Source organism: Passer domesticus, chromosome 2 (assembly GCF_036417665.1).
Source record: "Passer domesticus isolate bPasDom1 chromosome 2, bPasDom1.hap1, whole genome shotgun sequence".
Classification (NCBI taxonomy): domain Eukaryota; kingdom Metazoa; phylum Chordata; class Aves; order Passeriformes; family Passeridae; genus Passer; species Passer domesticus.
Window position 1 is genome coordinate 65,185,088 of NC_087475.1, and position 144,179 is coordinate 65,329,266.

Consider the following 144,179-nt stretch of genomic DNA (forward strand, 5'->3'; position numbering starts at 1 on the left):
AGCTCCTGAATCTCCCAGGTGAGCAAGACCCATGATTCATGCATCAAAGGGAGGCAACATAACTCTCTAATCTGATCTGTGTGCAGTGCAAGCTGGGTGGCTTATTAATTTCAAATAGAGAATTTTTTTTCCTTTTTCTTTCTTTCAGAAAAAAAACCCAAGTAAACAAGCCAAAAATTTGTGGCTTAATGGTTTCCAGTGATGGAGAGTCCACAGCATGACTAAGTATAATTGTTGCAGGGCTTAATTGTGCGGATGAAGTCAATGGAGTTACTATAAACTGAAGTTATACTGATGTGACTGAATAAAAAATTTGGCCTAGTTACCCGAAAGGAGCAGCACTTTAAAGTCTCTGTATGTCTTTAAATTAAATTATTCTCCAGCAGAAGATGTGGAAATGCAAGACTTTTCTCCCAAAGCATAGTATAGCAGTCAATCGGTCTCCAGCTTACTACTGGAATATTAATGCCAAATCCAAGTTGCAGCCACGTTTAAGACAGTTAATTGGACTTATTTCATCCATCAGTCTGTCTGTTGTCGTTAGGGCTATATTGCTGCTGGCTGTGATAACATTTTTATCTGTTAACTTCCAAGCTGCTACGAGTAACACCAGCTACTCACGAAATGAGTCAGCTAACTTTCCTTTTAACTGTTTTTTCTGCTCCCTGAAGGTGTTATGAATGTTGTGGCATGACAAGCTGGTCAGCACTCATTCCTTTAAAGCTTATGTATCAATTTTATTGTCACAGTAGGCTTTCTAAAAAATGGAATCAGAGTCTGCAGCAGCTGGGCAAGATATATTTGCCAGTTCAGTGCAAAGACCTGAGTGAAAACAATTGTTTTGATTTATTTAAAAAGCATCTTATGATGGAAATTGGTGTTACAATATCCAGGCTTTTACTCCCACAGGAACAATTCTTACAGGCTATCTGAATTATCCATAAAGTTGCAAGGCAGATTTATACTTAAACTGGATTATAAGGAAATGCACTGCAAACCACTGCAACAAATCATTGCTAATCACAATCAATTGGAGTGATTAAAGCTCTGGAATCTCTCCCAACGTTGGGTTGATGGATGTGAAATTGCATGCAAGTGGCACTGTGGCTCCCAGTGCCAGCCCAACGCTGTGCCTCTCATCCCCCTCTCACCCAGCATGTTGCAAGGTTTTCCCTTGAACCAGTGTCCTGATAAATGGCTTTTCCACCCTGGATGATATTTTCACAAGAGGACTGAAGACCTTTATCTCAGAGAAAGAAGGAACACTGTAGATTGTTACGCCCTACAAAGATTTTACCCACTACAGATTAGTCACACCCTTACTCAGGTAAAATACAGACTAGTTAACTTTTCACAAGAAAAAAAATGTCTGTGGTATTCTTCTTCACTTCCTGTGCTTAACTGCTGGGGCTATGGTTAAGAGCTATAAGAATCTATACTTTCCCACCCCAAATGTGAACAGGGAGCTCCAGCTTAATGTTTTTTTTTACATACACTACAGAAATATTTTGAAGTTAAAGAAGTCTCTTGGACTATGTTTGTTCAGTGTTTCAATAACCTCCTCTGAAAATACAAAGGATAATTCTTTTTTCTAATCCACAATATTTTACTTATTCCTCAACTCAATGTTTGCTTCATGCTGATTATAAATCTGTGGCACTCAAATGCATAATTTCCAGAAGTCATTTGCTCTCTTTGTTGGGAAAAATCAAGGAATTACACCCCAGAAGATGTTTCCTGCCTGCAGGGTGGAGATGGCTCTCCTGGGACTGCAGAGGCAGGTGACAAGGTGTGCTGTGCCAGAAGCCCACTGTCACCATCACTGTCTGGGGGCAGAGGGTGATGGATGTTGATGACAAATGATGCTGACAGCATTTGAGGAAGGCCCCTAAAACGTAATCCTTAATCTGTCTCCCCAGTAGCCCAGAAAGTCTGCTGTAGTCGGTGGGATATAAGGGAAATGGAGCACTTCAAAGGCAGAACAGGATGTCTTCCATGCCCACTGCACTGGTGTGACCTTGGCCTGCACAAGAGAAGACTTCTATAATGTCCCTATGTTTTACCCTCATCAGGACCCACCAAAAGAGAGAGAATGAAGTCCCAGATTACCCATCACTCACTGCCATGCCCCCAGGAGACAGATGTGAATGTCTCCCTCCTGCTCTGGGTGGGAGGCAGAAGATGTGCCCACAGACACCTGGGAGAGCAGTGCTGTAATTGCTGAGTGGTGAATACCTGTTTGTCGTGTTCTGGAATCCTCCCCCACCTACACCCACTTTGTGTGCCTCTTTCCTGTTTGGAGGGGAGATTATCCCGGCCCTGAACACCCTGGCAGCACGACAGCTTTGTGCAGCTCTCCCCAAGTGGCAGAGGTGATGGTGAGGATGATGCCCATTGTAAGGAAAGCCGTTCACCACAGGAGCTGCCCCCCAAATGCCCTTTTGAAGTCATCATCTTCTCCAGCTCCTGTGCTGCAATAAACTGCATCCACGCTGTGTGTGCAGCACTGAGAGCACCACCAGCTCGGGTGGGGTTTGCAGCCACTGAAAGAGACCCTGAAGAGGTGCCATAGCTGCTTTAGGATTTTCCTGTATCCCAGCACAGCTGTACCTCACAGGCTAGGGGAGGTGACCCAGATCCAGTGCACCCTATCTCCCCAAAGGGTGTTGCTGCAAAGCAAAGCGGCACTTCTTGATGCAATTGCTCCTTTGTGACAGGAATTAGGGAGGTGTGCTTTAATGAAGAGTGGCTTTGGCTTCATCCTGAATCCCTGTGTGGGAGGATTGCTCTGCTGTGGGCCAGCACTCTGCGTGGGTTCACCCTGTTCCTCCACACAGCCAGTGGCTCCAGGCATTACATGACCACCCCTCTGGCTCTGGCCAAAAGTCACCTGAAATCACTCCTTGCTGGTGGTGCTGGTGAAGGAGGCAGTGGTGACCTGGACTGATCATTGTGCCTTCTGTAGAACAGTAGCTAAGCAAACATTTGAGAAGGAAGTAGCAAAGGGAGAAACCCCCCCCCCTTTATTTCTGTCCTATTTTTTGTGGTGATTTCTCGTGGTATCAGGATACTTGGGCTGACAGGACAGTATGGGCTGCAGTTGATTCAAGCCATAAGATTTTAACAAGGCAAAAGGGTCAGCTGGCCTTGGAGGCTGTTTATCTTCCTCCTATTGTGAGTCCATGGGATGTCTCCCTAGTAGGTCTGCTTGGATTAATACTCCCTGAAATCACTGAGGACTGCCTCCACAAGCACTTCATGTGCTTAATGTTTCTGGAGCCTACAGTCCATCCCTACAAATGTGTACAAGGTTCTGCATGTGCCAGAGTTACAGCTCATGGAGTATCACAGAGCCTCCTCTCTTTCATTCTTTTCATAGTATTTTTTGTAGTATTTCCCCATTTTTACCCTCAGCTGGCACTTATTAAGTTGCAGAGGATACCCATCCCTGGCTTTCATCCCAGGTTACCTGGATGGCTGCCTGAGAGCCTTCAGGTTTGTTCTTACCTTCACAAGCTTTGTCCCAGCACATCCCTTCCTTGGGAGAAACCTGGCATGTGCCCCCAGCTCTGCTCCTCTGCTCCTGTGACCATTTCCACAGTTTGCAGGTTCAAGGCTGTGTTCTGCTTTTCTACCAAACAGCTCACTGCTGGAATGATCCTGTAACTCTCAGCTGACCACGAGATGCTGTGTTCAGCAAACGTAGGTCTGTTCTTCAAGTCCTTTCATGCTGCCTCTCGGCCAAGCACCACTTTCCAAGTGAGTGTCTCACTTCTAATGGTGAAGAGTCCCATTCCTAGTCAAGGTGGTGTTTGTGGCACTGGACAGAACTGTCTCCTGAAAAGTCTCTCCTGCTCCTGTGTAATATTTCTTTTTCTTACTGTGCAGGTTGTACATGCTCTGTTTCTCAGTAAGTAGTGGAAAGCCTGGTCTGAAGACTCTTGTGAAAAGGTTTTGTTTCTTTTAAGTGGAAGAGGTCTTTGGAGAGTCAGACCCTGATAGTGTGTGTGCCTTTCCATGCCTTTGACAGACTTCCATGCTGTTTTCTGTAAGTTCATCCTTGGTGCCTCTTGCTGGTGTCTCCCTGGACTCTCAGTATCCCTTTTGTGCACATCTTGCCTTAAGTAAGTTCTTCCTACCTTCACAAAAAGACAAAAAATCCTCTCACATTCCCAAGGTGTTTCAACACCCTGGAATCCCTGGCTCCTGCCACAGAGTTCCCTCTCTACCCCTTGCCATGCCTCACCATTGCTCTTTGCCCTGCCTCCACTTCTGATGTGAAATCAGCATTCTCTGCTGGTAGGTAAAGTGAGCCCTGCAGAAGAGTGGCTGATAAAAACAAGTCTTTGTTAAAATAACACACTAACAGGAGAAGGGAGCAGTCTGAGAGGGGAAACCTACCCCTTGTAGGGCCAGTACCAGCTGATTCTATCTGCAGCTCTTCCAAACAAGAATATTCTGGTGTTCTAAAGGCCATTGGTAATTCTGACTATAATCCATGAGGACTTCAAAATCATGGTCAGCCTTCTCTCCCTTTCCCAACCCATTTTCAGGTCAACATACTAATTTTTAAGTTGCTATTAAGACTTCAACACTGGCGTGGCATTTTAAAGTAAATTCAGCAGCAGAGGTTGAACAACATTAACAGATTACTAATTTATGTATCTTTTATCAAAGTGCACAAAGATGGTTTTAAATCACAGAATCATAGAATGGTTCAGATTGAAAGGACCTTAAGGATCCTGTAAACTCACAGCTAAATGTAAATTTGTGTGTTTGATAGTACTGTGTAATAATAGTAATGATGGTATTATTTAAAATATTATTTTTAGTCTTTTATTGTAGGTCAAGGGAGGTGATTCTGCCCCTCTGCTTCACTTTCAGGAGACCCTCCCTGGAGTGCTGCATCCAGCTCTGAGGTCCTGAGCACAAGTAGGATGTGGATGTGTTGGAGTGAGTCCTGAGGAGAGCCGTGAAGGTGATTAGAGCAGGAGCACCTCTCCTGAGCAGACAGGCTGAGAGTGGGGGCTGTTCAGCCTGGAGAAGAGAAGGCTTCAGGGAGACTATAGAACACCTTCCAGTACCTGAAGGGAGAGCTGGAAAGGGACACTGAACAGGAGTATGAAGTGGTAGGAGAAGAGTTTATGGTTTTAAAATGAAAGAGGGTAGATTTGGATTGGAAATTAGGAAGAAATTTTTTACTGTGAAGGTGGTGAGGCACTGAAACAGGTTGTCCAGAGAAGCTGTGAATGCCTCGTCCCTGGAAGTGTTCAAGACCAACCTGGATGGGGTTTAGAGCAACCTGGTCTAGTGGAAGGTGTCCTTGCCCCCAGCAGGGGGGTTGGAACTAGATGACATCTAATGTCCTGACCTACCCATACCATTCCATGATTCTGTGAAGTCAAAACAGAGGACTATTCAGCTCTCATGTCTTCCAGGCCAGGCTTTGGATAAGTGAATTTTCTCTGCCTGTTTTTCTTCCTCAGCTACAAATGGAGTTAAAGGTGATTGGCAAGGACTAAAACTGTAAGTTTTCGATGCTTGAGTCATGGCAGGTGAGCCTTACCCACTGCTAAATAAAGCCACACACAGCTTCTTAAATGCCCATCTCCCCAGAAGCCTTGGACAGCAGAAAAAGAACTTGAAAAAGAACCTTAGGACTGGGAAGATTGCAGGTACTTTCCCCTTTGCCTGGAGATATTGTTAGAAGGCAGCAGAGGCCCATTTTAATGCCATAAAAAGTTAATTAACTCCATTTTCCCCTCGCCTTAGCTGAGCAAAGGTTTTGTGTAAGCCACATGCGCTATAGTGAGAAACAGGGCTTTTCTCCCACGTTCTTGCTGTGCCCGCAGTGATACGGCTAGCGAAAGCTGCTGTCTTCTCAAAAGGAAATCTTACATCTGAATTGTTTCCAATGGCCTGGGTTGCTCTTTTGGTTTCTAGCTAAACACACTGCATTAGAAGAAATTCCTGTCACGAATTGCCTGCTTCCCCCACCAGGCCCTTGTGAATCATCCGCAAGGGAACAACACGGCACCGCTACCGTGCTGAGCGGAGCAGCTGCCAGGCTGCTCTCCTCGTCTGCTGCAAGGCGATGCCCAACGTGAGCATCCAACAGCTCTCGTGGGTCGGTAATATGGAATCATATTCAAAGGTTTTGACCTGCTTTTCACCCCAGTTGATTCAAACAAGATATGCTACCATGGTGCTGCAGAAGAGGTTTCCAGAAACTTTCTCACAGCAGGGCTGCCTATGACAAGAAGTGTAAAAAAGTCTCAGCAAATCAGGGAACTTATTCTGTGGTGCAATCTGTGTAGGAAAAAGTTCACTCGCCACTTTTTGCTTGGCTCTGCCAGTGCAGATTCAACATCTCGCAGCTTCGATTCCCGCGAAGCACTCTCAAAATATTTGTCACAGTCTGCTTTTGCTTGAAACCTACGGAGCAGAGCAAGCTGTGCAGCACAGCGTGCCAGCACGCTTGTGAAAAACCCCTTCTGGATGCCTGTCACTGCTCTGCTTAGCACTTTGCACTCTGTCTCTAGCCATTTTCTTGACCTTGTGTTTACCTCCATGGCACTTACCCACTTCCTCGCTCAGCTGCAGATCTCGTTGGCTGGCTCAGACGCTGCTGCACACGCAGCAATCTGTCAGCTGGGCCGTAACCCCGCTGAGGAAGAGATGCGCTGATTTCATCTGACATTGGCACACGAATTGGATTAAAATATCAAAGAAAGGATCTAGTGGTGTAGGTGTTTTTGTAGACCCGTTTGCATGACTTCACAGATGTTGCTCAAATAGATGTTTTTTTTTCTGACCACTGTAAGAAAACCATGGTGGTGGAGGAGGAGTACTACCCATGGTGTAACAGCGGTGTGTGGGATGAGGAGTTGGGTAACCGATGTGCCGGTGATCCCCAGCTCCTGTTTTGCAAACCACCTTCTGGCCACTGAGCTACTCTGGCTGCTGATTTCACACCACCAGCAACCACTGAGTCTCCTTTCTCACCTGCAGCTGGAGCAAGCTGAGGACAAAGAGGGGATGAAAATGATCTGGGTGACTCCTTCTGCAGGATTTATTCTGGGCTGTGTTGGACCACAGAATACTGTCTTGTCCCTGGAGAAAAAAGAATCAGAATGAAAGGTTATAATGCAAATCTGTAATGCTGCAGAAGTGACAGAGAACAAAGACACATTCCTGAAGACCTGTCAGAAAAGCAAATAAAACTAAGAGCTGTTCTGGTAAGTCAGAAATATTTGGTCATCACAGTCTTCAAACTACAACCCTTGATAACCAGTCAGCTGCAGAGAAATTCAGTGTACTCATTTGTGGGTTATACTGTCTCCCCACTCAGCTACCACATTTTAGTACATGATGACGTTGTTTTGGGCTTCTTTGCCATTGTCCTCTCTCTTTCTTGTCTTCTCCTTTTTTTGTCCTTGGCGCCCTTCACAGAGACTTCTACAAGACGATAGAAAACCATCTTCTTCCTCTTTCTCCACTCTTCAAGCCGCCAGCTCACTGGTTGAAGTTGATGCCCTGGAGGGTTCTGGATGATGTACCATAACAGAAGAGGTGTAAGACACTGTCCATTGGTCAGTCTCCAGGATGAAAAATCTGGAGGCTGTTGGTGACAATCCAAGTCACCAGCCTTGGGCTTCTGCCTCTGCAGCTTCCTTCTCCACAGCTTTGGGGCTCTGGAGAGGGTAAGTCCTGTGCTTTCCAGCAGGCTGAGGCTTGGAGTCTTGCTGGTTTGGGGAACTGACTTTGAATGGGTTGCACTGCTGGGTGGGACTTTGGGCATTTCTCTGGAGGAGGCTGGACATCTGCTTTGTGCTCTGGGTGCCCCTCTGCTAACAGGGGTTTGGGGAGGAAGGGTCTAGACACAGTCAGACTGGTGCCTGTGTTTGCACTCCTGATTTAGTTCCAATGTCAAAAAAACCCCACTCATTAGATTCACATGATGGAGCAGCAAAGAAAGTGTCTATTTACAGAGGCTGAGGAAAATGCACAGAGATGTGGGTTGCAGTTATTTGTCTGAATGGCGCCTCCTGACATCACGAGTGACTGGAAAGGCTTGCTCAGGAACAGTGGAGAAGGCAGCTCTGCCTGGCTCTATTAGAGCCTAAACACCTTCAGCATCTAGAATTGTATTTCCCGGTTTTCACTATAAAAGTCTGATTTTGCAGGAAATTTGATGTGTAGAGAGGACAATGTGTTTTGAGGCTTGTGAGAAAAGTGTCCTTCTCGCTTGTTTGCGAAGTGACTGCGTCACAGACATTTTACAGAGAGTAAGATGAGGAGTGCAAGTAGAAAAAATGAAAAAGGTTTCACTTTAAAAAAATTGTAGGAATTTATCAGCTGAAAGGAAAACACATCAGACAGGTCTGGGAAGTAAAAAAGGAGTCCTGCTTTTCTGCACTCAATTTCCTGTAATGTAAAAATTCATTCTACAACAGAACTATGAAAGGCTCAAGTTTTTAAAAAACCCATATATGTTAAGGAATTCTTAAAAATTCACTTTCATCCCTTGTCTATTTATATTTTGACTCTTGAGTTCTTCTTCAAGTGTGTATCCACATTCAGCGGCCATCTCTGCTGGGTCCTGGGTGGATGGATTGCAAGAATTGTAGAGGGTGCCTTGGCATTTATTCAGGTGGGTCAAGGAGGTAGCAGCTGGCTGCATGATACAACACTTCATCAAGAACTGCCAGTCCCTGAAACCCCCTGGCTGATGAGCTGTGCCCTGTGCCCAGGATGGAGCCTCTCTGGGCATCTCCTTTGTCATCTCCAGATCTTGCCTCTTCTTGCAGCATTGCTTGACTTTGCTGGAGCACCACAAGGAACACCACAGGTGTTCAAGCCTGCGGATGCTTACTCCAGACTTGTGAGTGCTGCAGGGCAATGGCAGCCATGCCTCAGGACTAAAAGGACAGGAAATGCTGACTGGCTCTTGCATGGCAGAAAGCGAGGCAGGACCAGCTTCCCAGCACACACTTGACCACGTGAACTTCACTGCAGTCTAGACTTTGGAAAAGCAAAATTTTTTCTGACTATACCAAGGGCAGAGGCTCTGGTTCCATTTGCCCACTAAATCATAATGTACACTGTGGTGGGGACATGAATGTGGCCTGGGTGAGCCCTCTGTGGGACATCCATGCAGACCTGCCCTGGACACCTGGGGAGGTTGCCTGCTGTCCCTTAGAGCTCTGGAATGACAGCCCTTCGGTGTCTGTTAAGCATTTTTGTGGGTTTTTTGTTTTGCAAAAGTTTCAATTTGTGGTGCTCTGATACACATCCTCTTTCTTCATACAATGCATATTTCTCTCCTTATTCCATGCTTATTTTCCTCCTTTCTATTTTTTTTCTTTTCTTTTTTGATAGTTTTCCCCTCATTGTGACTTATTTTTGTGATTTTCTTATCTTCCCCCACCCTTTCCTTCTTCCCTTTTCTCTCTGTTCTCACTGTTTTGCTTCATTATATTTCCCATTCTCCAGTGGCACTGGTACCCTTTGGAGAGGAAAGTGTATCACCTGTGAATGCCTCAATGAAGAGTTCCCCATGGCAGGAAAGTCATACTTGAGAGTCCAGTTTCTGCCTTAGACTCTCTTTTTGTTTGCTTATGCTTTTTTTTTTTTTTTTTTTTTTTTTTTTAGGTTTTGGATGGATTTTTTGTTGCAAGAGGCTTCATCAGCCAGCAAAGTTCACAGCCACAATGGGAGCGAAGATGAAAGTGGGTGGCTCTCAGGGAGCCACTGCAGAGTTCTGTGCAGCTGGAGCAGCATTTCTTGTGTGTGTGGGTGGACGGATCTGAATAGCCCCACCATTTTCTCCTTTGCACCCCGTGCCTTTCTCTGTCTCAATCCCCCTCCTAAATCTCATTGGAGATCCCCGTCTGCTTTAGGGATAAAAGAGAAGCCACCAAACTGCTGCCCAGCATGTGCCTTCCCATTATTGATCTTGTGGCAGGAACTTATCTGGTCGTGGTTGAGGTTCACTCTTTGGGGCCTGGCAGATGTACCTGTAAAATTGAAACTACTGACTGCTGCTCTTATCTGTTTGCAGCCCGGTGCGTGGTGTGCCTCTGCCTCTAGGCAGAACCTGCTGCTGGGACCATGCTGGTTTCGGTTTCATCAGTATGTTCTCCTCCCTCACAGGCCAGGCCCAAGCAAGGGTTGCGTTTGCAGCAGCAGATCTCAAAGCACTCACACAGTTAACCATCAGGGCTGCAATGAGTACACATTTTTACACCTTTTTTATGGAGAGCTGGAAGCGTGAAGCTGCTTGGGTTGCCATCCATGGGCTGTGAGCATTTACCCTATGGACAGGATTTGCTCACTACAAACCTTATCCCCTGAGTGTCCTGCTCAAGATTTGCCTCCTGTGGTGTGCTAATCAGCAGCAGCATAGGAACATATGCATAAGTGTCAAAATACTGTCTTCCTATTATTGTCTAGGCAAGTTTGCATCTATATAAATCTAGCATAAAATGCATATAAAGTTATCATGCATATGTATTTGTGTAGCATATACATAATCACCTCTTTGTATGGAAATACAATTTTATCCATAAGTAAATACACTTTTCAAGCATGAATTCAACAATGGAAAAAAATATTTGCTTTTAAAAGTAAGCCTTTATTGTGCCTTCATGCTGATTCTGCCTGTGAATTATTTTTCTTGTTGATAACAGGTAGCTATCAGTTTTCCAAGGAAACAAAGGAAAAGAAGATGAAATAGTTGTCAAGCATTGCATTGTACCATGCCATGAATTTTCCTTCCTACAGGCTGAAAAGAAACCACTGAATTATATCATAACTGTCAAGTGTCCTGTTTTTAGTTTGTTGCTCAAACACAATAAAATTATTTAATATACAAAAGCTATCATGCACAGCCAGTCGGTCTTTCCTTCAGCAATATATAGAGGAAAACAAGGAATGAGAAACACACCTGAAAATGGTGAAACATTGACAGTAGAACACTGGAGAATATTGTAATAGATCATATTTACGACAAAACAGAAACTCAACACCCTGGAAAACACACAGAGCACTTGAACTGTGTTTACTTCCAGGCACATTGGCCTTTGCATAGGGGTGGGCCGGGTGATTCAGCTGAATCTGAAACCTGATAAACTCTTGCCTTCTGTTTTTACATCACAGCCAGTGATTGCACATGACACATTGGGAACAGATACCGCTATGCAGACACTACCTTTGGTATTTTTTGTATTGATCCTGGCAAGGATCGTTCCTTGGTCCTGCTGCACTTCAGTCTTTCACTTATGGGTGTATGTGGGTGCCAGAGGATATATGTTTAAATGGGAGGTCTTGCGCCTGGATTGTGAGTTGAGAGAAGAGCTGGCGTGAAATATTTTCTTCTGCTTAGCTTCTGTTTACAAACTGTGACAACAGACTCTAGTTCCCAGTAACTTATGCTTCATCTGAGCTCATTCAGTGAATACGCTTTTGTCCAAATATTAAGAATCATGCCTAGAAGGAATCTGAGCTGCATTAATTGCAGCAACCAGTAAAGTTGTCTTATTATTTCTTTTCTTTGATTGGGAAAACATGCAAGTACTTCTGGCATAAGCGCGGGCATGAGAGAATTTAAAATTAAATTCTGATTCCTTATGAAATTGCCACTTAGAAATGGTTCCATGAAACCTTGCCCTCAAATCTTTATTGCTTACATTTTTGCAAATATTGAGAACAAATGAGGTATGAACAACAACAAAGGAAACTGTTCAAAAACACACAGTAAATATTTATTGCAGCATTTCTTTTAAGCCAGGGTAGTCCAATGTCAGCAGCCTTTAGATTTTGGTAGCCCAACACCCAGCAGCTCCATCTCCTAGCCTGGGAAGCACAACCCCACCTTTGTCCCACTTGACAAGTCCTTTTTACCCCTCCTCCTGGCAGCAAGCCCTCTGGCCACTCTCTGCCACCAAAGCTGCTACAGAGAAATTGGGGGAGGAGGAAGGAGTTGTCTGTGTCTTGCGGCTGTCTGGTTTGAAGAGCCACTGTCAGTTGCTCTTGGTGAAGAAGAGGAAGAGGAGGAGGAGAAGAAAAAGGGTAAGGAGAAGAAGGAGAAGGAGGACATGTCCATGGTCACAGCAGCCCAGCTCCCTGCAGCAGTCTGTGGGGAGATGAAGAGCGAGGTGTTTGGCTGTTTGGGCAGCTCTGCCATCACCAGCCACAGCTCCCCATCTCCTCTGAAAAGAAAGGGTGGGCTGCCTGAAGGCTTTCTGGAGGCTGGAGTTGCACCATATTGTGTGAAGATCTGTCAGTTCTCAACTCTGAAATATGTCCAGTGAAGTGGGCAAGCAGTGCAGTCAGCAGGTGGTCCCAGTTCCAGACATGGATGTAAATCCAGAAGGGCCTTGCTGCCTCTATTGGTGCATTCAGGATTTTTCCCCATATGTAGAAGGAGATGGACCTAAACCAAGATAACTTCAAGCCCCTCACCAGCAAGAACTCTGACACCTCTGTGGTGATGTGATTTTTTTATTTTAAGGACCTGGACCAAAGTCGGTCCCTGCCTATGCATCCTCTGTGAGATCCTCTGCACATCGTGTGAATTCCCAGTGGGCAGCTTTCCCCCTGCAAAGCAGGACAAGCCATTTTGCCTTTGTTTTGTCATCTCTCTGCAGCACCTTGTTAGCCTGTAAGCCTTTGTGTTCATAGCCTTTTTCTTCCTCTTGATGCAATGGCAGAGAGGTCAAAGATTGTGTATTTTCCATGCACTATAAAGTGGGATGAGTGGGATTTGCTGGCCTAAAGTCAGCTGGCTGAAAGTGACTGTGAACCACCTGGAGTAAGAGCCTGGCATCTCAATGTCTGATCGGCTCCACCATCTGGGGTGGCAAATCACCCATGGGAAGAACATATTAATCTCCACTGACCATGAAGTGACCCTAAATGTGACACCCACCTCTCCCTGGGCCACACAGACCCTGACCTGCCTGTGGGTGCTGCTGTCTGAGGTGGGAGGCAAAGGGCAGGTGTAAAGGGAATGGGCTCCCCAAGCTGTGGTGAGGGATCAGCAGATCTTTAAATTCCACCTGTGGTTTGTGCGGTCGGTGGGGAAAGATGCGCAGCCCCAGGAAGTAACTCACAGCAGTAAAGCTCCTGCTCCGAAATGCCATGCAAGAGGGACTGCCCTGCTCCAGTGGCTCTGGAAGAAGCCTCAGATGGGTTGGGAGAGCACCAGACCCTTTGAACTCCCTTGGCAGGGCAGTGTAAATGCCTTGTTCAGCCAGGACGTGTCCAAACCCTTCTGTGTGGGGCACCCCTCTTCTACCCTGGGCTGGGAGGGGAGGTGACTGAGGTGCTGTGCCAGCATTTCGGTACCTTAGGCTGCTCAGGAACAGGCACTGCAAATCATGTCCCCTCTGAGGTTCAGAGGAGGAAACTGGGGGTGCTGAACTTCCTCATACTTCCACAAAAAATAGGATTTCTCCCAGCTCTGATGATACCAGACACAACTGGGTATTTCATTGTTGATTTTATGCTGTAAAAACATTTGTACTCTCTCACTATGCACATACGTGTAGAAAAAAAAGAGCTGTACATAGAGTACGAGTGCTTTCAACTTCATGTAATCTCCTGCTGAATTTGATCAAAACCTCAGAACGTGAATTATACAGACAGTAGTAAAAAGACAGCACAGATCCTTTATTTTGGCTGCTTCAAACCCAGAATATGAATAGAAGGCTCTGCTTTATTTCAGTGATGATAAAAGACAATCTTCAGGTCTTAAATTTGAAAAAAAAAAAATACAAGCTGATGCTCAGGTTGATAGGAGATATTGTATTGTAGAGGAGTAGAAAATGGGAGCAGGAGTAGGAGTAGAGAAATGAAAAGGTGGAGTGTAGGAGGAGGAGGGTGGGAGTAGAAAATGAATTGTGGTGCATCCATCAGCATTTCAGCATTGTGGGAGATGAGATAAACCTAATGCTGTCATTTGTAGATGCAGTAAAATTTCTTGTACTGAGCCATCACTGTGCTGAGCTGCTTGAGGAGCAGGAAGCTCCCCTCAGCAGCTGAATGGGTGGGTTTGTTCGCATGACATTGCCTAAGGGTGGTCAGCAGTGTTGGAGTGCACTAGGAGAGCAGTGCAGACAGGGTTAGACACTTTTATTGTGCATGGCGTGTGTTGCTTTGACTCTAAAATCTGTTGATTCAATCCCCAAATTCTTGACAGAGAGAAGAAATTCTAAAAAGAAAAGTGGCAGATCACAGTGTGTGCACTGGGGCCCTACAGAAGAACTCACTCACCTGGGTCGTTCTGCCAAAGTCAGAGCAAACTACCAGGATTACTCATCCCAGGAAAGTGCACAGCATCATCTCATTGGCCTTCATCCTTCCTCCAACCCTCAGCAGACCTGGTCCCAGCTGTTGGCATGCAATAGCCAAAATCTCTGCAGCTCAGCTCTGCCTGTTGCGTTGTGAGTCACGGGGCCCCACTTGCTGAGCAAACGCAGCATTTGGAAGGTTCTGGTATTATCTTCTCCACCTGCATGTCCCTCACATCTCATTGCAAACTGCTGTCTGCACTCCCTGTATTCACTGCTAACTTTTGAGCTGCAAGAACATCAGTGACATGGGGCACAAAGGTGGCAGAGCCCTGCCGAGAAGATGAGCGGAGCGACAGAAATGACGTGTAGGGCCAAGAAAGGGGAATGCACCCTCTATCCTGCAGAATGACCCGGGCTGAACTACAAATGCACCAGGGCTTCCTAAAATTCCCCAACAGTAGCCTTCCTCCTGGTTTTCACAGTTAGCATCTGACACAGAGAAGATTTTTTTTTTAGACATCTGCATACACCAACAGAGTTCAGGGAATAGCATCCCTACTTTGGACAAAATAAAAGAGCAAGAACTGCAAGATTAACAAAAAAAAAACTCCTTAGAAGAAAGCCTGGGTAATAAATCCACTTCCTTTAGCAGGATGGGTGCCAATCTGGCTCTTAGACCCCCCTTTTATTTTTTTTCAGACACCAAGGAAAGAAAAAGAAAATGTTTCTGTGTTCTCAAGCACTTCTTTTGTTTTGGCTCCCATTTAAACACATCCATTCGCTGCGCGTCCCTGGCTGCTTCTCACCATTATATAACCTCTGCTTCTCCAAGGCAGGGTGCTCTCCCTTATTGCAGGGCAACTACTGCAGCCGAGTTGTGTAACACTGCCACATAAAGCTGTTCCAAGCTGAAACGTGGCATGCAAGTTATTAGGTTGAACTGGGACTACTTTGCTTTCTTTTATTTCCTTTTTTTTTTCTTAAACTGAAAAAAAAAAAAAAGCCTGAAAAAAGGTGTTTTCTAAAATCTGTGGGCTAAACAATAGAAATTTATGGGTTGAATCCTTTAAAGGATTTACAAAACATAGAAATGACTTAAAGGCAAAGCAACTCCGAAATCTGATGAGCAGCCAACCTATAATAAGATATAATCACCTTTGGCATTTGGTAAAATAAACATGACAAAACCAGTGCTTTAAAATGTGATCAGTTACTATGCACTTATGTATATTTTGCACAAACTGTATAGTTAGGTGTCACCGCATATCTTAAAAAGCGTTTTCATAATAGACAGCAGGAGTATCTAGTGTATGATCTGCCACTAAATTACATACCGTGGCCTAAATCCAGTCTTGAATTCTCTCCCCATCGTTATTGTTACTCATTTTCAGAAAATATTTTTATAGGAACAATGAACTGCATTTAAATAACATTAACACTTTCTGCCTTGATGCAGAGAGGAGGGAAGGGTAACAGGTTTTCTGGCTCAGCTTTGACAGTTACCCAGCTCTGGTGGTTCATTGACATGCAACGTCAAATGCCATGGCTGGTTGTGAATTTTGTGACTTACGAAGCCATGTCTGAAGTCTGTTTTTTAAAAGCACTCCTCCTACCGAAAACAAAACAGATTTTCTAAAATGTACGGTTTGCCAGTTTGAACAAGGTGTTGAGTCATGTCTCATCCTTGGGATTTATTTCCCTGGCTTAGGCAAATGTCTCCTTTTTAAGTTTAAACAGAATAAGACTTCTGTGTTAAGTTGAACATGTATATATCTATATATCTATACATATCTTCGTATGTTGATGGGCAGGGGAGGCAGAGGCGATGTGTCCTGTGACTGCTGTCTCAATTGAAAGGGAACAATACTAACTTTAATAAACTAAGTAGCCCTGGAGTTTGCCGGGAAAAAGATAAAGTCTGTTCAATAGCTGACTTAGGAAGAAATTATCCCGTGCTCCTTGCCTGCTCACGGAATAAAACACCAACTCACGGAATGAAAACATGCTCAGCCGAAGGGGAGATTTATCACTTCGGGAGGTGCAGACACTTTTTGGCGAGGAGCCGGCCAGGGAAGGAGCGGGGGGGTGGAGGGAGGCAGGGCAGCTGTCGCACCCCCGGTCCGGCCTGCGGTGCTGCCAGGGCCCCGCGGGGCGGGCAGCCGGGCGGCAGCAGCGCTCCGCACGGAGCCGGCGCTGCCGGGATGCCGGTGGGAGCGGGGAGACGCCCCCGCGCTCCAGCCGAGGGATGCTCGCAGGTCCCCGCTCCTCCCCGGCGGCACCGGGCCCGTCGATGCGGGAGGCAGGACCCCGCCGGCAGCGACTGAGGCAGAAACACTCGCGGGGGAATTTTCCGTGGCCACCCCCGCGGCTCAGCCGTGCGAGCACTTACTGCCTTTGGGCAGCCCCGGCCGCGGGGGGCACCGCCGCCTGCCCGCTCGCCCCTTCCCTCCCCGCTGCGCCGCCGGGAAACAAAAACCACCCAGAAGCAGCACGGGGGGCACCGGCACCCTCCTGCCGAAGCAGCCCCGCGGCGGGAGGCGGGCGGCGGCGCGGCGCTGCCATTGGCGCGGCGCGGGCCGGCCCTCCCCGCCGGGAGGAGGAGGAGGAGGAGGAGGGAGGCTGGAGGCGGGCCCGCGCGGGGCGGTCGCTCCAGTCGGTGCGCGCCGGGCGGCCGGGTCGCTGCTGCTGCAGTTGCCGCGGAGGGCAGGGATCCGGGAGCCGGGCAGGGGCAGGGTTTAGGGCGGCGGGGCCGGGAGGTCAGGCCGGAGGTCTAGGGCGGCGGGGCCAGGAGAGTCTGCGGTCGTGCCGTCGGTGCCGCGCCGATCCGCGCCCGGAGCCTGCATGGGGCGGCGGCGCTGAGCCCAAGCCGCCCCGCTCCCGCCGCGCTCCCGCCCCGGCCCCGCCATGGCCGAAGCACCGCAGCTGGTGGACATCGACCCCGACTTCGAGCCGCTGCCGCGGCCCCGCTCCTGCACCTGGCCTCTGCCGCGGCCGGAGTTTAACCCTCCCAGCTCGGCCACTTCCAGCCCGGCGCCGTCGTGCGGCGGGCAGCCCGATGGGGCGGCCGGAGCCGCGGCCGGGGCCGGGGCCGCCGCCTCGGGAGCGCTGAGCGCCGACTTCATCAGCAACCTCAGCCTGCTAGAGGAGAGCGAGGACTTCGCGCCGCTGGCCCCCGCCGCCGCCCCGCCGGAGGCTGCCGCTTGCCGCTGCGGGGACTTCCCGGCGCCCGAGGCCGGCTGCCGCCTCCACCCGCCGGGACCGCCGCCGGTGCCGCCTGTGCCGCCGCCCGTGGCCGGTCTGTCACCGGGCCCCGTGCCCGGGCAGCCCCGCAAGAGCAGCTCGTCGCGGCGCAACGCGTGGGGCAACCTGTCCTACGCAGACCTCATCACCAAGGCCATCGAGAGCTCCCCCGAGAAGCGGCTCACCCTCTCCCAGATCTACGAGTGGATGGTCAAGAGCGTCCCCTACTTCAAGGATAAGGGCGACAGCAACAGCTCGGCCGGCTGGAAGGTAAGCGGCGGGTGGTGGGGGACGCCCCGTGGGAGGGGGTCCCGGGAGGCTCCGCCGCCCCCGGGCACGGCCGCGGCGCTGCAGGCGGCCGGGCACGCCGCCCTCCGCGGCCGCACGCTGCCCGCTGCGCAGCCTGCAGCGCTCCGGCTCCGCGCTTTCAGTTTGACCTCACGTTTCTACTTTTTTTCACCTTTCCGAAGAGAGAACTCTTAAGGGAGAAATGCGTTCCAGCCCTCCCGCCGCCGGGGCGCTGGAGGGACCGGGGCCGCCCCCCCGCTCTCCGCCTCCCCCAGCCCTGCCCCGCCGAAAGCAAAAGTTCACGCGGTGTCACGGCGCCGTCCCCGGGCACAGCCGGCGGGAGCGGCGCCGCCTCCTGCTGCCCGGGGGCTGCCGGCGCGGCCCGGGGTGAGCACCCGAGTGCCGGGGGTGCCGCGGGAGCTCCGGCGCTGCCCGGCCCGGAACGCGGCCGGTCCGTGCCGCCGTCCGCCCTGGCGCTGCAGGGCTTTGCCGTCGGGCGGTGGAGCGGGGACAAAGGCAAACAGGGATGGGGAAAGAGAGGAGGCAGAACAAGGGTTGCAGAAATACCGTGTGTTTAATGAGTAAGCCGCAGTATTTGACCTGATGGCTTTGTTAAACTTGAGTTGCGGAGCGCCTTTCTTGTGTTACGTGGTGGGACGGAGCTCCCTTCTTCCCTCTCTCCCGCAGCGCTGTCCCTGCCGGCTGAGCGGAGCGGTGGGAGCAACCTGTTGGCGGCCGGGCTTTGTGCTCAGCCCCTCGCCGGCCGGAGCCGCAGCCGGTGCTGCCCGGAGCCCCGCGGTGGGATGTCCGAGGGGACCGAGGATGTCCCTCGCCAGCTCCGGGGGGAATCCCGGGCACCGGCTGCCCCCGGACAGCTGCGGGGCCAGCCAGGCTGCGCTTGGGGCTGTGCGGCCCCGGTGGCCGCACCAGGCGCATGGTACCCTCCAGCTTTGCATCCCCATGGGTGATAAAGGCTTAGCGTTGCTGCCAGTGAATCCCCTCTCTCCAAGGCCTCCGTGGAGAAAGTGTCACCCATCCGTGTCCCTGTGCGCGGCGGAGGCAGCGCCGGGTTTTGTGACACTGTGGCGTGAGAGCATTGTCAGAAGGAGCTGGTGCCGTCTGCGTACAGGCAGAGCCTCCTCCGCCCTGCGAGGGATTAAATGATGGCAGAAAATGCGGGAGCTGCGAGCACCTAGCAAGGCATCAGCGCACTCTGGTGTGTTCGGGACTTAGTTCCAGTTAGGGCCGGTCAAACTCCCTGCTTCGCTTTCTAGTATTTGTATTCTCTATCTCTTCTTTGAAAAAAGTGTGAACTCGAATCCTGCATTTATCTGTTTCTAATTGCGCTGCTAGGAATGTTTGTTACATCGGCTTTTTGTAAATTTCTGTTTTGTTAGAGGTAAGCAGTAACTCATTTTTAGCTGAAAGTTTGTAGGGCTTTTGAAAGTAGTTGGTTAGTTTCTATTGATGTGTTTGACTAAAAAATTTAAAGGATAATTGTCTGAAGACATCTGTCATGAAAAACTTTAATAGGAGCGAAGTGATTGATAGTTGACAGCTTTTAAATAAGGTAACTTGTCACTTGAAAGTGGTGCTTTTTTCCAGTGGTATTTTCGTCTCCTTAAGTGCGTTTTCAGAATGAGTAGAAGAGAACTAAAAGCCAAACAAACCAAAATAAAATCCAATAGCTCCCAAGTTCAGGCGAGCAAGTAAGAAGCGCTGATAGCTGTGTAAGTTACTCGGTGCTTCCTATTTCACTGCTGCTTGTCCCGTGGTGCTTCAGCAAGGAAGAAGCCTCGCACACCTCCCTCTAACAGACTGAGCACATCCTATGCCCACATACCTCTGCTGTGACCTGGAGAGCTGCTCCTGGTAGGATTTTTGGCTGCAGTGCCCTCTGGTAGAGTGCAGTACATAGCCTGCCACTGCTGGTAGGGAAATACACATGGACTCCCCTTCTGTAATTAAATAGTCACCGTATTATGCATCGGACATGTGTTGCCCCCATCCCTCTGGCTGCATAACTGCCAGGCTGCTCTGAAAGCTGCATGCTTGCAGGTTTTGCCACTCGAGCCAAGCAAGTGCGGAGTTTCTTAAGCACACTTTCAAGTTGAGTTACCAGCAGCCACTGGGTGTCAACGCTGCCACTGGCCCGGCCGAGGCGTGCAGCTCGCTTGCCTTGTTTATCACCAATTCTCCACGGCTCGGCGTGAGTGAGGATTACTTTTATTTTTTTTTTTTCCAGTTTGGGAGCCGTTGGTTTGCCCGTGGTCTGGGGACCTGCTGTAGGCGTAGGGCTGGGAGCGAAGCCTGAGTCAGCCGAGGGCCCTGCAGAGGAGGAGCATCGCTCCAGAGATGAGCACAGATTAGCGACTGACTTTTCTGCTGACAGAGGGAGCGCGGGTTCGCCTCAGAGCCTGGCACTGACTTAGGGCTGGGAGTACATTGTGCGCTGCTGACGCAGGCTGGGAAATGGGGAGGGGGGTATTTTTTTTCCCCCTTAAGTAAAACTTCGAGACGCTTTGTCTTGTTGGGGTTTGCGTGTTTGCGAGTGCAATAAGGCAGCTTTCAAATTCTTCACAAAATACATGAAACGCACAAGAACTGAAAAAGAATGTGCACTTTCTGTGTAGTGGCAAGGCGGTGTTTCTCAGGCAGAAGTTGAGGGCTGACTGCTCTAGTGCTTGTGAATATCTACTGCCCTGATTTAATACATGATGTTGAGCTTCTTTTTCATTCGTCACTGAAGAAAGTTCAGAAGTGTCAACCTTGTCTGGCAGCAGCTCAAAACAGCATCCAAGCTCTTCTGAATAAAAACATTAAAATAAAAATGCCTTTTTAAATCAGGGGGTATAAGCCAAAGGTATTAACATAAAACTATCAGTAACAAAATTATTAAAGTAGGTAAATTGTTCTCAGTTATACATACACATTAGTTTATTCCAGATTTTCTTGTTGCAAACTCTGCTTTTTAAACAAATCCCCTGTTGAACTTGAAGGGAGCAAAGTCTCCATGACCCCCATGGGGTGGCTGCCTTGAATGAAGCACTTGGGATGTGCTCTGCCAGACTTGCTGCATTGTTGGTTGTGAATGAGTGCCGATAGTGACCTGTGTTGCTCAGAGAAAGCCAAAGCAAGAACAAGATCTGCTGCAGAGATAAGAAGGAAATTGTTGTGAAAGTTACATGGAAGAAGGAGACTTTTCTCTACTGTAGTAGTTAAGTAAAAGCAACGTTTTGCCTTACCTGTGATAGTGGGAGACGCAAGGCTTAAAACAGAAGAGGCAAGAACTCCACTGCAGCTGTAGATAACTATTTTTTTTTCACAGTACGATAGCTTTTTGGCTAATCATCATATATAAAATATAAAACATCTCTGTGATGTGCATATTTCATGATGTCTTTGCTTTATGGCGAGTGTTGAGATTTATTGTAAAGGTGCTGTCACAGTTGAGCTTCCTTGAATGGTCTCATCCTTTCAGTCTGCTTTTGAAAATGAGTTAAAATAAAACCTTGTCATGTTTATGAATGGGAAACATGGAATTTTGGTGTCACTTATCTGGAGATAGAGGTGTTGTTGATTTTTCTTGGTGGCAAGTGTTAAGGTCCCTGGGAACATATACCTCCTTGTCTTCCCAGGGGAGCTTGTTCAGCTAAATTCATTTGCTGCCATTTTTGAAGGAATGAAAATAGATTTCTAACTGCAGAGGGATGAATGGTTGTAAGCCTGAAAGCCTGAGGACAAAACAGGTTTGGGACAGGTGCTTTGGGTGGCCTTATCACACGAGCTCTCTATGGTCAGTACTATTCCGTAGTGAATTGGTTTCCATGCAAAATGAGTTCTGGGTTCTAATTCTGTTGTATTTGGTTTGAAAATCACAGCTAGTAAAAAATATTAGAAGGACTGAAAATTCAAGAATAATTTTCACTGAATTTTTTCAAGGCTTTTGAACACAGATCAGCAAACAGTTTAAATTGTGGACATTCAGATGATTTATTTAAATTGAAATGAGTACATAGAATCAGAGTCATGGAATAGTTTGGATTGGAAGGGACCTTAAAGATCATTTTTGTGAGGTTTTTCTTATGATTTTTTTTTCTCTTGTGGGAAAATCACATTGAAGATTGCCTTTAACTCAGCCTGTGTATTCCCTCAGTACTGGTTACATACCTGTGGGCATTTACCTCTGTCTCTTAAGATGTTCCCCCAGGTGATATGTGCCCCCCCCAGCATCATGTGTTGTATTACACATTCATGCAGCACACACAGGGATATGCAGGTAGAGGTGTGTGTGTTTGGCTTTCTGTCTGTGGATTCTGTCAAGGTCATACCTTTTACTGTACAGGTGGCAAATAGCCTCAAGAGCTGGCAGCTGCAGTTGGGTCTGCTCTGCTGTGACACCTGGCCTCAGCCCACCCTGTGGACAGAAAACTATTTGGTGTTTGCATACCTGCTCACTGCCACCAAAATGCCTCTTGTAGCAGCCTATGTTGTCTGTCAGTCACCAGCCTGCATTTTGCTTAGTTTCAGGTGTGAAAGTTCAACCTAATTTTTGCAGGTGCAAGGTGCTCTCCTCACCTGTGTCTGAATAAGTCATGGCTGAGCTGTGTCAGTGCTTTTGAGCTTCCCATCAGGGCTTTGAATAATGCTTTAATTTTCTCTTAATTTTATTTGCCCGTTTTCTGTTTGCTGTGGTATCTGTTCAGTTACTCGTATGATTATAGGTAAGACTAAACACCAGAATGAAATGTGTGAGTGGCTTTGTATAGTGACATAATGAACTAAATTTTCCTTAAGTGCCTTTAAAGAACTTAAATACAAAGACAAGGTAACAGCTCTCTGCCACCGTATTTTTTATGACATGCTAGCTGCTTCCTTATTATCATTATTTTTGTATCACATGGTTTTACAAGTAGTTGGTGAAGTTGTTTGTTTGGGGAACTGGAGCCCTTGCTGCTTGTGATGGAAAGGGGAAGCAGTGTGGTGCAAGAAGATAAAGATTTTTAGGTGAGGTGTGTGAGGTTGTTTTCTCTTTCTCTTTTTCCTTATTTCTTTTTAACAAAATAGGCAATACTTTTGGTGGTTGGGTTTTTCAGTAAGGCACCAGAAATTGTGTAGTCCTGAGACGTCTGCTCATATCTTTTCAGTTTCCAAAGCATGATGCTGCCTAAATATGTGCGTCTCTGTTTACTCAACTGGTGAATAATTTTGTAAAATAAGTGCTTGGCTTCTGGAATAAAAATGCAGATATATTTTGCAGCCACAGATTTGTGAAATATGTAGGGCTGTGGCTACAGAAATTCAACTCTCTCAGCCCCTTCTGTTTGGGAAGAAGTTCGTATATGAAACAAGGATTTCTGGTGGAAACGACTTTAAAACCTTGAGTAATGAATAATAAACGAAGCCATAGTAAAGATAACCTGAAATGTAGTTTATTGTTTTCCTCTTTCAGAAATATATAAAAGATGGATATATTTACTTCATTGTCAACTCTTGTGAGAAAGGAACTTCAAATTCACTGATGCTGGCTGCAGATAGTTATAGTTAAACATATGGCAGTGCATACTAATATTTTAATGAATTTTGTAGCATTTTGTTTGTCAGTCTGGTTGCTGAAATGGGTTTTAAATATTGGGGAAACACTGCTCTTGGTGATGATAGGTTGTGCTTCAGAAATCAAGTGCATTGGAAGGAGTCACATTTTGAAGAACACAGTCTCTGCTGCTCCGTAGAGAGCTTTCAGCATGAGTTGAACTGATCTGTAAAGATAAGTGCTATTCACATTTAAGTATTATTTCTAAATATAATTAGTAAACATTAATCATTTGTGTTTATCAAACAAAGGTGCATCATTCCTGCACTGTTGTTTGTGATATGCAGATGTCCTAAGTGAGCAGTGCAGCATCATGAAATTTCTTGGTAGGTCTCCACTCCTAACAGAGGAGGAATAAAAAGAATTAAGGTGCTTTTACAGGACTGGTTATTATCTTTTAAGGTCTTCATTAAGCCTCATGCTTGTTCTAGATTTCGATAGGGGACACTGGTCTTTACTAGATTGCTTAAAATTATGCCTAAAGAGGCACTTGTTAAGTTTTGAAGCACTTCTGTAATGGATGGTGAGGGCTTAGCAATGCTTTGGTTTGTGGTAGATGGGACCAGAAGTGAATCTGTCTTTAGAAATGTAGTCACTCAAAACCTCCTGGGACTCTTGACAGCTTCTGCATCAGACAGAGATTAGGAAGAGTGGAGGGCAGCACTCAGTTTGCTCAGACAACTTACTGAGCTGTTGAAGCATCTTGCATCACTGCATAGTATCAGTGATGTTCTAGTAGTTCTGTTTGAACATGTGTCTTATTCTAGAGTTAATGAAACTTAAAGGTACATGTCTTCTCTTGTTCTAGTCTTAGAAACGTAGTTTTTGGGAATTCTGAGAATACATGCAGTTGGAAGTGTGTTCAGTTCTGTTGCTGATTCGAGAGAGCATGCCGGGGATGGCTGTGATTACGTGGCCGGTGTTTAGTTAAGTGCTTTACTGGTGTGTGCTATGTAGGCTCATATTAGTGTGAGCATATGGGACTCCTTTTTAGCTTTGTCGGGGCTATTGCTCTGTAGGTCCATGGGGTGTAGCTTCTGGGGCCTGGCACATCGCCTTGAGAGAATGTGCTGGGAACATGGTCTCTGAAATAGGACATATTCAGATTTAAGTTTGGACTGATTACCAGAAAAGTGCTTGCAAGCAGAGGTGCCCTTAACCATAATATTTGCTGACTAAATTATATCTTCTTGCTGTGCTCTGTAATATGTGGGAATTCTTATTTTATTAACATCTTAATTTTTTTGGTGTCTCTCTCTCAGGGACCACTTAGTGCCAGGTCTCCATGGTGCTTCCATACCAGGATGTAAAATGATGAAATGGGCTGGGCTCTGCTTCTTGCATGTTGGTGTCCGTCTTAGAAAATGTTAGAAATTCCCCTCCTTTAATTTAGTTGCTACCAGAATGAAATTTTCATCACACACAGAAATCAGGAAATTAAAATCTTTTTTTAATGAAATGAGCAACGTACATACGTGTAGGGGTGATGCATGCATGGAAACAGTGGTTCTGGAGAAAGTTGAAAGTGCATAAGGCTGCTTTAGTGCTGCAGTGCTTTGTGGGTCCCAGGATTTGTTTATGTGTGACCTGTTCAAATTTATACAGCACAGAAGGTCTTCGCACTCTTTTTTTTATTTTTTTTTTTTTTTTTTGAGGGGGAGGTCTGGAGCATTGGAGTATGGCCATTAATTTTTGTAGGAGAAACTCAGATGTGTGAAGTGCATGCTTTTATCCCTTCTTGAATAAGGGGCATAGACATAATTCAGAATGTGGACTCTAACTGTCAATATACTGTTGGCAGTCTCACTTGCAATGGCAAGGTAGCAACTTCTTCAGTTTTCTTGCACTTAGCTCCAGAAACTGTGACGTGGGTGGGGTTTCACTTACCCATCACTGACTTTTCAAACTGTGCAGTTAGATAAGACTGAAGCAACTTGCTATAAATGTGGTGACTTGTTAAACCGCATTTATTGTGCAAATGAGCTCACATCCTGCAAGATCAGCAGAAATGCTTGGTGTTTGCCTGGATGGAAATTAATTAAAATTTGGCGACTGAAATTAAAGGAATGGATTTGTTGTCCATTGTGTTATATGAATCTGCCTTTCAGTTCCCACAGTGGGAATTAGCACAGTTGCAAATGTTTTTTGGCATATGTGAGTTCTAAGTTGGTGCTAAGTTCTGGCATCCGTAGCCTTCTTAGATTTTTACTGCCCTTTAATATGTGTTAAATATATGTGAAGTCGCTAATGGGAGTAAGGATACTAACAATCCAAAAATACACTGTTGTGGTGGTGGTGGTGTAGGCTCATTTGCTTGTAGCTTGAATTTGCTTAAAACTGATATGAGTTAATCTGCTAATTTGATTGTAATTGTTAAAATTAAAAAAAAAAAGGTACCGGTGCCATACATATCTTGGATATATATCCAGATTTGAATTTTGATTGCCAAAAGCATACTTACAGACTGAGATCTTTAGTGTTTGCCAACTAAATTATATCTTATAGCAATGCTTTGCAATATATAGAAACGCCTAATTAGATATTCAAAAAATGAAGATGCTGTTATTCAGACATGCTTCATAGCAGGCCTCCGCAGTTCTACCCTGTCAGGATGTGAAAGGATTTTGTGCTCTGTGCTCCTGCTCACTGTTAAACGTGTTGATTTCTCTTTCCAAAAATACGCTCCTCAAATCTGAACCTTCAGATTAAATGTAATTATTTGCCAGCCCCCAACCCCTTCTCCCAGGAAGCCTGGCTCTCCGAAGGCATGCTGGTGGTGCTCTGGGGCAAGAGAGATTATATGTGCTGTTGTTGTCTACACGTGGGAAAGCGCAGTAAGCAGGTGTAATTCATACCTGTTGGGTTGGACCCTCTCTTTCCTTGCCCCTTGGCACCGTTCCCCTGCAGGACTGCCCTGCCAGGCTCCAGCATCTGGGCGCTGTGGGGCTGAGGGATGCTCCTGGTGCTCCTGGCCGTGGTACCGGTGTGGGGAGGTGTGAGTGCAAGGCTGGCTGGGGGAGCCTGGAGCCTGGCTTCTGCCTCAGTGCTGGCAGGGTGCTGCTGTGCAGATCTCAGGGAGTGTTCCAGCCGTGACCTGGCAGCTGCCTGGCGCAGGAGCAGAGTCCACCGGCGCAGTCCTGCCAAAATGCTTCTGTCTGCCTGGCCCCTTTGTGGGTACTCAGCTGCTTACTGCTCAGGTGTGCAGAGGAGGTCGGGGAAAGTAATCCTCTTTCCTCTTTGCAGTTACCAGAGAGGTTTGTAGTGATTCACTGAGTAGATTTCTCACTGCTTAGATCAGTTAACATACATCCCTTGGCCTCTCCAGAACATACCTTGCTGCTGCCTTCGCTCCTCGCTAAGATCTTTCAGTGTCTCTGGAGGTTCAGGTGAGGGAAGCAATGCTTGTGCTAACTTGGAAGACTTAGACTGAAAGAGAATACATTTAGATCAGATACTGGGAAGAAATTTTTTACTGCCAGGGACTTTGAGCAACCTGGTCTGATGGAAAGTGTCCCTGCCTGTGGTGGTGGGGTTAGAACTTGATTATTTTTAAGGTCCTTTCCAACGCAAACCATTTTGTGAATCTGTGATATGTTGTTTCAAGGTAAATAATACTTATTGATTAGATTAAAATTATTACTACTATTTTTTTAGATTGATTATTACCAGTACTGATATTTTAAATTATGTGGTTTTAAGGAAGGTTAAGTTACCAGAATCAGGTCAGGCTTAGATATTTGCAGTTGCTGCTTGTCCTGCTTCACCCCTGCTTCTTTGATGGATCTGCAGCTCAAATCAGAAGCTATTTGAAATTCAGGATGAGGATGCAGCCTCGTGTGTGATCTGATCAAATTGTAGTACATAAATTAAACATAAATAAAAATGCTCTACACACTTCTATCTAGCTAGATAGATTTAGATTTTGATGAATATCTAGAAATCTGTAGTGGAGAAAGAACAAAAAAAAACCCAACTTTTTTTTTTTTTTAATATAAAAACCCAGAGTGTGGCTGCATGTTTAACTTAGAGCAGCTTTAATTTTTCATAGTTTTTTGGTATCTTGGCCCTGCCATCATTGGGATGGTATTAAGGCAGACCTGGAAGGCAGTTAATTGTTTTAAATGCTTGGAAACCTCAGAGCTGGATGGAGAGGGCTGAACCAGGAACTTTCTCTTTTGGCTTAAATTGGGGGATTAATTTTATTGCCTTGTTCTCCTTTTTCCTTGATCAATATGCGGCCTCTGAGTAAAACTGTGGTGTCAGGTTTTTATGGCTGAGGGTTTACCTTTGTGGCAAGAGCTGAGCATCTCTCCTGACATTGTGTGAGTGTATATTCTGGCTGGTGGGGTTTTTAATGCTGATCTAATGTCTGGTCCCTGGTACTGTTTGTGTTTTGTGTCCTCCTTATGCACAAATGTAGTAAATCCACTAAACGCTGCCTTGAAATACAGACGAGGACGGGAGTTTAAAGCAGTATTTTAAAGTGCAGCCTGTTGCAATTGATTTTGGGAAAAATCAAGAGATGCTATCTTAATACAGACTTCTCCATGCTTGTTAGGAACTTGAGTCACTCTTGAATAATCCAGTTTGTACAGTCTATGAAAACCTGATACTGCACTCCTGCCTATTTCTTCTTTACAGTTCTGTGGCAATGACATAGTCATAAGCATTAAAAGGAGAAACCATAATCTTCTCTGCTTGCAGCCCAAGCCAACGCTAGTCATCTCCTGATGCTATGAAGTCATTCTTTGCTTTGAGGTTTCTAACTAAAACTCTGTTCCAAATCTCTGCTGTGGGTGAGCAGTAGAGGCATTAGGGATGGAGTCCTGGTGCCCTCCCCACTGCCTTTGACCTCCCTTCAGACCATCCTCCTGTGGCCAAGGGGACCACTCCTGCAAAATCAACATTTTCCCTTGACAGTGATTCCTCCTTCCCACTTCTGGAGCACTGGAACAGAAGATGTAAATGAATTTGCAACGATTGCACAACCTGGTTATGCAACGAGGCTGACGTGGTAGCGTATACATATGTAGAAAATGCCTTTTTGAAGATATTACATTAAGCACAGTTTCACCACCTTCTCCCCAAAGATGAGGACAACTGCATTACTGGCTTCACCTGGTTAACCTGCATATATAATGCACACCAAATACTCAGCTTCTGTTGACTGCGGATTATTGTTGATGGAGCAGAAAAATAAATCAGTTCTTGTGGTCTGTTTATTTGGGAAGGAGTTTTTAGCTTGGGGCTCAGAACCCAAGGCAATTAGACTACTTGGTCCTAGGGCAGTGGGCTGCACTCTAGTGAGATTTTTACTGTCAGCATAATCTGAACCACCTAAGAGTGTGTTTCATTTCTTATTTTCAGATGAGTGATGATGTTTCAGTGGGAGACATCCTGTGCTAGTCCAAGAGGTCACTGAGCGAGTGCTCAGCATTGCTTACATCTGGCAACCCAGTTCCTTGCTTCCTATACTTTTAAATTTCTCTGGAAGAAGGCATGCAGCACTGCTGACTCCTGTCTTTTGTGTGAAGCAGGGGGATTCATGGCATGGTGCTTTTACTGTATTTTTGAGTCAGGCTGCTTGGTAAGGCTGCCCTGACACTGAATGTGATGCAGGCATTCATTTTGTCACTTCCCTGGCAAGTTACTCTGTGTGCCATGTGGGCTGATGGGTGTAATTACTGATACCTTGGGGCAAGGACAGATTTCCTGAGGTCCCTTCTTCCATGTTTTCCACTGAGCAGATTTTCATTCGGCTACTGAGCACGTAGAAAGTTCTTCTCCTAGCTAAGATGTGCAGTCTCTAAGAAACTGAATCTCTCCCATCTCACCCGAAATGGCTGAGGCCATTGTTAATGTGATGTCCTGTTGCTCTTGGCCTGACTATGGCTGGTACATTTTTACTTAGATGTGGGAAAATAAACCTTTTTGTCTCCCACTTGCTTCCCTTCTGCAATAATTCCTTGTAGGTAGAACAAGTAAGTGATGTTATCTTCATGTGTAGTGCTTCTTGCTGATTGAGAGGAAAATTCTGCAAGCTAAGCAAGTAGACTGACCTGACGACTCCTCATGACAACTGCCTACTTTTAGTTAACATTCAGAATATTTTTATCCTAGTTTACTCCTCAGAGGCTAATAGAGTGCTGCTAGAGTAATTTTCAGATGAATCATGCCATCTGCCATGCATGCTTTGCTGTTTCAGCAGTAGGGGAGGAGAGGGAATATATACATACAGTGGTTTGAAACAGTATGTTTGTATTCTCTGTAAAACTAATTTAAGTTTCAGAGGTTTTTCTTGTTTTGCTTCTTTTTAAAAATTATTTGTTTGGATTTTTTTTTAATTTGTGTTTTGTTTTGGTTTTTTCCTACCAGGCATTTTATATTTCTTGCTTTGGCTATGAGTTTAACATAGAGTTCCAGCACTGATACTGATCTGTTGGGTGGTCACTGCTAAACTTTGCAGAAACACTCTGGACATGATCTGAATTGCTAGTGAGTTAATGTGGACCATTGCAAAGTCCTTTTCTGAAAACACAGTTCAGATGTTGAGCATTTGGATTGCCAAACTGGACCAGCTAGACTTTGCACCCCTCTAAAAATAAAATCTGTAGAGCAGTAGAACTGGGGGGCGGGGGGTTTACCCTGAGAGTCTGGAAGGAAAGGTTGCGTGTGGAATGAGTTCTGTGTGGCTCATGTTCAAGATTTCTTCCTCTAGGAGCTGTCCCGAGCCAGGGGAGGAGTGTCCTCAGCATGCAGCTGTCCTACCTGTGAGAATGTGCAAACTGGTGCTTGAAACTAAAAGTTCATAACCACATTGGATGTGTCACTGTGTTCTGTGTTGTGTTTGTCCAGAAGCAATTATTTGGGAGATTAGCCAATCTGTTAGTAAGGTTCATGGGTTTGGGTTTGGAGAGGGCTGGGATCATAATCTTGAGGAGTTTGTCAACCCTATTCCATCTTGGAGAACCAGGCTGTGATATTAGATAATGCTTTAACTATTACCAGGCAGAGTAAATTCTTCTTTTCTAATATGTTAAAAATCTTCCCTTGCTTGCCATCCCGAAGATCTTACTTTCTCATAAAATGATTTGGCTGATGAACCATTTGCACTGAAAAGTACTAATAGATTGCGTGCTTTGTTCATGTCTCAAGACTTTTTCCAACAGTTTCAACTCATGTGCTTAGTATTAGTGCCCTGACAACTGTATTTAAAGAAACTGAGAGCAGAATATTGAAATGTGGAGCAATTAAACTGTTCTCTTCCCTTTTCAAGCATTTCACCCCCGCTTCTCAAGGGAATGATACGTCTGGTAAACTCCACTTAATTATGTGAGGTCAGTTGAAGGCTTGAGCAATAACATACTCTCTTTTTTCAGGCAAGAAAGACAATTTTTAAATGCCAGGAATCAAAAGCAAGGACTGCTTGCCAATGGAGAGGAGTTGTTGCACCAGATATTGAGCTGACATGCAAGCAGATCTCTGCTACCCTTAGATGAGGATTAGTTTATGCCCTGGAGCAAACAGATTATTAACTCTTGTAATTTTATTTTAGCATGTTTAACAACAGATACTGTTGCTTATAAAACCCATTTAATCCTTTTTTAATCACTGCAAGTCATTTTTCCAGCAGTTATCCTGCAGGCATGGGTTCCAATGGTTAGTTATTTATTGAGCAAAACACAGCGAATATCTGTTTGCCTGTGTGTATTTAAGACATTCTTTAATGCCTTGGATTCAAGTTTAAAATAAAAAAAGGAAAAGAAAAAAAAGTTGGGCCTCTACTTCTGTTGCCTTTCTTCCATCTTTAATCCCCATTTCTTCAAATACCTGCAGCTTCCCCTCTCTTTTGCTCTTTACTCTTTGTATGCTCTCTGCCACATCTTAATTCCCCTTCAGTTTTCCCTGGCCACTGTGTTGCTGATGTGAAACACCAGCAGATAATCCCAGCAGATTTTTATTAGCTTGGGCTTTGCTCTGCACCTCAAGGCATTTATTGATAAATAGCAGCCTTGTATTATGGGATGTATAAACAGGAGCATGTGACTGCCCTCTGCATTGGATTTGAGAACATAGGGAATAGCAGTGGTGGTGGTGGCATGATGATGCTCTTAAAGGAGGCAGTGCCTTTTTTTAGAGCCATGGGAAAAAGGCTGGCAAACTTTCAAGTGTGCAGGAAGTTCTTCCTGTGTGAAATAAAAGCTGTCAACATCAAAAACTATATGGTTGAGATGAAATAGTTCCATTTTCAAAGATGATGAGAACAAGAACATCATTGGCAGGTGTAGAGCAGGGGCAGCAGTGGAGGTGGAAGCCTGAATGGCTCTCCTAAGTGAGAGGGATGAAAGCTGTCGGAGTTTAGAGAGGTTGGTAGGAGCAGGGGAAAAGAAAAACCTGCATAGTTACTGGAATAATTGCTTATCTTTTCCCCATATTTCCTGTCTACTCCTGGGACAAGAGCTGGTATTTCCTGGACTTTGCATTGCCAGCTAGCTGCCATGCTGTGCCATGCAGGTGCTGCAGCCTGTCCTTCAGTAACCAGGCTGGAACGAATGTGCAGCAAATCTCTTGTTATCAGGTTATCATCCAGGGTGCGACAGGTGAGAAATAACTGACACCAAAAATTGCTTACGGGGTTAGGCATCTTTAGCTAGGCATGATGTATGAAAGTACCAGCATCTGATGGATGCATGGCGTACAACTCCCTCAGAAAGAGAGGTGGAGAACCTTAAGCCTTTTCAGGTTTGTTGCTCAGTACTGGGGTCTTTCAGCATCTTGCAAAAATCTGTCCTCTCTATGCCAGCTGCTGGGGATGCAGTGTAGCAGTGCTGCCTTGTGTGTGAGGGTAATTTCATGTTCTGTCTAGTGCGTGTCTGAAATGAGGGTGTGTCATAGAAACACAGAATTGTTCAGGCTGGAAAAGACCTTCCTGTATCTGTGTAGAAGCCACTTCCCAGTGCAGCGTGAAAGGTTACGGGTGAGAAGGAGACAGTGGTAACATTTATGTGTTTCTGATTGTAGGAGCTTTGTCTTTTGGCTCTGATTAAGCCAGTGTGAAAGTATTTTTAATTGTAATGTTGGGAGATCTGCTGTTGCAAGCAATTTTGCCATTGCGGCCGGATGGCATAAAGTGAATACCTGACTGACTTGAAATAATTTGATTAGTCTGTCTTTCGCTGGGGGAATCCCTTGCTCAGGCTTATCCCAGGGATAAATGAATCATGCAGAGCAGAAGTTGAAATTACCAATAAAGGCTTTAAGTTTGTTGCTGGTAAGTGACTGTTAAATGAGCTTTGCTGTAGGATATGTGCCTTTTCCTAGAAATGTCTTTAACATGGACAGAATTATACTGAAATACTAAACCTTCCAAATTTAAGGAAAAACCCCAGAGGCTGGAATGCTTTTATAGTCAGAAACTTCTGACCAGGTTTATTGCTAATGCTGCTGATTTGCTTGAGTACCACTTAACTAAGTTTTACTTCATGAGGAATATAAATAGAGTAGCCAAGAATACATCTACTGAATGTTCCCTCTCCTCATTAACACCTGTTTTCCTCTGCCATGTAAATCATGTGTTAATGTTCATGTAGGAAACACCAGTAAGAAAAAATAAGTCTTGCTTACTGTTTTAGGTTTTACTTCATCTCATAGTGGTAACCTAAAGGTCAGTTGTGTAACTGCTGATGCAAACCAGTTGTGGGAGAGTCCAGTAGGGTTCTGAAGTTCCTCTGCAGCAGCAAAGCTTCCCTGGCTGATTAGCTGGTATGGACAGCACAGTCCTCTTCTGAACAGTGTGTGAGGTTTTCTGCAGGTTCCCTCCTACCTCAGAGGAGCCTTTATTCAAGCCTGGTAGCTCCTATCTGTTTGTTGATTTTTATGATTCAAAGTACCTGTTGGTGTTGCAGGGAAAGCCCTTGGGTAGCTGTAGAAGGGAAAGAAGATAGATGTGAAGAGGGTTACGTAGTGTGCTTTTAGCTTAGAAGGCTGGTCTGTGAGGGATTGGGAGTTGGTGGAGGGGAATAGGTAACTGTACAAAATGTTCACAAGGAGGAACTTCATCAGGCATAGTAATTCTTGAGAAAGAAGGCAGCCCTTGTGACCTTCTATAGAGGTCTTTTTAGACTAAAATTATGAGACACCATTAGTTTAGGGAAGAGGCCAAGGGACAGCTTCAAGTGTTGACAAAATAACCTCGTCAAATTCAGGCCTGTAGCTCCAAGTGCATGGTACTGAGGTGGTAATCTTGGACCATGTTGTTTCCACCTCATGTGAAGAACTTGGCATTTTGACTCCACAGGGGACTAGCCCAATTTGCCATGTTTTCCAGACACTGAGAGTTCAGGAACCTCTGGGTTTTTTTCTGTATAGGCTATAGTTTGGCAAACTGATTTGGAAACCAACATCTGAGTATCTTCTTGCCCATACCACAATGGCCACTAAAGGACTGGAGAAAAGGTTCTGTAAGAAGGGGTAAAAAAAGCAAGTATTTTCTAGTCTGTAGAGAAATTTCAGGTTTCACCTGTGATAGTAACAGTCTGCTCCTCCAAGGAGAGAGAAAGGTGACAGCCACACATGGGGTTTAATCCACACCTAACTCCCTGCTTGCCAGCTCTGGGAACTCTTAACTCTGGTCTCCTAAATACTGAGCACAACTACACAACTTACATACAGTAGAGGTATATTTTTGCAGATAAATAGCATAACTTCCATGCATATGGAGTCCAAGAGGATTGTCACCCTTTTCCCTTTTGGAAAAGACCAGGAGTACACAGCAGTGTGATGTGTCGGGGTTGCATATGATGAGGTACGTTCTTTGAGCCAGAGATGGCCATGACATCCATCAGTCTTGGGCTTGCCCCCTCCCAGGACAGGTGTAGGGCGTATCTGAACTGTGAGTTATTCTGTGCTTTCTGGAAAGTCTGCAAAGGCTCGATGGTCTTCATGTGGGAACAAAAGCTGTAACATGCTAATAACCTCAGTGGGTTGCAGAGAAATTTTCTTGTCTTTGGAAACAGAGTTTTGAAAATCAAAGCAAACAAATTGTTTTGGTTGTGGTGTTTGTAAGAAAAGGCAAGAGAGGAAATGAGAAAGACTTTGAAATGTGAGTTAAATGGCAAGTGCCATGAGTTGTTGTGTTTTTCTGGTTTTTTTTGCGGTAAAATCCTGCTTTCTGTCATTGAGGCTTAGTTAGGAAAGTTTTACTTTCTAAAGAGAAGACAATATGTGTCACAAAGAAAAGGAATATCTTTAAGGTTTGTAATCTCCAACGTAATGGAAGGGTTTGTTATGGAGAAAAACTGCAACTGTAAGACCTTATAGGGTTTCCTATCAGTTCAAAAAAACAGTCTTTACCTGGAAGCACGAACTCTTCATTAACATTTTAAATGCGGATGAGAATAAAAGAAAAAGATACAGAATTAAATGATTGTCAGAAAGAAGCTGCAATTAATAAGGAAGATAACGTGCTATGAGTTGTATGTTAGGAAATAAATATAGCCATTCAAAAAGTTAATAAAAACAGTTCAAGGAAGAGCTCTTGTAATGCCAACCTTGTGTGCTTTGTCCAACATTGTTGTTCTGTACAAGGTATGACAACTGTCTGCAAGTCTTGTCTCTAGACAAATATATTCTTTTCTGTGATCTTTGCGTCAGAAGGAGGAGATTTTTCCTCTCTTACTGATGTCGGGGAGAAAAGAGCAGATTTTGCTTTCTGAAGCAGTGCTGTATAATGTCACTGAACAGATCTGTTCACATCACAAGCCAAGATGGAAATGAAATTAAAAGAAAAAAGTCCAGAAGCTTAAAATGAACCATTCTTCCTGCATTTTAAAGGATTGAAGTCCAAAGGGTGAAAGGGATTAAAAATTGTAAATGTATCTGGGGGATATATAAAAATCCCAATTTCTTGCCATTCCAAATGCTGAGTGTTTTGTTCTTCTTTGTAGTGTTGTCATCAAAGTTGTTTTGATTTGTAACACTTCCTTGTAGTGTAGCTCTGCTGTGAGATGTGGCCCAAAAAATATGGAAACTGTTCAGTTTAGAAAAAAACCCTTAATGAGTCACAAAGCAGTAATGAGACCAGCTTCTGTGCTCATCACTGGAATATTCATTATTATGGATGTCGTAAAATATCATTTAAAAAAAGGTTCAGTTCAAGAGTTAAGTAACCATGCTTGGGATTGCAGTTTTCTTCCTGGTGGGTAGCAGCTTGCTACCCAAGCTGTGGATGCTCCAGGGAGGGCTGTTTAGGAGGAGCTGAAGGATGCTGTGGAGTTTGGAAGCCTTTCACTCAGGGCTTGTCGTATTTGGGGGCTGCTAAAGATAAAGGAGTGAAAGTAGCGAAGTTGTAGAGGGGGTGCAGATTGTGGGATTAAGGTTATGCCCATGGGAAGCTGTGGGATATGTGGTAGGGGAGGTGGTGGTGCGGGTTAATCTGCAGGAAAGCATGACACGGTTTGTTGTGCTTGCATAGCTTCAGTGCATCCACCTTTCACATGCCAATATTTTCACTTTATTTTGGCATGCATTTCTGTTGAGGGCAGTGGAGAGGAGAGGGTGCAAGGGGCACAACCTTGAATGTATCAGAAGTTGTCACAAAATCTTTCGAAACCTAGAGACAGGCCCAGGAAAAGAGAGGGGTTCTGGCATGGTGGGGCGGCTGAGGAGGAGCACGGGCCTGGAGCCGTCTGGGGACTGGTGGTGGAACCTGGAGCTGGAACCATGACTCAAAGTCCCATGACTCCATTGCAAGATCATTAGCCCTTTTAAGTAGCTGCCAAGAATTAGGGCTGATGGATAGCACCAGAACAGAACTCAAATTATTCGGGGTTTTCAGCTAGAAAACAGCGTGGGGTGGAACCCAGCACTGCAGTGTCTCGCAGGCTCTAGCGTGGCAGAACGTGCACAGGGTGAAAATGCCTGCCCTGCTGCAGATGTAGCTCTGAGTCCTGGCCACTGCTACTACCCACAGGATGTCCATGTTTTAAAGGTCATAATAAAACTGAATTACCAAAGTGTGCACAAGAAGCTGCAGAAATAATACGCAAGAAATGGAAATAGTTCATTTGTACATTTAAACTGTATATTAAAAAAAACTTTCAGTCAAGGGCCACCAATCTAACATTAATTTTGTACTTTATATTTTTGTACAGTATTGGTCATAAATAACTTAGTTATTGATTACTAGTTTACTAGCAGTAGTACTCTGGGAATTAACATTTATTAATTTATTATTAATTTATAATTTGTTATTCTACATATAATGCAGAAAAAAGTGAAGATATTTTTTTTTCCTACAACAAAATATTGGAGAAATTTTATTTTCTTAGTGCATGTTATTTTAATTCAAAGAATTTTGTGTTTTTTCTAAGTCTAATGTCAATTATTGTGTCTTTCAAATGTATGGAGTCAGAACTTGCAGTCCTCTTGGACAGAAATTTCTCTGAAAACAATTGAGGCTGTCTTTGTGATATTCACTCACTTTATTTTTCCTTAATAATTTCTGAAAATGCTCCCTATTTGTATTTTCTACTGTTTTAGGTACTTTCATTTATTTTTTTTTGAGAATGGATGTTATTAAATATTGAAACATTTGCTTATACACTTTTCTTTATTGGTCTGGGTTTTATATATTAATCTGTTATTTTAAGCATTCTACGTATTGAAGCCAATCTGTGTGTTTGTAAAAATAGATGTGCTCCAAATTTGAGCTTGAAATAATATCTGTACTTTTTGTCTAAGTCCATAAAATAATGATGCTTATTTTCTTCCACTTGTTACTGTTCTTTCAGTTTACAAAAAGTGTGGAGGATTGACTGCGCCTTGCTTACAGTGCTCCTTCTGTTATATATATCTGTGCTAAGTAAAGGATGAGTTTTTTTGAGTTGCTGGGGTTTTATGGGTCTCTTAAGAGCTTTCAAGGGGAACATTTTGTGTGGTTTATGTGTAGTGTTGGGGCAGACATGACAGAAGTAGGGCACTGTTTGCTTGCCAGCAATGTGCAAAGCAAGAGATGGCACCTTTCTTTTGGAGTTCACAGCTAGAGGTCCTGAGTGTGCAAACACACCACTTGAGTTGTCATCATGTTGTGAACACAGGGACCTGACTGAAGACAGCTTTTTGGGAGCAGAAGTGCCTCAAGGTTACGGCCTAGACCTTCACCTCAGCTCAGGCAACCTGTTGTTTGCAGGAGCCAAGTGTTGGAATCACTTTGGCAAAGAGACTATTTGTCACAAATTTTGTGTTCTTCAGCTGTTTGTGCAGTATTTTTCATCAGTATTTTTTCCTAAGGTATTGTTTTTACAGGCCATATTGAAAACACGCTGTTTTTTCTTTTCTAATTTGATTGTAATAAGGGCCTTGTTAATCAAAAATAAGTGCAATAAGCAGAATGAGTTGGTTATTTTTACATTTTCCTGTTTGAAAAAAAAAGCCTCAGTTAGTGAGCCACAATGAGCCATGATGTATTTCCTCCATCAGGATGGAGAATAAGCCATTTATTATTTCAGCTCTGACTCACAGTGAACCTGCTGACACCGAGACATTTTATAATCATAAGGAACAGGTTAGGGCAGTAACTTGGACGCCAGGATGGGGATTACCTACTTATTACACTGTTTTACAACCTGGATACTTTAGGTTTTCTGGCAGAATGTCCTAAACCTCACACTAAACATCACGTTGTTATTGTACAATTACTGCTTGCAGGTCTTGCTGTAGGTGGTGCCAGCTAGTCAGATGCCTTCATTATAATTATCCTTTTTGCTATATATAAAGATTTCATCCCTTTAATCCATGTAAAATTTACTGCTCTTGAAAGTGACACTAATAGTTATACTTCTCACCCTTCCTCCTTGTCCTACGTTGTTCCCAGACTGACAAGGGCTGGGCTCGTTCAATCCAGAAATGGGAGCTTTCCAAGGAGAACCTGGGTTCTGTGGGAAGCAGCATTGATGACAATAGACGGTGCTGGTGGTCACTGCATAGTCCCCCGACACAGCCTTTTAGTGAAGCAGTGCTAACTCCAGTGTCCTGGCCAAACTCCAGCTGAATAATTACTTTCTGGCTGCCTTGAATTCCTCTACAGCTTCACCTGGAGAAGTTGAGCTTCATTTCCCTTCTTGTAAACAATCTTGTGGTGTTGAAGCAAAGTCGCTGCTTTCATCGCACCTTAGAGGTAACTGTATTTTGCCATCAGTTGAGTGGCTTTAACCTTGCACTTGTGCATAGCCTGAGAAATGCTTGAGTTCATTTTTGGATGGTAAGCCCTGGCTTTCATTCTTTGCATTTGTAAAAGCATCTATCCCATCATCTTCGATGCTTGTGTATGGCCTGGGAATAAAAACAACCAGAATTTGGGTGTTTGATTGGCCAAGCCAACCCCTACTGTGCTCCTTTTACTATGATGTGTGACATCATCTTGTACTTAACTTTTTCAGTAAGAGCCTATTTATTGCATTTACTGATAAATGAGGGCATCTGTGAAATTCAGAGCCATGTAGGATAGCTAGGTGTTGAAAGATGACTGGGAAGGGAATACTGAGATCCTCTTTAGTGGATGAGCTAAGACTCCTCCCATGTAGCTATTTAAGCACAATGGTCTCTTGCTCTTTGATAAGCAACACAGGAAGCAGCCAATGGCTGGATGTCCCTAGTCTGCTCAAACCCACAGATGTACAGAGTAAATCAGAGAAGCAGGAAGCTGGGTCAGAAAATCATGTCTGCTTTGACAGTCTTCAAGAATAAGAGCATAGGCTCTCTGGGCCTGCTCTCTCAGTGCCCTGCTCTCTGGGCACTGGTGTTCAGATGGCCTCATCTCCCCACACTGGGAGAAAGGCTGGCTTACTCAGTGAGAGGGACCAGTCCTGCTTGCAGGTGAGTGCTGCAGCTCCTTCCACACACAGGGGCTCTGACAGTATTTCATTGCTCTTTCATCCAGCAGCAGAGGTCTCGTGCTCCTGAGAGTGTAGGTCACGGGTGATTATGTAGGTTGTTTTATGCTGGTGATGTGGTTTAATCTGAAATCTGGATAAATGTTCCCTGAGATGCATAGCTCTTATCTATCAGCTATGCAGCTGATAGACACTCGTGTTGACTTGATTTTTGTCAGAGGGTGACAAATGGAGTGTGATTCAGATGTGCCCCATCACATTTAACACATGCAGAAGTTACTCGCAAGAATCTGCAAGAATACTGCAGGCAGAATGGCTGAAGATCTTGATTTTCTGTAGGGTGCATAAGACTTGAATTGCTTTTTTATGAGGAAGATGGAGAAGTTAACCTCAGAGTTAAGTTCATGCTGAGGTTTGCTGTTAATCTTTTGTATAATATGTATATATATATGTAATCTTTTTGTTGCCAAATACTGAGTGCATATTTAAGTACAAATACTAAGTCAAGATTCCATGACTCTTCCTATACATATAAGAGCTAGCTTTTTGCCATTCATACTCCCAAAGAAGTTAGCATGATCCACTCTTGAACTGCCCTTTAGATACATATACCCACCTCTTCTTGCTTAGGGGACTAGTCATCATTGTCTTCTTGAAGACTGCTCCTCTATTCAACACATATTTTATTCTTTTATCTCTTCTCTCCCTGGTTGCTCAGAAAGTACACCAGTGTTGTGGCATTTCTCTCTTGCAATATTGCATCTTTTCAAAATCTGATACTTGATAAGAGTCGGAATAATTGTTTTTTTTTACCCCAATGCAGGTTGCTGACTTGGCTGTGCAGAGTGATTTGAGCAAGGGATCGCAAAAACTGTTTCTAAAAACTGTTTGCATAGCAAATTTTGCTTGGTGTTTTGTTTTTAGATCACCTTTAGGGAGTGTGTGTTACTTAATGTGTTGTCATAATCAGGATATAAGAAAGCACATGGTTTTAAAACTTAGTAGAGAGAGCCTCATGGCTTCAGGCTCCTTGGAAATGGCAAAATCAGGCTTACAAGCAGTTCATTGTAGGAGCCCAGGAATTTCACCAGCTGTGCTGAAGCTTCAGGGTGTGCAAAGAATGTATGATGGCTGAAGGCATAGACCTTCTGGGAAAAAAAACCTGATGGTGAACATGCAGTTTTGTTAATAAGTAAATTAGGCTAGGCTTCAGAACTTGCTGTCTATATGTTAAGCTGCATCTTCATAAATCTTTGCATATTTGCATTTAGAAAAAACTAAATTATTCAACCATTGTAGTTCTCCTTAAATCATTCAAGGATTCAAAATTGTACCTGGTTTTCTGTAGGCTTGTCAGCTCTCATGGGTCTGTACAGCTCTTCCAACATGCAGAGGAAATACAAGATTCTGGGCTAAAATACAGACATACCTAATATGAAAAGTAACAGTAGGTAAAGATGTTGTGCAAAAAATAGAAGTTAAAAGACAATAGACAATGTAAGTCTAAGGGTAAATTTATATTATGAACACCTTATTTATCATATGGACCATGTTCCTTTAATGAATAGTTTTTGTTTTGTTTTTGTTTTCAATCTGGCCTGAACTTGTATTCAAAGGAAAACTGGAAGGCACAGGTTTTGAACAGACTTTGACTGTGTTTACAGAACTGGAGAGCTTCTCCCAGAGCAGGCTTAACATGTGAATGGCCCTGGAGCTCCTGTGGAGAGATGGATAGCAGGTTTAGAGATAGGATTGTACTGGGGCCATGTGACTGTGTAAGTAGGAAGAGCTGCCTGATAATTTAAAGTAGAAATTACTTTTGTATGTCTATGAACAAAAAGGTATAAGTAGCTGTTCCTTGGGAGTTACAAGGTACCTTTTTAAAGTGAGATTTTTGTGTTGTCAAAGTACTATGTATTTTCTCTGCTGTTGTTACTTGGTCCAGTGGTAGCACTGCATTAGGTTTTAGTTAACACAAGCCTTTTTCTAGGCAAGGCAGGTCTCCAGCTGAGAGAGTTTTCTGCTTCATGCTTTCCTTTAAACTTAAAAAGACTCAGGCAAATAATTACTCATGAAATAGAAAAGATGCAGCTGCACATGGGAGAAAAAGTGATGAAATAAAAGTGGGAGTTGTAGGACTAAATTCTAGGTACTTACATCCCGGTTGGTAAAGAAACAGTGGTTGCATGTCCCCTTAGATGCACTATGCTGGATAATGAGCATCTTTGTAATCATAAACCAGGAATGTGCAGGTGATTAACTCTACACATGCCAAGCATCTTTCTACTACAGTTATTTAGTGTTATTAGCTTCACACTTATTATGAAAGACTGGTTTAAGGCTAAGAATGAATTAAATCCTACTAACCCCATATTTCCATCAATTTATCAAGCTGGATTTGTATTAAGCTCAAGTACGTGTGCCTCCCTCATCATTTGCTCCACGAGGAGAATTTTTGTTGAAAAACTCCAGCTGGATATATTCTAAATTTCTGAGAAAAATATGAGTTTTTCCTTGAAGAGCAAGTACTTATAATTGGATGACTTCTAAGTTTGCTCTACATACACAGACACTAAGAAACTTCTGTGAGAAGTATTCTGCTAGAGTCTATTTGTGGTAGTTATCCCAAATATTTAATAGCAGGGGTCTTTCTAGGAAGCATGTTATTTCATTTAAAAGATGATAGTAAGCTCACAGTGCAGAGAAAACCCATTCCATAGCATGTCAGAAACCATGGTGTGATCCTTACTGCCTTTGGGTCTCTGGTCATCTCATTTCTTTCAGTCATTGCTGCCTTTGTGAACCTACCACTAAGTATCTGGCCAAGAAGCCCCTGTGTCCCAAGGTAATAACCATGGAAAATCAGAGAAGGCAGCAAAGAAGTTTTAAGCTGTTGCATTGTTGGAAGTATTTAGGTGTGGTTTTGAGCTTTTTTTGTTTCTGAGAGATGGAAACAATGCTTTTTTTAAGTGCATTACCTGCACACACAGTTTTTCTTGTTCTTCATTGGTTTGTACAACAAAGAGTCCCATCCCTTTTGTCTTTTAGATTTTAAAATGGTTTATTCTTCCTTCTTACAGTTTCCTCTATTACAAAATAGCTGCTCCCAGAAAGGTGTTCTGCTTGGCATCTAGTTGCTTTTTCTTTACACCTATGGGGAACAGACTTTCTAAGCATGGTTTCTGCAGAGCTGGGGCGAAGACACCTCCCTGCATCCTTGAGCTCCAGCCCTTGTACACGTCATGTTGAGGGTGTTGGGGAATGTTATGGTGTGTGTTTGCACCAGAAGCTGTGAGGATTGATGCCCAGATAGCTTATTTTACTCCCCCTTCACACAGCTCTCTGCTACGCTGGGAGGAGCAGTCACATTTTTGTGGGAGGGAAGCCCCTTCAGCAGCATCAGTCATCAGTCTAGCCTTGTAGGACTGCGGTGAAAGAAGAAAGCCTGGCTCTCAGCCTGTGTCCTTTTCCTCCATTCCACTGCCTCCTTTCCCCAAGGCAAAGAAACCCCCTACCTGCTTTCTTCCCTTTTGCAGCAGCCTGAAATTTGCCTGACCACGATTAAGGATTGCAGCACAACAAAGTGGAGGATTAATAGCTTTTGTAGAAGGAATGAGGCTTGGATGGATCTGGTTAGTTGAGTCTGAGTTTGAGAAGATAGAGGATGGGTGCGCTGCAGTGGGAGTGGGTATGAGGTGGATGGATGGAGGAGGTCATGCTGCAGGGAGTGGGAAACAACTTTTTGGGGCTGTTCTCAGCTTCCCACTTACGAATGTGGTAATGCCACCAGATTCAGTTTTGCCTACGCTGTTGAGAAACCTTGAGCTGGTCCTAGGCAAGTATCAGTCACACGTATTTTGTCTGGGTAAGGATTTGGTGCCAGAATTGCTAATCGGATCAGGACGTCTGGGTATGCTTTTTTCTACAGCAGTGTGTGGGCAGAATGCTGTGCCTCATGCTCCCGTGGGTGATTGAACTTGCCGGGTTTTATAGCTTTGAGACTTTGGCCTCTATCACATGCATCAGCATGAAACTGGTGCCAGGCTAGAGCTTCTAAAAGAGGCATTTATGTGGGGAGGCTGAGTTCAAAAAACAGCCCTGGAGTCACTGGCTGCAGTAACACACTAGTGGGGCTGTGAAATATAAGGGAAGCTGTATGAGAATATGCACAGCCAAAGCCCAGTGTTTCTGCTGTGAATGGCCAAATGGGAACTGTGACTGAAATGGGGTAGAGAAACACAAGTGAAAGTTTTATTTTTATTCAGTACGTATATCTAGGTAAACAGATTAGAAAATCTGCTGTTGCCAGAACAGGCAGCTTTTAGTGGATCTTAAACTTATGTTTATGTTGGAATTTCAAAGCATAAATAAATGGCATGAAGTTACAAACATGGAAAACAGGATAGACACATGACTGAGTGTTTATGAACATCTATCCTGTCCCAGACCTGCAGTGCAGCATGTGATGTTGTTTCTACTCCAGCAGAAGGTGAAGGGGGGAGCCGCTAGAAGGAAGGGAGTATAACTTGGTTTAGTGTAATCTGAAATCCTCTCACAGGGAGTTTTTTAACTTGGAGCACACAGTACTCTGAATAATCTAAAATAAATGTATTTATTTTTCAAAGACATGTTTTAGTTCCTTAGTGCGTGATTTCTGTGGTAGTCAGTGTTTAATGGAAGCTGCAGCAGCTCTCAAATGCACCCGAGTCCCTTGGAAGCCGCAAGTCTGTGTTTTGGTTTGGCAAATGGTTTTCTTTAATGGACTAACTTGTTGCCACTGTTGGAAGTCATCTTGGGATCCAGAGAAGTCCTTCTCTGGGAGGAGGTGCTGAAATTTTCCCAACTCGAGTGGGAGAGATGCTTGAATTGGTTGCGTGGTGCTGCGGAGCGTGCTGCAGTGCAGAGCCACGCACAGCGGGCTTCCCTAAGTGCAAATCCTTGAGATCTTCTGTAAATGCAAACATCCTGCAGCCTGTACTGTACAGTGGCACTTTAAAATGGTAAAGAGCAAAATACATTTCCTTCTCCCAAATGTAGCTCTGAGAGGGCTGTTGCCAGCCGGGGCAGGGTCCTGGTCTCGGCATTGTTTCCTGCATGAACCTTTGCCCTCCCATCTCGGGGCACCATAACTCTGCGGCCAGGCTGTCACAAACTCTCTTCCTGTGATTGTTATCCCGACATCTCCCTTCCAGTTTGTTTTACAGCACAATGATAGTGAAGGCAGGGAGGAAGGAGTGGGGAGGAGTTCCAGCTGTAAAAGGATTTCTCCCCCTTGGTATTGCTATCTGTCCAGGGAAAGCTGTGTGTTCTTACCCTCTGGGGAAGGAGGATGGACTGGGAGGAAGCAGTAGTACCCCATGACAGGGGATCCATGAGATGTAGCTGGCAAAAGAGGGGATAATTGACCTGTCAGGCCTAATGTCAAGATTAAAACCAATTGATATGAATACGCTTAGCACTGCCTGCAGGCTCCTTTCATTACCCAGCCACAGTCAAATGATGTTTTAAAAGTGAATTTCAGAATATAAAAGTGGTCTTTTGGGAATAAGGCCTAAGATCCTTCTGCTCCAGTCTTTTTTGCCTGGGATCTATTCTAATTGAAGTGCAAGAAGGCATGTATCCATCCAACTCAGGCAAGGGTTTTGAATTTATTTTGTTGAAAGCATTAAAGTAGATTGATAACTGGAACACTGAGTTTTTAAGTTGTGCATATATCTTCATAAATACTACATTTTAATTTTTTTTTAAATTTGTCACGTTAAATTAAAAAGAAATAATGCTGTTGCTGTCACATCGGGCTCCTAAAATACAATGTAGTATTACTGTTATTTGTGTGCATAAAATACTTGTTAAATTTTGTGAGCTGAGAACCGTCATCAAGAAGGTACTTGCTGTTGAAGTTTTTGGTCATATTTCTTGGTAGGAGGCAGAAACAAAAAAGTTATTAAATAAAAATGTGAATCCCATTGACTGCTGTAGAAAAATGTAGTAAGGCTATAGTGAGTCTTTTAGAAAACCTTTCACTAAAATCATTGTGAGCCTTCTTGGAAATGTTGTCTTTTGCATACTACCCCAAGTCCTAGAAGAAGGCAGAGTGAGTCTGCCTGGCATGTTCAGACATGTCTGCAAATAGCAGTAAGGACAGAATTCACTGTCAGCTGTGAATGGGGCTTGTAAAGGCACATCAAAATACTAGGGGTTATTTAAGTTAAAACTCTGGTTAAATATGAAGTCGGGGCAAATATGATACACAAAAAGCAATTGAAAACACATGCCAGGCAAAAATATTCAGGAATTTGTGTGTTGGTATTAGCCTTGGATGAAAGTAAGTTATGTGAGCCTGCCTCTGCTTATTCCTTTGGGAGTGGAGCTGTGGAAAGGGAGGTGTTACCAGCTGTTGTGCAACTTAAGACTGCCTCATCTTACATTACATTTACATGAGGGCTGCCTCATCTTAACATGTAAGGATTATAAATATACAAATGTATATATGTATTATACCTACCTATAAAATTAAACATTTAAAAAGTAGCATTTCTGTTGCTAATTTATGTATAACGTGTCTATGTTTAAAAAGCCAGAACCATGTAAAATGGCCAAAACACAAATAATGGTGCTACTGCAAAGGGAGATGCACCTATGTGCTCAAATCCTATTTCTGCAGCAGTTATTTTCATGAGGTGGTTTTGAAGCTGAAGCAAATGTGTTGTGCCATTGTCCAAAGATTAAGGTGACTCAGACATGAGACATTTCTGCTTGCAATGAGGTCTTCCATTGTTGTAGTCTTATTGCTTGGTTTCTATATACCGTTTATTTTTAAAAACAAACTTCTGTTTCTCTCATTTTCTCTGTACCACGGGTCATACTTATTTTGATTCTCCCAGCACTTAACATGGTTTAGTAAAGCCCATTTATTGTAGGAAGTAACTGCGTAGGAAATAATGGTTGAAGGATAAGATTTAGACAGCTGTGGCTGGGGATTTCTCACTGTTTATATGGGGTTGCCACTAGGTTTAATGTGCACCCCAGGGAAACTTCTTTTGGTAAAGTCTACATAACTCAGCTTTAGCAGTGTGAATGGAGTGAAGGAACCTCAAGACCTGATTTTGTGCATAATCTGTTTCCTCTGTTCCCTTTTCACTTGGTTGTTAAGGATAGAAGACTTTCTGAAAACAACAAAAAAAAAAAAAGCATTCATGGAATTGTAGGTAGGAAGAGGCATTTTAGCTGGATCATGGGTAAGAGTAAGCTATAAATTTTGCAGATGGAATGATCTGCAATGGGAGAGCAATGTTTATATGCAGCTCTTCAAAGGAAACTATGTGGGGAGCAAAACTTCAGTGTGTGGTGCTGTTAATGAAGCCTTTAGCTGTGACATCCAGAAAACAAATGCAACTTGGATTTTTGCCTCAGAATCCTGGTTTTTGGAAATAAACAAGTCCTCTCCCCCATGAATGTCACTGTGGTTTCCCAGCATGGTGGGAAGTTGCTGTACAGTAGGTCTTCCCAGTTTGAGGAGGATCAATTATGACTTGTGGGAGAAGCCTTAGCAGGTCGGCGTAGGTGAATTTGGGAGGAAGACTTATGTAGTGCATCTGGCACATACTCTGCTCAGTCTCTTTTTGTAGCCTGGTTGTCCTGGGTTGTCAGCTCTGTGGGTCACTGACTCAGTTACCCTCTGCTCCTGGCACAATGAGGCCCTTTCTGCTCAAGGTCTCCGGGTGCTACTGCAGTACAAATATTTAATGATAAAACATGCTTATCTCCCGCCAAAAATCTGGCAGCATCCTTATCAAGATATTATTAAATTGTCAGCCCAACCATATGCCGAGCGTTTTAGGCGAACAAATGTTCACACTGGCTCTCACGCGGTACGTGAAGGCTCTAGAGAGAGACAGGTGGCCGTGTTTACACCATCGAGTACTGCCCGGTTCCTTACAAACAGAAACTTGCATTAAGTGCCTCTTGCTTTATAGCAGATTCAAAATTTATGGACTTGATATGCTTGAGACCGTGTTAATTTGATTACACTTAAAAACGTCGAGTGTAGGTTGGTGGAACCTACATAGTTTGCATATTAAAGATGTCTCTGCGTTGACCATGGGGAAAAAACAATATGGGAGAAGTAAATTTATCAGGTCGTCCCCACAAGAAAAAAAAATGCTTGGCAACAAAACAATGGTTTAAAGATTATCAGTACTGTTTCTCTCTGAGTAATTAACAGAAAAATGCCTTTACCAATAAATTTGACTGCTTCTAGTATTTGCCACTGATAAACACTTAGGAAAATCCTGGTGCTTTTTTAGGCACTTTTTTCATCTTTTCATCCCCTTTCTCCAGATGACATCACTTATTATCACACCTTGGTTCCTGGAATACTTGAGCTTTAAGATCCACCAACTAGTTGTCAACCTTTTCATTTTGTCTTCAGATTGTCTCTTTTTTGGGAGTGAGAAGTAAGGATGTTGTTCTGTCACTGTACTAGCATTTTTTCCCAGACTTTTATTCTTGGAAGGTAGCCTGTTTGGCAAAAAATCAAAATAGTCTGATTTTTGTGTACATGCTTGGAATTTTATTTCAGAAATCTGCAGCAATACTGCACAGTCTTAGCTGTGGTTCATCAAAATTATACATAGATTCATTTCACTGCTGAATTTTCTTGCTCTCCTATGCTCTTGTTTTAAGAATAAGTTAATAAATTAGTCCCTTGTGAAAGCTGTCCACTAGGACAGCTATTTGTATTCCTTTCATTAAAAATTGTATTATGTTCTGGAGGATTGCTGCAGCTTTTGGAGTTTGATTCCCCTTCCTTTTCTCTTCCCCTGTCTTTTTGTTTCTGTAAGGACAGACTTTGTACCAAACTTCCATAATGATAAATGAGAGAAGAGAGGGATGATACTTCTTCTCTTGTGTCTTATTTGTCGATGGCATTTGGATGCATCGGGAGGTAATGAGCTGAAAATGAATTAGAATTTATACTGAACATTTTCTTCAGTAAAAGAAATGCTTTTGGAATGCTTAATGCAAATTAATTTCAAGGAAACTGCTTAGCTGTCTTCATTGATGGATATTACTTTGTAATAATTGTGTTTGTTCTGCCTGTGTAATTGCTTCAGGAGAGAGAATTTCACAGGCCAATAGAAGTTTAAAAGTATAGATATCAAGAAAATTAATACTTGCAATCTTTGATACAGTTTAAGGTGACCGTCCCTTACTCAAAGCACTAGTTGCTTTACCAATTACTTAATTTTCTCTTTGACCTGTGTGTTCCTTTCTCTGCAGTCTTTTTTTTTTTTTTGCCAGAATGAGAGCCTCTGACCATAAAGCTGCCCTGCAGCTCCAGAGTACCATGAGAACATTGTCACCCAACACCATCCTTGCAGGTTGAAGCTGGAAGAGTTGGACACCACAGATGCTTTCAGAGTAGCCTTACAGCTGATGGATGTCCCTGGGGCACAAAGGGAGAGAGGAGAGGCTTGCTGCTGGTTGGAGCAGAGGTCCTCAGATGCATGCTCTGGGCATGTTAAGGGTGATTTAAACATACAGTAGCTGAAATGCAGCTTGCAGTGACTGCATCTGAACTTCATTTTCCAAAGCAGAGAATATCTCCTTAACCCATCTGTTCTTCAATCAATCCTGTTCTCTAGAGAGACATTCATTATTTCTGTACTGTATTCTACAGGGAAATTCCACTGTCTCACCAGAATCTCCACTGCTCCAGAGCAGTGTATACCAAAGTTGTGCTGTGCCAGCTCTGTTTCAAGGGGTGGCTAGAGTACATTGGAGAGCAGCAGTGACATGGTTTTGGAAAGCTCCAGCAGTGATGAGTCAGTGTCCAAGGTGGTTTGGGAACATGGGGCTGCTTGTAATCTTCCATTTAATAATTGAAAATATTTTATGCTTTTTGTAAAATACAGAGAGTGCAATTCCTTTGGAATTGCTGTGGACCAGGTTGTCAAAAGAGTGGAAAGGCAGTGTGGATCAAAGTGATGTTTAAGATGGGGGAAATGGCCATCCCTCCTGGCAGTGTAGGGTTTCCAGGCTGTATAAGATGACCAGCAGTGGAGACAGGCTAAGAAACACTACAGAGTTAAAGGGTAGTGGTGGCAGGAAGGTGCCTCTGGGAGATTGTCTAGTTCAGGCCCTTGCCCACAGCTGGATCTGCTAAGGCTGTGCTCAGGACCAGATCCAGCTGGATTCTGAATATCTCCAAGGGTGGAGGCTCCACAGCCTGTCTGAGCAACTTTTGCCACTGCTTGACCACCATCACAGTAAAGGTGTTTCTCTTCTTACAACATAGAAATGGTGATCCCTTAGGGAAAAGTGGAGATATTGCTGGAGACCTGGTGAGGTGCTGTTATGAAAGGAGACGACTGCTTTCTATTTTGCTAAAGGATATGAAGCACATTTCAAACAAATTGGAGATCACTCTTGAGAAGTAAGAAGCTGCTTTGTGTTTGAACTTTGCCTCAGACCATGGGAAAAGCACCATGCTTGTATCTACTCACAGTGTGGTTGCAGAGTTAACACCCCATATCCCTAACTGGGCCATGCCGCATCCTTCGTAACCACCTCCTCCACCCTCCCCTGTCACACCTGATCTGAATGGCTCATATTCACTTTCAGGGCCTCATTAAACTTACTGTTGTTTTCCCTTCCACTTCACTCCTGTGATGTTAACACCAGCCTCTAGTGTGCTTGCAGTATCTGTTTCCATTGCCTACTTGATGCACCTGTACAAAACCCATTCCAGTGATCTCCTGTTGGAGAGAAACCTTCTACAAAACTGCTTCATTTTTCTCATTCAAAAGCCTATTTCAGCTCTTTGTAGTGTTTTAAAGACCTTGGTGACGGGCTAGGCTGCTTATGTGCTCAAGCTGCTCCCTTGGAGATGGGTTTTCCCTTATTGGTTCTGTGTTATACTTCTCCCATATCACTGGTTGTCTGTTCCTGTATTCTGCTATGTCAGATTGTAGCAGCCTGACTGAGAGGCTGCTGCTTTTCCTCCTCTGCAGAAGGCTTGCTAGAATGGGATGCAATCTCTGGGTTGACAGGATAATCCACAACACAAGAAAATTATGGTGGATCTGATTTGTTCTGCAGGTGAACTTGGATTTACAGGTTCCTTGTACAGGGAGCCCCGTGGTCCAAAGGGTTCAGTCAGGTTTAAGTACTTAAGTGAAAACATATAAAATGAGACAACAGAAAAATCTTAAGTAGTCTTGTAAGCTGAGCTTTGTTAGGTGAAGAGGTCTGAACTCTTAATTAGCCTGGGCTTGGTTTGTGTGTGGGGGTAACAGTTGTGGGGTGATATGTTTTGGTTTTTTTTTTTTTTTTTTTTGCAAAGCTGCTCTGCATCAGTTTAGGCAGGGTTATGAAGAAAGATCAGCCAGATAAAGCCCACAGAAAATAAACTGGAACAAGTTTGGTTACTGAGAATTTTGGCATAACTCCCCATGTTTCTACTCCAGAGTACTCCATCCCTGGTTTTTGGGCAGTACACTGCCCAAATCATCCTTGTGCTTGTGGTGGCAAGAAGCTGCTGGTGGCTGGGTTGGAGGCAGGGAGAAGTGATGTAGTTGCTGGTGGGTTGGTGTGGTCCTGTTGGCTTTGGTGACATGACCAGCCTAATCTGGGCACCGCTGGTGTTACCCTTGTCCTGTTTGTGGTTGTGTTTGTAATACAAAGCAGCCACCAGTGGGCAAGATTTGGTGGCTGTAAGTCCAGTGACTGCTGTTATAAAGTTTCTAGAACATGGTTTTTCCCCCTTTTGAGATGTTGTATAGGTAACATCACTACATAGAAAAAAGTGAGAGGTCTTGATGCATTAATACAGAAAATTACTTTTCATTCTTATAATGTGACATCTGTCTGTGGCCTAAAGCAGAAGCATGTTCTTGCCACGATTGAGATAGTACAGAAGTAAATGACACTGAAGTTAAATGAATCCATTTAAAAATAAGATTGTCTTTATAATTGGATGCAGAAAGTTGTCTCATCACAGCTGTGCTTGATTTTTACTAGCAGTAAATCAAATTTTGGGATACGTTAGCAGTCATAGGGACACAGCAAGAGTTAAATGCTGGCTTTGAATATCTGAGCCCTTTTTTAAGGGGTGCTTTCCAAAATGAATAACTGAATAACTGAACTGACGATTAGTAGTGTTTTATAACTGAGATTGCTGTTACACTGATGGCTCTGAAATTCTAGTTTTAATATACTTAGTATTTTTAAAAAGCTGGAATTTCTGAGAAATGTGCTTGTTCTTATTCTTTTTTATTCTTATTGCAATGCCTAGATGCCCCGTGATTTGGCCTACTCAAATATATATATTGGATGAGCATTAATTCAAGCCCTCTTGTGTGTGTGTGTTTTTTTTAAGATACATTTGCACTGTGGCTTAAAGAAGTCTTAAATGTGTTGAAGCAACAAAAATGGTGCATGACTGTCCAACACAAGTAAACGTATTTGGTTGAAGTAAGATGAATATGATGGAGAGCCAGTTAAATGCTGGAAAGTGGTTGAATTTCTAAAGTCATCAGCTTGATGACTTACTTTCTGAATCCCAAAAAACAAACAAGTTTTGGTGTAATTACCAAATTTGTGTAATTGTAATTGGAACTAATCATAAGTTGAGAATTGTGTATACTCTACATGCCTGCTCTGGTATCAAAGCTTTGATTTTTCTGGAAAGCTCAAGATTGTAATTTAGAAGTCAAAGAATGTCAAAGAATTAACAAACTTCAGTTTGTTAATTGTTAAAACCAAAAATATATGTGTGTACTGCATCTGCTGGTGTTATGAGGTTCTGAGTTTGTTTTTTATTCTCCTTATCATATTCCTTTGGACGATTGTGTACCACTGAGCTTTAAGTTTAAGCCCTGATTTTATGCTTAAAGAAAGTTTTGTTAATTTCATATGTAGAGAGAAATGTGGAAGGGAAGAAAGGAAGGACACTGTTTTCTTACATGCACCAGACTGTAATGCTCTCTGTTATCATGAAGTGTCATTATCCCATTCTTGTTTCACTTCTCCTTTCCCCATATCCATATTACATTTTAAAGCCTTTTATGCAAATCACTTCAAACCAGTTATTTAGTCATCTTAACGGAAAAGTTTGGTCTCAGATGGGTGCTGAATTTCAAAAAAATTATATTAGCTTTTTCTTTTCGGGCTAAAAATGTTAATGTGTGCCTGTCTCCTGCCAAACACCACTAGTTTTGCATAGCCTTTATGAACAGTAGTTATCTGTATGAAGTTCATCTTTGCTAAGGAAGACAAGCTGTGGTGAAAAGTTTTATTGAAGGCCCTAGATTTCAGAGATCAGAAAAATATTGACTAAACGTGTCTTCCAAATAAGGATCTGTTTTCTTCCTCTTAGTGCAGAATATCCTGGGACTCCCTGTCAGATCAGTATGTATTGACCGTAAAAACAACAAAAAAAATACAGTAAACATGGATGTCTAGCCGAATAAGATTATCAAAACCAAAAAAGCAGTGTGGAAGCAGTGTGTCCCAAAGCCCAGGAATCTCTTAAAAAAGGTCACTACCATCCAGTGAACTTTGCTTTTGATTCCCCGTATAAAAGGCGAGGTGGAGCAATAGCGTGCAGGTTTCGAGTTTCCCCATCCCTGTTTATGGGAGCAGTCTCAGACATCTGTTTCTGCTGTGGTGTGGTCATGCTCCGGTGCCCCCCGCTGAAGCGTGACGCGTCTCTGTGCCTCCGCACACATGGGCTCCCCCGGTGCTCTGCGGAGGCTCACGTCTGAGCTGTGCCTTGGCAGGCTTAGGGACCCGACCAGCGTGCCCGCATTCCAGCTGCAGGCAGAGATGTTCCTGGCCCTGCATGGCAGAGTGATCCCTCTCCTGCTGCGGCTCAGACCCCCACAGATGGTGGCCATGGATTTCGGGGCTGTCCCGATACTCTGGTCAAAGTCCCTTGGCAGTGGGGTGGCTGACCGTATGATTTCTGGGTTATGCATCCAGGACGTTGGCCCTGGTTGCATTTCTCCAGCCTCGTATGTTTAGCTGAAGTTCACACTTCAGAGGCTTGTGGTTAGCAAGTGTCTTCTTGTGTGTGGCAAGGGTGGGACCCTGGAGAGGGCCTGCAGTACCCTGCAAAGTGAACATCCAGTTTTTGTTTGAATTTAACTCTTATTTTTGGAACCACGGGTGACTTATTCTTGGAACCCCATTTTTCAGAAACCCATCTGCAAGCAATGTTGCCAGGATTTCTGGTACAAATATTTTGTCATTTGCTCTTGAGACAATCTGTTGTTTCAGTCCTAGATGAAGTTTTGTAATATGTTGCTTGAGATACCATGGAAAAATATCTAAGTGGTGGTGTAATCTTCTAGGTGAAAACACAAGGTTAAGAATTTTTTTCCTTTTTTAAGGAAAAAATTGATTATTCAGGTTTATTAATTCATAAAGTATGTAAATTAAACAACAAAACAAAACACAACCCAAGAAATTAGTGTGTCTATTTTTTCTGTCTATAAAGCGTTTGAGTTAGAAGTGAGCCACCTTTATTTTTCTGAGAAATATTTGGAGTTCTCACATTTGATGCTCATTTGGCTCCATCCCTTCTCACCTATTTGACATGCTCAGAGCATTAATTGTGCTTGGATGCCTGTGTGTTTTCATTTGATCTTTTCCTCTAGCAACAGAGCTCATTCCCTTCACTAATACCTCCCTTAGCATGTGTACAAAATCCTGCTTTTGCTAGATAGTGAGGTAGCAGAAGAGTTGCTGAGAACTTCTAGAAGTTGGAGATTTGAAACCAAAGTTTGATCTTTACTTCTGAATGGCAGTTCTTTATCAGGTTTGTGTGATGCTGCGCAAATCTCTTCATGCATGCAGAGATAGATGGGTTTGGTGTGCTGTGTCAATAACAAATGGCAGTAAGCTAGCAATATGTACCCATTCAGAATCATAAAATGGTTTGGGTTGGAAGGGACCATAAACATCATCTAGTTCCAAAGCCCCTGCTGTGGTCAGGAACACTTTCCACAAGACCAAGTTGCTCAGATCCCCATCCATCCTAGCCTTGAGCACTGTCAGGAATGAGGCTTCTACAGCCTCTCTAAGCAACCTGTTCCAGTGCCATACCACCCTCACAGTAAAGAATTTCTTCCTAATACCTAATCTAAACCTACTTTTAGTCAATTTGAAGCTGTTCCCCTTTGTCCTGTCACTACACAGGCTTGTAAATAATCTCTCCCCATCTTTCTTGTAGGCTCCCATGAATACTGAGTCTTACAGTCAAGTGTTTGCTGTTAGTGTTTGCCCTTTCTGGAGTGGCCAGCACTGTGATCTCACCTTGGGTGATGGTATGGGGGCACAGGAGGATGTTGTAGGCTGGTTGTTCTTTCTACCACCACGAGTAACTACATAAAGGGGTAACTGCTGTAATTCTGTTTACTGGAATTACTTTTTTTCTTACTTTTCAGTCTTTGGTGAATCTCATGAACCCTGCTGACAGAGAGATCTAAAAACTGAAAGCAGTTCCAAGATGCTGTGGAAGAAAACTCTAATTGAGTTGGGCCAGCTTTGTGCATCTGGGAAATCTGTTGCAGATGAGGCTTCTAACTCATCTAACTGTAAAGAGAGAATGATCTCCTCCCACTCCAAAACTGGAGCATGAGTCGTGTGATTACCAGGTTTATTTTGGCAAAATAAGCATTGTAGGTGGTGGCTGATGCTGAAGGTGTGCTAAGAAAAGCACTTTTCTGTGATGAGCAACTTTGAGTTTGAGAAGGCTTTGCATAACAAAAAAAATTCACATAGAGACCTTATGAATACGGCTCCTTTTGCCAGTTGCCCCTCTTCCCGTTGCTCTAGCTGTGCCTAGGAGCAGGCAAGTGGTGCTCCTTGCTCAGTGACTGGCAAGAAATTCATTCTCCTAGTGCTTTGCTTCCTCTTGTTTTGCTCTCTGGATACCTTGCTCCTGGCGAGCTTTCAAATGCTTGTGGCTCCTTTGTGCAGGAGAGGTGGGCAGGTCTGACCGCACGTAGCTGGGCTGGTGTACTTAACTTTCACTTGTCTTCTCCCTGCAAAATAAATAAATAATTGACGAGTGAACGGGAAAAGCGTGGGAGGAAAAATGTCAGGAAATTCAAAGGTGAAGCTATTTCCTCCCTCAGTAATATTTTTCTTCTACGTGTTGTTTCTTCTCTTCAGACAATGGGGTGAGTTAAGAATGGATTCAAACTATCAGCCTTGCCATTGTTTATTTAAAGCCTTTCATGTGTGTGACGGACCTCAGGAAAAGCCCACACTTCCACTGCGAGCCCTCTGGGCAGCCTCTCTGTAGTACAGTGCCAATACAACAGGGCTCCAGAGTTCTTTGGGTTCTCAGGTGCCAGTGAGTTAAAATAAATGGTGGAACATACAATGTGTGTGATTTAAAGGTGTTGACTGTGAAGTCTGATAGCTCTGACAAAGCCTAATTTTTTTAAAAAAAGCAATTATATAGCCCACACACTCAGAGCAAGGATTTCAGATGTTAACTAGTTAAGCATAAGGTGTTTGTGAACTTTTTGTGTGTGTGTGTGTGCACACTTCCATTTGGGGGAAGGGGTGTTTTGCTGAAACAGGTGAAAGTCAGTTCTGTAGTATAAAACAGGAAGCAGATGGGTACTAATTAAAGCCCTGTTGATAAAAGCGTGACTGAGCTTTTCAAGCAGCTGCTTTCCTTATTTTATATATAGCCGGTGTGTGCTTCATATGAGAGCCAGGCTCCCCACACTTCATTGTTTTTGCGAAGCCGCAGGAAATGCGTGTGCATGTGCGTGCGTGCTGCCATGGCTGAGGGATGGCGCTTGCTGTTTGCTTCCTTCTCTGCCCGAGAGAAAAATGGGGTTTTCCGATCCTCAACCAAAGGTGCCATGCACCTTTGTCTCCCTCCTCGTCTCCTTCCAGCTTTCCAGCCTCAAGCAGGCACTAGGCTGGCGGGAATGCCTGCTGTAGATAAGGGAGGGCAGCTTACTTTGTCTCACAGGTTTTTGTGTCTCGACTCACCATGGTGAGCTGCAGCTGGGAGGGAAACCAAAACACCAGTGAGGGTGTCAGCCTCCTCTGTGTGTGTGACTTCCCATTGTCATTATGGTCTTTAATCTTCACAGGTACTCTTTATATTGCTTTTACTGCCTTTTCTCTTACCTTGGGGCTTGTAGAATGGATAGTAAGCTAATCTTCAGGAAAAAAAAGAAAGGAAACAAGAAGATTGAAACATGATGTAGACAAAGGAAAAATTGCACCGAAGTAGAGAAGATCTTCGTATGGAAGAGCTATCATAGGCAGGGACCTTAATGATCCTGTAGTTCCAGCCACCCCTGCCATCAGCAGGAATGCTTCTCACTAGATCAGGTTGCCCAGGGCACCATTCAATCTGAAGAATTTCTTCCTAACAGCTAATCTAAATGTCTCCTCTTAGTTTAAAACTGTTCCACTATCTGCTTGAGTGAAATGTCACTCTCCATCTTTTTTTAAAAGCTCCCTTTAAGTACTGAAAGGCTTCAATGAGGCCTCCCTGGAGCCTTTTCTAACTAGCAGTGTTAATTTTAGTACTTTAATGCCATCAATAGAAAAATGTGTGTCAAACATGGAGAAATGTTAAGTTTCTGTTGACTTGAGTTGGGTAAGTTTGGTTTGTATATTGAGTCATTGAAACCTGTTCACTGGTAGCTTTTGGTGTGGGGGAATTTCTTCTTTCACTGAGGAAAGTGCCAGTGTTCAGTCTTCATGTTAGGGATGTCATCATTCTATTAGGAACAAGCTAAATTTTGTGTGGGCAGGAGGAGAAAGCGGAGGAAAATTTTGGTCAGTGATGAGATTGAGACCAACAGCATGCAGATTCAGGGGGTGGCCTCTGAGGTGTGGAGCAGTATCTTCTGTATGGGGAAATTGTCCTTGCATTGGCCGAGTTTCTTAGTGCTTGGGAATTGGGATTGTGTTGGGCTGGAGCTCTCATGGGCTACTCCCTGGTCATCTGTTGGAAGCTGCAGCTTTCCTATTTTCAAGCGACTGCTGAGGTTGCAAGTTCCTCATTTCACCTGAAGCAGAAACAGCTGAATTTGAGAGGCAGACCCCCTACCAGAGGCAGGTGCTCCTACCACCCTGTAAGCCTATGACTGCCTCAGAGGAGATGGATGACCCAGAGTGCTCAGGGAAGCATTTCCAGGTTTGGCAGCCAATACTTCTTTGCCCCAAGAGTGGCTGGTATCTGCTGTGGCTTGTCAAGCAGTTGTGATGAAACTGCTGCTGTACAATACAAGCCATGGTCTTTAAAGCCCTGGTCTTCTCTGTTGACAGTGCTAGTGGGGACTATTTTCATTATGTCTTTTCACTTGCTTGGGAAGACAGCCACAAATGGGTAGATCTTCTTGACCTGTGACCTGTTCTTGTTTGGTCCCTCAGTGTGAAGAGCTGATAGGTTTTTTATAGAAGTAATTTCAAAAGCCTTTTGCCCCTCATAGCAGGAGTGAGAGGAGGCATCTGTCTCTTTCCCTGTGCCTTGCTGACATTGCTGATGGATGAACTGTGCACTTCTTTGCTACTGCATCTCTCCCTGACTGCTCTGTCAGATGAAAGGAAAGCTGACCCATAGTGCAGGGAAGAATGGCAGTGTCACCTTCTGCATTGGACAGTGTGTCCCTCAGAAGATTTTTGTACTCTGAAGTCATCTGGGTTGTCTGCATTTCTGGTTATGGACTCAGTGAGTTGTGCTGCATCAGTACAACCAGAACCATTTGCTGGACTTTACCAGGTGCCAGAACTTGGACTGGGAGAGCTTTTCTTCAGGCACAGACTGCAGAGTTATGAATCCTCCTCTTAAATGTTTTGGTTTTTACAACCCCTCAGTGTTTGTCAAGAAGCTGTTGCTGTTTGAGTGTACTTTGACATCGTACTTGAGTTAATCTTCTTTGGTCTTATCCTTTTAAGTCAGCCTTTTGACGAAGCCTGGGGGCCAGGTTTAATCTTGGATGGTTCTTGCTCTTTTTTCTAGAGTCAGCAACTTAAAATTGTCTGTTTTCTTCCTGTGGTGCACGTGTGTTTAAGCCAGGATTACAGGAAAGCCCAGTGCAAACAGACAGAGAACATTTGATTGCCACTACCTCCCCTGGCTGCCTTCTGAGGGATTTTAGAAGTATTTTGGAGCCACTATGAGTATGTGGGCTACAAGCTGAGAACAGCTACAATAGAAAGGATGTGAGTTTGTCAATAGACTTTGATAAAAAAAATTAGAAATCCGCATGGTTAGGGCTATTTGAGTTGTGGGCAGCCTCTGTGGCAGTGCAGAGGAATCAAGCAAGCTGATGCAAAAGTTGTGGTGTGCCTTTAGCTGTGCCAGGAAGCAAGTGCCTTGTCACTGCTGCTCTCTGGCAAGTCCTTTCTTAAGGTAAAAAGGCCTTTAAATCTGCTTTTAACGCGTTTGTGTGGTGTTTGTTAGCCAACTACACTGCACAGAAATCACTGCAGCCAGGGGATTTGTACAAATCACAGGCTTCTCTTCAGTTCTCCTTAGGGATGAATATGTATCTTAATATTTTGGTTGATAATGTTTTTTCTTGAATGTTTTCATGTTTAAAAACTTTACACAAAAATAGAAATAGGTGAGAATTAGAAAAAAACACCAGTCTTTCAAGTTTAAAATATGACTTATTTTTTTAAAAGAGCTGTGGAACACGGAGATTTGTACTTTCTTGTCAAAATCAGCTACTCTCCTTGGAAAATCAGTCAAATACGTTGAATATATACACACATGTGTGTGTGGGATAGCTGCTGTCGTTACGAAAACTTTGAGCAAGATAATGCTGCACTTCCTTATCAGATGCCCCAGAAATGCTTGGCATTGAAGGAAGTAGACAGCAGTGGATGAGTGAATGTGGGGTCCTTGAATAATTGACAGAGGAGGAAAAAGGGGGATTAAGCCCATGGCTTCTTTGCCAGTTGCCATTATTTGAGGATTGTGTTTTGAGGTGGTAGGTCCTAAATTTCTCTGATGCTTTGAGAATTTTGTTAAAAAGAGTGTTTAAGACATACTAAACTTACTTAAAATTGCAGTTGGTATGTCGATATCTTCAGGGTACTAGGTCCAGATCCTCCAGATCCTTCACTCATTGCTCCAAAACTGAGTTTTGAAGTATTTCATACAAAGCCAGTTTTCTTGATCTCCCTCTCCTTCTGAGGTAAATGCCAAATTCTTAAGACTTAGCTAACAGAGGAGAGATGGAAATCCCTCTCCATGATAACTAAATGCTTGAAATACAATGTTCAACTTAAACCTATAGAGAAAAAATCCTTGGGAAGTTTTTGATACGTAGTTATGTTTTTTCTACTTTGTCACAGACTGTTTTGCGCGAACTGTGTGGTGTTTGGAATGCTGCCTCTCTTTTTTCTAACCCATAGGGCATTTTCTAGGGGTCACGATGGCTTTAGTAATCACATCCACCGCAGGCCGTGCTCCTGCTGAGCAGCAGTGATGGCACGTAGTTCAAAGTCTCTTTCCTAACTCTCTGCCGTGGTGTCAGGGTGAATGTAGGCAAACAGTGCCTTGCTGGGGCTCTGCCTCGTCCAACTGTGTCACCTGCAATGCCTGCGTGCATGTGAGCTGACTTCAGAAGAGCTTTGTTGGCTTTCCTATGATTTCAAAACCAGCCTTCAGCAAATATGTTTATCTTCTGCCCCTCTGATTTTTCTTCTTTTTTTTTTTTTTTTGACGTCCTATTTCTTGCTCCTTTTTGTGTTTTGTTCGGAGCATGCTTGTGAGCCTGTGTTTTACGGGTTGCAAAACTGTAAAATTGTGAATTATTTTGCTATTGTAAGACAGCAGTGGACAGGAAGAAAGTGGAAAATACTGAATAGGCAGCATATTGCTGCGTAGGCATTTAATGTTGTTGCAGTGTGATATAAGTTAAAATATTGCTTATTTCCTCTTTGCTGTTCAAAACAACCTGGAGCATGTTATGACCGGGATCTAAACAATAACTGAAAAAGTAAAAACAATTGTTTTAACAGAGAAAGGCATGGCCTGCCAAATACTCTGTGTAATTTATGATTACATGAATAATTAACAAACAAAATACTTGAAAATACCTGACTTTCTGGGGGAAGACCTTAATTTATTTTTAAAACCAAATGAAAATGTGCAAAAATTCCCTGAAATATCTTCAAAACTGAAAAGAATCCAAAAATTAAGCACAAGCAGCAAGGGCTTCAGTGTTTCCTGCAGTGGCCAGCAGTTTAACAGATCTGTGGATATAAACGCAAATATGTATCAATGACAAATTATTATAACATTTAATAAACAAAGTTGGCTGGCTAATATCAGAAAACAGGCTTCAGTAAACATGCTTTCTTTTTTTCTTGTTTCATCCTTGTTTTTAAAGAGGGCTTTTTGTGACCCACAGAATAAATAACTTCCTGTGTCCTGATAGCTATTACAAATGACAGCTCCTACTGCTGACATTCCTGCTATTTTTAATCAGATGTAAGTTAATGTTCTGTAAATTTTATTTATTTATTTATTTGAAATAAGTGCCCCATTCTGGCCAACTCAGTTAAAGAGCTTGCACATCTTTGGAACTACACAGGGGGCTGTGTTGCTTCTCTGTTTGCAAGAGGCAGAACTAAACTGCAGTACTTGAAAGAAGCAAAAACTGTCAGGAGACAAACACTGAGCAAGTCCCTCTAGAGTAACTTAAAACTTATTTCTTTCACCCCTTTGAATTGATTTATGGTTCTTTAGCTCCCAGTGTCAGCTGTGCTTTTGCCTTAATATGCTTTAATGCATATCTGAGGAAAGCTGGAGGGAAGCTCCACTGCTTTCTTCATCTTTGGGCAAAAGGATGGGAGGCCCCTGGCAGGTTTTGTGGCTGGGAATCTGACTGTTGCAGTCCTTAAATCTGAATATTGAGGCTGGCAGGCTGGGGCTGCCCAGTTACACTGGGCTTCTTTTTGAGGGGGATTGGGGTGGTGATGGTGAAGCTTGCACCATGTGAACACTGTGACCTCCAGGAGGAGGAAGCCTAATCTGGAAGTTGATAAGAGATTTTTGGGTTTGAGGGATTACCATAGAGGAGGGGAGGCTTTTAAAAAACAGTGTTTTCTTTTCTGAACTGATAAGAGTGATAACAATGTCCTCCCTGGGACACCTCCTGTTCCATCTGGTAAAAGGCACCTTGTGCCAGAGCTCCCTCTCTCCAGGGAAATGGCAGACTGAATGAGGTCTGATCTCTGAGCAGCTGTGGTAAGGTTTCCTTGTGTATTTCAAATGGAAAGGTTTCCTTGTGTATATCAAATGGAAAGAAATAGCAGTGAGGGGTAATTTATTAGACCTAGTTGGTAGGAGAAATCTAGCATCCGAAATGTCTAACAAAGATTGTTTTTGTAAGTGTCCCACTCTAGAAGCTGTCTTATTTTGTGTCCAGTGAGGTCCTGCACCTCTAGCAGCAGGTGTGTACGTAAAAGATCTCAAGCCACAATGGTGTTGCTCATCTTCCTTTTCATTGACCTCATTGTAATAGTTTACTGCTTAAAAAAAAGACGTTTGGGTATAGTAATGAGTGCTGGTGCATCAGAGCTCTTGGGCTTTACTCTGTTAATTCCATTCTTGTTATTAGAAACATGGCTTTTTCTTGTCCTTTTTACTTTTCTTGTTTGTGAAGGAGGAAAGCAAATAAATACAGAGCTGATGATTTAAGTCGCTGTTGCCAGATGACATTCTATGGGAATGTGGACTTGCCAGTATGTAGATTGTAAATAGTTCTTTGATTTAATAAAGGTCTCTTAAGTACAGAGCACAGCCTACAGTACTGAGGGATTAGGAATGCTTCCAAAATGGGTGTGAGGGAAGAAATTGGCCTTTAGAGCCAATTTCCTCTGAGTGCCCATCTTGTTCTGAGAAATACTGCTCTGCCTCCCATAGCCCACTGAAAATTTTGAGCCTCTTTGGGGGTAACTGTTCAGAGTTGGTGCTACATGTTTTGCAAGATTGGATGACTCTGGCTTTATAATACTGAGCAGATGTCCTAAAACCCAGTGATGAGTGCCTGTGATTCTTGAACTGTGGCCTGAAGAACATCACGGAAAGCAGCATGTGAGAGGAAGACTCTGGCATGAACGGTGCAGCCACCCAACAGGAGTCCTCTGAGTCCCAAGGAAATCACTGTGAAGTATCAACCTCACCTTTTGAAAGAGGGTGGCTGCAAGTGCCCAGACAGTGGACAGAGGCAATGCATGCTGGATTATAGCCAAAGGCTGTCCTGAAATTTGGATGAGGGTTTTTTGCTGGCTTTGGGATAGTAAATTGTGCTACATAAAATCTGCTAGGCTGTGGAGCAAACTTGAATTGGAAAGAGTTTTTCCTGAAGAGAGTGTGCTGGTGGTCTGACCTGCTTCTGTGGTGGGGGAAAATAAGTACCAAGGCAAACTGTGTTCTAAGAAGGTGGGGAGAAACATAATACCTGGTTTATGTGGTGTCTCTTTGGGATGTAAAAAGAGAAGTATTGAAAATATATAATTGCTCTTGTGAAATTGGGGTATAAGAACACAAAGAGAAATGAACAAATATTGACTGTATAAAGGAATATCCTTTACATATTTGCAGATATGCAGGAGTTTAGAGAGAACTTAAATATGATCCTAATTAAGCTATTTTAATAAAAATGTAAAAAATCAATTATTTTCTGCTACTGCTTTGTTAACAGGGAAATTATATTTTATTTTCTTTCTATGTATAAGATAAAGGATAAATTGGCTAGAGGAAATATAAATAGTAAAACAATGACTGTGTACTGCACTGCATTCAGATGCAAAAGACACTAAGAGAAGGAGAAATGTCACTTTCTTCTTTCCTCAGTTTCTCTTGTTTACTACATCAACATCACATGTTTACAACACTAGGTGAAATTCATGGTGTGGTTGTTATTTTTACACTGACACTATCCCCTTACAATTATGAAAGAAACCTTCAGCATCTTAACCATTAGATGCACTAAATAGTTTCTAAAGATGACCTAAGCCAAACAAAAAATTCCGCTTAACTATGTTTTAGTTTTCTTTTAGTACTTTGGGGGACTGTATAAAATTTTGCTAGTATATCCTTGCACTTGTTATAGTCAAAATAAAGATCAAATGCATAGTGAGATATAGCCTAAGATATCGTTCAGCCCGTAAATAAAAGGTTTTGCCCTTCTTTTCACAAGCCTTGCAGCTTCCTCAAGCCAAGGATTTCCTGTGGGGCACAGCTAACCCTGCTGCAGAGGAAGCTTGCTGCTTTCATTGACTCTTTGTTTCTGAAAAACTGATATTCAGTGACATCCATGACCACAGAATGTGAGTCCTGTAGTCCTTTGCTTGCTAAATGAAAAAACTGCCTTTGCTATGCTAATACAGGTGTAGTAAGGAGATATATTTAATTTTTTGTATTCTACACAAAGGCTCAGTCAAAACTTTTTATACTGTTGGATCTGCACATCTCCTTTGGTGTGTTGCTTCTCAAGGTAGGAAATTTGGACAGCCCTTGAGCTTCTCCAGGCATGGCTTGCCCACAGGCAACACAGTGGATGGGGCAAGTGTCATGAACTTAGCCCGTGTCTCCACTACATCCTGCTTTGCTTTACCTGCCTCAGTTTTAACTCACTTTCAACTGTTTGCTTGTAAATCCATCAGGTCTTGACAACCATTCCAACCTTTTAGGTTATCCATGTTTTTGTGGAAGCAAATAGCCTTAATTCATGAAAATGAAGATCTGTGGCTCCCTAGCCAAGTATCCAGCTGAAACCAAACATACAGGTCTAGTTTTGCTTGTGCCTTTACCTAGACAAATGGCAGAGATCTGCTTTAATAATGCAGGGATTTTAATCTGTAAGATTTACGTGGCTTCTCAGGCAGGGATTTTTACAGTTGTTTCACTTGACCTGTTAAAGCTATCTGGGGTTTTTGATTGTGCTTTTTTTCTTGGAAGTTCTCTGTGTACTCTCAAAGGCCAATGCAAAAAATCAGCCCTATTTTCTACTACAGCATGTTTTCACCTCTGTAATTTGCATTTAAGACTGTGGCCTACTTCTGACCTTATTGCTTCTAATTGGTAAGAACATATTTCCAGTGTTCCTTTTAAGATCTGCTAGTCTAATTAGCATTGATATATTTAGCATGTATACACTTTTGTACCTCTTCATTAGAGCTAACAAATGTCAATAAAAGGCAGCTTAGTTTTAGAAGGAAAAAGAGCTGGGGGGAAAGATTTCTATAAACAGTGCTGTAGTCTTTGTGATGAATTGGGTGTAACAGTGGAGAGTGGCAGAGGTGAAGCAGGCTGTCTGTTAAACAGGAAACGAGTGATTAACATTTTTTGTCCTACTGATCATAATTATTCCCACTGGCTGAAAAAAAAATAAACACCGCTTAGTCTCTCTTTACTATAGCTGGATAATAAAATTTTGAGCTATTAGTCATTCTGGCATTATATGGATGAACTGCTACTTTATTACTTAATTTTTTTTCTTCAGTTTAGTGAACTTTGCCTATAATTGTGATTCCTGTTTTCCTTGCAATAACCTGCTTTTACTCTGCATTTGAGCGCAGCTTTTCCTCAGACCGTTATGGCTGTGTGGTGCCTGTGTCCCTGCAGAGTTGCATTCCTGGTCACTGCATTAGAGCCCACAGTGAATTATTGTAAAAGGACTGTGTGCCTGCCACGAATCACAGCAGCCTTCCGACTACAGATGATTCCAATGCTTTTAACCCCTTTGCTGGGCTCACCTTAGCTGTGGTGCACGGTGCTCACCTTGACTGCGCTGTCATGCATTCGGTTTGGTGTCGGCATAATGCAGGTGTTCCCTCACCTTTCCTGAACAAAAGATGCAGGCTTTTCTACGTGCAATGGCAATATTTTGTGGGACTGGTTTGAAAGACTGATTATTTCCCCTGACCTCTGATGTTTTATTAATTGAGTCCTTTACCAGCTTTTCTGTGATAGCGCCTGGTCTCTCAGGTTATTCACAAGTCCTCCTGCTTTGCTGGTTTTGTGTTACTGACGTAATTGCACAGGCTGCTTGTGAAGGCCAGAGGTCTGAGAGTGCTTAAGGAGAGCAGAGAAGAAGCCCTAATTTGAAGGGTATTCTGATTTTGAAACATTCCTCTTCAGTGAGGTCTCCTTGTTCGCCTCCTGTGTCACTGGTGAACTCGCTTCATCATGAGCTGTATATATCCATATATATGTTTCATATTTGTGGAAAACAGAAATGTTTATTTACAAATATGGAGCCCTTGTATTTGTCAAACACTTGTTTTCCATCTGTTGGAATAGAAAGCTTGCAGCATCAGTTTTCTAAAGGCACTATTAGAATTTGTCTGGATCACCAAAAATAGTTACCCCTGCTATCTTTGCATTTTTTTATCTGATACTTATTTTTCTGCACTTCACAACTTTTAATGCTGTGATAAATGAAGTTGATAAATGAAGCCATCATTTATCCTGATAGCTATTTGCATTTTTTTAATGACACTAATACCTTCTTATTGTTGCCTTTCTTTCACCTTTGAAAATGGATAGATTTTAGACAAACCCGTTGGTTGTCTTGGTTCCCCAGATGATTTTACCAGAGGGATGAAGGTGCATTAAACTAAGTTAATTTAAAAATCTCATTTTTTCATGTGCATTTTTTGTTCCTTTTTTTCCCCTATCCAGTGTCATGTAGTTTCCTTGGCTTTGAAATCCTAGCAAATGTCTATATGTGTTGATGATATATCATGCCTGTATTGTGCTCACAGAAATAAATGTAGTTACAAAACACAGTATTGACACTGATGTTAGGTGATTGTTAACCTGGCTGTGGCTCCATCTCTCTCTTGGAGGTACAGAAAACATAAGAGTGGTTAAAAATTTTTGTTGGGGTCATCATGTGTGGAACAGTATCCAGGTTTGTGCTTGCCCTGTGTGCACACTTGATGTACTGTGAGCCTTGCTTGTGGTTTTTACTTTCATTCTTCCTAAATGCCTGTGTAGGGAGAGCAGGTAGTGTTACCATCTCATTAGAAATGTCCAAACTGCCATTATGGTAAAGTGCTTTCAAGGAGTCTACCTAGGATGAGGAAGAGGATACAGGGTATAGCAACTGGGAGATACTCAAATACATGTCAACAGAGTTGCCTGCTCTGATGTGTATGCATGAACAGCCAAGTCTCATCACTGTCTGAAGCTGGGTATGCATTTTCTGTTCCTGCATGTTACCATGATCCAGAGAAGAACCCTCCAGTGGTTGAGAAATCCCCTCCAGTCCCTGGTGGCAGCAGGATGCAACCTGGACGATGGCCAAGCACCTTCAGTGTTCAAAGTTTTTGACAGCTATGAGAAGGAATCACAGGATAGTATAAATATGTGAATGCAGAATGTGCAGGACTTAGATTATTGCCACTGACATATGGCCACAGGAAGCCCCTTTGTGTTTAGGAGACATGTATAGCAACCATATAGCAATAACACACACTCCTTCCTGTTCTTGTACATTCATTCATGGGAAAGGGGATGCATTGCTGAAATCTTACCACATGGAACAGTGTCTCCATGTTTGGAGGTGGTGTTTCATAGGTAGTGGTCTGGGAAAGACTCTCACTATGCCACCACATGTAATGGAAAGCACAGAGAAACAATGCAAGGTCCCCCATGGAAGAGAGAAGTAGTTCTTCACTTTTTCCAGCTGATACTTCTTAACTGTTTAACAGTGCAGGAGAAAAAATGAAGTCAAACAAAAGCACCTCCCTGAGAACAAAGGACCCAAAAAAGCATGACCTGTTTGGGAGGAAATCCTGCCCTTCCACCTTCATGCAGTTGCAGGTGGCAAGTTTCCAGCATCTTCTAAATATGACTCTTTGACCTGAGGCTAGGTGACATGCTTTCTGTCCATACTCCTGTTGGACGACAGAGAAGGCTTCTGAGCTGTAATAAAAAAATACCACAACTGGCTGGCAAAATTAGCTGTTTCATTAGCATTTGAGGCCTCTGACACTGCAGTGTGGTTGTGTTGGTGAACATTGTAGTGTCAGAAAGTGTGCTGTCTGTAGAGCAAGTGCTTATGACTGTCCTGCACTAGCTCTGAGGCAAATCCAAGCTCCATGTGCAGCATCGGCACCTGAACTTTTTGTATTTCATAGTTATTAGGTAAGACAAACAGGATTGCCTTACACCAGACCAGATTGCCTTGTACCAAAGGAAATTCTGGTAGGTCTGGAGTTACCAATGTTTTCTTTCCTCCTTGGGTTCTTCATCCAAGCGCCATAAACCTGGCAGTGCGGTTGGAAACCACAGCAGAACGGGTGCAGGTGGCGTAGCTATTGCAGGCAAACCTGCCTGTTTTGCCAGGTATGATCTAACTTAGCCTTGGGTAGATGCCACATTGTGCCACTTGCCATGGTTAGCCCCTGCTGCTGCTGCTGTCCGGCTGGCAATGCTGAATGAGCTGTGAGCAAGTGTGCTGGAGAGCTTCCTGGCCTCTGCATGCTTTCCTAGGAGTGTGAATGACTTCTTCTTAGAGTGGCACTTGCCACTGAGGCTCCAAGAGGTGGGTGATGTGAACATCTGGACCTGCTGTAGAGTCCCAATACAAAGACCTAGAGGGACAGGTTGAATATCTTCTGTAAGAGCATATGGAAATCCTGGGGGGATGGGGGTCTCCATTTCTCTGCTGCAAAACTTCTGCTTTGGTGTTGTCACCACAAGGAGATTATGCTGGCTCAGAAACCTGCTGCAAGCTGTCATTAACAGGATGTGCTACCACAGGTGATGGTAGAACAAGCTGGCAACTTGTGTAGGCCATCCCCTTGTAAGTGGTGTAGAAAGCAGTGGACTCATCTGAATGAAAAATTAGTGGGCAGTCATTAGACTGTTAATTTTAATGGAAATCCTAGACCTATGTATTATAGAAGTAGTGTTGCTCCTGTGGCCTTCCAGTTTGTTATGACTGAATCTTCTTCCAGAGGCCAACTCCTTCCCAATTTTGTTACAAGTTACTTGTTACATCTCCCTGAGATGCTGTGGCATGCCTTATTGCAATGCTGTCAGCATATGCACCTTGGTGGCAAATACACTTGTTTTTGTAAAGTGTATTGATTCTCATGTCCATTCCTCACTCTCCCTTTTGGTGGCTCTCATGGCACTCCGCTGGGATGAGAGCTGCCTGTGCCCATGGATGAAAGTATGAGGGTGGGAGAGACCATGAGCACTTGTAGGTGCTTTTCCAAATTTGGGGTCTTGCAGTGCCCCAGGTAATCACGAATCCACAGCTAGGTCCTGCTTGGAGAGGTTTGCAGTTGGATTAAAGAGGAGCTCTGCTTTTCTCTGCTTTTGGTGCTCCAGGGTCTGGGGTGGAAGAAAGACAGCCAAGTGTCACTGTATGGTCTCACTTCAGTAAGTACGATGTTGTCAAGTTTAACAGAGCAACTGAGTTTTCAGGTGGTTAGTGAAACATCAACCCAATTTACTAAAAAAAAAAATAATTAAATGCCTCAACTTCAATTGGGATAAGGATATAATTTTTCTCAGCAATTAGTTCAGTTTAACTTAAGTTGCGTGTTTTGCTATTTATATCTTGGGTTTAAATACAGTATTGGATATTGGTAGTGCTGTTGGAAATGTCAGAAGTACAGCTGAATTATATAAATATGTAGATTCAAAGGAATAATTATCTTGGCTTCATGAGTTTTATTAGCTGGGATGTGTTCTTCACATTGCACATAGCTGATACTGGTTTTGCGTATTTTGAGTCTTAAATCAGAAAGTAGCAATAAGCATATCCACAGTTCCTGGTCTGAATGCTGAAGTAAGTGTACTTTATCTCAGAGGCAAAAACTCAATCCCAGGAAGCTCTCCACAGGTGGCAGCAGCCCTGCTGCCATCCTGACCCAGATTTTGATAAAATTCCAGTGCAGTTACGCTCAGTGCGGACTGCCGTGAACTGCTGCTGTGCGAAGACCTGCTTCAAAATGCAGATGCTTGCTTTAGGAATTATTCAGGCCAGGTTTTGGGAGGCTTTGCTTCAAAGTCCAGGTGAAACCCATGGCTGAAGGCATCTCCACAGCGTGCTAGGGCTGGTGGTGCTGCCACACGCCCCAGCCATTAACAGCTGCGCCATTCCTCCCGCTGCCAAGATCCACTGCTGAAACTATACTTTTTTATCAGGTCATGTTTGCATCTGGCAAGGATTTGTAGACACAACATCATTAACAGCAGTGCATATTTTCACAAGATTTACCTCTTCAACACTTTTTCCAAGTTAGTAAATCATAGCTTCTTTAATGTCCTGCTGGCTGCGTGAAAAACAGGAATTTATGTAACAAGCTCTGGGCCGCAAACCTTTTCCTGTTAGGAAAATTTTTTTTTCATTGCTGGCAGAGTTAGGAGACAGCTCTGTTACTCAAAGAGCGACCTCAAATGTCCTCAGTACAATAATACCAGATTATAACATTTTTGATGACTAAGGAATAGCAGCGATTTCTTAAATATTTAACACTTGTGTAGCAGAGAAGAGGGAGCTGAGCCTCATCACGGTGTTTTCCCTGACCGATGTTTTGTGTGTTTGGTATGACTATTTTGATAGTAAACACTGATCCTGAGCCAACCGGGTATGTTTACAAAATACAGTAAAAAAAATGAACTGGCGCAGGAGGTTTTTTAATCAACAGCCGCACAGAGCAACTTTCTTGCGACATTTGTAGAGCTGGACTTGGGTCAGCCACAGATTCGTCTGTGGCCCTGGAGTGAAAACATCGGGCTGCGCCAGGCCGGCCTCACAAGGCTTCCTGGCCAGCCCCTGGGGCTGTGGGCAAGTCCAAAGATGGATATCCAGGCTTACCCTCCCTATGTGTTAGCTGCACCTGGTGCAAATAAAATTCCAAGGCTTTCCCCAGCACCCTGTTGCTAGATTAAAGATAGTATTTTGATTGTAAGATTACCAGAAGTGAGGAGATACAGTCCTACTTTACAGTTTCTAGGACAATGGCTTCCTTTTGAAATTGATTAAGAAAACACTCAAATCATAGAGTCATCATGGAGTCTTAGAATGCTTCGGACTGAAAGAGACCTTAAAGACCATCTAGTTCCAATCCCTCCTGCCATGGGCAGGATTACCTTCCACTAGACCAGGTGGCTTCAAGCCCCATCCAGCCTGGCCTTGAATACTGCCAGGGATGGGGAATTTTTGATGGTGTCTGTTTAACAACTTGTCAAGATGGTTCTTCGGAGGAGAGGCTGGAAAGGCTTCTGAGTTTGGCCACATGGTTTGACTAAGTGCTGTGCTGGTTGAACAGTCAGTGCCTTGAGGCCATGCTCTGCCATCTTCTGATGTTAGGGAGCGTCTCATGCCCCTGTTTGGGGTGAAGCTGTGCTTCTAGGGGCATGGTCTCAAGTCAGTATAACCTGCAAGGTGTTGCAGGACTGTAACATCTCCTTGCTGCCCTCATCTCCTGAAAGTTTCCTCTCTGATCCCAGAGTTACCACTTCTGTAGAGCTCTGCAGATGGCCAGTCCTGCTTTGTCTGTTTGGCTTTCCATGGTCCAAAACATAACACAGCTCTTGCAGGGAATTTGAGCCTGTTGTTTCTGGTTTAAGCCATGAGATGACTGTGTCTGGAATGCCTACTGAAGATCTTTAGACAAGTTGCTGAAAATTACTATGAATGGAAGGCAGGTAGTGAATTACTGATTTCTCTGCCACTGAGGTCTAATTTCTGGTTTTACACATTTATTTCATGTGTTGTTTTGTGGTTCCCTCCTCCTTGTTCTGCATGAATTGCAGTCCTAGCGTAGACCATGGTACTGTCTCACCCTTCTATTAACATCTATGGCTGTCTATTTCAGCACTCTTTGAACTTGTGGTCTTTTGTTAGCAATTGTGTCAAGATGCAGGAAAAGTTTTCTGTTGATACAATGTTTTTTACACATGCTCAGCAGAAAATTATATGAGCAAAATAGTTTTTTTTACAGCTTGGTAGTGCAAAGATTAGTCTCTTGTTAACAGGTCAGCCTGTGGCCTTCCATTTTGGATTTTTTAAAATTTGTTTGTATTTAAGAACAAAACATGAAACATTACTCATAGCTGAGGAGGTCAAAAAAAGCTCCAGTACCTCTGGCCATACTTGGCACAAGATATTTGATGCCTTCAGGTATTTGAAGAGTCAATTTTGGATGTTAAAATGTTGATTTTGAAAGATAAAGATGGTTTTAGAATGAGGGTTTCATTACAAGCTTGTCTGTGTTCTTTACATGCCTTTATCTTCTATGATTTCTTCGGAAATTTATGATGTTTACCTATAAAAATTAGAATTTAATCCTCAACTGGTTTTCTAGATGTATTTTCTCATATAACACAAGTGATATAAGCCTCACTAATGCCCAGTGGAAATAGTGACAATTTGTATGTCGTGTGTGTGTAGGGTTTTCGGATGTGCAGGACGAGAATCCATTATAAGGACCATAGGACAGGATTTAACATTCCTGAACTTTGCATAAAATAATAATTTAAAAAAATCCATAAATACAGCCAGATTCTCTCATTAGATGACTCACTTCAGTTATCTTCTTGATCTTCTGGCTTATTTTTTTCTCCTTTATGTGGAATTTTTATTTCAGAACAGTTCCTGCTGTTTTATTGAACTTTTTATAATGTCAGATGCGATGAAGGCAGATGACAGACAAATTGACATGGCGACTCTTTGCAAGCTTGTTTCAGCCAGTTCAGAGCGATGAGCAGATAAAAGAGGTTTCCAGGCTGGCATGTTTTCTTATTTAATGATTATTCCTGTGTTTTCTAACAAAATGAGAGTATGCTTACAAAAGCAGATGTTAGTATGCCATAAAAGATGCATGTCTTCTCCATTTCTTACATGCTATTCTGTTTTTCAGAATTCAATCCGTCACAACCTGTCTCTGCACAGCAAGTTCATCAGAGTGCAGAATGAAGGAACAGGGAAGAGTTCCTGGTGGATGCTCAATCCTGAAGGAGGGAAGAGTGGCAAATCTCCTAGGAGGCGAGCAGCGTCCATGGATAACAACAGCAAGTTTGCCAAAAGCAGAGGCAGAGCTGCCAAGAAAAAAGCAGCCCTTCAGTCTGGTCAAGAGGGAAATGGTGACAGCCCCGGATCACAGTTCTCAAAGTGGCCTGCAAGTCCCAGCTCTCACAGTAACGATGACTTTGATAACTGGAGTACATTTCGACCTAGAACAAGCTCTAATGCTAGCACAATTAGTGGAAGACTTTCTCCTATTTTGCCAGAGCAAGATGACCTTGGAGATGGGGATGTGCACTCCATGGTATACCCATCATCAACCACCAAAATGACTTCTACTCTACCAAGCCTTTCAGAGATGAGTAATTCTGAGAATATGGAAAATCTTCTGGATAATCTCAATCTCTTATCACCTAATACATCAATGACTGTGTCAACCCAGTCTTCATCTGCCACCCTGATGCAGCAAACACCAGGTTACTCATTCGCGTCCTCGACCACAAGTATAGGTTCACCAAATCCTGACTACAGGAAATTCACTTACGCTCAAGCTAGCATGAGCTCTTTGTCCCAGATTCCTATGCAGACTCTCCAAGACAGTAAATCAAGCTACGGATCGATGAGCCAATACAACTGTCCTGCGGGACTTCTGAAGGAGTTACTGACTTCCGACTCTCCGCCGCACAACGATATCCTGGCATCGGTGGACGCTGGCGTTTCCCAGGCTGGTGGCAGGGCGCTGGGCCAAAGCGTGCTGATGGTCGCCAACTCGGTGGTGCCGAACTACGGCAGCCAGCCACCCCACAACAAAATGATGAACCCCAACGCCCGCCCTCACCAGGGACATAACCAGCCAGCGCCTGCAGTCAATGGCCGTGCCTTGTCACACACAGTGAACACCATGTCACACACGTCGGGGCTAAATCGCCTGTCGACAGTGAAGACTTCGTTACAAGTGCCTATGAGTCACCCGATGCAGATGAATGCCATGAATCCATATGCCCCTGTTAACAGTTGCAATGGCTACGGGAGGGTGGGAATTGTTTCCCTCCACCAGGAGAAGCTTCCCAGTGACTTAGATGACATGTTAATTGAACGGTTGGACTGTGACATGGAGTCAATTATCCGTAATGACCTTATGGATGGAGAAACGTTAGATTTTAACTTTGACAGTGTATTGCCTAACCAAAGTTTTCAGCACAGCGTAAAGACAACCACACACAGTTGGGTGTCAGGCTAGGATGTAGTAGGAGGTAAGCTGTGCCTTTTATAATAAATCTGCAAAACAGCTAAAGGGAAAAGAAAGAAATGTCAAGATGCTTAAAATCTGGGAGTTCTTCTGTGTTGGCATGTGAACTCCCTTGGTAACAGTCAGTCACTTTCCAGTCCTTTGTTAGTTTGAGAATCAGGTTTGCACTGGTGCATTAGGACTGTCAAGTACCGACTTCGTGTACTTCATGTGGAGCGCTAATGTTTTGTCATCGATGTTCTAAACAAAAAACTTGCTGGTTACTAGCCAGTAATGAGTAATTTTTTTTCCACATTTAAATATCTTTAAGCTAGCTTGAGCATATTATAATAGATTTATTCATCTGTTGTGAATGTTAATTTGTTCTTTTTGTTGTTTTTTCTTTCTTCCTAGGCTATGGTTAAATTCTCCAGACTTGTCTGACAGCAGGAACTGAGAAAAGCAGTACAAAGATGTCCTTCACCTTTCTTTTTAATTTTCTTGACAACGTTGTGCGCATGCACTAACTTTTTTGGGTTTTTTTATTTTCCTTTTGCCTTCCTTTCGTCAGAGTTGGCAGCAGAGAGAGTATTTTCCTGTACAGGATGTTTGCCCAAGGTTTGCAGGTTATGTGCTGCTGTAGATAAGAACTGTGCCATTGGAAATTTCGTTACTCTGAAGTGCCAAATTCACTACACCATATAATCACAGCAAAGACTCTTACTTACATCATGTTGTGCTTTCGGTTTTGTACAGTATGATCTGTAGAAGAAGAATTGTTTTTTAAGACTATCTGTTTCAGTCTAAGAAAAGTTTATAAACTTTTGTAAGAATACTGTGATGATCTCATGCCCTAAGTAAGTTTAACCTTCGTTGATGTTACCTGTGTTTTGATGAATTGAGATAACTGTGGACTTGCCTTGCAGCAGTACGAACTGCTTTATTTTACTCAAAATTGCCACACATTTCATATGGGAATAGAATAGCCTGTTAAATATGATCCTACTAAACTCACTGACTATTCAAAGCAACCAGTAGGTTAAATGCCATTTGATAATTTACCTGTATTTGTGTAAATTTATGCAAGAATATATCTGGATTTCATTGTCAGATTAATCACTTTATTGTTGGGATTAAGATAATTTTTGGAATACTTTCCAAGTTATTTTTCTTATAATTAAAATCTACTTTTGTTACATAGGCAACTTTAAAAAAAAAATAAATCTGAGATCTGGCAGCATTCATAACCGCTTCATTTTGTACAGTATTTTAACTGGATTAAGTACATGTTTTTATAAATTTCCCTAGCACTTGGGAGTGCTAATAACGGAAAAGCTTGATAAGGATCTTGAATACAAAACATTTCTGTCCCTTTTTTTGTTGTGTGATGTATAAATATAGACAACTTTATGTTTAGAAATATTTAATCAGTTTTATATATGCATTTTTAGAAATGTCATCTGCTTCTATTACCATTTTAACTACCACGAAGTGTTAAGTATTCATTGTTAAGATGCTTGTACAATGCTTCACATTTATATTTATTTCATGGAGGTCTCATAATGTTTGTGCAATCAAGAGCAGGACCTTTTGCGGAAAATTTGTAATTGTAGCAAAATTAAGGACAAAACTGTCATTTGTCTTAGCACTAGTTTTAGGGTTCATCAGTGTTTCTGTTGTAAAGCAGTACATTTGAAGAGGCAAAATGCTACTTTTGAGTGGGAGGCTAAAACTTGGACTTTATTGCAGAACAAAACATTACTTTTTTTTCAGAAAGATGAAGTAAGTGGCAAAGTTCTACAAATGCGTGAGGCTTAAGATAGGGTACAGGATTAATAACAGAGATCTTTTTCTGTGGAAAAACTTGGTTTTGCTGGAGTAAGCACACTGACAGCTATCTGAGGACTAGGTCTTAGAATAAGCGATTTCTGATTTTTTGTCATTGCAAGATGCAGTTTTCATGGATGTGTTAATAAGAGGCCTCACCTGTCTTTTCACTGGTTGCTACACAACATTTGTGTTACAGAAATCCTTGGAGCTTTTTTTTATGCGCGGACAGAATTAACAGGTGGGGGTTTTTTTGCTAGGGCTGGCTGTTATGAAGAAGGGGAGATACAAATTTTTCTTTTGTGTAAATAGCTCACAACCAGAAAATGTCCTAGTTGAAACTCATCTTCCCTGTAGTGATGGTGTATGGTGGAGAAGAAAACAGGATGTCCCAAGTAAATGAAGTTTAGGAACAAGCCATCTATTTTATGATCCTGATATGACTTTCCTAAGGCTCTGCAATGTATTTATTGATGTGCTAGCATTTAGCTCCCTGTTGGACTTAAATCACTACTAATTACAGCTGGTCCTACTTTTTTAGATATGTTATTAAAGTTGTCAGGCAGTTCCAGAGGCTGATGTGATACAGGATCTTCCCCAGCGTGAAATTGGTCTTTGAACTTGTTTTGAGCAAAATCAAATGTTCTTAGTGCCAAAGCCTCAGTGAAGCCACCTGCTTTTACAGGCAAATATCTCCAGTAGCATCTTCACCATCAAATGCCTGGTCTCTGAAACATGGTAGTAAATCCTGGCAGTGGAGCAAGTGGAGGGCTCATACAGGGGTTTCTGAAGATCATTCTATCTGCTGCATTTGCAAAAATGTTTGCTCCCAAATAGGCACTGATACACATAGGCCAAAGTTGTCATAAAATCCACCTCTGCATGTAAAGAAAGCAGTAATCAATTTTATGCTCCGTGGGGATGCAACTGAACATGCTACATTTAACAGTATACCTCCTGTTTATTATTTACTGCTACTGTATAACTTCCTGTAAACAGCAATTTTATTCCTTTCCTTTTTTACCTATGAATAACATAAATGTAGCCTTACCTTAATTACAACAGTCTGTAGAAAGCCCTTTTAATTATTGTGAGAAAACGGTTGTAGGTAATCAGAGATTTGGGCTGCATGGTCTATTTGGCATTTTTTGAGGTTTGTTTTTTTTTTCATTTTGAGGGGTTTTTTTGTTCATTTGTTTGGGTTTTTTTTGGTTTTTTTTTTTGGTGCCATTCTAATGTTTTGCAATTGTAATTCTGGAATACTGTGAAGTTAGTGAAGGAGCATGTTGTCTGCCTTGAAGACAAACATTATGTGACCTCTAGTTATGAATCCTTTTTCAGTAAAAGTACCAAGTTTCTGGAGTAACTTAGTTTGTCAGAATTGTTGTAAATGATTGGTTTGTGAATTGTGCAGATGATCTTACCTATGCAGCCTTGTTTTTGACTTTTCTCTGGTTTGTACTGTTATTAAAAGTTTATTGTATTATAGAGCTGTTGAGATATTTTAAATATAAAGATGTATTGTTTCCATAATATAGCTATATGATATATGTTTAGGTAGTAGATGCATTAATTGGAAAGCTCTGCTTTGATAAACTGACAGTTTGCCTACACTTATAAGCAAAAATCATATTGCTTAGTATTGGCTTAGGTCAACAGAGCATCCCTGAGGAGTTAAAATTGGACCAATTATAAAACAGTATAAAATTTGCACTTGTTAAACCACTGGATGTATGTTAGTACTTTTTTATTTTTTTACTGATTTGAAATTCCTATTTTCATTATGAAATTGCTAGGATTCTTAATTTATGACTGATTTTAAATAAGGTATTCTCATTATTATTATTATTATTTTGGTAATCGTAATGTAAGATGCAGCATGGTTTATGCAAGCAAAAAGCAAATTATTCAACATGAAAACTGGCCTCTTTTTTGAAGGTGTTCCACAAACCAGCAATATCTGAGAGATTGGCATGTACATACTGCTAGTTCTATTTGCAAGTGGTGTGACAGCTCTTCAACGCTTCACTGCTCTGACTTAGTCACATTGCAAAATTAAAATTCATACGTGGATATTTTCAGAAAAAGTGCCTGATGTACTTCTACAGACACATGAGAACAATCCCTGACAGTTTGTTGTATAAAGCCATAAATGTATATAAATTATGTTAAAAAGATTTTGTGTCCTTTCTTGTATACAGAGAATGAGATTTGTACCAGGATTCTACTTGTGATTAGTAATCCTTCTACTGAGATGTTGTCGTAATCACTTTCCTCACCGTGTACTCTTTTTAATGATGATGATCCCATTTGGACAATCCTGATGGCATTAGCAATTTTATACAGAAAAATACCTCATGGTACCAAGTCTTGCCTGGTGAGATGATAACATATTAATGAGCAAACACTAACTGCAGAATAGTTAACAAATTTTCCATTACTTGGTAAAAAGGAATTTTTGCCTCTTAGCCTTGCTTCTGGATTTGGAACTGTAGCAGGTACAGGAACCTAATAGGGCTGTGTTACCAGTGTTTGATCACAACCTAGTGTGCTAAAAGTAACTTTGTTTACAAGTCTTTGAGACTAAACGCAAGAAGAATCCATGCCTGACTCCCAGGGCTCACGAGCCAGCTTTGTGTAGAGGTGTGTTGTCACTGGAAGGGGCACAGAGCGGCGTCAGACCGTGCTGCCAGTGCTTCAACAAGAGTAGTTCAGAGAAAATGGCAAAAAAGTCCTGAAATCGTTTCAGAATGGGTATTTGTAAGTATAAGCTCTTAATAAAATTGCTATGACATGAGATGGTAATTAGTGTATCAGAATGTTATGTAATACATTATTAAAGAATAATAAAAAAGGGGATGTTAACATCCATCAAACCACAGGAAAGAATTAGTCTTTTAGTCCAAATTACATGTTAGAACCTAATGCTATTAAATATGGAAGAGAGCGGGCCCAAGTTCTCTTGGTCCTCTTTCCCCTGGTTTTTACCTCTGCCCCTCCAGAAGGCTGTACCTTTTCTCAGAGTAAGTTTTTTCCTTGCTGAACATTTGCCAGCCTTCCTGGTGCTGCTCCTTTTGCAGCCATGCTTCAGGCTGTGGTGATGGGAGCGCTGCTGATGTGAGTGAGTAGGGAGAGCAGGAATGTCTCATTTTTTTTTTTTTTTAAATTTTATTTTTTTTAAATTTAGATTGTGTTTCAAAACAGAACTGGAAGAAAGGATGAGAGGCTGCCAAAACAGACAGCCAATAACACCCACGCCACAGTTGTCTTGTGAGGCCCAGATCCCTGCTTGCCTGCAGGTGGGGAGGGAAGGGGTGGCAGAGAGCAGGCTCTAAGTGAAGTGCTGGCAAAAAAAAAAAAAAGTTGCTGGCAGTTTGATCTTAAAATGAGCAGAGGTAGACCCAAAGAACATGAAAGAACTAATTGCATGTAAAAATGGAAATATTTTAAGATAGCTGAAAAATGATTTCTGCTTGTACCTTGCAGTTCCCGCATTATTTTAGCTTCAGCCTTTTTCCTTCAGTGTACATTTTGGAGGGTTTTTACGTGTTAGGAGAAGCTGAGGATATCTTCTCTGACATTTTCAAAAGCCTGACTTCTGGAATGAGAGTGTTGTAAGATCCAAAGATACTCTATTTGGGTGTTCATGAGGCTGTTTTTGGAAAGGATGCACATCTAATTGGTACATGACTGGTTACTGTTGTTAAGAGAGATAGTTGAAGCTTGTCTCTTGAGAAGGGACTGGCTAGCAATTTATGCCAATCTGGCAACAAGGGATTTGAATCTGCTGATCAAGCAGGAAAACCTCAAAGCATCTTTGTGCTCTGAGTCAGTTCTACATCATTGTAATAAACATGTTTTTGTGTAGAAATGTTAACTACTATATCACCTCAGTTGATAATCCAGTTAAAACTACAAATGACATTAGGTCTTGCAGCCATTTATTGTGCAGCTGGTGTGCAAATATGGGATTTGTGAAGATCCTTGGAAGGAATAACTTGCAGTGATCAGTGCCTGTGGTCATGCCCACTGCTGGAATTGCATGCAAATCCCTGTTCATTACCTGATTATGTTTTGCTTGGGGTAATGTTCTGGCATGTGCCAAAATGATAGCTAAAATGAGGAGGCAGGGACAGCGCCCCATCTTACTTTATGTTCTTCTACTTGCTGTTGGACCCTGGGGCATGCAGAAATTTTGCATGTATTTTTTTTCAAGTAAACTTCTTGTGGGGATGTTTATCACCGAGATGATGGGAAAAGGGATGAGGGCTTCATGCAGTACAACTGGAGGAGCATTGCAGGAAGCTTCTGATGGGTATAATAGGGCTGTGGAGGGAAGAATCAGACAAAGAGCTCATTCATAACTTGGAACCTCAACATTTTATATCCTTCCTCTCTGCTCATCTTCAGTTACTCATGCCATCCTTAAATGAAGGGGCTTTTCCAAGAAAGATGAGTTGAATGTTGGTCTCTTCTCATAAGTAACAGTAAAAAAGAAGAAATGGCCTCAAGTTGCCCCAGGCGAGATTTAGTTTGGATATTAGGAAAAATTTCTTCACCATAAGGTTGTCAAGCATTGGAACAGGCTGTCCAGGGAAGTGGTTGAGTCACCATCCCTGGAGGTATTTAAAAAGCCGTGTAGATGAGTCACTTAGGGACATGGTTTAGTGGTGGACTTGGAAGTGCTGAGTTAATGGTTGGGCTGGGTGATCTTAAAGCTCTTTTCCAACCTAAATGATTCTATGATTCTATGGTTATATTTCCTTCTCAGTATCCTAGAGTGACACTACCTGAGCAGGCAACAGCCCAGACCTTCCACAAGTCTTGCTGGGTTTCCAGGGAACTCTGTTTGGCAGGAATGTCTAAATTGTTTCTGAAATATTCAATCAACTTCAGTAAAGTCAGCAGAGTTCATGGAAAAGCCCATTATAAAAGTGTATATGCATTGGAAAGAGGGGGGAGCGATGAGAGATTCTGGGATGAGAAAGCTTGTTAAGTGGTTGCTTTAAAGACTAAAGAAGACTGGATTTTCTCTAGGGAAAGGGCTAATGTTGCAAATAAAAGAGCTTTCTTTTTGATAGATATTGAAGTTGTGTCCAAGAGCAACCACAGACAGCATAAAATCCTGGCCTGAGTTGTTGCTTCAGTTTTTTTGACCAGGTGAAAACAAGTGGTGAGCTGTGAAACCCTGTGAGTACTGGAGTTTCATTTCAGGAGTCCAAATAAGTTACCACTTCCTGCTCCTCCCTTTCTACCTCCTCCCCACCCCCCCCCCCTCCCCCCCCCCCCCAGTTTCTCACAGTTGAGAGAAGTGTTCCTGTTTGGTTGAGGTGTTTTAATATACCCCACTCAGAGAAGCTGGACTAGGCAAGACTCTGTGTCCTTCTTTCCATTCCCCAGAGTGATGGCTGAGCTCTGCTAAGGAAGTTCTTTTCCTCCTCCTTTCCCAGCCCCTAAAACAGATCTCTTTATTTAATGTCCAAATGATCCCTGAAGCCAAAGTTCATTCCCAGGAGCCTTCATCCATTCTTAGAAGACTCCAGGAGCCCTTTGAGGTGGACAGTTTCGTCTGGTTGTGGCTCTCCTGCTGGGAGGCGCTTCTAAATTGAAAATAGCCTGGAGATGACAGGGGAGTCCCCAGGAAGGGGGCTTTTCTTGGAGCCATCTATCTGTTCCACTGCTGGCCCTGTCCCACCCAGCCTCAGCGTCCTGTAACCCACTCACTGACCCTTGTTGGTCTGCAAGGCAAGACTTTGACAAGAGGGTTTTCTGAATTAAGGTTTCCATGTCTTGTTTTGCCATGGGCAAACCCTTCTGGTGTGTAAGCACATCTGTCTGGAAGTTTATTTTCAACATAAAATAAGAAGTATAGAACTCTTTCCTACAGGTTCCTTGAGCTGCTGACTGTCTCCATCTCCATGGTCCTGGTGTGGTAAGGCAAGAACCTGCTGGTGACTGAGAAGAATGCCAGGCAGATAGGGATAGTAGTGACTAATTATACTGAATATGCTGGACTCCAGCTGCTGGGGTCCTGTTGCTTGAATGGGTCCAGGTATATTAAGTTAAAAAAATGATGATGCTGGTCTCTGCAAGAGTTTTCAGCATATTTTGTGACTAGCTGATAAACCAGCAGACATGATTGTTGATAAATGTGGAATAATGCACAGGGAGAAGGGGAAAGTGAGTTTAGCACATGGATACATAATGAACTGTGGATGAAGTGTTACCACCATGAGAAGAATCTTAAAGTCTTTGAAAGGATTTCTTGCAAGACTCAGCTTAAAATTAACTGTGGACAAAAAAACCCACAGGAGCAGTAATAGTAGAGAAATAGAAATAATATTAATAAAATAATGGAAATAATTATTTCTAATAATAGAAATAATGGAACTGGCAGAGTCCATAGCAGAGATTAAATAGCAGAAGGGATGAGTGAGGGTGGGTATAGTTGAGTGAGGTGATAGCGGTTTGTAAAACTGAGTGCTGTGGAGAAGGTGAATAGGAAGTGATTAATCAGTATTTCTAATGACACAATTGGAGGTACCCAGTGAAATGATCAGGCAGCAGGTTTAAAACAAGAGGAAGTACTTCTTCACACACTATTATTAAAATTTGGAACTCATTGACATGGGATGTAGTGGAGGCCAAAAGTATAAACGGATTCAAAAAAAGATTGTACAAATTAATAGAAGATATGTCCATCAGTGGCTACTAAATACAATGGTCCGGATGTGGCCTTTAGCTCAGGAAGCCTCTAAATGGCCAGTGCTGGAAGCCTGGGGCATATACCAGGGAAGGGATTACTCAGTCTGTGTCCTGTCCCTTTTGCTGTTTTCTCCTCTGCATCTGCTGCTGGCCAGTGTTACTGACTGCACACTGTTCTAAGTGAGCCTTACAAGGGTTGTCTCCAGAGTCTTAATTGTGCTGGGAATAAGTACAGCCAGAAACAGCTGCCTGACACCCTTCTGTGCAGAGATTTCAAACCTCCACAAGTCCTTTTCCAATTCTCTGTCAATGGTCGCAGACATTATGTTGGGTGTCTTGCTTGATACCTCTCACCAGGAGGCATCAACTGAGATTATGTCTCAACATAATATGCTGTGATGTAACAAATGCGAAATACCTGGTTAGATCTTTAAACTTTTAGGGCAGAAGAAATTGCACAGATATTTGTCAAGAGGAAGACACAGCAGAAAGAAACAAAATCTCTTCATCCCAAGCAGCTGTTCCCTTGCAGCTCTGTGGAGGCTGTGCTAAGGGCAGGGATAAGACAGTGTTACAGATCCATCCTCCCAACCACACCCATGACTAAAGCACTACCTTTTTTTTTTTTTTACTTTGTTGGCCAGTAAGGAGTTAAAGTCCTTTCAAATGTGGGCATTTGAAAGCCTTTCAGAGATACTCAGCAGTGATGCTGGACAGTGAGCCTAGCAGTACTGGTGTAGAAGCAGTGGTATGTCAGTAGCAGGGTCTCCTCCCGTGCTGATAGCCAAGGTCAGCCAGAAGCAAAATGTGTGTGAAATGTGCAGTTTTAAAAGCACATTTAAATGTGCTTTTTAAAGGTCTTAATGATGCTGAATGGAGTTCTAGTGGAGGATAGAACAGCATTTTCTTGCCAGATCTATAGTTTGAGTTCTTTCCTTTGGATGTTAACAGAATGACAGCAGGCTTGTTAGCTCTTGGCAAGTGATTAAGAAGTGCTGACCTAAAGATGAAGGAAAGGTAAGTCTTACCCTGCCCCAAGCTAAACCAGCCCATTATAGGGCTTCATGTGAAGAGACGCTGAGTAGACATTGCAGCTGAGTCTTGAATGCCAACAGCTATAAATACTGTGTGAGAGTGAGTTTATACTGTAGCTCACCAGTCAACATGCAGGAAATCACAGACTTCACTCAAGTGTTGAAAATATAATGCTAATGGACTACCATATGCATTGCAAACGTAGCTTTCTTTCCTTAGATCTGTGTCCAAAGCTGCTTCCTCTGTGAAGCTTTGAAATGTGAAGTCTGATCAATGCTGACTGTTCTCAAAACATTCAAAAAGAATTTTTAAGAAAGCTGTCACCTCTGTATGTTCCCCTTCAAGACTGAGTGGTTATTTTCTCTAAATTTCCACTTTTAAAAGAAAAGGGAAATACCTAAACTTCCATTAATGCAAACTGGTAGGTGTTTAAATTAACTTAATGTTTGGTACCTCAACTGACTGAAATCTGGACTTTTTAATGTATTTCAAATTGAATAACAGAGGACCATGCATTTTATAAAGCACTGTTAGGCTTCATTGTCAAGCAGATCCATTCTCTCTTCCCTGTCTTTTCTCCCCCACCTTCTCCTTGGTGATAGGTTTAACAGTGGTTTAGGGACACCCGAATCATGGTTGCAATGTCAGCATCTGGGCATCCAGAGTTCCTTCCTGTTGGTATTGGCATCAGCTGTTACTTAGGAGCTCTTCTTTTGTGTGCTTTGATTAGCAGTGTTTGTAAGGTGTTGAGCACTTTCCAAACAGGATGAAAATATTCATATTTCTGAAGAAGCTTGCAACTGACAAGTTTGTAGTAAGCAATAGTTTTATATGACTGGTTCTGAAAGCTTCTATATCTCTCCTAAAATTTCCCTAGTTTGTCCTGAACCCTATTTTGATTGCATTAGCCATTAGCAATGTTAAGATATGTTGAGGTCATTATGAGAACTTCAGGAAGTTCTCTGCCACCCACTCCAGAAGCTGCACAGATACTCTCAGGCTATTGCAAGTGCAAAGTGAGGTGTGAGCCTAATCCCTCTGAATAAAGTTAATTTGGAGGTGATGTATATTAAATTTTTTTTTAATTGATTTTTCTTTGCTTTTTTTCCCTTCATGTGCAATGATCTGCTGGAATTTTCTCAGTCAGTTACTGCAGCTTTGTGGAGAAGTTATGACTTTTTTTTACCTTTGGCAGGGTAAAGGGAACCCAGAACACAGCTGACCTTATTCACTCTTACTGTGCATCCTCATAATTTGACTGAGGAAGGCCTCATAATTCCATAATTTAAGAGGCAATTGCATACCAACATCACAGTTGCCTTCTGCGCATTAGTTAACTGATTGATGATACAAAGCTGCTTCTGGCAGCCAAGGGGATGAAATCCAGCTGGCAGATTTGCTGGCGCAGGGTCGCAGCCAGCCAGCCCTGCACGCTCTGCGTTCCTGGGGCTGCCGTGCTAATTGCTGGAATGTGACTCCTACCCACGGTGCAGGGGGGGAGCATGAGCCCTGGCCAGCCAAGGCTTGCCTAGCTCCATGCCAAACCCATGGCTGCCCCCAGCTCCAAAGGCTGCTGTGCTTTAGGTAAGTCACTGCGGCTTCACAAGCACCTGTGAGCTGCGCACGGAGAGCCCTGAGCCCTCCCTGCTGATGGCTGCACGTGGGGCTCACAGTGGCACTGGTTTTATGGGGTTTTTTTAAGGGTTTGGTTTACCCAGTTGGAAAATACTCATAAAAGGGAGGATGTAGGGAGGATGATCTCTGTTCTTAGAGGCTTTAGTGGTGCAGACATAATAAATTGTACTCAGCAGCTGCAAGAGCAACCGCTAACTTCAGTGGCACTGAAAACCATAGTTAACAGCATCTGTGTTTACTAGAGGTGTTCTCTATCTGTTGAAAAGATGATCCAGTTCTCTAGGGGACTGTTGTGTTTTTTACAGCAGTAGCATTAAAAAATTCGTAAGTGTGATTTCTTTTAAGGTCAAGATATATCTAACCATATTGGAAAACTATTTGCTTATTTCTCTTGAGAAAGGATTCTGATATAACAATGCAAACTTATTTAATGACTTATTTTGACTTATTTTTCCACGACAAGAAAAAAATACGGCCCTGATCAGTGAATTTAAATAAAAAAAAATCTATTCCTTCATGCTCTTTTAGCATATAGAAAACTCTGAAACATATGTATACATTTGAACAAGGCACATCTTAGTTCCTAGGTTTGTGTGGAGAAATAAATTAACTTGTTTTGAAAGAGACACAGTCCTAAAGATATCCAGTGTTGTGGAGCATGGATATAAACATTCTCTTTGAAAGATGATGGAAATCAATGAGGGATGGGCTTCTAGGTACCTGGTTTTATTACATTCCTATGGTTCTCCATTCTTTGAAGAGTTTTATACTCCTGATTATCTGCCACTGTACATGGCAGAATGGGGTCCCATCTGCCTGAGTGTTGGAAAAACCTTCTCCAGGAAGTAATTCCTGCTTTGCACTCTCTGGTCTTTGTTGTGAAAGGGGAAACAGGCTGGGAAAAGTGAAAACAAATACATGGATGAAATAGCATGCTGGCAATCATTGTTATGATCCACGTCTTTCATAGGTTTAGGAAGAAAGAAGCTAAGGTGAAGGAAAACCAAAAGGACATGAGTTGCAGAAAGGAAGGAAGGTAAAGGAAAGGAGATTGGGAGAGGTGAATACCAGGTGGAGAAAGAAATAGCAAAGGACAAACTCAGTTGCTGGTTAATGCAGAACAGAGGGACAGGGAGAGTTATCTGTCATTTGAACCAGTGGGTGGGCAAGATGTCCTGGTCTGAGAGTCGCTATAGTGCAGAGAGCCAGCCAAAATTTCTGGGAGAGCATCTTCTCAGTCACACATCCAGGCAAAGCAGCTTCTCAGCCCGTTTGTGCAATGTGACAGTGTGTGGTCTTTCTGCCAAAGCTGATAAAGTAAGCCAAAGCAATGAACTTGGAGAAGGTATTTGTATCTAAATGAATAACTATGTCATAGCATGGAGTGTATTTACAGTCTTGTATAAAATGAATTGTCTGGACTACATATGGAGAGAATTTGGCCACCAGGCTGCTGGGAAACAGGTCCTTGAGAAGTCATTAATGGAACTGGTGTAGCTGATCAGGTGTGAACCATACATCTGAGCACGTTTTCAGTCACTGGGAGAGCCTGATGTCAGGTAGAGATGTTGTCAGTGCAGACTTGGAACCAGTGGAATCAAAATGAGGCAGATGGCAATGGAAATGGGGGTTTTCAGAACTGAAAGCAGTCTTCAAAATGTTTCCTGAATCTCTAGGGCTACAAGGGATATACCCCGGGTTTTGTTTCCAAGACATCAAATCTGTTCTCAGTTTTTGCTAAATATATCTTTGCTTGCTATATCCCCTTCTATATCTATCACCTATTTACTCACAGGGTTGAGGTGAAGCAGATGAATTTGTGATGTGTAGGTAGACAGTCTCAAGAAAAGGATGGGTGCATGTACACCTCAAAAACCTGTTTTCAAGGTTGTTTTTCTTCAGGGAAACTGGAAATGGGATTCATCTAGCCAAGTGCTGAGTTTTGGGATGAGGCTGTTGTCTGCTCACCAGCAGTCACCTGTAAAAACAAACAGCTGGGACACACCTTTCAGCTCCAGCCAAACCCAACATCATCCGTGGCTCCACACGCTGGTGACTGCAGAGCCTCAGAGACTCTGGCTACTTGTCCTGACCTTTTTGCTGACCATGCAGGAGAGCTGCTCAGGAACCGGCTCAGGGAGCTGATTCAGCCAAAACATAACATGCCAGAAAAGAGGTCTTGGAGATTATGGAGTTAGCAGCTGTGGCTAAGAGATGGAGCTGTGCTAGACCAGCACTCCCTCTAAAGAAGGGTGTAGGGAAACCCAGGCATTACTACCTAAAAGGCAGATGTAGAGACCTACACCACTGACTGTGCCTGTGAAGCCAAGTGATAGCACTGGCCAAGCAGGAGGACTTTCACTTTTGTGAAAGCCCTGAAGGATCATGCTTGAAATATTATTTTTTCCATGTCAGTTCAATTTTTTTTTTTTCTCTGCAAAGCCAGGCCCATTTGATTTATAGAACTAAAAACAATGCTTCTGGTCTAGAAAATTTGGAATAATTTCATCTTTTTATCCTGTTGCCAACCCATTTCAGTTGAGAGTGACCTGGCTGCAACTAAGCAAATGCTGAAGACAAAATCTTAAAACTGGAACATGGCTGTCGATTTAGGACCTTAAATTTTCCAAGAAATGCAGTAAGGCATGTCTGACTTCGGGTCTAAACTTATTCCTGGCATGGAAAGTCCCCAATGCTTCTTTTTTCAATTCTGGTCTGAGAGGTCTAGCTGCATTTATGATGCTAACCACCACATTCCCATTTATTTGAGAGAGTTCATGACAATTGACATATCCTCTCTAGCCACTTTCCCACCCTCTGGTAGCTCTGCTCCACAGTTTAGGCCTGAAACTAGCAGAAACCAAGATGTGCCTTATATTTATTATAGAAAGATTTCTAGGAGGCCCTTTACTTTTAGACATGGATGGATCTGTGCAAAGTAAGACTGTCTGTACCATAGTCTGATGCTTAAATTTGCTCTTAGCTCCTCATAGTAATTTTGAAGAAAAAAGTCTTTTTGGAGGAGAAGATTGAGACTTTTTCCTTGTGCCATTGCTTTCCTTTGGTTTTGGTCTGTGCCATGTTGTTAGAATTTTCTGAGCCTGTGCTTGATGTAACTGTGGATTTCACTGTCAGAGAGTTGGGCTTCTCCTTCTAATGGACAAGTGCTCCTCAACCAGGTGTAGCAAGCTGCTGTTTCCAGCCCAACATCCTGCCCAGACTTCGGCTTTCATGGCTTTGTGATAAGGCATGAGCATGCCCATAACACGTGATACTTGAAATAGGTCACAGTTGAGATGTTGTGCTTTTATTAAACTGGCTGATGTCCCCAGTTTGAACTGTCTGGTTCTAGCAATAAAACTCAGCAGCTGCGAAGACTATCAGGTGCTGAGGGACCTTTAAGCATAAGTTAAGCCTGATGTCTTTAAGTCTGAGATGTTCAGCTTCATGCCATAAAACTGCATTTGTTGGAAAATTTAAGCTGCTAAATCCAGAAATGTGTTCCAGTTTTAAAGTCCCAGCTTCAGCATTTGTTTCGCTTCCAGCCATCTCAGTTTTAACTGAAATGGGCTGGTAAAATTTAAAAAAAACCAAAAAAAAACCAACAAAAAACCCCCCAATTACTCCAGAGGTTCTCTACCATGTCCCCAAACCTATAAGGCTACCTACATATTTCACAGGAAATGATGGGAGGTTAGTTAATGACAGTTTATAAATATTTTGAGTTCTTCAGATGAAATTACATAGGAATGCCTAAATGTTGTTCCTATGGAGGCTGTTTACTTAGGCTAGAGCTTCCCTCTCAATTTTGTGCACACCATAAAATGGAGATCTGTATGTACAAATAACATGCACAGGAAAACTGGACAAGCCTTTTGGCCATACCTTGATACTTTTGAGGAACTGGCCTGGTAAATACAACAGGAGCTTAAGCTAATTTCAAGTTTTGGACTCAAAGCAAACACAGGGTTTTAAAAGTGCCTAAAAAACTCATCTTGCAATCCTTTTTTTTTTGTTTTGTTTTGTCACCTGGCACTATAGAAAGTGACCAGACATCCTCCAAGCAACTTTTCTTAGTAACACTATCCTCTCTCCATATGTCAGCTCGATCATTTGTCAGTGGATAGGGTTCTTGCTAGGCAGCTGTTCTTATTTGGTTTAACAATGACCCAACAAATCTGAGTTTTCTGCTGGACTGGAGAACAGATTTCACTTGATAGTCTGAAAATAGCCATGCCACTTTCTATTTCCTTACCCATTGCTCTATTATCTTTGTTCCTAGGGCTGCCAGGACAGTGAGAATACCAGAACCAAACTAGCATGGACAAGTTAAGCTGATTGTCTGCTTCTTGTTCACATATAGGACTGTAATAGCCCTTGGCTGGATTTCAGAAACCAAAGGTGTGCAATTCAGGGGCAGCTCCACCCCAGAGATGAGGGAATTATTCTCCCTAATTTACAATAGCAAGAGCAAGCATTCCCTCCCACAAAGTTGCAACACAAGATGTGAACTAGGTAATTTCTGTCTTTCCTTTGGCCTCTGCTTCTCACCAAGGCAGAACCTGAAGAGCACAAAAACAAGCAGCAGGTGTGAACATTTTTGTTAGAGATGCTAGGCCAGCATTTGTAGGTATCTTCTTAAAAAATCCTAATTTTTTCCTGGAGCATGGACAAACCAAGAAGAACTGCTGGGAATACCTTATATCTAGTTATTGAACAAAACAATTTAAATGGTCTTTTTGGATATATTTCTGCAGTTGCTCCCGTCCCTCTGGTTTGAGGAAGATTGTCACTGCTTCACAGGGGATCCATAAACAGTATAAACTAACTTTTCTATTTTTTTAACACTATGTCAACAAACTGGTGACCCTTCACCACTCTAAGTAAGTCTAGATGTAAACTGCTGCAGTGCTAAAGTAAGGGTCTGCTTGGTGAATCATAGAATCACCAAATTATGGAATGATTTAAGTTGGAAAGGACCTTAAAGATCTTCAGGTTCCACCCCTCTGACATGGGCAGGGATACCTTCCACTAGACCAGGTTTCTCGGATAGATAAACTGCATCCTGCAAGAACCTTTTTTTTGTCTGTGGGCTATGAAGGGAGTCCAGAGTAACCAACCCTGCTGAAAGTGCTGCATCAGTTGCCTCTGCCTTCAGCCTGTGAATCTTGTCCCTGTATTTTTGAGAGTGCAGATGATTCTCTGCTCCTTGGTAAAGTTTTCTTTCTTTATCTTTTTGAGGACAAAAATGGAGTGATGGGTTGTAATCTTCATAAGGTACATCTTTAAAACCCCTTGGCCATTCTAGGGTCCTATCTGATTTCCAGTGTTCCCCTTGACATCAGAAGTAGGTGCACTAAAGCAGCATTAGTCCTATGACTCCCACGATGGATTTAGTACAGATCTGTTCAAAGATCCAAAGTTTCCATTTGTGTTTTGGCGAAAGTGCAGCACTGCAAGTTTGCTATCAAATCATGACCCATGATTGGTCAGAGCCATGGATGCCTGAGGGGATTCTCTGCCTGTGGAGCATCCCTTAAGACTGTTGCTTGATGGTCATTGCCAATAGCAATTGACATTTTGACAATACAGTTTTGATTAAACTTTCCACACACTTTACTGATTTCATCTTCTTTCTTCCAGTGCAAATGTTGGAGCCCATCAAAATCCTTTATCTGTGTTTAAGCTGTTCTACCACCCCTATTACTGCTAGAAAAGTCATGATAGGACATAAATTTATTTGATAGGATTTATTTTCCATAAATATGTTGATTATCATTATCTATATATAGTCCTACATAGTTCTCAGTCCTTTTGTCAGTTGTGTTGATATTTTACTAGGGTCAGTGTCAGGCTGATAGAAAGGGTTGACCTATTTGTTTATTCATTATCCTAAGGTACCAATTTGACATTACAATTTTCCCATGCTCTTACTATTTTGCAATTTTCTTTCACCCTTGAGTGCTGAGGGTTTTCAAAGTTGTGATGCATGTCTGTCTTTAGCTTGCCTAGTACCTTGCCGAGCACAGCACTAATGTTCTGAATGCAGTCACACAGAAGTTATGCTACAAATTAATCAGGAATATAAACATTTGGTCTGTCTTTATTATCCTACTCAAAAAAAAACATTTGTAGTGTTAGAGGTTTTCTTCCTTTGGTAACCTGAAAATGCGGGGTGGGAAGCTTGGAAACCTGTCTTTAAGATGTGAGCAGTGATTGTGAGAAAAGTTGTTTTTTGTCTGCAGATCCATAAAAATGAAAAGTTTAGACAAAAATTTTTAAGCCATATATAAACTGTCTGTATTATTAAAGCCTAAGCTGGTGATTCTTAAATTGCAGTTTGTGGATTTTAATGATCTCTGAGCCCATGGTCAGTACTCTTGGTGTTTCACTGGCACATCAGGTTTGCCACTTGCAATGTGAGCTCTTCACTTCTGTGAACTGGGAGTAGTTCCCTTTCTTCAGCCTCTGACTGCAATCTCCCTTTGGGAACAGGACCACAGCATACTAATTTTTTCTCTGAAATACTTCTCAAACCACCAGATGTGATGTCCTCTGCTGCTACACTCCTCATGACTCTGAAATAGTTAATGGAAAAAAGACATCCAGGGACTTATGTTTGCTTGGTGGTTGCCTTAGGATGTGCGGATGAACTGGAATGAGCTGAGTGTCCTTAGCTGTTTGCAGCCCAGAGACTCCTGCAAAGCAGGCTTAATTGTAGAACAGTCACTCAGAGGCATTGAAAGGCATTGCTGTTTGCTGTAAAAAAAGGGTGTGGACCAAGATGTGCGTCTAGATTTTTGTAGAGGTAATTAAGGGGCCATCTACAATGTAAACAGTCCAAATAAATTTGGCAGAGTCTCTGCAAGAAGCTAGATAACAAAAACCAACCTAGCTTATGTTAGCCCACTGACTACATTACTTTATTGTCTTGAATTTAAATCCTTTGCAAAGGATTTAATGATGTTGAGGATATTGGCTTTTTAGTTGTGCCTTTGGGTTATAAGGATGTATCCAGCTAAAAAAAAAAAAAATAGAGAAAGGAATAAACCTATAGACCTGTCTGACTGGTTGATCTTGGAGACAGCACAACTATCTAAATGAAAAATATCCTTCTAAGGATATTTTTTGATGGAAATTGAGTTGTTTAGTGGGAGGAAATGGATATTATCCGGTGGAAGCTATTGCCAAGGTCCTTCTATTATTCACACAATCAACATATTCCTAGCTCTAGGGAAAGGTGCTCCACCAAGCAGGGCTATAATCCAGGAGTTACTTCTCTGGGAACAATAGGAAATTCAAAAATGTCGAGAAACCTGTAGAGGGAATGGAACATTTGCTCTCCAGGATAGTTGTTTGTGAACAGCTTGGGTGCTCTCTGTGGGAGGATCCAGGCGTGTCTCTGCTGGCAGGAGCTAAAGCTCATGTCACCCTGAACACCTACGCAGCAGGATGTTCTTGCCAGCCAGGGGCTCCAAGTCTGGAGTAAACCACTGAAGTTGGACTTGTGTTGTGTACGTGAATCAGGTAGACTCTTCCCGTGGTTTGGCAGCAAGATTGAGGGATCAGGGAGAGCCTTTGTGTTTAGAGTGAGAACTTGCACCACCTGGGTCTCTTCCAGCTCACAATGTAGAATGTTGATTGCCACATCAACACCCTGAAGCAGATTTTAGCTCTGGTGAAGAGGTGATGGAAAAAGCAAACCAGGCAATGGAAAGGTTATACAGGGCTTCCAAAAATCTTCTTTGAAGTGTGTGTTGATGTCTGGCAGATAATACTTAAGGAGCTTAAGACCACCTTGACTCTGATTTTCAAATAGAGTATCAGCCAATAGTGCAATGAAAAAAATACAACCTTAAAGCACAGGAACGCTTTTGAAACGGAGAGCTTGCTGGTGCACATATTGCTCTGCTATGAATTTTATGTGTGCCTGTAGATCAGAACAGGAAGCAAGGCTTTGAGAGCTTCTGTCAGAAAACCTCAAAGCTTTTGATGGTATTATAAATGTCAAGTATGTTATAAAAAGGAGGAAAGTACCAGTCTCTGTTCTGTTCAAGACAATAGAGACTTTATAACATTACAGGAAGCTGCATGTAAGAATTACAGAGAAGTTAAAGTCTGTGGTATTAATGCACTGTAATAATGGAGGTCTCCTAGCATTCAGTTTATTCCTCTTTCAGTATATTCCCAGGCACAAGCAGTATTGCACTGCTTGAACTGTGGAGCGTAGACTTGTCATTTTCAAAAGCACTTAAAGAGAATTTTCCCCCAAGTTCCAGTCCTCCTAAGTAAAGAGGTTCAAGCAAAGTAGTGAAAACCAAGCTCTTATGTTTAATCGTACATAAGTTGGTCAGTAGAAAGCATTGTCTCTAGCATCTGGTCTTGAAAAAAGGACAGAACCAGTGATATTAGAAGGACAGAGAGGGAAGGCAGGCTATATCTGGACCCTGCACAAATGGTGAGCTGGTAATTATTCACATCTCAAAGATGCTTGAATTAAGCAGGAAAGTAAAAACTTCTATTTCAGACCTGGATATGTGCTGAACATAAAAAGGTAAGATTACTGTATGTTTGGACACACTGTAGGAAGGTTAGAAAAACAAGTGACCCTGAAAATAGTTCTACAGTCTTCTACTCCTTTTCTGCTGGCCTTGTACCAACCATCTATGCTTCTGTCTTGGCTGAACTGAAGCAGAACCTATTATAATCCACCCAAGACTAAATTGTCTGTAGATAATTAGACAGTGGAGAAACTGAATTATAAAGTACAAATATATCCATGGGAGAATACATTAAGGAGTCCCGAACAACTGTTCTATCTTATTCAGCAGCCTTTTGTGTGTTTTTGTTCTTCATTTCTTACCATAGATTGTTGCTGGGGATTTCTGAGTTGAAAATACACATGGACCAAAAGCACTATATTTAACATTTCAGGGTTTTTCTTCCCTATTTTAAACCAGTAGACCAATGCTGACTCTGTATAAAGATGGGTATGTGAACTTTTAAAAACAATCAAGTTGTCTTTTTGAGAGAGAAATAATAACAAGTAATACGGACCACAAGAGCACACTGGGGCAATTTCTAGACTTTATTTTGTTGCTGTAAAATGTTTATCCAGTCTAATGAGTAGTATGTGGAGAAGTTATCTCGTAAACTTAAGTAAAATCTTGCCTTTCTAAAAACTTTTATTTATGAGCCCAAGAAGAAAACTCCACTTTTCACCTTTTTCAAGCATTTTCCCTTTCCACTAGCTTTGCTAGAACATGCCAGCTCTCCCACACCAGTAAATATGAGAACAGTAGATGTGGTGAGTATAAAATTTCCTGAATTACTGGTGAGCACTCAGCTAAGCTGTTGCTTACAGCTCTCTTGTGTTCTTACCACAGGAAAAAGTACCAATCTGCACTGCAGGCTGCAGCAGGGCTCTGGATCCCCAGTGCTCCTTTTCCTTGTATAAAGATTCTTCCTGACTACTGACTTTTTCTGACCACATCTCTCTTTGTCATGGGAGATGTCTTCTTGGGGGACTGAGTTACCTGCTTTGCATGCCTTCTTGGTCCCACTTCTGTCCTCCTTGCTACTCCCCAGTGACCAAAACGATGCTCAGAAGGAGAGTTGCTGACAACTCTCCCAAAGCTCACTTGTTTCTGCCAGCAGTCATGGTAATTAATTCTATCACAGAATCACAGGATATTCTGAGTTGGAGGGGACCCACAAGGATCATCAAATCCAACTCCTGGCTCTACACAGCACCATCCCCAAGAGTCACACCATGTGCCTGACAGAATCATCCAAATGCTCTTGAACTCTGTCAGGCTGGTGCTGTGACCACTTCCCTGGGGAGCTGTTCCAGTGCCCAGCCACCCACTGGGTGAGGAAGCTTTTCCTGATATCGAACCTAAACCTCCCCTGCCAGAACTTCAGGCCACTCCCTAAGGTCCTGTCACTGGTTGTGAGAGTGAAGAGATCAGTGCCTGCCCCTTCTCTTCCTCTCACAAGGAAGTTGCAGTCTGGGATGAGCTTTCCCCTCAGTCTCCTTTTCTCCTGGCTGAACACACCAAGTGACCTCAGCTGCTCCTCACACATTTTCCTCTCAATGACCTTCACCATTCTTGTAGCCTTCCTTTGGACTCTCTCTGTTTAATACCTTCCTTATATTGTGGCACCCAAAACTGCCCCAGCACTAGAGGTGAGGCTGCCCCAGAGCAGAGCAGAGCGGGACAATCCCTTCCCTTGCCTGGCTCTTGATGCTTTTCCCAGTCTGAACCCAGTCGAAGGGGTAGTTTAGGGTGGTGTAAATTCAAATGCAGTTCCCAGCTGACTCTAGTGGGACTTGGTGTCTCGCTGTACATGTATGTGTAAGTGCTTCTCTGAACAGTGCCGCTTGCTGGTAGGGAAGGAAGAGCAGAGTAGAAAAAAGAGCATAATTTCCAAAAACTATTTTGAAGACTTATACAACTAGCCTCCTTTTAAGTCCAAGAAATTGAACTTCACAGAAATATGATGATTTACACTTGTGAATTGAGATTTATCGTGTCAGCAACATGCACTTGCTTAGTGTTTCTTTCCTAACTGCGCTGAATTTCTGCATCTTTAGTTTTTATTAGTTAGATCAAAATTCTGGTGCCTGGAGTAGGATTTGTGTAGCCAAAGAATAAGGAAGATTGAAGTCTGAATAATCATTATTATTTCAGCTCTGCTTTCATGCCTTTAGAGGTCATAAAAATCATCTCTTGCCACAGATACTATTTTTCACATACTAAAAGAAGGGTATTAAAGCAGGGTTGCGTGGGTTTTTTTTTTTTTAAATTTTTTTTTAAATTTTATTTTTGGGGGTTGTTTTGTTTTGTTTTGTTTTGTAGTGTTGTTTTTTTTTTTCAGTCCTGGGCTTAGCCAAAGATTTTCAGGAAGTATATTTCCCTTTCTTAAAACAAAAACATGGGGTGATTGAAATGCAGGGGTATAATTTTCATATTTTTAATTTCCTACTGCAGCTCACACTGCAGCAATCATACTTTGGAGCTCCTCAGATCATAGAGATTTTGATAACGTTAGAGATATGCTCAAGATCTAGTCACCCTTGAGTTAAAAGGATGCAAACTGTGTCTAGCAAACATGGCATTTCCATAGAAGATTTGAATTCGTTTGCTTTCATAGTGCTGTTGCAAAACAGGCACACAGAACCACCTCTCAAGCAAAACAGGGGCATCAAAAAGACAATATACCTTCCTTCCTGAGGCAGATATTTCAGGAGTTGGGGAAACACAGCTTCCTGTGTTCTCACATGGATTTAGATAATGAAACTCTTGACTGATTCAGAAAGAATAGAGCATTACACAGCTGCTTGAAAATATTACGATGTTACTGTACAATGTGCTGTAGCATTAAATGGCCAGATGTAGAGAAATCTTCCCTGTGCATGTCCTAGTAAACAATCATGGCCCTCAGGCTGTGACTGCTCTTTTCACATTATACTCCGGCTGGGATGGGAGGAGCTGGAGATGAGTGGCAGGTGGGAAAAAAATAAAGGCATAGCAATAATGAACATAAAGAGGCTAGAAGTGGCTGGTTCATTTCTGTTCTTTTAAAGATGTGATTGTAGGTGGAGCTGGTAGCTTTGGTTATCATTAAAATCTTGTGATACCTGGCAGCTCAATATTACGTTTTTAATTATTGCTCACGTTCTCAAGGCTCAGCCAGGCAGGCTGAAATTTCCAGTGCCATGTGCTGCCATAAGGTAAGTGTAACAAGAGAATGAGGCCAGAAAGGCTTCTTCTTTCTTTTTTTCCTTTTTTTTTTTTTTTTTAATTTTTTTCCCAAAGAAGAGTTCAAGGTAGAATTAAAAACAAATTAAAATTTACTATCACTCTAGTTTTTTTTTTTTTTTAATGCTCTCATTTCCATTCTTCTTTCTGCTTTTCTAGGAGAAATTCAAAATACTGTAGGAAATTGTTGTTTTTCTATAAAAATTGGCTCTTTTCTATCCCTCTGAAGATCTCTCCACATTTATTCAAGTTACAAGTCATGTGAAATATCCATTTTGCACAAATTTGCACGGTAGAAACTTGCATGTCTTTTTAAAATTCACATCTCCTGAAGATACCTTCCTCACTGGTCAACTTCCAGCCCTGGCAATGTCCTCATGTACAGACTCCATCTCTGCAAAGCTTCTGCATTTGTGGTGGGCTGGAAAGCATGTGACACTGCCTTGAGCTGCTGAGAGTGGGAACAGAATGGACAGCAGCTCAGCAGCTCTCCTGTGCATGATGTTTTCCTGATGCCACAGCAGTATGAAGGAGAAAGCTGTTTTATCAAATATGGGCAGGTTTATATAGAGCTCAGCAGGTCAAGGTGGCAAGAGGGGAGAGAAACAGTGGCATGGAGGCTGAGAAATTCAGTGTAAGTGGATGAAGGATTGAGCAAGGAGTGAGGTGCATGGGAAGACAGCTAAAGTCAGCTCTGTAGCTGAAGAGAAGGAGAGGCTGGGACTGACTGAGCAGGGGAAAATGTAATCAGTGAAGTCCAGTGTCCAAGGCTGGGTATGTTCCTCTCCACGTGAATGAGTAGGGTGAGAGGCTTTTGTCTTCAGACAGGATCCTGACCTGGGAAATGTTTGCTCCTTCTCAGGGTCCTGATGAAAGATGCCCTAAGCAGCCATACTGTGCTACTTCTACTTCAATGTAACCAACTTCTTTTTCCCAAGCATGTGGGAGCCATAACCACTCATATTAATGTGGATTTGGCAGTATGATCTATGAACACCTGAGGGTTTCTCAGTGCAAGATGGCAGCATTAGAGTACTTGGGGAAAACATTAGAAAAGGCAGTCTTTGACTGGAAATTAATTTCTAGACCTCTTGAAATATTTTCATTACTGCTGATGCATCTGTGTAACAGAACTGGGAATTTTTGTCTTTCACTGGATTCACGTCAGAGTCTTGCTGGAAAGCAAAGCACAACACAGCTGTTATCAAGAGTCTGGAGTTCATATTCAGTTGGAACATTTGGTGTGCACGGGGGTGAGCAGTGCTGAGACAGCATAGCATCAATGGCACTGCTTGTCGGGCTCACATGTTGCCTCTCAACACTTAGCTTTTGGATAAACAATTTGTCCTGTTTTTTAGGGCATTGCCATGTCATGTTTCTACCTGAACAGAAGCAAGATCTTGCTGAAAAACAGCTACTGAACTTGGGTTAATGGCAAAATCACGAACTTTAAAGCAGTTGCAATCAAAAAACTGTTTCCAAACAAGTCAGCCAAGGTGAAGTAAGGCTGCAGCAGTTCTGGTGGGAAAGTGAGTTTATTGAGGACAGGGTACCTCTAATATTAATGGGTGGTCCGTGTTTAAATTTTCTTCTCCCATTTCCTTTTTCCCATTTCAGCAGAATTAGAACTGATGTGTAAAGTGCTTATATTACTAGGAACAACAGTAGGAAACCCTTTGTTAACCTTAATTTCCCATCTAATATTTCTCTTCAGCGTCAGCCAGTCTCCAAGGCGATAGGGTTGTTGACAATAACTTCAAATTGCTGTGTAACTGTTAGACTGTGCAGCTTCTAAAGAGCAATTTGTTTATTTTGCCTCTGCTCATTTGTTGGTAGTTGGTGGGTTTTTTCCTTCTTTTCCCCAGAGTTTGTGGAATATACAGAACTTCTCACATTTATCAAATGTTAAGTAAATGACAAACCTGAGTTTCCTACTTCAGAAACAGTACATTTTTATCAAAGGGTAAATCCAGCAGGTTTCTGAGAATCTACTGTAAAGCACTGAGAATCCTGTACTTTTTAGGAAGCCAAAGAGAATAGGAGAGCACTCAGTACCACAGGAGTTACACATTTATTTCCAGAATCTAGACTTTGTAATTTAAGATGAAATAATAAGCAGAAATCCTATTTAGCAGCCTGACGATGTCCAGCATGATACATGGATCCATTTCTGCACAGTGTGATGGTGGGTTTGAGAGCCCACATGGATCTACAGAATGTACCCAGAAGCAGCACAAATATCTGCATCTGTAAAACTCCTTGGTAATTGCAAGACTGCAAAATGTTTGTTCAGTTTTGCTATTTTGCACAGGCATTTTGGTGAAAGAACCACAACAGTTCATGATGGAAATGTTCAACTCAGTGAAATGTCAACTTTTCTAAATGTATCTGGTTCATCAGTTGTAGTCTTCCAACAGAGCCTGTGTCACTTTCCTCACCACCTACCTATGGCACCTGCTCTCCAGGGCTGTTGGTGTGATTTTTATTCTCCTGGCAGCAGGAAGTGTCAAGACTTTGAAACGATCATATTTATTTTTTCCTTTAGGAATGGTAAGAAGGTGATCTGATTGAAATGTTCACCCATTGCTAGGGTATGAAAGGAAAGAAGAACAGGTCTTAGCTATGTGTTAGAAGAGCTCTTCCATCCCCTGGAAAAGTAGCAGGTGAAAGACAAGTAAAGCATCTAAATTAAAGGTCTAAATTGTCATTCAAGCTCCTTCCAGCTCCATAAAAAGAGTGTAGCTCCACAGAAGGGACATTTTTGGTGAAAGAAAACACAGTATTTGGGTGTTTTACCTCTTCTTAGCCATTAAATAGATTGATGAAGGCTGGGAAATTGAAGTGTAGGTTTTGGAACATCAACAAACTCTTGTCAAGGAGAAATAAAATAAATAACCTTAAAAGAAAAAAGATTCAAGGTAAGAAACATGACAAGGTTGAAATGTCCCTTTGCTTCACTCCTGAAGGAAAAAAAAATCAGGCAATGTGTAGAAACAGTGACTCAGGGCAGTAACAATTAGTGAAAGAAGTAATTAGCTTATGATTAGTCTTTTTTTCCTGTGTGTTCTCATGTTTAGGTAAAGTATATTGTTCTTACAAATGTTGGACGGACATTTATCACATCCTCTGTCATAATTACTAGTGACAAGTCAAGCCTGAATGAAAACAAATGGAAGAAGTAAGTGTTTATCTCACTGTGAATTCTTTCTGATAATGTCTCATGAAATTCTTTCCATCTTGTACTTGCGGAAACTGGAGGAGCATTTTGACCCTGGGACATACTGACTGTACTACCGTCATTAATTGGAAAGAGCACCCCCTTTAATTCCCTCAACAGTAGAAGAAAGAGGTCAGTTTCATTCCCAGGAACTTTGCACTTCTATTGTTTTCACACTTTTTTTTTTTTTAAACCTGAATTGCACTTCAGTTGACTTGTACAAAGCTCACAGTCAGTCCCTCTGATCTGTTCACAGAACACCCAAAATGTCATCAAGTTTTATAGTGGGGGAATTAAGCCTGGATGAATTTCCTCCCAGTATGAGCTGTTTTTTTTCAGAAGAGGAAAAGTACAAGAGGAGGTCAGATTCCCTCTAATGGGCACTCAAACTGAGAGGTGTAGAACCATGTTTTAAGGACTACTCCAGTGCCCTAAATGGTGAGAGGAGCTGAATCCTCTGGAACTCCTGCTCATTCACAGCCTTTCCTTCTAGTGGTGAATTTATGCTGTGAGTTGTACTGGATATCAGCAGAGGAAGGAAACAAACCTGTTTGGCAGAAAAGGGTATTAATGATATTTCCATTGTTTTCTTCTAGAGACTAGACTGGATTAAGAAAAGGAGGTTTTAAAGGGGAAACCTTCAGAAGAACCTTTTAATGGTCACTCCTTTTGACCCTTCAGAAAAAATGCCTGTGGATTTCAGTTACAGCTTTATCCTAAAGATCCTGAATTGATCCTTCATTTCTGAAGCCATGTGGCCTTTTGGGACAACACGAATCTCAAAGAAAAGCACCCAAAAATTGCCTCAAATAGTTTTCCTGATGATTAGATGACATGCTTGAGGATTTTTTTTAATACTCCAAGAAGTTTTACATTAAGTACAGGCTGAATCAACATTTCCCACATGTTTAAGAAACATGAGCATAAGCACTAGGTAGAGTGTCTAAAAACGAGGCTGTTGCATGACAGCTGGTGGGGATCACTGTAGGGAGCACTGGGACTCTGTAGGTGTTTCGGGTGCATTCATGTGGGTCCCATCAGCCCTCCAGGGCTTTCATTAACTCTTCTTTGCAGGGCTACTCTCCAGAACACACCTGTTGGACTGGGGGAATGCAGAGAGCAGGCAGAAGAAGCAATTTCCGAGAAACAGCTGATGGTTTGGGCAAGGAGCCCCAGTGACTGGATGTTAGAGGCATTCATCTTTGAAATGGGAGGGACAAATTCACAGGCAGGCTCAAGAAAGATGCTGTTCACCTACAAAATGTGCCAAAAAGGTGTGTTACTTCCATCTGCTTTGAAATCTACCCATCAACATGAAAAATATTGCCAAATTAATAGATGTCTGGCAATTGATCCAAAGCCAAGTGCCCCAAACCCTCTGTAATTTTACAAGTCCCAGGAGCTCAGATCGGTCTCTTAAGTGTTGAGTACTTCAACAGTAAAAAAAAGTCTCTTCTCTCCTCAGCATGTTAAGAAACATGCTTGGTGTCCTTTTAGTATGTAGAAATGCTGAGTTTTGATGCTTTGTTATTAGATGGGGTGGTTGAGATGGGGATGGGAGAGTTGGAAGCCCGAGTGTGGTCTCAAACTTCAAGGAAATCAAGCCAAAAAGGCAAGTGTGATTTAGATGCTACTTTGAGCAAATTAAGTGGAGATTATATTTCCATAACATGAACATAAAACCTGAATCATATCCAGCATAGTGGGCTATTGTGTAGTAGAAGGATGAGGTAGGTCAGATAATCTGTGGGTGGTTGTGGTTGGACCCCATAATGTGACTTATGGTAAAAGGAACCATCTCTGGAACTCATTTTCTTGCTGTTTGGAATCTCTGTATAACACTACCCTGTTTTGGTGGGATTGCTAGTTTGCAGAAATTTTGTGCCATTAGTATACAAAGGCAGTGTGAACTTTATTGGATCTGGTTCTAATATTTTTTCTTGTTTTATTTTCCCCCTGCTTCTTCTTTCCTTGGGCTTGCTTGAGAGCAGCTCAGAGATTCCTCCCCTGGCATTCATTTGCTCTTGTATTCAGCATCCTGAAGGTGTGTTTATGCAATTGGTCATGAAGTTTTGCCAAGTCAAGGCCTGCACCTGCTTCTGGCCCATACATAAACCTAGGGGGGGGGGGAATGTATGGATGAATCCCTGGGTGCTTGTGTAGAAATGGGCCCTCAAGGCTGGTAGCCAGCAGTTAGAAAGAGGTTCCAGCTGAACTCTGAAGCAGTCACATGCTCTTGGGGACAAGCAAGGCTGAGCATGAACTTTTCATGTTTAAAAGCCAACTGCTATTTAGTTTGCTTGCTTTTTGGAGAGGTTTCCTCAGCAGATGAGTTTTCACTGGGAAAAGAAAACAGTCTTCTCGTTTAAGCCACAGCCACTCTGGAAAAAAGAGAAGAGAGAACTACTTAATGGTGGGCTATGTGAGCTCCCAAAAGTAATTTGGGGAGCAATGAGTTTGGCAGGACCAGTGACCTTAGGTTGAGTCTGTGGAATCACACCAGTTTGAAACAGACAGATCCATATTTCAGATAATTTATTACATAACAGCCTTTAGTCAGACAACTTTCCTGAGGTGAATGAACAGAGATTATTTTCAGGCCACACTGCTTTCTCTTTATTTTTCCAGTCCTTGCTGAGCTGAAAATACAGTAAAAAGGAGGTTTTTTCATGCAGTACTTCAGAGTTTCCCTCCCAGTCTGAACAGAGGAAGCAAAGAAGAATGGGAAAATAAATAAAATCAAGTAAGTTATTCTGGAGGATCAAAAGAGTTTAATTTGAGTTTTGGGGTAGAAGTTTGAATTGCTTTTTATTTTCTGTGAGTTTATTTTCCTTTCACCCTGGCTCTGAACACAGTGTACTTTCAAGATAACATTGTTCAAAACCTCATGAAATTTACACATAAAGTCTCTTAAATGAAAGGGAATATTTAAGTTTGGAGATAGTTGTAGAGTGTCATGATCTAATTACAATAGCATTTTTGAAGGATAACAAACGTCAAAAGAAATAAACTGGATGTTATGGAAAATAAAAGTAGGGCCAAGAATCTAAGGCTAGCCAGAGAAATTAAACATTGAGGCTTTTCCTCTGGAAGGTTTTAAATCAATTTAGTGTTGGTGAAAAGTGCCAGGTTCATAGCAGAGGAAAATGATGCCTTTTATTTATTTACAGGCAAGGCTGGCATGCGCCTGTGACAGCATCTCTGCTTTAGACTACTGCTGTACTTTGCCACTCAGCTGAACTGACCACCAGGAAAAGCAGCTGAAAAGTCCTTCTGTCTCTCTTTCCTCCTGTCCTCTAAGCTTGCCAGCAGCCTGACTACACTTTGCTTTTGAAAGTGGTTTTGATCATGTGGATCTATCCATCAGGAGCTACACTGGGACAAATGACTGCTCTCATTAATGTCCAGGAACAGCTGGTTAGACAGTTCAAAAAAATTCCCAACTTTATTTTATTTTTTATTTGCATACAAGTTCGAATGCTTGTGAATGAATAGATGGACTTAGGACAGAGTTTTACTTTCTGGAGTTCACAGTTCGTGCTGAAGCTTATTCATTATGTATTTCCACCATGCTGAGTGACAGGCAAGGAGAACCTTCAAAAATATTACCTGCTCACCAGTGAGGGGTTAGCAAAAGAAAGTGTTGGTTTTCAAACTGGTTGTGAAGAGTATAGATCTCTGATGGCAGTAAATTAATCTTTTCTTAGCTCTTCAGAGCAGTTTTCTTTCATGACTGAGCTTTCAAAATTGGCCTATATAGTAAACTTTGTACTGTGGGACTCCCTTGTGGGAGTCCTCAGGTGGCAAGTTAAGATGTAAAATTGGAAGATCAGGAACTATTCCATAAAATACAATTTTTAAATGAGATTTTACCTCCTACTGAATGTAGAACTGAGGCTGAGTGAAGGAATTAAATTTTTTTTTTCTGGATTTTCGGTGAGTAGCTGAAAAGAGAGTCCTTTCATAGGGCCGTGGTTTCAGTGGTGGGGCTTGATCACACAGTGTGGAGTGACTAGGTACCTGCAGGCCTCTCTAAACCACACAGTTCAAAGCATTCTACAGCTCATGCAGGAGGTGTTAAGGCATCAAGCACATCTCTTTTCAAAGGAGGTGCTGCAAACTTGTATTCTTAGGCTCCACATTGCTGGCTGCTAAGAAATCAGGTCAGAGATGCTAAATACCTTCATGCCATTTGATGAGTTGCACACAGCAGAAAGGAAAAAGGCAGTGCCTGTCTGCAGCTGCAGATTACACAGCTTTGAATCACTAGGGCTAATGGGATCCACTGACTAACTGGGTGTTTCCAAGAGGCAGCTATTTGCCAAGGAAGTGACGGAAGGGAAGGTGTCTATCAGAATGTCTCTCTCTCTCTCTGGCGTGTAGTGCCACAGATGCTGTGAAATTTGGCCTGAGATAAGACAGAAGTTGCATAGAGCAAGTCTCATGTCTGGTTGTCTAGGGCCTGGGTGTTAAAACAAAGGCTGGAAAGGAAATAGTGATCTGGTTTGAAAATGAAATACAATAAGGCATGGCAAGGAAACTCTGGGGGGAAAACTAGTGCACAGAAGACTGCTCCCAAGCATCTGAAATCAAATTCATAGGAAAGAGACAAAAATAAATGGCAGGGTGAGGAATGTCCGGGACCTGTTGTGGATGAGGGCAGAGAGGCTGGAGTCAGGTTTTGTGCTGCCCACTGTAATCAGTGCAGGGGGGATCCAAGCTCCCCATGTGAGCAGCCCCCTCTGGTCATATTCCCTTTCTAGAGAGTTTCTGTGCTGCAGCAACCTTGGCAAGTTCCCTGTGACTTGCAGCTTTGGGGAATTACTTCGCTGTCTTGAGCAGAGAGACAGGTTTGCTGCAGGCAGCTCCCAGCTCCTGCGGGCACCGTTGTCTACTTGGGATGGTGTTCCAGGGTGGCTGGCTAGTCAGGGCTGCTGCTGGGAGCAGAAAGGGCTGACAGCCCACAGCCTCCTGTGGGGGAAGAGTTTTCATACAGAAATGTCACAGCTGGGTCTTTCAGGAGAGACAGATGGCTCCCTGCAGGATTCAAGAGGAAAACATGAAAATATTCCTCCTGTATATGATAATAAACTTGAAATGGCCAAAGGAAAAAGTACTTAGCACTCACAAAAACGTTTGGCTTACTGAAAAGCCCCAGAGATAACAGCACTTCAGTGCTTTGTATAGAGGCTGTGCACTGGCAAAAGAACTTGCCAGCTTTTATGCACTGCCCCACCAATCTAAATTAATTTGAGATTGTTGGGACTGACTCCAAAGGTGATAAAGTTGGTCAGCTTTCATTTCCTCTTATTCTTTGATCTCTCTCCTGAGACTGCCTTCAATGGAATGTAATGAATTGATTTTATTGTTATTCTTGATGATGAGATGGCACAACCCCAGGGGGAATAGAACAGAAATCGTGAGGGGTTTTTTTGCTGTTCTTTGTTTTTTTCCAAACAAGATTTCAAGCATTTTAATTTATTGGGACTGTGTTTTAGAGAGCTTGCATTGTGCTCTTCTGACCTCCATGCCTGTGCATTTGGGAGGTGTTTATAGGTGGGTGGTGGGAATCTTTACCTCTGCGACTCTGCAGCTGCCTTTGTGATACATCCCTCATCTAGCCTTGAAAGAAAAAGTACAGCGTGATTATCAGACCCACTTTGTGTGCTTCTGTGATGGGAAAAGTATATTTTTGTTGAGAAAATAATGATTTGTGCATTACCTGCATGTACCAAAGGAAAAATTATTTTAAACAACCTTTACATGTGTTTTTCCATGTATCTTATGGAAAATTGATATTATTTTTTCGTATTTCATATTTTCACGTTGTAAGATTATTTAACAAGATCTACCTGTAGTCAGCTTCTAATCTTTGTCCTTCTGGATGGTAGGTTTTACCTGGGTGACTTTGGCACTAAAACATAACATTACAATCAATGTTAAAGAGCCAGGCAGCTGTTTGGGAGCTGAGGTAAAGAGAGTTTCACTGCACTAGTCTTACTCTTTTGAATTAGTGCTGTCACCTCTACTGGCAGTTTAGTAAAGAAGACTTTTACTTTCCCTGCCTGTGAGACAGGACCTCTTTGAGCATATGGAAATGATCCTCCCAGTTTTCTGAGTTCCCAAGAGAAATGCCTTTAAGTTGCTTTATGCTTCTCTGAAATGTGTCTGTGTTATGCCAGCACATACAACAATACCTTTGGCTAGTTAGCTTTCCAGCATGTATCTTCTAGTGTTTTAGTTATAAATCCAGTGATAAGTAAGACAGTGATCCTGAAGACTTCTGGCAGCTCCGTCTTCTTTTTTTTTTTTTTCCCCTCTCTTTAATATGGTGGTAGTCTGACATTTTATAAATGCTGAGAGTGGTGAAAAAAACCCCCCCAAAAAACTACCAAAAAGCCCCTTATTGCAAACCAAATCAGTTGGTTTTTTTTGTGTGTGACTGTCTGGTGCCTAGTTACACACTTCTGTTATCTGACCTGTTATAAGCTCCAGTATTTGCAGTAATGGTTACTCCAAGATTGTCTACACAAGGAACAATAAATGAGGGGATTAGTCAATCCATAAATAATTGCTTAAATGATTTAACTATATAATAAGTATAGAATTATTTAAATGGTTAGGGATTGTGTAGCCTGCTCCTCCCACCACATTCCTCTGCAGTAGGATGCATGTGGGTTTCTTACTCCCATATATCTGCTCAAACTAATTCTTCATCTCATAATGGCTTGCAACCCCAACCCAGCAGCAAGCTTTACAGCCTCTCTTGCTTTCTCTGCCTTTACTTCTCTGTGAATGCCTTTGATAGATCTCTGGGTGCCTATGTGCAAAGAACTGTACTCTTCATCTGTCCCAAAAGGAAAGCAAGCAGCATTGCCCTTGGGAAGGCTAAACACAGCCGCAGAGGGAGCTGGTGTGGAGCCCTCATTTGTTATTAATGCATACCTAGGTGGGGCCTTCCTGTGTCATGAATCTCCCAGGACTGCAGGTAACCAACATTTCACAAACTGACTCTGGCCCATCCTGAAACTAATTTCATTTTTCACCCTCTTTTCTGTTGAAAGGTTGTTTCGGAGTCTCTGGGCTTTGTTCTAATCAACAGACTGATTATATCCAAGCCTCATTTACATCCAAATGAAATTTACATTTTTGTCCCTACACTGTACCAATAGACTTATTAATTCTCAATAACTCTGCTCTTTTCCTGGTGCTTTCAGTGCTCTGTATAGAGAAAAATAATAACTATTCCTTTAATTCAGTTCCTGCAATGGACTCTTCATGTCACTCATTGTCTTAGTTTGATTTTGTACTTCAGTTCCTCTTCAAGGTGAAGCTAATATTTATTGGGCATGGGTGACTGGATTAGACATACAAGCACTAGATTTATGCCCATCAGAAAGCAAAATAAAAATCCTCATCCACATCAAATGTAGGAACTATTAGGAGCAGAAGGAGGACACATCTTCATGACATAGTGTGTGACTTAACCAACCTTGAAAGGTGGCCTGCTTTCCTTAGCTTAGAAAGGGTCTATTTAATATGAAAGAGGGCAGCAGGAATGACCAGGGGTACAAAATGACTGAATATATGGGACTTGTTTGGTCTGAAACAGAGGTCTCTTTGGAACTTGTGGCAGAAGATGACAAAATTTGGGAAAAGGTTGATGGAGATTGGCTACTCTGTGTTGCATCCTGAAGATGAATTAGGGGAAACATTATGAAATTACTTGAAAGTGGGCTCAAAACATTAAAAAAGAGAGTGATTATTCATATGATAAGTAAAAGCAAGGAAGTCCTTGCAGAAGGACAAAGTGGATTCAAGAAATTTACACTTGCTCATGAGTAGATTGAAAGTAATTTAGAAGAAAAATCCATTGTGGGTTGCTTAACAGTCAAACGATAATTAACGAAGGAAATCCCCTTAGCTGAAAATATTTCAAGGCTGTGAGAGTATCAGAAGGAAGTCTTAGATGAGCTTGTCCTATTCTTATTCTTCCTGTTCTTACTCTGGCCACAGTTGAAGAAAGGCTAATGGGCTAGGAGAAGCTTTGGTCTGAACTAGCACAGCCATTTTTATGTTATTACCATTCCTTTTTGCACCACTGCTTTGTGTCCTGACAACCACTACCTGTCTTCTCTGGAAATATCTTGGCTGACATATCCTAGGATCACATTTGCTTTTTCTCATAGTTGCATCACCTGCTAGCTTAAGTCATCCTATAATTAACTAATGCTCTCTGCTTCTTCTCCTCAGTCATCTCCAGTTAATGAGCTCTCAGCTTATGGTGGCAGTTCTCACTATTACTCCACAGATATATGATCTTGTGTTGAGTAGCTTTGAATTTTATTCCATTTCAGTGTCTCCTGTCACCTTCTCCCCCAGTTCTTGGCTTTGCAAGCCTCTCCTAGAAAAATGGGGCTTGTCTCCTTTGTGCTGTGAGCAAATACCAGCAGCACACTTGCTTTGCATATCAAGGTAACTTGCAAAAACATTAAAGAAGACAGACCCAGGGCTGCTCCCTGAGTATTTTTATTAGTAGCTTCTCCACAGACTGATAGTTCCTCTTTCATCAAAACTCACTGCAGTCTCTTTTTCACCTACTTCCTTCCTGCTTGAAGTTCTGCTATTTGGGCCCTGATTTTTCCAAGCTTTTGCATGTGGAGGACCCTTGGGCTAGGGTCTGGGTCTTTAAAGGCAGGCAGCACAGGTTTAACTTTCCTCTACTGAAATCAGCTTCTTTTACTTCAGTGATGGTGGTGGTGGGCCAGCATAACATCACAAAAAAAGCCACTTGCATCTTTCTTTGAAAGAGCAGATCTACTTTTACAGCCATATATATGTTTTCTTTCATGAAAAATATGGAAAATTGCATTAAGTTAGGATTTTGGTGTTTGCTTCTCTCCCATTTAGAAAAAATGACACAGTGACACTCATCACCTTTAATTAAAACTTAATTTGCCCCTGAACTATGTTTACCTATGCAACATTAACTGATGGGCTGTGGTTAAAACCAGAAGGTTTTGCTCTTTCATTGCTATGGTTCCATATAATGTGAACTAAGTTACAGGGATGTTGCTATATTTCTGCAAGTTAAGAGGTATTTGTAAGTAGAACAACTGACCCTCAAAAGACAGGTGACCAGCTTCTGATTATTTTACAGATGAAGATGAGGCCAACATTTGTCCAGGTGTCATTCCCCACCAATTAAAGTTTGTTTAGGATCAGAGTCGCAGAAGTATCTGGCACCTGAAAGTGCACTTGAATACTGGAGATGATGCTTCCAAGGACCAGATTTCGCTGAGCAGGCAGCCCCTCCAGTGCTTTGATACCCATTTCCTTCCTTCCAGCCTTTTGGGTATTTCTTTGTGTGGAGAGAGACATTTGAAGTTGCCTAAGAGGTGTGCGTGTAGGTCTTGTGCAGTTATTTTTGTGCATATGGAGTAGAGCTACTTGGGCACTGGTACTTTATAGGTTTGTGTCAGAGGAGCATAGCACTGTAGACACTTTCAGATGCTAAGCCAGTTTTTTCTGGAAGCTCATATCCATGCTCCTCTCCTGCAGGGTTGCTCCTAGCTAAATTGCAATCCATCTTTAAGACTTGGTTTCTTAATCACCAAGGCTGGACTAAGACGTAGTTTTAATAGAAAGAAGTCTGTCAGCATCTGTGTCTCAGAAGAGTGTTGCCTGTTTCTTCAAAACCGGTGTTCTAAAAGAAGAAAGTTGGCAGACCTGGAATCTGCCATCCAGGTGCTCACTCCCCAAATCTTTATTTACAGGAAATTAATGCCTTTCTATGAAGTTATCAAGAAAAATAATGTGGGGCAGAACAAGTGCTGTAGTCAGAGAGGAAATTGAATTCTTTAAAATTTCATCATCTGTCAGGTGCTTTTTTGGCAGGAGCGGGAACATAATTGTAGCTTTAAAAAATGAGCTCAGTGGACATATCATTAAGGAGGTGAATGTTCCAGAAACTCTGCTTGCATGCACGAGCAGAGCTGCCCAATGGCTTCCCTCCCTGCCAGACCCTCACTGTCTTGCTGGCACTGCTCTCTCTACGGACTCAACAGTGTGGCTCCAGGGGAAAACTAAATTACTTGGAACTTATCAGGAGGTTGCTCGGTTACTTAATCATTATAATGGCTGGCTGGTAATTTCCTCCAGCCCGTGGTTTGTGTGTGTGTGTGTTTTGTAGGCTTGAACAATGACAAGCACATTGATTATAATTGGATAGACTTCCCATTGGCATAAATGGACTGAACACCACAGGTCTTAGGATGTGCACCTTCTAGTTGCAGTACAGGAACTACAGTTGAAACCACCTGCTTGCAGAGAAAGGGAATTTTTCTAGTGTATACACTCAGTAATCAATTGCCTGTGGCTGTTCACTGAATGAATATAAACCCATCCCTTTGAGAGCACTTGCATTTAATTTTGCATTTAATTTACAGAATAGAAGCTGTTTAGTTACATTATCTGTCACTGCTGGTGTGCATGACATGGACTGTAATTTTACTGTCCCCAATTTAAAAACGGCTGTTTGGGGCAGTCAATGTTAGTGACACTGATTTCTAAGCAACTTTGGAAACAGCATTTCTTCCTCTCATGTCATCTGGTCAAGGCTGATTTACAATTATGCTTTCAGTGAGTTAACAAGACGGAATTATATTTTCTTCCTCTAATCTAAGCAATGTCTTTTCCTTATTGCTAAGGAAATTCCATCATGGTGGGAATGTCTCTTTGAAGTGTTACAATCCCTCAGCTAATACTTTAGCACTTATCTCATGCTTCTGTGTTTGTAGATTTCCAAAGAGGCTAAATATTTTCACCTCTGTAAAGGAGGCTGACAAAGACCTAGAAAAGTGAAGTGATTTTTGCTGGACAGAAAACACACTTCCTGATGTTTATGCAGTTACCATCACCTCCAGCTCATTGTGAATTGCAGCTCAACTCCTAAGTGGATTAAAGTGGCTGAAGCTCAGCACCTCAGAGGGTAACAACATCTAATGGAAACAAGCTTTGCAAGTAGGCACAAAACTAAATCTCACATGTAAGGTAATACATAAGGTTTACACATCAAGACAATTAGGAAATAAATTGAGAACTTGAGGAACAGATGGAGTTGCTCAACATGCTTGAGCTATAATCACAGAAACAATGCCCACACATGAACTGCCCTCGTTAAGGTGTTCTCAAGGGCTGCCTCTCCTCTCCTCTCCTCTCCTCTCCTCTCCTCTCCTCTCCTCTCCTCTCCTCTCCTCTCCTCTCCTCTCCTCTCCTCTCCTCTCCTCTCCTCTCCTCTCCTCTCCTCTCCTCTCCTCTCCTCTCCTCTCCTCTCCTCTCCTCTCCTCTCCTCTCCTCTCCTCTCCTCTCCTCTCCTCTCCTCTCCTCTCCTCTCCTCTCCTCTCCTCTCCTCTCCTCTCCTCTCCTCTCCTCTCCTCTCCTCTCCTCTCCTCTCCTCTCCTCTCCTCTCCTCTCCTCTCCTCTCCTCTCCTCTCGCAAACTTTCCCACTTAGTGAAGCAATGGAAATGGTCACTTTGCTCCTTACTCCTCGGCTGAGGAATCTCCAGAGCTGGGGTCAGTAGGTCATTGCCAAGGAATGAGGCCTGGAGGATGCTGAGGGCATTGTAACAGGAAAGTACAACACAGCCAGGGACACCTTCTTGCTCTGAACTATTGCATTTGATACCATCATCATCATCAGTCTGCAAATCACCATGGGTTCTGCTTCTTTATGTCCATTCAATCTAATTGTCTAAACCAGAGGAAAACTATGCTCAGAAATAGATAAAAGGATTTAGTCCTCTCCACTGATAGCGCTGTAAAAAAGCCAAATTCTCTTCTGTCCCTGGGTGAAATATGGTGTCAATTTATGTGTCCCACTATGGAACAACTTCCTTATTCTTTGAACTAGTTAGAAGAACATACTGTGTTTTCTTTTCTTTTGAAAAAGGCAGGATAAGAGAAAGAACCTCATGCCCATTCCCAATGCTGGCAAAGCATCTTGCTAGTTTAGATTTTGCACAATAAAACAGGCATTATTGTGCTCTACAGCTCTGGCCTTGGAGGTGGGAACCTGACCCACTATGCCTTGATCCCATTAAAGCTCAATTTTAATAAATTCTTGCAGTAATAACACAAATTAGGCGCACCATCTTTTCTAAAAATATAGGATTAGCTGGGGGAAAAAAAGATTAGCAACTGAAAGTCACGAATGAGCTTTGTAATGAATAATTTGAAACTATTCAGGGAAGTTGCAAGTATTATTGTTCCTGATTAGGTCTATGGCAAGTAGTTGTCAGCAGTAGGATTATTAATGCCCATTGGACCTATGCAGCAAGAGGCCTGTGTTTGCAGAGGAGAACATGCCCTTCACATTTCCTAGTTATACAGAGGCAGTATTTTGTGGAAGAGTTCATCTATTCAAGATTGTATTTGATGGAGTATTTGAGATCACTTATCAGAGCTCATTTGGCAAAAAATCTGCAGTTTCAGGTACTGAAGGAGAATAGTTCCTGGCTGATGCTATTAAAATTGATTCTTCTGGTGTCTTCCCTTGAAGAGAAAGCCTTGAATCCTGGGAACAGATAGTGCAAGCTCTTCACAAGTTCAGATGGGTCCTAGGCCTGACTCCAGGTCAGGTGAACCAGCCCTTTACTGTTTCTTTGTTTCTTAAATGTAAAATGGGGCAAATAGATCTCTGTGAAGGAAGGAATCAGTGCTGTGCTTATACCAGCAGGAAACGCCCGTTTTCTTGTCAGTTAAAGACAAAGAGTGGGGTCTTGTGTGCATACAGCTTCAACTGCACTCTGACTGCCCAAAATCATAGGGTCCTTCTTTTTTCTACTATCACATGTGTTCTCTAGACATTTGTATTTCCATATAAATACAGTTCAGTTTCTTTCATTAACACAGACCTTGAAAGCTAAAGAAGTAACTAGGAATAAGTCATTGGGAACTGCACTTTATTTTTCACCTCAGATGACACCTGCAGACCCTGCCCTTCCTGGGTAAGAGGCAGGAAGTCTTCAGAACCCAGGACACCAGCTACATACTCATCTGCTCTGCACACTATTAGTATGACTTTCCCCAAAACATTTTTTATGGTGGTTTAGTGCAGAGACGTGGGGAGGGTCTGCCTGTGGGCTGCAAGCAGCAGCCCTGAGATGAGTTGGCCCAGAGTACTGAGGTTTGGGATGGTGTTCTTAGCAGTCTTGCAAGCTCACCTCTAGGTTACGAAAGGTTTTGCACAGTAACTTGTCAAAGGCGCTGGCACCAGATGTGCTGATATTCACACAGATAGTATACCACATGTAAAAGCAGGTCCTTCACCAGATGCACTTCTTTTGTAACCAGCTCATCTCTACTGCTTTTCCCAAGCATGGGTTTGGCCTCTCAAAGCAGTTTTCTTTCAGTCCCGTGCTGTTCTCTGACTAGACTTTGTAATTTAACAGCATCAAATAGCTGATGCCTTAACGAGACCGTTTTCTAATTGTCTCTTATTGCTGTATCTACTTTTGTTCCTGACAGCAGCAAAGGTGCATCCCTTGTGTATTTCCCTAGAAGAAGTGTCTTATTTGTAGTCTCAAGACATACAGACCCTCAACAATTCATGGCAACATATCTTTTATGTGTCCCATATGATGCTTCTCACAATGTTCTGTGAAGGATTTTTTTTCTGCTCTGACCAGGGTAGCAAAATTTGCTACAGCAGGCCACTGCCATTGCCTACAATGGTGAGGTAGCTGCTGGCAATTTGGCAATTTGATGGGCAGGAGCATAGAACTGCAGACCAGGCTCTGCACTAGGCTTCCTCTCTTGTTATTCCACAGGGATAAAATCTCAGGGGAGTGAGCCCAGTGCTATCAAAACTGCAAGAGCACAGACCACTCTGGAGGAAACTTTTTGGATAGTACAATCTCTCTCAGGAGGCTCTTGTGTCAGGTGCAGGTGCCAGACCAGTCTGCAGTGCAGAGGTTGCTCCCACAGTCCCTCCCAGCCCCACAGTTTGTGGTTTTTCAGGTTTGCTGGCAGCAAGGGAGGAAATGCTCTTGCTGCTCTGCCTGCTGCTTCCCCAGAGCTTGCAGACCTGGTCCTAAGACATTAAAAAGTGTGTGTGCTCCAGACATCCCATTAGGATCTGGGTCCTCCAAAACTGGCCAAAGGACCACCCCAGGGCCTTGGCAGCTGCTTCTGCTGTGCAAGGGCTGTGCTTCAGCTCCTAGTAGTTCTCTCCTAGCAGCACTGCTGTTTGTCAGAGACGTGCCAATGGGAGTGCATGGCCACAGGAGGAGAGCTTGTCTTTCCAGTAGCTTCCCTCTGTGAGATGAAACTGTTCTTGTCAAGCAGGGAAGGGTGGAAAGCATGGCACAGTCCCTTTTGGGAGCCAGCAGCATTTGCTCCTGAGCTCCTAGGATGCAATGTCAGGAAGGGCAGGAGGAGGATTGGACAGAACTCAAGTTCTATTATGTTGACTGTCCCAGTCATACTGAAGAAATCTGGCTCTTTTGTGACAAGTGATGACTTTAATCTGCCCTGGCAGAAGAATTTGGTCATTATTTTTATCTAACAGTGTGAGAACATTTTGGGTTCTGGGACAAAATGAGTCTTCAAGCTGGCCTGCCTCATGGCAGCAGCAAGAGACAGTGTCACAAATCAGAGGCAACGAAGGATGCTTTCCACAAAAGTGCTGTTGTGAGGAATGGGCTGAGATCTTTCTGAGCTGGAAATGAGCACCTGCAGCTGGTGGGATGGAAGGGAGGGAGGAGGTAGGTCATTTGACTCACAGAGTGTCTTGTATTGAGCAGGTTGCTTCCACAGGGGTACTATTTGCCACGATCACTAGGCTTTACCATAATCTCGCTGTAGGAATGAATGGGTATGTTTATGCTAAGATGCTTAGCATATTCTAGCAGCTCTTTATAAAGATCATTATCTATAATTAGGTAAGTGTGTTTAACTGTTATTGCTCTTGTGCTAAAAATTGCTGCAAATGGAGCTGAGGAGGGAGAGGATTCTAATTTAGACATCAGATAATTGGACCTAATTTGCTTATGAGAACTACTAGTTGTGGCCGCTTGAAACAGTAAGTCCTAAGCTCAGAAATAAAATGCTTTTCTAAAAGTATGTAGTGCCACTGTTCCTATTTGTGTCAATATTTCCACTAGAGATGTGGTTTTGTTACTGAAACTTAGCATATGAAAATATCAGTGCACTGCTGAGCCTGATAGTCCTGATTTTGCCTTCTCTCACAGACATCTGAAATGAGAAACAGGCTGCCATTTCCTAAACTTCAGTTAGTTCTGCTGAACTATGCTGCAGTTCATCGGTCCTGTTCACACCCATCAGATTCCCAGGCAGGGTTTAGAGGTACACGTGCTGTTCCTGTGGTCACAAGTGTGGTACTGATAGATTAAGATGTAACCAATAAAGGTATCTGTGAAGCCAACACTGTTCTCTAAAGGCTGAGCTTCACCTCTTTGCACAAGCCTGGCCCCAGGTCTGGATTTAAGCATCAGTTATGTGAAAGACTGTGCTGTATTTACATGCTTTTGGAAAGGGGTTTCTAAGTGAATGTAAACATCCCCACTCTCATCTGCTGCACTGCACTGGCACCCAGTTGCTCTCACATTTCCTGAGCCTGCTCTGGGACCAGCCCAGCTCCTGGGAGGGGTGGCTGCCCTAAGTGCAGAGTGCTTGTGTTACAACGTGCGTGATGGAGAGTACTCAGGTCTGTGTGGACTGTGAGCTTCAATGCAGCCCAAATTTAGTGTAGACATCTCCAGACATGTCAGCATTGCCTTTACACTCTCTCTATCCCTGCTTTGTAGCCTGTTCAGTAGCTTCTGGAGGATCCTGATATACTTTTCACTTCCAGAAACAATGGATTCAGCTCCAATGATTTTGAAGCAATTATTTTAAAATACCTGTACTGCATTCTCACTTTTGTCACTGAGAATTTAAGTTTTTTTATGCTTTCTGTTTTACTCTGGCAAGTCTGGAGATGGAAATTGACTGCTTGTCTCAGTTAATATGCAAAATAAATAAAAAATTAGCTATGCTGCTTATACAGAGCTGTTAGTGTGCAATATTTGGGGCTCAGTGTTATCATCTGAGTGTAAGGATTAAATAGTTGTAATAGTTTCTTGGGTGCCTTTGTTGGAGCCTAGATGCTGGAGCATGTGGGCAGGAGAGGCTGATGGCTTCATGGACAAGCCAGCAGCAGATGCCAGTGACCCCCAGAGATAGGGGGCCTGCTGCAGACTGAATCCTCTGCAGAAAGAATGGAACCCTGACAGTCAAAAGCTTCCTCCATCAGGTTAAAATTCTCTTTGGTAGCAAGATGAATCTGTGGAGAATTATGGTGTGAGGGTTTCTTAATCTTGGTTTTTGAATGCTGTAAAAATGATTTATGAGGAAGATCTGATCCTCAGTCTCTTGTACCTCAGATGGAAACCCTCTTGAGCAGATAATGAAGCCAATTACCAGTTGACATGGATAAGGGAAGAAGAAGTGAGATAGCTGCAGCCAGAAGCACACCCCAGAATATTTAAAAGCTTAAGAGGAGATGAATCAGGTAGAACAATCTCCAGAGTCTTTCTTAGTCACCAGGTAAGTAACCACGGAGATTTATGTGCAAATATAGTTTCTAAAATACTGTCTTCTGAGAAAATTATACAACAGTCTGATGAGAATATATTCTGCATGCATGTTTTTGCTGTCTTTTTCCTCACTCAATCCCCAATAAATTTTAAATCCTTTATCTAATTTAAGTCAAATTAAGAAAATGGAAAGAAATTTCAAAGATGCCAGTTTCCTCCAATGGTCCTTTACACTGTATAGCCTGGAGATGATGTGCGGCTCCTAGAGCCATGTGTTTGCTCCACAAGGACAGACTGATAGGCTTAATGGAAGCCATGAGAGAGCAACTGGGCAGCTAGAGTGCAGGAATGCTAAGTGGCCAGGAGACACATGCTGCTGATCCATTCAGACTTTTAGGCTATGTCTGTCCTACTGTTACTGTGTTGATGTTTTACCTTGTTGAATTCTACAAAAGAGATCCCAGACATGAAGAAATAGAAACACAGTGTGGGTGCAAGAGGACCAAGATGCAGAGTAAGCATGGAAGCAGAGCTATTAGATAATGTAAACAACCCTTATGTACTTTAAGCACCATCTCTTTCCTTTGTGTCTGTGGTAGCTTTAGTGAATCCCAGCCTGGCTGGTTTCCAGGATCTCTTTCTTTAGATAATCCATGCTCCCTGGGAATTGCATGCACTTGAGGATGAGGATTCCACCATGGAGTGGGGTGCTGTGGGTTCAGATATTACAAAAATAAGAGCTGAGTATCTTTGAGGAAATTGAGTATGCTTGAGGACATGCACCAAGTGAATGGTAGAATGGAGGATGTAAACACAAACATTTAATCTAGAAAATATGCTGCATACTCTCCTTCTTTTTTGCAGAAATTATTTTTATGAGTCTTAACATCCTGATTAAGTGTGGCTGTGGCTGGGATTGTTGCAACAGCTAGCCTGAGTTTTTGCAAACTAACAGAGAAATGACTGAAGAACAAGATGACAGTCTACTCTAGAACCACGTTGTGTTACCATCATCTGTGGAGAAGAGAGATACAACTGAGTATCCTTCTGCAATAGTCATTGTTGGCTTATTGACTTGATTATTCTCCTTGGATATGTATTCACTCAACAGATCACAGCAACCCCAAAGAGATTAATTACATGTATTTTTAAATTCCCTAAGTGCACATTTGCATAACTAGCATTTTTAAATATTCATAAATACATATTTGCTTGATAGATTGTAGCAGCATCATTTGCAGCTTCAAAAGGGACCTTCACTTAATCAAACCAGAAATGTTAATCATTTCTCCAGGCTCAGACATATGATCAGCATATTGTAGCACAATAAATATATTGAATATCAGCTGGGGCACAGTGACTGAGTGAATGCTCCTACCTTTTGGCACATGGGAGGAAATCTAAACAGCTTAGCCCCCTATTACTGTGGTTTAGACAGGCCCTCTTTGCATTTGCTACAGACAGAAAACAGACCCATACATAGCTCATTTAGTTTAAATGGATCCTGCATGCTTGCTGGCTCCTGTTTCCCAGTGACAGAAGCCTTGCAGGCAGGCCACTGTGGATATTCCCAGAAAGGCTGTGTGTTCACATGGTACTCCTTGCCCTTGGCCCCACAGGGTATGTCCATAGTGTTAAAGAGAAAAGACCAGGAAAGAATTGTGGGCACTGGAGCCATGATTGACTCTTCAGCTTGACTTATTCCTAGCCTCTCTTTTGAAATCTGTCAGTGAGCTGAGTCCAAGACACAGTCCCAGCAGAGTCCTGGGAGCAGCTCCTGCTGTCCCCCCGGAGGGCAGCAGTCACTCTGTGCTCTCAGAGGGCTGTGTGTCCTCACCTGTGCCCACACACCTCTTGTCACGCCAGGAGTATGCAACAGGGGCCCTCTCATAGTGCCACACCACTATACTTTGGGCTAGAGCCAAATCCTCATTGCTTCAGAAATTTTCATTTAAGAAATGTATGAAAATTAATAATAATCTCTGGAGCAGGCCCCCCAGGGAAGTCATCACGGCACCAAGCCTTTCAAGAGTTCAAGGACCATCCAGAAAATGCTTTTAGTCTTATGGTTTAGCTTTAGGTAGTCCTGGGATGATCAAGGAGTTGAATCCTTATAGGTCCTTTCCAACCTGAAATACTCTATGATTGTATGAGTCTGATACAGTTGTAGGGGACCACAGTGAAGAGATCCAGGGCCATGTGCTGTACAATAGAGCCCCTCTGCCACTGAGGGATAATCCCAAAGTATTGTGAATGTGGGCTGGTCAGCACATCCCACACCTGCAGTGTGCAGGCAGAGCTGCTGATGCCAACAGCAGCTTGTGTGTCAAACACTGAACTGCAGTTCCTCATTCCCCACTCAGTCTGGCTGGATGCTTATTTAGCATCCTGCTCACCTTCAACTCGCGAGAAAGAGGAGCGTAATTTTTATTAATGCAAGCAGATAGTGACCAGGTGTTACAACAAGAGAGGCTTCCCCCCTCTGCCTTTTCTTTTTCATTCTTTGCAGTATCAAAGTAGGAAACCTCAAAGCAGGGTAACAAGGAAGTCAGCTTGTGGGTCTGCCTGTGAGGTTAACTTTTAGGTCTGCCTGTGAGGTGGTGAGTCAGATGTGAAGGGTAGTCCCTCAGCAAGTTACTGAGAAGGAAAAAGAGAGGACAACTGTTCCCACCAGCTGAGTTTTGAGCTCAAGTTCAAGAAGAGAGGAGCATGAATTCATAACAAACCAGAAACGTCAAAGTTGGCATTCACACATTGCAGCTCGTAGCTGGGAGATGCAGGAAGTGGAACTATGAGAAAAGATTAAGAAATGCCTCTCGTGATGTGGGTCTGGTGGGAGCAGGGTACAGGGGAAAGGCAGAGAGACAGTGGGTTTGGGGGAGGGAAGAAGTAACCCAGGAAGAGGGAAGGAGGATGATATGATTCCCACGCATCAGACTCCCTGAGCTCACAGAGGTCTCTGGTGTCTGGGCTGTTGGTCCCTTATCCACAGGTGCACTTTGGGGTCAGTAGTGACTGGGTGCTCCCAAATCTGCTGCTCTGCCCTGTCTGTGGGCTGCAGAACATCCTGGCTGGTTGCCAGCTTGTGGACTGTTTGTTTGCCTAGGAGGAGAAAGGCCATGAAAGGGGAAGCAGTGACCTGAGATTTTGCGTGATCCCTCCTCATCGGACCACATCCCTGTAGCTCTCTTCTGCTGAGTCAGTGTGGGACACGTGCATTTTGGTTTTCTGCTGGGTGATATTGCATAAACTGTGACATCTACACCAATGAGACCCTCCTGGCTTGGTGAGTGGGAAGTGAGGCTTTGAAAGCAAGGCCTGCTTGGCAGATTGCCCCAAAGCTGACCTTATGTCCCAATACTCGTATTTTGAAACATTTTCATAACATCGCATCTTAGCAGAAGCGATTTCCTGACCTTAATCCTTCAGGGCAAACTCAGTCTGAGTTGTCTGGGGCTCAGTAGCTGATGGTTGACTGTCTTAGTGAGAATTATTGTGGTTTGGTCCATTGTGAATAAGAGCCAAAGTGCAATTACAAGTATATAATTTTATTTAAAAATGGATACGCCTTTGTGACTGGATACTAGCCTCCACCCATTAGACCATCCCCTGCAGTCAGTCATTTATTTTGGGAACACACAAATTCCAGCCAATCAAAACAACAGTTTGATCACTGAGGAATAAAAATTTTTATATTACCTGAAAGCTTTAATATAATTTTGCCAGGAATCTACTGTCCTTTCAAACTTCTCAGCAGGGAATGGTGGAAGATCCTGACACATCAAAGGTTTGGGAATTTTTGTCTTTCATTGCTGATAGATCCTTTTCAGAAGGATAAAGCCACCTCTATTTGTAATTGCAATGGTAAGGATAAACTACCCCTGCAGTTTTGGTTGAGTCAAGATTGCGATGGCAATGAATGGTTAATACGAATCTCTGATTCAGGGGTACCAGAACAAGCCCCTTACTTCAAACAGCAAAGCAGTCTCACATGGAACAAGCTTATCTGACCTGTCTTCATTGAGAAGCAAAGGGAGAACGGAATACTGAAGTAGATGTTTGCTTTATACAGATTTGGTGTCTGCAGGAGAGGAATCTGGAGGCTGAGAGTTACCAGACCCCTGAATTTATTTTCGAGTTCCCACTTGTCTGGCTTCCCTTTGGGTGTATCTTTTATAATTTGTATTTATCTTAACCCATAAGGGACCATAGAGCTCTGACCTACCTCAAGGTCTCAAACCTGCAGTTGGGCTGGTTTTCACCAAGAATTTAAGAAAATAACTTAATGTTAATTGTTCAACATACCTTTTTGGGAAATTATGACTTTTTTTGTCTACTTTGAACCCTCCAAAGTTCCTGCTTGATCATATTTATTTTTATCATTAGCAAGTAATCATGGCACAACATGAAAGTGTGCACACTTGCTCTTTCTGAATTGAGTTATTAACTAGCCCATATTAGGGTAATGCATGTCTCTGCATGACCTCATGGTGGGAAGGGAAAAGAGAGACAGACGACTTGTGTAATTTCTTTTTCTTCTTTTGCCAGGCAGTACCAGGGCAATTTTTGCTGTTACATGGAAAACAGGCCAATTGATAGCTATATATTAGTTATACTATATTTAGCTATATTTTTCAATCAATAAAATTAAGTATTTATTACTTAAATGTCTGCCAAAGCATAATTTCTAGTTCTGTTCATCACTGAGAAACTGAATCTCATGACACTGTACATATTGGTAATACAACTCTTAGCTTAATTACTAGTCATGCCCAAACTAAGATTAAAGAATTCTCATATTTTTTTTCTTCTTATAGACTTCAATTTTTGGCAAATATATCTGTGGAGAGGTGAGGACACTCTGCTTTCCCTATATTCACATCTTGTTTCTACTCCTTTTAATGCTTTGGAGAGGTGAGTGTTGTGGGATAATGGCTGGAGATGCCAGGTAAGGTGCTCCCAGACCTAGGAGCCTGAGCAGGGAAAGCCCTCAAGTCAGGTGCTTGCTCCCCAGCCAGGCAGGGGCAGCTCCTTCAGGGCTGCAGGATGGAGTGGATCTCCTGCTTTGTCCCAGCCCACACTGCCCCAGGGCAGGAGGGCAGCTGTCCTTCTGGCAGCCCCTCCGTGAGGTAAACACCAGAGACGCTGCAGCCGAAAATATCAGCCTCAGGCTGGGGACAGTGAAAAAGATGTAGCCTAACATGCAACTGTAAAGCCACAGGCTGAACCATAATTGACCCTGCTTGCTGTTGGTAGTCTGGAAGGGTTGAGTTTAAAGGATTAGGGGGTGCTGCCACAGCCTTTCCAGGATACAAGCCTCAGTGCGGCAAAATGACAGGGAATCTGGGGTGCAGGCAACCCTAAGCCTTTTTAAATGATCATGTCTGCAATGTGTGAACACTAACAATATACTGACTAAGTTCCTACTGCTAGAAAATGAGAGGTTTGATTTAAAACCTGAGATGTATTATTTTGGGACAGTCTTGATTTTAGCTTTTTGGGCCCTTGGTTCTTGGTGAGGAATCCACAGGGAAAGTCATATGCAAACATGCCTATGTGCACAAACACCAAGAGAGCCAGAAAACAGACATTCATCTTGGTATATTCAGTTTTGCTCTAGGACCTACCTTGTTGATGTGTTCTAATCACAGCTACAGAAATGAACTGAACACTTGGCCTGCCAAGATGGGAACTGTATGACCAGGATCAGACAGAGTGTCTCTGGATGCTCCAAGCCTTTGTGACTGCAGCTGTCCTGTAGGGGAAGTGGTCTGAAATGCCCTCAGACTGGAGGATGGGTGCTGGTATTCACAGGGAATACTCTGGTTTCTTGCACTGCCTTTTTTCAACTGAGTCTAGAGGAGACAGAATTTCTGTGTTGTCCATGCCATGGAGAATCTAAAAGGGATGAAAACCCCTTTCTGCACTCTGGGGTCAAGCTCTAGACTTTCTCAGAGGTTATTTCTTAGAAAAACTTACAGGCCTCCCTGCTCTTTCTTAGGTTCACCTGCCCCTGAGATGCCCGCACACATTGCACAAGGCATGAAGGTGCCAAGGTAAGATGTCCTGTTGGCATTCCACCAAACTGTAAACTCTGATTACATTCTTATCTAATTTTTGCCTGTCAAAGGAAATATCTAATATAGGAATCTGGATGATCTAAATTTCTGCAATGGTGGAAGAATGGGTTCTCTGAGAGCAACACAGGGCCTGAGTAGACTGGAAATATTTGTCTCCTTCCACTGAATAATGAGGTGGCCAAGGGTGAAGAGGCTCTTCAATTACGTGCCTGAGTCAGAGGGGGTGAATTCATGCACACATCCCATGGAAGTCCAGAATGGGACTACTGAAAACCACTCCAGTGTTCATCTGCTCTCACATCTGTAGTGTTTCATGTGCCATCTGGTTCATTCTAGAGGTTGTAGGATTTTCTTTTACATCATAGCCTCTGCACGTGTTTGAGCCTCCACACAAGCTTGCAGATATTCTTGCCAGATAATGGAAGTAAAAAAAGGAGGTGGCTCAGCCATCATTTGGATGGGGACCAAGTGAATGATAGGAACTGAATAGAATAAAATTTTAATGGAGGGTTTGTGATTGCGACTTGGAGTTTCTGCTTGTTTTTTTTTTTTTTTTTTTAATTTCTTTTTCTTTTTTAACTCTCATTATCTGGTTACCATGGAAAGCTTTTTCAATAGAGCAGGAGAACAGCTTCAATAGTTTTCTTAAAAAATTTAATGAAGAAATGAGATTCATCTCTCTTTCTTTCTTTTTAAAGTCAAGAATCTCAGGCATGGAAAATTGAACTAGCCAAAATGGATTGGTTTCTCCTGGCCTCCATTTTCGTTCTTGAAATGTGGAGAGTAAATAAGAGCTGCTAGCCATAACACCATTGAAAATGCCCTTTCTCTTGTGTCATTAAACAACTGCTGTCTTTTTTTTTTTCTGCTTTAAAACAGCCATGTATGAAATAAGCACACATTCACGAAGCTGTCTGTCACTAAAGTGGTTTGATTATATTGCAAGGAGTGCCAGTTTAAATTGCAAACTCAGTAGGCCTTCTTGGAAGCTTCTTTTTTTGCTTATTGGCAAAACTACTTGGAATATATATTTGGCCTAATTCAGCCTAATCTGATCTTTCACAATGCCATCTGGATCTCATCACAGGCTGGATGCTTTCAGTATTTGATCCAGGCAATCTTCCCCCCCCCCCCCCCCCCCCTTAATGTCTATTCTTTAAGAATTAAATATTTTGGAGAAGTGTAGTTCCCAGTTCATTCTTATTCATTGTGTGGAAGGTATCCAGGAGCAGCCACTGAGATGTTTATTGCCACTGACTGAGGAGCCAATGGCTAATTGAATCTGAATCAGTTGCTATCAGTTATTGTCTTGGGAGTGGCTCAAAAACATTTCTGTATCTTTCAAGGATGGCATATTCCCTACCAAATGTTAAGCCTGAGTAAGCACCTGGTGGATTTGGATGACAGCACAGTCTTTATCTCAAAGCATTTCTCAGTGACTGATATGTCTTCCAGTAGATGATCCTACTTTCTGGGAAGAAAAACTTTCTAATGATAAGGGTAGTTATGCTCTGGCACAGGTTGCCTAGGGAAATGATGAAATCTCCATCACTGGAGGTTTTTAAAAACCGGTTAGACAAGCAGCTGCCAAGAACTGTTGATGTATAGTCAATTCTGCCTTTGGGCACTACTAGATGACCTCCTGAAAGCCTTCTAAATATTTTGATCACTGAGGTTATAGCTGAACAATGAATCAATCAACAAGAAATTACAGCCAGGGAATTGGAACCAATATTTTGTTTGTGTAAGGATTAAAAGAATGAATAGAATAAAGAAGCACACTTTGTATATGACGCTTCATGAAAAAAAAAATTCTGAATCATTAGAGAGACATCTACAAAGATACAGACCTAGGAAGCTAGGTGTGAATGTGGAGGATCCTCATTCCAGAAAAAGCAATAAAAAAACCAACTAGAGAAAGCCCAGTTACTGTCAAGAGATTTCATTTATAGGGCTTAAGGGAGAGATGTATAATTGGAGAATGTGTTTTGAGATAGTTTGTTGAAGTATATTTAAGTTACAGCTGCCCTTTACCTTTTACCAAGACCTTACAGATACAGAGGGCTTTGTGTTCCAGAGCCTTAGACCCATAATTTAAGACAGAGCATGATGGAGACAGAAATTTATCTCACAGCTTCCTATATAGGAGCCCCTTATTCAAAATATGTGAAAGAAAGAAAACATTTTATTGCATCCCAGCAGGCTCTGACAACTTAAGGGCAGAAAAGTGTAATATTGAATAATAGAGCAGAGACTGTTTATGTGGCAGTTGAAGTAATCTGGCATCAGGATTGGGACATATGGGTAAAAAAATGTAAAGACAAGACAAAGTGAAGGACAGTCATTTAGTAAATACCACAGTTTGTGATATGTGTGTAACACATGTGTCCTCACAGTTCAGGAGGAGATTTTGTTTGGTTTTTAAACTTAGGTAGCTACTGCTGTTTCTTGTTTTGTGTGAAGGACACAGCAGTAGAATGCTGAACAAATGTATGGGTGACAGGGTGGCTGCACCCAAGCAATGCAGAATAGGGATGAAATTCAGTGTCTGTGGCTGGAAAGGTAAGATGGCAAAACTTCGTGAGGAGAGAAAGGCAAAATCTGACTTCTTTCAAATATCTTCACATCCTCACTGAGGGGATCTGCATAGTTAATGCAAGGTAGACCACAGTAGCTGTATGTTTCTGTTCAGTTGCTAAATATGTTTTGACATGCAGAAAAGTTTCTTTCTCATTCTGACTGTAGGATATATTTATGTTGGGTAAAATGTCTGCTCACTTGCAGCCACAGCCTGAACTAAGACATCCCTTAGGAGTGTGATGGAAGTCCAGATGAGCCATTGCTTGTTTTAGACAGCAGATATTGGCCTGTGAGACTTCTCTATCTTTTTAATCCTTACTGCTGTTGACTTTTTTTTTTTTTTTTTTTTACAAGCAGAAAAGATTTCAACAAAGTACTTGATCCTAATTCTGACAGGAGCATGGTCTTATTGCCTTGGACAAAATTCTCTCAAAATTCTCTGTTTTAGCATTATTGAGATTATAGTGTCTCACTTCCTAGAGTCTTTATTCTTTTTCATATCACTGCTGTCTTTTTTTGGTATAAATATCAGATCATTTTTTTAAATCCAAAAGGTTTAATTTTAAGGGGTCTGATTAATTACCAAACAAAAGGTGTAAAACTTTATTTATAATTTAAAAGTAAAATAAGAAGTACAAGTAAAAATGAAGTTATTATTTCTGTTATTGGTTGGATCTGGGCCCAGAGCCCTGGCTGGCCTGTGTGAACAGGACATCTCTTTCACTTAGCAGGTGAATTTTTAGTCTTGAATAATGTGGTGGTTCTATTACTTTTGGTTTCACTCAGTGGCTATAATGGCACATCTGTAAAACAGGACAGCAATTCTCAGTCAGGTTTTGTTTTCTCCTCTCCATAGCTTTCAATGGTAAAAAAGAAACAACCACAAGTTTATTTAAATTCACTAATAGTTTAATTTGATTATTTCCATTTCAATAATTTGTCTTTCTTTCTCTTACCTGCCTCCAGATCCCATCTTCTCAGAGATAGAACCTCTTCTCTGCCTCACTGACCTCTCCTCCAGATTTTCGACCTTTCTCTGAGTACAGCAGTCAGCAGTGTCTATACACACTGCCTTCTCCTGCTGCAGTGATCCTGGCAAATTCTTATATGGGTCTGGTCCCAGATCCCGCAGAAAGGTGGGAGATTGGACTTGTACATGGTCTTGATGCAGCATCCACACTGTGCTTGCCTCTGGCTCCCCAAGGCTCAGCTAATCCTAATGGCAATAGACTGGGAGGAAGTGTTGACTCCCTCAAAGAAAGGCCCTGCAGAGAGACCCTGACCATTTAGAGGGTTGGGCAATCACCAACTATATCAATTTTAACAGGAAAATTTCTAGATACTGCATCTAGGATGGGCACAGCTGGATGCATGGAAAGACTGGGGATTGAGAGGCTGGAGAGGAAAGGGACCTGGGGTCCTGCTTGATGACAAGCTGAAGAGGAGCCATCAGTGCCCTGGCAGCCAGGAGGGCCAACCCTGTCCTGGGGTGCACCAGACACAGAAACCCCAGCTGGGCAATGGAGGGGATTGTCCTGCTCTGCTCTGAGCTGGGGCAGCCTCACCTTGAGCACTGTTTTGTGCAGCACAGTATAAGATATTAAGCTACTAGAGAGCGTCCAAAGAAGGCCAATGAGGATGGTGAGGAAGCTGTATGAGGAGCAGCTGAGGTCACTTGGTCTGTTCAGCCTGGAGATGAGGAGACTGAGGGGAGAGCCCAACCCAGTCTGCAACTTCCTTGGGAAGGGAAGAGGAGGTGCAGGCACCAATCTCTTCTGTGTGGTGACGAGTGACAGGGCCTTCAGCAATGGTGTGTCAAGGGAAGCTCAAGTTGGATATCAGGTAAAGGTTTTTCACCCAGAGAGTTGTCAGGTACTGGAACAGACTCCACTCAGAAGTGGTCCCAGCACCAACCCTAAAAGGGTTCAAGAAGTGTTTGGACAATGCTCTCTGGGACACAGTGTGACTCTTGGGGATGGTCCTGTCCAGAGCCAGGAGATGGACTTCAGTGGTTCTTGTGGGTCTCTTCCAGCTCATGATATCCTGTGATTCTATGAATGATCCTCAGGGGGCTGTTAGAGAGAGGAGAAAAAGGATGAGGGGTGAGGTCTTGATAGTCTGTTCCTTTTTCCCTCCTTTTCCATTATGAAAACCACTGAGCAAGAGAATTCTTCACTCTATTTTTTTTGCTTTGACATTTAAGATCCTTGGTCTTCTGTACAGAATACTTAATTTTTTTATTTGTCGCTTCTCTTAAAGCTGGAGGCACTTAAATTAGCACAATACAGATAACATTGTCAGCTTACAGAAATGCTATTCCAGTAAATAAAAAGAGGACCACCAACACTTAAGAGAAATATTTTATCAGGTTGTTTCCTTGGCTCTTACTCAGTCTTTATTCAGACCTCTCATTGACTCACTGAAATCAATATGAGGTAACACTCTGTTTTATTCTTTCTTATCCATTCATGTACTTTTAATACCTCTGAGGTCTGATTGTACAATGAAACCACTCTGATTAGGCCAAGCCTAACTGATTACACAAATCTCAGAACTGTGTAGCAGCAGGTCCGATGGGAATTTAGCTAATTAGTGACTAAAAGGATGTCAGGGTTTAGCATGAAGTGGATAATCCATCTTAATAAATGGAAGTGAAATGTAATGCAGAAGAAGCACTATTGCAACGCCGAAAAAATATTTTAGAGTCTTCCTTCTTATTTGAGGAGTGTTCAGAGGTAAGACAATGGGTAATATCACATGTACTCAGTGGTTCATGAGCACGGTGTTATGATCCTGGCTTCATAGTAGACAGCTTCCTCTGGCTATAGACTGCAGTTTGCCTCATGAATATTTATAATCCATTCATTTGTGTACCAGCATTTTTTTATCATTCATCTGGTACTAATATAATTCTTAAAACTCTAAGATTTAGATCAGAAAGGTCTTGGGTTTTAAAAGAGGAAATGTATTCTTCTTATGTGACGGAAATTTGAAGTTCATCATTGTCAAACATGTGGATGTATTTCCACTCAGTTTTATGTCCTGTAGAACTTGTTGCAATCAATATGTGTGTTACTTTGTAAACAAATGATCTAGTAATGCAATTTGCAAAGGCCATTAAAATTAAATCAAATGCTTTTACAGGTAATGCATAATTATTACTTTTAATTTACAAGCAGATCTGGGCCATATTTAAGATTTAGATCAATTGGATTACTTCTTCCATCTCATCTTCCATATTAAATCCCAGGCTCTAAGAATCAGTTGTATCTTAAACCCACCCCTATAGTTTGAAATAAATCTGCCTTTGTCTATTAAGTTCTTGCTGCCTTTCATACTTTTTAAATGCAAAGCTTTCCTGGGGTGTGCAAAACTTTGACACCATCTACTGAACCCTGATAAGGCGATGTTTTAGGGTATCAATAAAGACCTATGGAAGTGAGGACAGTAGCAAAATATCAACAAGTAAACAAGAACATTAAGGAGCAGAGGGGTAATGAAACTGAAGATTTCAACAGGAGGCAAGAAAAGAAAGCTGGCTGCAAGGACAGTAAACAAGAAACACCTTGTGTGTGAATGAATGGATAGAGACAGGAAAGGTGGTTTTGTAGCTTGGGCCCGTGCCCTGACACACACACTTCTCAGAATGGATTTGTTCAGGTATCTAATATTTCTGTCCCTCACTTTTCTATCTGTAAAACCATGGACAGTTTTACAGATAGAAAAGTGGTGTAAAAGGATGGAAAGGATGTAAAACCATTCTATCTGTAAAAAAATGGATGATAAAACCATTGCAAATTCAACAGGGGTTTTTGTGGCTTGTTTGGGCTATTTAGAAACAGGATGTGTAAGAAGGGGCACCAATATGGCAGGAAGAAGGGAAGAAACAACCAAGATGAAAGAGAGAGGAAAAAAAAGACAGAATGAAGCTCTGGGATAACTGAATTAAGACAGGCCAGAGTAAATCTGGCCGGTTTGACATCCTAATTTTTAAATTTTTCTCCAAAGATGTTCCACATACTCAATGTGGCTGCCTGCAGCAACATCTGCTTTGGAGACAGAGGAAGGGTGAGAAAGTCAGGGCACTCAACACTTCAGCTTTTTTCTTTGCAGTACACCAAAGTCTTGTTGAAAACAGGGATTCTTAAGAGAGCCTCCAGGATGTGGCTGTCCCTCAAAGATCTTGTGGATTTAACCATTTGCAGCACTAACCTCTTGTTTCTTTTCACCAACAGCAACCAATGCCAGATATGGTTGTTCCCCTCTATCAAGCCCCCTGGCTTCCCTTTCAGCTGACACTGAAGATTAGATTCAAGCTCTAAGCTTGTAAAGTCTTTGAGGAAAAGCCTTAATGAGGATCTGATCCTTTTAAACTCTGATCTAATTACTGTTAGTGCAATGTTTCTATTTTGGATGCTGCAAACAGACCAAATTTGCATGTTTGAAGGCAGCACTGTTTGGTGGACAAGAAGTAAACCCCACCCTGTAGGTAAAATACATTTTCATACATAAATAAAAACATGAATAGCACCTATGTAAAGCAGCTGGCATAAATTCAGAAGATGTTTGGGAACTGAGACTGGGGAACTACAGGAATCCAGAAATATTTTTTTGCCCTTGTTGTATTTTTACTGGTGTAATGGTAGCAGAGGAGATTTGAGGCCACAGTGGTGTAATCTGTTAAGTGTATCAGTAGGGAATAAGGGCAAAGAGGACTGAAAGCTACTGACCTAGCCATGAAGATTGCTCTGGAGTGCACAGAAGTATTACCCAGAGCACAACTGAAACCTCAGAGGCTCCAGCTTAGAGACAGCAAAGGAAGGTGAGGTTGACTTCTACAAGCCAATACTTGATCTATTTCCATGGCTGCAGTGTTGTGTGTGCTTTTATCATGTGTTTTTATCCCTGCTGGGATATGATTCCATGTGCTGAGCTCCCGACAATGCGGATGCTGTTCCTGTCACATGCACTGGGTGGTTTTGCCCACCATGGAGCACATGTGTACATATTTCTGTACAATGAGCGCTGACAGAGAAGACATATCTGAGCTTCAGATATAAATGTAATCGATTCACAGTCTGTGCCTGAAACCCCCAATGCTTTTTTCAAGAGATGGAACAATGTTGCCTGCTTTCCTGGCTGTAAAACTGCCAGTCACTGCACGGATGCCTGTGCTGCTGTTTGGCTTGGCTGGCAGCCTTCAGAGTGTGAAATGCTACCACTGACAAGCCAGGTGTGAAGTAAATTTGCCATGTACTGCTTAATGGGGTGTTACTGTAACTTCAAACCCTCATGGTGACCACTTCTGGGTTAACACCCTTCATAACTAACCGAAAGACAAACAGTAAGAAGGAGAAATGTTAAAATGCTATTATGAGCCATGGTTTTGTCCAATTAGCAGACTCTGCTTTAGGCTTGACTCAAGTGGCTTGTCTATATAAGGAGGTATTAGTCATTTTCTTTTTTTATTTTTCTTGACCATAAAAACAACAGATGTGATGCTCTGTGGTCAGCATAGACAAGAATGATTCATGGCTAGGCATATTTAAACCTCCACTAGAAAACCCTCCATCTGAGACCCTTTCCACCTCTTCCCCCTCATTTCAGATAACCAGAGCCAAAAGCACCTGTCACATAATACATCTCAAAATTCATCAGCAATTCTCTCCATATGTCTTAGTTTTGAGGTGGCTGGAAGGTATCAGCTGCTCCTGCCTAGTCTCTTAGGATTGCCTGGACTTAAGGAACACTAAGGTAGTGATAGAGAAGAAATTCCTGTGCAGCAATGATGTGGGTGAGCAAAGGAGCTGTTGTGGGTGAGCAAGAATCAGTTCAGAGGTGCTAACTTGGTCTTGTGTAACATGGCGAGCTTGGCTCTGATATCTGTTCTATGGCCATCCCTGGAGCACTTCAGTGAGGAATTTAGAGAATGTTGGAGTCAATATTTTCAGATGAAGGGATGGGCTCAGAAAGAGTGGGAAAGGGGTGAAAGAGGGTGAAAGAGGTCAGCAGGGAGCTTCATCTGTGAAGTAATTGTACGAAGAGCTGGAAAGCAGACATTTAGGCACTAAGGCTGCGTGTGAAGCAGTATGGGGTTTGGGAAATAAGAGAATCAGAAATCTTGTTACATATGGGCTGGGGGTCTTGGCCTGGGGAGATGGGTTTTGAAGAAGGGTAAGAAGAGGTCTTCCACCAGAACAGGCAAGAGAGAGGAAAAGGCTCTTATGCCATGACCTTTTTGGTGTTAACAATGAGTCTTCTTGGCTAGTCCTAATCTGTGTGGAATTTCTTTGAGCCCTAGGGAAAGTGCTCTGCTCAGGCTGGGATGTGTCTACACACCACTGGGTGTTGTACAAGAAGCTTGGTTTTGCTTGTGAAGCAGGACTGAAAGCTGGAGCTGTATGTGCTGTTGCCCTCCTCTTAGTATTGCTGTCAGGTCTGTTCTCCTGCCACTTCAGCAGCACCTGGCTGTCTGGTGGCCTCCCAGAGCTGCACCCCCAAGGAGTGGCCTGCTAAGGACTCTGCTGAATGGTGACTCATGAATGACGGCGACATGTCCCGAGGAAGGTAAAGTGATTATCCGTGTCTCACTGAGTAAAGAAAAACAGTAAGTAAGAGATATATCAGTGTTCAAAATATGTGGAAAACACAGCACAATGAAATTCAATGTAGGTAAAAATAAGCCAGTCCTCTAGAGGTGATGCAAGGTCTCCTCCCACAGAAATGAGAAACTGGTGGATTAGTAAGCTTGAAAAACTGGGATGGGGGCAGGTAATGGAGATGAGACAACTCTGATGAACCTTGTCTGACAACTGATCAGATGTGAGATTAGGTACTGTAATGTGGAACACAAACAAGACAAGCCAATGAATTTTTCAGCTGAAGACTCAGAGGCTGTAAATCACAAAGAAGGAAAGCCCTGGTTTTGCACTCTTGGCTTCTGGCATGGAATAGGCTGAACCCCTCCACAGTACAAACATATACATGCACCAAGCATGCTACAAGAACTCCAAGGCTGCAAAGTCCAGCTCTTCCAAATTAGGCCAAGTGCGAAGGCTCCTTCTGGGTTTTTAATTTAATAATAATTTTCTATGTCTATTTCCTGGCACAGCCTTTAACTTCCTGAAGAAGGGCTCAGAAGCAGTGCTTACTTCAGTGTACAGGATCAACACATCCTTCTGCCTCATCCTGTGCCAAATCTGGCTGCTTGTTCCAATCTTTCTCTCCATGACAGCCAGCTTCCTTTCCTCATTGTAAGCTCTCCTGTGTCAAATTCCTGCTTCTTCATTCAGCAGGTGCTCTAATGACCTCCCAATGCAAATTCCCCAGTTGGTTTTGACTGAAACTGGTCTATGGAAGGTATCCCTCTTCATGATAGGGTGATTTGAACTAGATTATTTTTGAAGTCTCTTCCAACCCAAACCATTCTATGATTGTATGATTCCCACCTGGCATTGCACCACTTTCATTTTGTCATCTGTTTCTCTTTGCTGAGGAGTTCTTCCCTTTTGCCATTCCCCATCTTCTCTTGTGCTCCTGGTCATCTCTCCAGATTAGCTCCATGGGCCAAACTCCTTCTGGGCAGCTTGTCTAATGTCAAAGTTTTGCACAGTATAAATCTGCCCACTTCTCACATACAACACAGCTCTTTGTCAGTTGTCCATTGCCCTTCCCTCAGCAATCTCTCTCATAGTCAATCATGGGATGTGAGGAACTTTCCCCTTCTCTTTTTTCAGGTTCAGGCTTTTTTGTAATTCTCTCATTCCCAGTTGTCCTTCCTATTTTGCAACACACTTTCAATTACTATCTCTTGATCTTGTCCCGTTATCATGGGAACTTTTGATAGAATCTTGGAAAAGAAATAGCAGGACTGTTTGTAGTCGAGAAAACAAGAGGTGATTAAAAAATAAATCCATCCTCCTGGTTGCTTGAGAGGGTAAGTTTCCCACCACATGTAGGTTCCAATGCTACTCAGACTCCCTGATTTCCTTGGGATCTGAACCCATCTGGGTAAGCTGTAAGCAAGGGCCCAGGGTCCTGGTGTAGTGTGAGGTTTGTGCAGAGCAGCTGCCTGACATGAGCTCAGCCAAAGGGGTGCACACCTGTGTATTTTCCACTTGCAGAAATTACCCATATCAGAGGCAAAGGCTGCGTGGTCAATGAAGTATCACATATCATAAGAGTTGCTACTTATGAAATGAAAAAACTCAGGCAATTAAAATGCTCTTTCTCCTGCACTGCTATCCAAAGCCTCCTCTCTGCAGGGAGAAGTGGGGACCATCTATCTCCTCTTGGCTCTTCATCCTTCTTTATTCCTGTCTACCCTGCAGCTCTGCTGCTTCTGAACTGATGCTACTGGTTGTCCACTCATCACCCAAAAGTGTCAGTGTTCTCCTCTGTCTCTTCCTTACCAGGTTTAGGTTGGGGTAATCTTACACCTTGGGGCAATTTTGAGGGGAGAACTGGAAAAAAGCATGCGGCTTTGCATCAATTCTGGGAGCCTGAAATCCAATTGCAAGTGAGACCCAGCACTGAAGATCTCTATTTTTGCCTGTGTTCCTTCCAGTTTTTGCTAAAGCAATAGGTGTATAAACCAATCTTATTATAAGGTTGATATTTCAGTTGCTGTTCTTGTTTTTAACAGTTCCAAAAGGAAATTAATTAAATCTTGGTGGAAGAGTGAAGAACCACAGTTTTGTACTTGTTGATTGTGAAAGCTGGGGTTGGAGTAAGGTTTCATGTACTTTTGGATGTAATAGTTTAATTAATCAGAAATTGTCATGATCACATAAGAACTGTTTGACTTCTGAATCTATGCCAATAATGTAGCAAGATGGCACTCAGTAGCATGAGTAAATTCTCCAAATTGCTCTGAAAAGGTTTTATAAGTGCATGACAGCTTTAATGATTCTAGATACAAACTTAGCTGAAATTCTACTCTCTCTGAATGAGACCCTTCAAGCAGCACCCTGTCTGCTTTTTAGAGAGCCTCACACGAGTTCCACTTACATACAAAACCTAAATTCAAGGGAACAGAGAGCTGAAAAAACTGGTTCTGCAGGGATACAGAGCTGGCTTTTTGTTCAGCCAACAGAGATATAGGGGCTGTGCTCTCTAACCAGTACTTATACAGTGCCTAATGTGGACACTGTGACTATTTGTCTCCAAAGGCTCTGTGGGGAGCCAAGCCAAACTGCTCCTGTCTCCCTGAGCTTTGGCTCCAAAGCTGGAGTGTTAAGGCTATTTTAGGTAGTCTGAATATAACCCTAAGCATGTGTTTATTATATTAGCAGGTAGCAAATGGTTGGAATTAACAATGGCACTAAGTGTAAGCTGCAGGTTTTAGAAGTTTTCAGAAGTCCACAATTAGACTAGTACTGTTGGAATTAAAAAAAACCAAACCAACAATACAAATATGCAGATATAGCCATACTATCAGTCAGACCTTTTGAGGGGTGGGCAAAGAATGAAGATAAGGATAAGGTGCTTGAGTTAGTATAGCCTGAGAGATAAACAACAGGGCAGATGTGTCAGATATTACCTGCTTGACAACCAGAATGTTTGCTGGGTATCAAGAATGATGAATATACAACCATCAGTTAAACTAGTCATTTTTATTTATCAGCAAGAAAGCTTACTGTGCTGTTCCATGTCAATAGGCTACTGATGTAACATAAAGTGAGTTCTGTTTTCATACATTTCTCCCGCTCTCCTCCAAAGAAGCAGCAGCAACAACAAAAACAGGAGACTGATGGAGGCTGAAGTGACCATTGGGGCTGCAAGTGATGGGAAGGTCTGAGGAGGTCTTCACATCATGGAGCTCATTTCTGCAGTGACAGACAGATGGGGGATACACCATGCCATGTAAGGTCACACCTGAGAGCAGCACTGTCCTTTTCAGGGACCTCCACAACGCAGAGAGCTCTTGAGCCAGCCTGAGGGCTGGTGGCTGAGAGCCAAAAGCAAGCCAGGAACCATCCTGGTTGTGTAGGCGATGGGGAGGGCTGCCTGTTACATAGGTGCAACCTGCATGTCACCATTGGCAGGGCTATGGAAGTCCTCAGGACAAAGGAAGCTCAGAGAGCACCTCCCTCTTATGTGAAGTGTCTATATGAACCAGATTTAGAACTCCTTAAAATTGGAGTTATTTAGGTCCGAGGTTTTGCCTTGGGCCCCTCTCAGTGGTGACTTTAACTTACATTTGGTCTGTCTAGGTCAATACTACATTTTTTAAACCCTAGAAAGCTCCTACTTTTAGCTACCAAATGAGACAGTTTTGATCTATTTTTCAGAAAAAGGTACTATAGGGATAGGCTTACAGCTTATCCAGATACTGTCCATTGGAACTGTTACAAATACAATAATGATCCATGTACTGACTTTGCTAACATGACTTGTTAGCAAATGGGCGGCTTCTTCACAGACCAGCATCTATTTGTTCAGCAAACTGCTTAAAATGCAAGAGATTTAAGGAATCTCCATTGTAAAAATTCAGTTTAAGTTCAGTTTGGCCTATTATTACTTTACTTTCATAATTAATGGTACAAATAACCAGTTGGAGTATTGATAGAATAGCAATATAATTAATAACACTGGTAGCTTTATTGAAGCATATTGCTATTTTAAGTATGCTATTTTATTTTCAGAGCATCTGGAGGCCCCAGATGTACTGGGACCTTGCAACATAGGGTAATATGTAGCCAAACAGCAAATTCTGAATTCTGCTACACAAATCTTGTGATCTTGGTAAGGCTTTGTCTGGCAACATCTCTAAGCTTGTACAAAACTCTAACTATGGTGGTTTTTTTTTTGACTGAGGAAACGTATTTGCCTTTAAAAAGCATCTTACTGTATTTGAGGCAGGATAAATGCCAAGTGGGGGACAAAACTCCAATCTACACTTTTGCAAAATTGCTTCTGGCAAGGATGGGAAGTGTTTCATACAGCCATTAGGTGTGTTAGCACTGATGGAGCCCTGGCAGATGTGTATCACTGTATCACCCACCCTTGCAGCTGCAGCTGCAGCAGAGCAGAGGGACCACAAACTCTTGTTGCCACATGAAGCAGCAGTGGTAGGGCACTGCTACAATGCCTCTACTCTGCTGAGCTCCCCAGGTGCAGAAGATTCTGATTCTTCTCCCTGAAGTCATCTTCGGCTCCATCTGTTTCCAGGAGCTGCAGTTTGGGATTGCACATTTCCTCTCCCTTCACCTTCCTGTTTGTATTATTTTTTGTGAAAAATAATTTTATAATTGAGAAATGTAGTTTTGACCTGACTTCAATATTCTTTAAATTTAACTTAAAATAGTGGAGCAGATGTAATTGAAAACTTTCCCTTGAAGGATACACAAAATAATGGGGAAGCAATATGCAACTCTTCATCTAGTAGATTTGGATATGTGTTTCTTTGCTTTCTTGTGGGTCCTGAATGTTCCTTCTGTTGACAGGTTGTTGAACACTTTGAGATGGCTTCTTTCCCATTTCTTATGATTAGCTGTTGCACTTTGCACAGAGTGATTAACTAAAACAGTGAAATATTTTCTGGATCCCTCTGCCCCAGCTTTAATGATCTGCTGTACAGTCAGTCCCTGGGCCCTGTTTCCTTCCATGGAGCACTGAGCTGTTCCACAGTTCAGTGGAAGACTGGGGGACAGCTCCTCATAGCTCTCCGAGGACCCTTGGGCTGTGGAGCATGTCTTAGCCTCAAGCCCCACCTGACTGCAGGTCACTCCATCTGTGTAGCATTTTCTTTAGCTACCTGCCTTTCTGCCACTGGATTTTATCTATTCAAAAACCATCCATGACAAAATTTATAAACAGTGTGTAAGTTCCCAGCCTAGTTTGCTGTCTGGTCTCTCCTTCATTTGCTTTGCCACGTGCCAGGCACAGTAGCTACACTAACGAGACAGTCGAGCTAATAAAAGCATTCTTTATCTCTGCTTAAGGATAGATTAAATAGAGGTATATACATCCCTTACTGAAATGGAGTTCATCACATATTTTGTGGAATGATAACAGATTCACCCTCGAACAATGACTTCGAGGTGCATCTGAGTATTTTTGTTGACATGGCTGTCACTGTGTTGTCCCTACTGCAGTCCTGTTGCACTGACCTTTACTGTACCCTTACTGATGTTCTCCTTAACTGCCTGCATTGCTGTTTGGCACATTTATCAATAAAGTGACATGAATTCTAAGAGTTTTATAGACTAGAGTTGTGCTGCTATTCCTAAAAGTACGTTTTCCTCAGATTTGTGGAAAATGATAGCTGCAAAATGTCAAATTTAGAAGGAAGTGGGTGGAAACCTGAATTTTGTCACTTACTGCTTCAGCTGGCACTAAACGAGAGTTTTCAGCTCCCCGCTCCCTCCCTCACCTCCTTCACGGCAGCAGAGTGTGATTGTGCCTAAATATGATGCTGTGACAGGGTCAGAGTGAGCTCCTCTTCCCGTGCTCCAGGTGGAACACAGTGTACGGAAATGCTGTTGCACAAACATAAGCGCTTTACACTTGCAAATGTTACATCCAGCTATGGTTACAGGGGAAGGGTTTCTGTGATGCATTCGTGGTCTTCTGACACAGTTGCAGCAATTTATATGTATGTTGAGGTTGAGGCAGGGGAGTTGGGGGGAGCAGCAGGTGTTTGGGGAAAAGCTGCTTCCTCTGACAAACCTCTCCAAGCCCTGCACACAGGGATGATGTGGTGTGGGGCTGCAGTGGGAATCCAGTCGTGTAGTCCCAGTGCCTGTTATGGTTCCTTGTTGCTTGAGAAGGGTGTTTTGCTTTAAGGCAAAGGTTTTGTGTGTGGTTCACAGAGAATGTGAAAGCCAATTTGGGAGTATTATATAAGCCGAAGTAGAGATATTCCAGGCTCTGTGGTTTGAGAGGATGATGCGAGGAAAGGCTCGAAGCCTGCTGAAAATTGGTGAGTGTAGCCATGCCAAGTATATGGACACCCTGAAAAAAACACTTGGCAAGGTGCCCTTCTATGGTTTGTGGTACTGATGCAGGAGCCTGACTGGTGCCGTTGGGTGGGGATTGCCAGCTCCCAGGAGAGGTCTGGTGGGTAACCTGTCTGCTGGGCACTCATTCCATATGCCATGAGCCAAAAACGAATGTCCTCCAACTATTCAATCATAAGTCACACCTTTGGGGCTCTTTGTCAGCTCTTTCTCACATTGTTCCAGGGTGCTCTCTGCCCATCCTTTTTCATTCCCGCCTGAATGGCATGTCTTATTTCTTTTTCCACCTGGGTAGGCTAATTTAAGAGCCTCAGTCAATATTCTAACTCTATTTATGCCATACAGCCTTGAGAGAGCTGGAAAGACCACGGTAACAGCACAGATTTCTTCACACGGCGCGTTATGAACTACACTCTGTGACCCAAGTGTGGCCTCCCAGTACCTGAAGGGAGCTTACAAGAAACAAGGTTGAAGAGATGATTTATAAGGGTACATAGTGACACAACAAGGGAGAATGGGTTCAAGAAAGAGGGTAGATTTAGATTAGATATTAGGAGGAAATTCTTTACTGTGAAGGTGGTGAGACACTCGAACAAATTGTCCAGAAAAGTTGTGGGTGCTTCATCCCAGAGACTGTTCAAGGCCAGGTAAGATGGAGCTCTGAGCAACCTGGTGGAAGGTGTCCCTGCCCATGGCAGGGACGTTAGAACTAGATGATTTTTCATATCCCTTCCCTGCCAAACCAGTCTATGATTCTGTGTGCATGGAGAAGTCTTGTCTGACATGCTCCCTCAGTTGTTCATCCTGCCCTCTATTCGTGGATCCTCAGCTACGAGGTTGTGGAGACTGGGCTTCGTGACAAAAGTCAACCTGTGGAAGGTATTCAGAAGAGATCCATGCCAGCGCTCGATTGATCTGAAAGTCCTGTGCTGTGCAGGAAATCTGAATGACGGCCTAATTTAACGGAAAGAAAAGAGGGCTGGGAATTAGTGTGGTAATAGCCTTCAGATATCTGTAAGATTGTTGTGGAAGGAAACCATCTGCTTTCCAGCTCCATGGTGGGGAAACAGGTTTAGTTGAAAGAGCAGCAAGTTAAGTCAGGGTTAGATCAGTGGTGGGGAGAGTGAAACACCGCAGGAAATTGTGTGTGGAAGCTGAATCCCCAGCTTCTAGTGTAGGTTGGACCCTCAGAAGTATGCAGATAGGGGTGACCTTGTTTTGGAGAAACTTAATTACTAGCTTAATGATTCTATGTGAGGACAATAACTGATGTGACACTGAGTGTAGGATTTTATAGGTATAGGAAGTGAACAGAAGCTGTACAAAAGTGGAGGACCAGAACCCTAACATGCTCACGTATAGGAAGAACTCCTTAAAATATGTTAGGATATCCCCCCAGCTTTTCAAATCCTTTTTCTACATGTCACCCTTACACTCTGAACAAGTTTTAGGAAGGTTGTTGTGGTTTCTTTGAGAAAGGCATGTTACAAACTACCGTGTGTGGGTACTGAGCTGAACTTCCTTAAGGTATGGACTCTATAGACTCAGTGTTTCAGCATACTTACATCTACTGAATCAGGACCAGGAATAAACCAGATGAAGATCCGGTGTGGGTAAATATTTTTACCTTGTTTATGTAAGATTTGGCATGGTTGTCAGTAAAGTCCACCTCTTTGTGAGAGCAGAATTTGTCTATTGGAAAGCAGGCATGGAAAGTTTTAGAAGCAGTCATATGAGCTTCAGAGCTGAATGAAGGTTGTGAGTAAATGATGCTATGCTGTGTTTTATTAGTTGGGAACATCCAATGGGAACAGCCTCACTGTTACAGAAGTTGCTGGAGACATTCTTCATAACCATGTCAGAATTTCCTCACCTGTCTCAAGTGTTTTACACTGATGTGGAGAAATGTGAGAAAGGAAAAAAACCCCAGCCAGACGCATCCATTTCCAAGAAGAACTGTGGGGGAAATAAATATCACTATTTAAAAGCTCTGTTGGCCTTTTCTCTGAGGATTTTTACATCCCCCACACTGTGACATGGATTCAAAATCTGGCAGCATGGTGGTCTTGCATCAGGGATGTACCTTAGTATCTGTGTGGAAATCTGCCAGTGCTTGCAAAACTCTCATCTGTTTATAAATGACTGGCTTTGTGACTTACGTCCATAAAAGCTTTGCTCCTTCCTGCATGGCAGGAGCAACTGAGGGGAGCAACTGAGTGAACAGGGATTTTCCCCCAGCCTGACTGCTGGTTTCCCTGTCACATCCATGTCTGAACACGGACACTGGGACTGGACTTCTCTTGCAGTCTCAATGCTCTTGCACAGGGGGAAGAACGACAAGCTTTGAATTTGCTGAGTGAGAGGAAACTTGGGCTGGGTGGGCTGGATAGCCAGTGTGAAGCATTGAAGAGGAAAGGGACGATTTAGGAGGAATTACTGTATGACTAAAAGGATGATGGGGCTGGGGGCAGGGCTGAGGTTGGAAAAAACATAGTAGAAAGAGGCTTGGGAGCTAGAAGGGAAGCAAATATGAGTTGTGGTTCTCATTGCTTGAGAAGAATGTGCTTTCTTCCATTCTCTTGCTCTTATGCAAGAAAATAAATTAAATATAAATAAATGCATTCCCTGAATATGTGCATAGGAAATAAAGTAGAGATGAAATTATTCTCATACAACTATATACCTTCACCTGAACTAGACACCCACAGTCCCTTAATATGCAATGGAGGGCAATTGGCACTTGTTGAGACTGACTCACCTGATTTACTTTAGACACCTTGTTGAAGGTGAGGTGAATCTCACCTCAGAAAGGCTTGTTTCTCTGCACTGTCTGCCAAGAACATCCCTCGGGTGACAATTTCATCTGGAAATGTCTCCTCTGTAGAGATTCAGAGCTGGGTGAAATGAATTCCATCCCTCAGTCAGGATAGCTGCCAAAGACATGGCAAAATGTTGCCCTGAGCCTGGGCACTGTGCTGGGTGGGATAAAACACAGAGACCCAACAGCCCGGCTTTGCAGAAGCCTGTCCTCGTGCCTGGCTGGAGGATGCCATTCAAGGACGAACATGCTCCACTTCAGGCTTTTCCCTGAGAGCTCCTGAGCTCCAGCAATGCAGGTGCCCCTCTGCAAGAGTTCAGAGGAGGATTCAAATGCACTCACATTGACTTCATACCTAATTCAGTAAAATGACTCTACCAAGTCAAGAGCATTTGGAAGAACAAAATTTAGCGATCTTAGTTCAATTGGCTTACAAATAATTTTCCTAACTACAAACTCCAGGATTACCATGGCTGGGAATGGTGCTTGCTTTTTCTTTCTGTCTCTGTATGCATAATGGGGGTAAGGGAAATGGAGGCCAGTGTGCAGTCTTGCACTCCTTATTATTCTTACATTTGCCTGATATTTTCCATTAATTCCTGTGTTTAATGTTTCAGTGCCTTTGTTTTCCTTTCCTCTCTTTTGGGGAGGCTAATGGTGAGGCTATGTTATTATTAGGTTTGGCATAAGTTGATTAATCTTTTTCTTCTCTGCCTCTGTGTGATTGGGATTTGGTTTTTCCTGCCTCTGCATTGTAATGCTGTGTTTGTTTTTACAGTCAGTACCTTGCTGTGCAGTTGCTTGAAGGAGAAGGAGAGCAAGCACGTTCCTTGGCCCTTGTTTTGTGAGACTCTTTTGGGTCCCTTCTGTTTTAGTAACCTGGCCTGCATCTGTCTTCTGACCTTTTCCTCCTCCTCCTCCTTTTCCTCCTCCATCGCTGTTGGTCCGATGAGAATTAGTCCCCTCTCTAGGACTGTGTTAGTGATAGGATTTCAGGTTGGATTGGGTTGACTGAGAATAATGACTGCTGAGGGAAGGACTGTTTGTACAGGATATGCCAATAACTGATACCAACACCCGCCAAAGCACTTTGTAAGTAGTAAAAACAGGTTTGGTGCTGGGAAGACAAAAACTGGGTTATTTTTGTCATTATTCACTTCAGCTGAGACAATTATGAGCAACTGCAGCCAGTTAGAAGCTGCATTCTAAGGGTTAAACAAATGAATTTGCCCAGTTCAACTTCCAGCATTGCAGTTTTGGTTTTGTGGGGCTTGAGGGAAGGGCTCTGCCTGCATCACCCACAGCTACCGGGAAACATGACCACCCCAGCTCCACCCAACGCCCAACTTTTTCAACTCTACATTCATTTCACACTAGGGAACAACATGTTCCCTCCACCAGCCCAGCCCTTGGGTCGTTGTTCAGACTTTCACTGATGGTGGTATGAGTCTCTTTGCATAGAGAGTGGGTGATAGAACCTTCTACTTGCAAACCTCTGGATCGGTGGATCGGTGCCAGCCTCCTCCATAAATCACGTCTTCCTCCTCCCCACTCCCCACCCCTGGAAAAAGCAGCCTCGCTCCAGACTGCCTGAGTGCTGCTGGGGGCTGAGCCTGCTCTGAGCATCCAAACAAGTTGTCAGTGCTGGGACAACCCCCCTTGTCATTAGGAGCAGGGATACTACCAAGGTCATCTCTCTCTAGGCATTCTGAGGGCTGGGCTGTCTAGGAGGCAAGATGGAGGGGAAGAAATTGTTGTCACCAGAGCAAAACTTCCTGGATTTGCAAATCCATCTACCTACTTGGATGACCCTAATCACCATAACATCTGTATAATTAAATCCTATTTCTAACTTATCTTTTTCTCAACCCACCTTAAACTCCTTGCTGTGCTTGATTTCTCTTCTTTGCCTATCAGTTATCATTTGGCTGTATAAAGTATCTGGCAATCCAGTTTTTAGAAGGTGAAGTGTTTATTGTCCCCTGAAGGGAGGGAGCTCTGGGAGGCAGGATGGCAGCCAGCTCTTTCCTGGCAGTCATGGGAATGCCGATGTGGAGCTGCCAGTCGGTGGGTGGGCGTAGCACAGCTGCCTCCTAAGGCTGGGTCCAGCCTGTTTGCAAATCTGGGTGAGGGGAGGAAGCTGAGGGTGACCAATTCTCCTTCTGTGCCACAGTCAAGTCCCATCTCTCCCTCCAACTCCTTTCTGATAACAAGCTGGCATCTGTGCTTTGGTGTATCAGAGAGTTATAAAGCCAAAGCTAACAACAATTTTCAGAAAAAGTTCTTTCCATGGTGCACGTGAGCAGCACAGATTTTTCTCCCATTTGTCCCAAGCTGTATGTGTCAGATGTGATTTCCATATGGCATCTATATCTCTCCTACGCCCACACTGGATGTATGCATTGGTATACCAGTGTCTGTGCTGAGCCACAGATAAATGCGTCGCTTTCCTTACTCAACTGGGAACTGTGTGTGTATGGTGTGTGTGTGGGGATGAAGCCTGAGGAATATAAAAACAGGCATATGGCATTTTTTAACTTATTGCACAGATAAAAAAGAGAAATAAATATAAGGCAACATTCTAAAATGGCATCAACCATTGAAGCAAACTTACTACTGAGAGAAACCAAAGTGGAGGCTGCTGCACCAGCCTACACTTCCAAGCTCAGCACCTTGCCCCTGTAGCTTTTGGTGCTCTATGCATGACAAGATGTCAGACTGCATCCCCTCAAATGAAGTCTTTGGGGCATGCAGCTCTTTCTGCCACACTGCCATGGCTTGGACACCCCAAAATGCTCCTTCCCAAGCATGTGGACAGGTGTGGTTTGGTTTACTGAACTTGTAGTTGGTTGAGTACAAGGCTGGCAATTTTGCCAAGGTGAGAAGTGTGCTTTGTACATGCTGTGGACCTGATTCAGTTGCCTAAACCCATATATGTAGTGCCATTTGAGGCATCCTTGGGTGCTTGGTATGGCCTCTGGCTGTCACATAGTAGGGTATGGTTGTCACTTTGTCAATGCCTCAGATGCTGTTGGCAGCTAGCAATGGCTTGCTCACCTGTACTGAGGCAAATCAATCTAGCTCTCAGCCTTGAAACAGCAAATTGTGCTAGTGGACAGCAGGCTGACACTCATCAGACAAATGGTTCAATGAAGTGAGGGTCCACAAGTGTTTTATACTGAAGGCCTTCAGTGCAAAGAAGGTTTTGAGCAACCTGTTCAGATGGAAAATGTGTGCCTGCCCATGGCAGGATGTTGGAATGAATTATCTCTCAGATCCTTTCCAACCCCAAACCATTTTATGATTCCATGAAAGAAGAAGATACAAGAGGCCATGGAAGAGGCAGGATTAGTCCCTTACATGACAGTGTGAGATTTCCATATTACACATGAAATTCTGGTGCTCGTAGTCACAG

General features: G+C 42.7%; 1 protein-coding gene and 1 long non-coding RNA gene across 3 annotated transcripts; both read left to right on the forward strand.

Annotated features, from left to right (window-relative positions):
- The first annotated feature begins 5,027 nt into the window (after positions 1 to 5,027).
- On the forward strand, positions 5,028 to 11,016 carry LOC135295486 (uncharacterized). 2 transcript variants are annotated; one of them, XR_010357600.1, is made up of 4 exons: positions 5,028 to 5,526; positions 7,012 to 7,238; positions 7,453 to 7,703; positions 10,692 to 11,016. It is a non-coding gene; the product is annotated as an uncharacterized LOC135295486 (long non-coding RNA). The 2 variants fall into 2 exon arrangements; XR_010357599.1 differs by having other exon boundaries at positions 7,070 to 7,238; positions 10,692 to 11,013.
- Positions 11,017 to 16,913: 5,897 nt separating this feature from the next.
- On the forward strand, positions 16,914 to 77,545 carry FOXO1 (forkhead box O1). Its single transcript, XM_064408926.1, has 3 exons — positions 16,914 to 17,807; positions 72,210 to 73,566; positions 73,956 to 77,545. Exons 1-2 carry the CDS (start codon positions 17,202 to 17,204, stop codon positions 73,551 to 73,553), a joined length of 1,950 nt encoding a protein of 649 aa, XP_064264996.1. The 5' UTR covers positions 16,914 to 17,201; the 3' UTR covers positions 73,554 to 73,566; positions 73,956 to 77,545.
- The last annotated feature ends 66,634 nt before the right edge of the window (positions 77,546 to 144,179 follow it).

Coding starts and splice junctions, on each gene's coding strand:
- FOXO1 (XM_064408926.1), top strand. CDS start 17,202: ATGGCCGAAGCACCGCAGCTGGTGGACATCGACCCCGACTTCGAGCCG. Junction 17,808..72,209: donor ACAGCTCGGCCGGCTGGAAG/GTAAGCGGCGGG, acceptor TCTGTTTTTCAG/AATTCAATCCGTCACAACCT.